General features: G+C 41.2%; 5 protein-coding genes, 5 long non-coding RNA genes, 1 other non-coding gene and 1 pseudogene across 12 annotated transcripts; 3 read left to right on the top strand and 9 right to left on the bottom strand.

The window, feature by feature from the left end:
• Positions 1 to 4,515: 4,515 nt before the first annotated feature.
• Positions 4,516 to 8,743, bottom strand: LOC116614476. Its single transcript, XR_004294547.2, has 6 exons — positions 8,698 to 8,743; positions 8,001 to 8,149; positions 7,552 to 7,630; positions 5,087 to 7,200; positions 4,935 to 5,007; positions 4,516 to 4,557 (listed from the first exon to the last, which is right to left on the bottom strand). It is a non-coding gene; the product is annotated as an uncharacterized LOC116614476 (long non-coding RNA).
• A 9,403-nt stretch (positions 8,744 to 18,146) lies between these two features.
• Positions 18,147 to 18,951, bottom strand: LOC116614479. The gene is made up of 3 exons (XR_004294550.2): positions 18,890 to 18,951; positions 18,529 to 18,586; positions 18,147 to 18,173 (listed from the first exon to the last, which is right to left on the bottom strand). It is a non-coding gene; the product is annotated as an uncharacterized LOC116614479 (long non-coding RNA).
• A 5,508-nt stretch (positions 18,952 to 24,459) lies between these two features.
• LOC5507046 lies at positions 24,460 to 25,300 on the bottom strand. The gene is made up of 2 exons (XR_007306372.1): positions 25,118 to 25,300; positions 24,460 to 24,740 (listed from the first exon to the last, which is right to left on the bottom strand). It is a non-coding gene; the product is annotated as an uncharacterized LOC5507046 (transcript).
• A 3,279-nt stretch (positions 25,301 to 28,579) lies between these two features.
• LOC5502763 lies at positions 28,580 to 30,323 on the bottom strand. The gene is made up of 3 exons (XM_048721160.1): positions 29,973 to 30,323; positions 29,400 to 29,689; positions 28,580 to 29,233 (listed from the first exon to the last, which is right to left on the bottom strand). Exons 1-3 carry the CDS (start codon positions 30,030 to 30,032, stop codon positions 29,035 to 29,037), a joined length of 549 nt encoding a protein of 182 aa, XP_048577117.1. The 5' UTR covers positions 30,033 to 30,323; the 3' UTR covers positions 28,580 to 29,034.
• A 4,169-nt stretch (positions 30,324 to 34,492) lies between these two features.
• LOC125559133 lies at positions 34,493 to 36,166 on the bottom strand (annotated as a pseudogene).
• Positions 36,167 to 36,607: 441 nt separating this feature from the next.
• Positions 36,608 to 41,673, bottom strand: LOC116610276. The gene has a single exon (XM_048721138.1). It carries the CDS (start codon positions 41,663 to 41,665, stop codon positions 40,271 to 40,273), a length of 1,395 nt encoding a protein of 464 aa, XP_048577095.1. The 5' UTR covers positions 41,666 to 41,673; the 3' UTR covers positions 36,608 to 40,270.
• LOC116610275 lies at positions 38,582 to 39,998 on the bottom strand. The gene is made up of 2 exons (XM_032371079.1): positions 39,221 to 39,998; positions 38,582 to 39,156 (listed from the first exon to the last, which is right to left on the bottom strand). The coding sequence occupies exons 1-2, from the start codon at positions 39,996 to 39,998 to the stop codon at positions 38,582 to 38,584; spliced, it is 1,353 nt and encodes a 450-aa protein (XP_032226970.1).
• Positions 41,674 to 54,010: 12,337 nt separating the features above from the next.
• LOC125559139 lies at positions 54,011 to 56,335 on the top strand. Its single transcript, XR_007306377.1, has 2 exons — positions 54,011 to 55,458; positions 55,889 to 56,335. It is a non-coding gene; the product is annotated as an uncharacterized LOC125559139 (long non-coding RNA).
• A 2,861-nt stretch (positions 56,336 to 59,196) lies between these two features.
• On the top strand, positions 59,197 to 88,984 carry LOC116610270. 2 transcript variants are annotated; one of them, XM_048720661.1, is made up of 9 exons: positions 59,197 to 59,219; positions 59,605 to 59,699; positions 72,465 to 72,866; positions 74,950 to 75,243; positions 80,518 to 80,731; positions 83,536 to 83,696; positions 84,020 to 84,216; positions 84,620 to 84,794; positions 85,695 to 88,984. In XM_048720661.1, exons 2-9 carry the CDS (start codon positions 59,609 to 59,611, stop codon positions 88,502 to 88,504), a joined length of 4,344 nt encoding a protein of 1,447 aa, XP_048576618.1. In that variant the 5' UTR covers positions 59,197 to 59,219; positions 59,605 to 59,608; the 3' UTR covers positions 88,505 to 88,984. The 2 variants fall into 2 exon arrangements, with proteins under 2 accessions (XP_048576618.1, XP_048576617.1); XM_048720660.1 differs by having other exon boundaries at positions 84,617 to 84,794.
• A 28,481-nt stretch (positions 88,985 to 117,465) lies between these two features.
• Positions 117,466 to 118,323, bottom strand: LOC116610277. Its single transcript, XM_032371081.1, has one exon. It carries the CDS (start codon positions 118,321 to 118,323, stop codon positions 117,466 to 117,468), a length of 858 nt encoding a protein of 285 aa, XP_032226972.1.
• A 12,625-nt stretch (positions 118,324 to 130,948) lies between these two features.
• Positions 130,949 to 132,017, bottom strand: LOC116610273. The gene is made up of 2 exons (XR_004293283.2): positions 131,873 to 132,017; positions 130,949 to 131,199 (listed from the first exon to the last, which is right to left on the bottom strand). It is a non-coding gene; the product is annotated as an uncharacterized LOC116610273 (long non-coding RNA).
• A 139-nt stretch (positions 132,018 to 132,156) lies between these two features.
• On the top strand, positions 132,157 to 133,875 carry LOC116610274. The gene is made up of 2 exons (XR_004293284.2): positions 132,157 to 132,496; positions 132,584 to 133,875. It is a non-coding gene; the product is annotated as an uncharacterized LOC116610274 (long non-coding RNA).
• Positions 133,876 to 144,179: the final 10,304 nt, after the last annotated feature.

Raw genomic sequence — 144,179 nt, 5'->3', positions numbered from 1 at the left:
GGGATAAACAGCCGTCCAAATTTTGTCCTGGCCAATCGATTGGCTTGTTAACCAGTAAAAAATCGCTTTCACTATTCACTTTACCGGCATACTACAAGCAAGACAACGCAGGATTCTATCATTGCGCGTAAGGTGCAGTAAACGCTTATTGCAAGCAGGTAATTACTCTCTATAAGCACTTTGACAAAGTCTCAGGCAGGAGATCATAGGACCAGAGGACTGAGGAGGGGGGAAGGTGTGGCTTGCTCAACCATAGGTACCATTTGGAAAAAGAATGATATTTGAAAAGCCTTCAATAAGGGGGGGGGGGGCGTTTACCCGGTGTATTATAGTCACCATCTTGGATTTGAGCAAAAATGAAAAACGAGGGGAGTGCATATCAATATTTGGGTGATCTTCAAACCCGCTCGGTCAATCTCTGGGAGGCCTGGGTGTAAGGGCTTTTCAATAGTAATGAGATAAAAATTGGCCAAGCTGTAAGGTTTTTTTTTTTGACAAATTCTTGCCACGAGTCTCAAATTGACAAGAATCAGCATTTTTCACCATATTTTCTGGAGATCAGGGAGCGGGAAAACTTTAGCTCTTCTAAATATAGGCATCAATGACCATATAAGGCAGTGCAAAGGAAGGACACTATCCTTGGGGAATATGTTTGATATGGGAGGGGAAGAGGAGAGAGAGCCTTCAAGCCGCATCCTGACCAATCGATTTCAACGTTTCCTGGCTCGTTCAGTGACGGTGAATACGATGACATCAAGCGTGCTGTCGAGCGCAAGGCGAACGCCGCTGAGCCAGAACCCGCAGTCAGCAACGAGGAAGAGCCTACCACAAAGCTATTCAGCTGTCCAGTGCGTGAAAGGCTATACACGCTTTGCTTGGTTAGACCGGCACACACTATACGGCAAATGCGAGTTTGCCAAAGAAGGGGAATGCATATCTTTGCCCGGGGGGGGGGGGGGGGACTCTCTAAAAATGTAGACGGGGGGTAATCGTCATATCTTTTAGGGTATAAAATTTCTACCAACTGCCATCTCTTAGGGGGTGTTGGAGGATTTTTCAGATTTTGCTATCTCTTAGGGTGTAAAATTCGACCAACTGCTATTCCTAAGTGGGTGTTAAACGTTTTTTTTTTCTATTCTGTTATCTCTTAGGGTATAAAATTCGATTAATTGCTATTCCTAAGGGGGTGTTAAACGTTTTTTTTTTCGATTCTGCTATCCCTTAGGTGCAAGAAATAATTTCTGTTAACCACGCCTAAAGTGCCATCCCTAACGGGTTACAATCAATTTTGCCGACGGTCACCCCCGTCTGTTTTTATCGGAGTCCCCCTTCCCGGCAAGCTTGGCTACAACCAAAAAGTAGTCGGGGGGAGGAGGGGGGGCGTACTATTAATTGGGAATGAAGTGATAGAATCAACAAGCTGCATCTCTATACAGGGGAACGCCGATTAAATCAGCGAGTTCCTATTACCGGGCCATGTACAGGTGTATTTTTCCCGAAAATAACACAGGGTGCGGAGGCAGTAGAGGCTGCGGAGGAGGCAGCCGCCTACTTCCGTACGAGAGCTGCCATCCTAGATGAATGCCAACTAAATCACCCAATAGAAGCGAACGGCATCGACTTGTGCCACTTGTACTCCAGGTCCAGGCTCACCTTTCTTTCAGTGGCCACCCTTCCCACTATCTGCAAAGAGCTGGAGCTTCAAGTGCCCGGAGCAGCCCGACGCAAAGCTTCTTTTGTAGCCACGCTCGTGGATGTTATTCAAAGATGTAGTTGCGCAAAATAAATCCACGATTTCTTGGGTCCCGATTATATTTTTTTTATGGTTACATGAAATAGATTTCTGAGTCGGTAATCCTGTGTTCTGTTGTGAAGAACACTTCAATACTCTCTTTTACTAAAAAGGAAAACAGCTTACGGTGAGAGGCCTCAATATCGCAAATGTCTCAGCGTTCTTGCATAATTTGTATTTTTATTTGATCAAATTTGTAGTTGAACAAAGGCTTTGAAAATAAGCGAATTTTGACAATTTGATCAAACTGTACAAAATTATGTCAGTATCGCTTGTTAATTAAATAAAAACATGCAAAACTCTCATTTTCTTCTTTTGGACGTTTTTCTTTTTAATAAGTAATTATCAGAAAAGTCTTATTGCAGTCATGGTGAGGTATTTTATGCTTGTCGCTTTGTTTGTCACGCTATGCATGGCAGCAAACAAAATAGTATCACGCGAGCCTAAAAATAGCAATTTAATGCAATAAATGCTATGAAATTATCACCATTAAATTTTAGTATTGCCGACAGTATATTTCTTTTGATTTGAGCGCTCTTTCTTGTTTTTCTGGAGATTTGAAGGCGTTGTTTGAATGCGGAAAACCCGATACAGTAGTCGGCATTTGTTTATAATTAGGGTCAAGTGGGGGTCATATTTCGGCTTGTAAAAAAAGTCGGATTTTATTTGCCCCTAAATTTTATTTCACATATCAAAAGTAGAAATGATGTTCTTTTCGATGAATGCAATCATTTTTGCCAAATCCACATCTCATCGGCGATATTACACGATCATTTCAAGGCTTTTCAAAGTCATCTAAAAACATAAAATAAAATAAAATCGCGTAAAATAATAAGGTGCTGACAGAACAGCTTATCTTTCAGCCTGGGAAATCCTTATTATCTATTCTTTAGGTTTATATAAGCTGCAAATGTTTTATCACGCGTTGCAAACCGGTTTTTAGTCTTTTTCTAACAACCACGAAATTGTCTCAAATATGGGTGCGGGAGACGAAAAATTACTTTTCGGCTTCTATCGCCAAAAATATTTATCCAAATTGCTTCAAACTTTCACAGTATACTGAGGTCAACCATACCTATTACCAGTTTAGTTTTGAGCTAGGGCGCCCAAACATCATTTTTCCGAGAAATCTCGACGAACTCAGACCGCTGGTCTTAAGACTTACATTTTTTTTATTGTATCAAATTGTTATTCCTAGTAGGTGTGACTGATCTGCAAATAGACGAGCTAATCGAGACGGATCAGTCACTTACTTATTTACATAAATATTAAATATAATTGTATAAGCAAAGTTAAGTGAGAACTAGTATATTATGAAAATTTGAAAAGTTTTGGGAGAAAAATGAAAATTTAAATAAACACTTCTGGTCTTTGAGAAAAAAGAGCATTAACAGCATCATTTATCTGATGATAAAAAAGGGGAAAAACAAAGCAAACATAAGTATGTGAGTTTATGATGCTAATAAATTGTGATTTTTCAAAGCTGTGCTAATTTGGCAGACATCAATATAGTCATCATATTTAATAAGGATAATATATAGATTTAGGCACTGCCTAAAAGCGGAGCCTGCGTGGATGCACTTTTTCAGCAATACTTGTAGCAAATTTGTGGATATAGGGGATGCAAACTAGCTTTGGAGTAGTTTTTATATTTTATATCCATTTCCAAGTAACTCCTGGTTTCTTGGGTACATTACTAATTTCTGCCATGACCCCCACCCCCTGGGGTTTGGCTCTCCAAAAAAGTAGATGGTGTGTAGATAATTATTCTATCTTTAGGGTATAAACTTCAACCAACTACTATCCCTCAGTGGGTGTTTAATTGTTATTCTGATACTGCTATCCTTTAGGGGTATCAAATTAATGAATTTTTGTATTCAATAACAACTGATATATTTACCTCCCTCCACTCCCCCAGGAAGACTACCCAGGATTATGATGGATGAATGAATTGAATTGAGCACGAGAATGACATAAATACTTTTATTAACAAATGGGTGCCTCTTAGAAAATGCTTGTTTTTATTATCATTGTACAAATTATGTACCATTATTTGACATGAAAAAGTCAGCTGAAATCCAGCAGTATGGGATTGCTATTAAGTGGTGTATACACGTAAGTAGGAAAAATGCATGATGTTAACAAAGGAGTTATTCTGAATTATTAAGAGATCATGGCTTTTAATATAAAAGCATTTATTTAGGCTGGTGTCACATCACATATAATTTGGTTGTGAAAAATTGTGCAAGCCATAATAAAAATAATGTTTTGACACAGGAAATTAAAATGGATCATTCAAAAATTATTCATTTCTAAAGTTAAGCTCGTGTCCTATCCTTTATAATTTGGCTAAGAAAAATTGTGCACACCACAATATAAATATTGCATTGACATGAAAAAATAAAATGGTTCATTAAAAAGTCTTCATTTATAAAATTATTCTTGTGTCTTATCATTGATAATTTGGCTATGAAAAATCATGCACAACCTAATAAAATATTGCATTGTCATGAGAACCTATTGGTTATTTAGATCAAGAATAATAAAATATAACAGGTTACAATATTTTTTAAATATATATTATACACCTATTTCAAACAAGGTATTGCATTGGAGGATCAATGTGTGGTAACACTGATTGGTTCATTCGAAAGACACAAAAAGAAACATGGGTAGGCTTTGATCTATGCTTATTTGTTGGCTCATTTGATATCTTTGAAGCACTGCAGCTGCATTGCCTCTTTTCCTCTTGTTATTGTTCTTCTCTATAAAAAAGGATGAAAGATTAGTATCAAATTATATATTTTCCAAACGTTCACCTAAAAAACACCAATAAACACCATCTAGAATCAATTAATTAATGGGTCATGTAAATATGTTTTTTTTTATTTTATGCTGTAATTGACACACAATAACCTTGCATGTTAACAGACAAGGACTCTCTGATGCAACCTTACTTGAAATAGGTGTATAGTTCTAGGCTGAAATGACCATCACCATTACAAGTAACTTATCAGTCTGTTTCATATCCTCAGTGAGCACTGCTAAAGCGTATTGCAATGACATTTGTTGGAATATTTTATGAAATACTCTAAAATTAAGATAAAGAAATCAACTAAACCAGAGATTCTTCAATACTTACTTTGAGGTCGTGTGGGGCATTGTTTTTTTTTTGTGCCCCTGCCCCCGACACCTATAACAGCGCACATTATTATCTGATGAAATAAATATGTTAAACACTTGTTAAATTGTCATAACATTTTCACACTTGGAGTTCTTTCTACATATACTTACTTGTCTCGTCAGTGGGACATTTTTCAGCCTTATGGCCGTTACCTTTACACTTTTCACATGCTGTAAATCAAAAAGCGACATATAAGCTTAAAGTTAAGTTAAGCTTAAATAAAAAAACAAGAATTAATTCAAGATATGAATTTCTGCCCCGAAGAAGTCTTATTAAAGACGAAAATTTGGCAGAGTCGAATTCCAGTTTTGGTCTATTGTATTCAATTCAAGTATATGATGTAAGCTTCATTTGTATTTTTGTACTTACTTTTTCTTTTCCCTTTCTGCTGATTATTTTCTGTCAAGCATTAAGTATAATAATAGTTTTGAGTTCGCTGCACTAATCAACACACCATTATTATGATATGACTCATTGGCTAATATTTAAGTACAAGCTTAACTTAAATAACTAAGAAACTTGTAAAGTAAAACCTGTCGTGTATCTAGTATTTGGGTATTGTACCGTATTGTACCTACACACTCCGAATTTTTATCGCTTGACAGTCCTCTGTTTGAATCTTTTTTTAGTAATTACCAACATTTTCGCTTCAAATATGCTAAGGTTTGTTCCTAAAAGGAGCGCAAGTGATTGATACCTTCTCGTTTGCCGCCGCTCGATGCGACATTCTGTGGAAAATGTAAAATTAAAGTAAAGGAACAAAAAAGGTATTTCTTGCCTTTTAAGCGAGCTAGAAAAACGGAGGTAAATGGGAGTTCAGGTTAAGTGTTGTGTACTTACGTTTTGGTGTAACACAACTGCAGGGGCAATATTTATTTTTTTGTTTTTGTTTTCGCGCGCGCCGCCCCTCTTGATTTTCCCGCTTAAACCACAGGTATTCCTTGGAGTACTGACATTGATCGCTTTGTTTTCCTGTGTGTTTTGGGAAGGCCAGGTTACGATAGTTTTAGTATCGGTCTAAAGAATCCCAGCTTTATTTTACCAAGGTAAAAGCGATCTTTCTTTATATTGTTGAATATGTATACACAGTAATTCTTGTTTGCTTTTTGTTTAACTCCCTGTTGGGTGAGGGACTCTCGCTAAAAAGTCATCTATGCTCCTTTAGGATTTACAATTCGCTCAACCACAGGCGGCCCAAGTTTATTACACGCAATCTATCTACTGTTTTGATGGGGATATGCAGTAGTCTTGCACTGCCTAAAAGCGGAGCCTGCGTGGACGAGCATATTCATACTTGTGTCATAATTGTGTATGTGAAGGTCTTAAACTAGCTTTTAAGTTGTTTGATTTTTTTAAAGTAAATATTGACAAAATGTAGTGTTGAGGTGGTATAATGATAAAGGCTCTCTGAAATACTGGACTAATGTTTGCCATGGCTATTCTTGTGATGAATGAATAATGAAATGAGCAGAAGGACCCCAATACATACTAGTAAAGGAGAAAAATATCGACTAACTGTTATTTTATTGCATCTATTTAATCAATCTCGTTTTGAATAATTCTATTAGCTTAGAGATAATTTTTACAATATTGTTTCCCCATTTTTATATAAAAAAGGAATACATCATACTGATACATTGCCCGGTACGAAACAAAACAGAGATAAAACCCTTTCTGGGAAAAATACACTGAAAACGTACTCCTCGACCGAATGCAATGCATTCATAGGCTCCGAGGGTTAGAGCCCTTAACTCATAATTACGGTTAAAGCAAGAAAAGGTATCCAATGAGAGTTGCTGCAATGACAAGTCTTTGAGCTTTTTAAAGAAATATTGCCAGCCAGAGCATCAGCCACCAAATTTATTTATACCAGCGAAGCATCTTGGAGAACTGAGGGGGGAAACATGTGCATAATTGAGTCATATGAATAAGACCAGTGACACCTTGAAACATTAAGTCATCTTTTATAGTAATAACGTTCGGAGGATTCAAAGTGAATAGAGTTCACCAAGACTGTCATATAAAGCTTATTTTTTTTCATAATTCACAGTCACTGGCCAATGTCCATGTCTTGCACTTACCTGTATGTTTTCAACTACTTACAACTAGTGTTTAATGATATATGCAAACCATAATCATAGTAACTTTACCTCTTTCCTTGTTTTGATAGCATTAGACTAGATGGCAGGTCATGCTTACAAATGTCATTCTATGTAGCACATTTCTCATAGAAACAAAAATGAATATGTTACACATCTAGTGATATTAAGGTTGCAGTGTTTTATGACAAAACTTACCAAATGTTCAATAAAACAATTATCACATCTCAAAAAGAAAGCAAAATCAGGCTGGTTGAGGTAGTGACTCTGATATAACAAATATATAAAAAAGTATTTTATACTTTTGACATATGATTGTTTAAACGCCTTCTGGGTACTTCAAAGATTTGATTTTCTGATAAAAATTACAACAAGCTGCGTTTTAGTGATAAAAAATGTATTGTATGTTCTCATGGAAGAATGATTTTGCTCCTATTAAACCAAGAAAAAGACATAAATATCCATAGTAACTGTACCTCTTCTCTTAATGTTAAAGCCTGCAGTTGACTAGATGACAGAACAGGATTCCAAACGCCCTTCTGTGTCAGTAATTTTCTAAAAGAAACGAAATAGCAATTTAGTCATAGAACTGTTAGCTAATGGTATTAGGGTTACAGTATTGCAGCCAAGATAGCTTAAAAATTGTTTCAAGTTGGAGGAAGGGTAAATATAATTCTTATTATCTGCCAAGGGACTCCAGTAAATTTTGTTTGTCAATAGTCACAAAATACTGTAAGATGTACCCAAGATGTATTATTGCAACAACAGTAAAAACCTTTAGCAATTTGTTCAGTGGCTATATATTTGCTAGTTGAAGTTTATTGAGGTCACACAAAATCTATCTGTGGATAACTTACAGCATTGTTAGTGATGAAAAGCATAGTGTTTGATATTAAGATGCAAACCATAATCAGAGTTACTTTACCTCTTCCTTATTGTTATACTGTAGCAGTAGGCTAGATGGCACATAATGCTCCAAAATGTCTTTTTGTGTACGTAGCACATAATTTCTCATAGAAAAGAAATAGAATATGTTACACATCCAGTGATATTAGGGTTTCAGTATTATATAACCTAATTTTAAATAGGTGTATTATATAAAATAATAAATGTTAAAACATGTATAAATAAAGAGACAACAGTCTGTCTACCAGGTAACAATTAATTTCCATATTTGGAGGAGGCACGAAAAGCACTGGAAATCATGGAAATCAATATATGTGGAAGACAAACTGCTTGGCCCAACCACTGCCGCTCTTGGATTACAAATATACCAAAAGCAACCAACTCACCCTACCCAAGATGCATTATTGCAATAAAAGTATAAACCCTTAGCAATGTGTTCGGTGGCTATATATTTTCTAGTTGAAGTTTATGGAGGTCACACAAAAACTCTCTGTGGGTAATTTACAGCATTGTTAGTGATGAAAAGCACAGTGTTTGATGCTAAGATGCAAACCATAATCACAGTTACTTACCTCTTCCTTGTTGTTATTTTGTAGCAATAGGCTAAATGACAATACTCCATAATGTATTTTTGTGTACGTAGCACATAATGTCTCATAGAAAAGATATAAATATGTTACACGTCTAGTTATATTAGGGTTTCAGTATTATATAACAAACGCTTACCAAATGTTCAATCAATCACTTAACGTTTCATTTGTGTATATCCAGATAATACTTGACATCCCCTCTCCTGCACACAAGAGTACCGGTGCAGTGTGTAAAGAGGTTAAACAAAGACATTACCATAAAGAACAATGCTAAAGACCATCTGCCAACATTTGTGATCACCTGTTAGTGTGTTCTGTTCGGGCACTCTCTTTATATAAGAGGAGATGTTTGCAGATTTCTTTCATTGCTTGTCAGTTTCTATAACTTCGCTTTACTTGCAGCTGCTGCTTTGAATTGGTTGAGTGCAATGATTCTTCATGTGGTACACTTTTCATGCTCCATAATAACTCGTTATTATTTACAATTGATTGAGGATGTATCATTTCTAGCAAATGTTGAAGAAGAAAAAGAGGAAAAGTTTCATGTACAAAGTACAAACTTGCCTGGATTCCAATTGCTGGTCACAGTGTATTGACCACAACATTGAGTCGACACTGCATCAACAACCAGCCTTGCCCTTACAGGCAATAGACCAATCCACAGTAGGAGCATTAAGAATAAAGAAAGCTTAATTGTTATTAATTATAATTAGATGGACTATTCATAAAAAAAGGATTTGAGTTATACTACTATATTTCATGTTAAATGGGCACAGTAAATACCCTGTTGATGGTAGCGTTCCATCTCTTTGCTGAGTATAGTACTTTTAGTTTTGTGTAATGAAAACAATTCAAGAGGAAAGAGGAATATGGATTGGTCTCTCATCCCACCTTCCGATGGCCAGCAGTGGTTATCACTGCTGATCAAGATGCCAGCTCGCTAGCTGCAGTATAAATGGCCTGTAGACCATGCCACTGCCAAGTAATACAGTGATTCTATTCAAACGCTAGCTTTGCCCAACTTGGACGACAAAGGTGGTCTACAACAGGGCCATTGGCTTAGATGAGCCAACACTGTGCAAGTAACTGTATCAACGATTACTATTAGCTCATTAACCAGCCAGCCAGTACCCCCTTTCCAGGAACACTGAGACCTAGTAATAACTAATCACTGTCAGCCTTGCAAGCCAGATAACTACAAAAAGTGTTAGAAAAGCACTGAGCAGTAATCCAGTCACCATTGCACCAGCCCTTGCCCAGAATATCATGAGGTGACTATTCAGAGCAACGATTTGCTAGCATCAGTGTATAATTGACTCGCCTGGCCTTGTCATCACTGGGCAGCAATGCTGACGGACGTGTTTGCCACAACATTGCTATCTGCCTAATTAGCCAGCTGGTTTAGTGCTCCAGGCATTTAGGCCTGACCAACATGACCACTGTAACAAAGTGCTCCAGGCTTTTAGGCCTGACCAACATGAGCACTGATACTCCAGCATTTCCCGTAGTTCAGTTAATGTAGGCCTTCGCGGGCAATTCTCCCAGGCAAGCAAAGGAAAGATGGCATGGAAGGGACCTCTCAGACAGGTCCATGTAGGGCGTCATCGTGGTTGTATTCATCTGTCCACTGCAAGAGCTCCATGAAGGTGTCCCTGTGGTATGCAGGTGCAAACTCACGGCGTTGCTGGCACTGCTCAGAAAGCCAGCGAAGTCGCTCCATCTCAAATGTACGTGCCCTAGTTGTACGGGAATCCACTGCACGGAATCCTCGTTTACCAGAACTTTCTCGTGGAGGGCGAAATCCGGGTCAGCATTGCCACCTCCAGCTGTCTTTGCTCTTGACAAAGCAACGAATAATGCCCCTTGATTCTTTGCTTCAAAAGCATACTTACCAGGATGGATAACAACATACCTGAGCGGTTCCCCCTCTCCTACGGTCATACCTTGGCATTTGTGGATAGTCATCCCCCATGCCAATCTCAAGGGAACCTGAACACGTGTGCACCTACATGCACACTCGATGGAGCGACTCACAGGAACAATAGGTACAACCTGCGGATCATCTGCAATGAATGCTGGTCCAGTGTAGCTCGTGAATCGGACCATCACATAGTCAGGAAGCGGTGGTGGATCATCTGTTGGTCTACGTCCGTTGAGATACACGATATCCACAACTCGACCTACAGCACAGACTGCTCTCTTGCACAGGCGCAACAACCAGACTTTATGTCCTCTATTGAAATAAACGAGGGTAAGGGCAGGGCAACGAGAGAATTATAGCTTATTTGGTGGCCGAACATGTTTCGTACGAGAAATGGAAAACTGACTGCGCTTTTTTATAAAAAAAAGTAAAAGACGACGTGGAACTTTATAATGTTTATTGTCTTAGATAATGCGATATATATTTATTTGTTCCCCAGCCAATAAAACGGTACAAATTGAAATGTATTTGAGCGACACCTAACGTGGCAGCGGAATATAGGCTTAAAGTACTCTGTGTGTAGTTTTCAAATAAAAAAGATGGGGAAATACAATTCTTGGCCTTCCACGGTGCTCGGTGGCATAGGCTGCGTATCTGTCAATCTACTCAGTCGAACCTTTACATCGCCGCTGCTTCTTTGATGGAAACTGCTCCATTGTGAGGAAAGACAAGCACTTTAAAAGTGCTCTCTCATAGCACCTTGGTAGTAGTACCTTTTCCTTGGATCTTCAACCAAGCAAAACAAAAGTGGCAAACGCCAACGCAAATAACCCATAGTCCGAACCACCAAACTGAGATTGGACTCTCTCCATCTTGTACGTGGAGAACATTCGTGCCACATGGTTACTCAGCATAGTGTTTTGGCGGCTAGCGCCTCCACTGTCATACACCTTCACTGTCAAATTGTCACATCCTACGCTAGAAACACAAAACCAGTGTGCTCCAGTGTTCCCTACCTGGACAAACTCGCATGTCTATGGTATGACCAATTCGTGGAAACTGGCGTCTCAGCAGCTAAAGACAAGCATAAATTTCTGTATCTGACAACCACCAACATCTGTCCAGAATGTTCTTTCTGTTCTCCTTGTATAAAGTAATCATCGTTCCCCGAACCACGATAATTAATCCAGTATTCGGGGCACTTCACATTATCGTCTATCAGTATTGGAGTAGGCTTGACTTCAACGGGAGGACTGGTTGGAGGATTCTTTGCTGTCATGGGGATTCTTTGCTGTTATGGGGCTGACTATCGGGGGCCTCAGTGCAGCTTGGGGGCTGACTACCGGAGGACCCGGTGTGGCTTGGTGGCTGACTACCGGATGTGTGTGATCATAACCACATTCAATGAAGGATAAAGTTATTTTAGGAAGAAAACAAAACTTATCTTAACGAAGGACGGCTTCTACCTTCGCTATTTTATTACTGCATATATTACCATAGTCTCAATCTTTACCAGGTAATTGTGTAAAATCATCTCAAGCTGGATTGATTCGATGTATTTACTCCTGTTTACATTTGCGACCCGAGGAGACCAGGGACACGTAAGGCTCGAAGCCAAATGTAACTCCCAGTTTCCTTCTCTCGCTACTCGCAGAAGTTCTAGCATAATCTCTACTATATCAATGTAAGACATCCAAAAACTTGAAAGCTATCCGTTTGCATCACGCAGGTATGCTAGATACTCTTTGTATACTTCGACGAAAGGCGTGAATAGTTGGGAAGGGAATTAGACATTCGAAGAAATCTGTGCCATAATTTTACAGATATAAATCTAGAGCCTCGTTTTCATGCTAAATGCGGATTTTGAAGACTTTAAACCCCAAAAATATATGTTAAAGCTACTCTTTTTTTAATCCTCTCAATCCTCACAACGGGATTTAACCATTGCCTTTCCCAGGGAATTTTCCCCGATATTCTTAAAATATCCAAAGTTACACCTGTTGACAACGGTGAAAATAGTTTTCAGGCTATAAATTACCGTTTAATATCTACGTCGTCATCCTTAAGTCAAATATTTGAGAAACTAGCCTACAAACATATAATTAATTATTTAGAAAAGTATGAATTATCGACACAGTGCCAATTTGGATTAAGGAAAGATCACTCGATTGAATATGCAATTGAGATAACAGGAGGAATCCCAGTTTCAAACAACTTTTTGATAAATAAAAATCAACTACAGGCCCGTACCCAGGGGGGGGGGGGGGGGGGTGCAGGGGGTGCGAACGCACCCCCTCACAGCGCCCCCTCCCTCCCCCCCCCCCGGAAAAATTAGGTCCACTTTTTCGGATTTCGCACCTCCCCAAGAAAAATCCTGGGTACCTGAACTATTTCATGAGTGCGGAGTCGAAAACCTTTTTTTTATTTGGTTGAAACCTCATTTTTTTAATGAAAAAAAGACATCCTACCTAGTTGTCAATAATTACCATTTTAGAGTTAACACAGGGGGAGGGTGGGCGCGTTTTGGTAACTGCGGCCTTTTTGTTTGGCGCAAGAAGGCGAAATGTGAATAAACAACTAAATAAGGGGTTGTTTATATACCGACGCTATAATTCCCGCGCAAAGGATTTACGCTTAATGGTCACAATTTATGCACAGAGAGAATAGTATTATGTTCTCATTGTGACAACGTGAGACAATTACCTCTTTGCGAGAAAGAGATGTGGAGGGAGATGAGCTCGTTTCGGCCAGGTTGAACAATGTGTTGGTGTCAAGGTTGTCAACAAAGATACAAGTCTGAATATATCGACGTTTATTTAGATATCATACAAAATATCAAAATCTATATTACCCATACCTAAATTGATATGATATACACTTGAATACCCAAACCTAAAGTGTAATAATATAGAGATGATTCACCTGGGAATAAGCTTGCGTACAAACACCTTTACCTAAATACTCACGAGGGTAGTGTAGTTCATTGAAAAACAAAATGGGTTTAAAGGCACGCGGAATAATTTGCAAATAATTTGAATATCTGCTTAAGGTTCCTATATTCGCGGCTTCGGAACGGTTACTTTTATTGTCTGTGGCGAGACGGGCTGCGGTCTCTGAGGCGGAAATTACTTTATGTATAGAAGAGAGCTGAATGGGGTGTTGTACACGGGAAACTAGTTTGGTTTTTATGTGTTTTGCTAATATTGTCAGCTTATCTTAAAATAAAGGTGTGGCTTACTTGGGGGGTGATGCTCGCCCGAGCCTGTTCTTCTGAAATTGATTTGAGATATTTATAGGTATGTGTAGCAGGGTTGCCGATTCCTAAAAAAATCGTGCCACTCCCCACCTCTATCACTGTTTCCAAAGATTGAGCATAGATTTCCGATAAGGCTGTCTACTGTACCAGCGGCCAGGCGCTTGAGACAGTTACCGGGTGGTTTGTGGCCATTGTTCGGAAAATCAGAAGAATGAACAATAGTTCTACCTTTTGTGTACTAAAAAACGGATATAGACCCCCAGGATTGCTGTGAAGATACTCTTGGCGAAATGGAGAAGAACGAAGCTACCGTCAGAGCGAGGGAATAAGAGAGTAGAGCGGTCACCGTCTGGCGTGTATTCTTCATTGGCATGCAAAGACCAAACGTTTATAAGGCTTGAGTAGAAAATCAAAAGGAATGTTGCACTAAATGAAGAAAGAAAAATATTGTTATAGGAACAAGATTGGATATCTTTCACTCAAAAGAAAAGCTGATTTGATTTCCCTGACCCAAAATGGGAAATGCTTTAATTTCACATCATGAGGACCTGACCCCTACCTGTGGTTACAAAACTTTGAAGGGAATGTTGTTGTTCCAGTATAACTGACAAAATCCTCACGGCGAGCTGGCGAATCTTTAAAGAGTCTGTACTCTTTAAGAAGGTAAGCATCTAGGCCCCAATTAGTTGTTTTAGCGCCGGTTTGGAATGCTCTGTGAGTAGTATGCAGTCCACAAGTCCCAAGATCCAACAGTTGTGGCAAATCTAGTTCGTTGCGTTGTTCCATCAGCTTATTATGGAATGAGATGTTCACTTTTGGACCATCCATGCCTACTTGCCAGGTTCGTCTTGCGTCTAGCTCTTTCGTTGCATCAAAATAATGGCCTAGTATGTCCTGAGCTCTGCCGTGACCAATGAAAAGAGAATTAAAGTATCTTGATTCAACTTTGGATGCATTCTCGTTCCAGAACCGCACATCGATGTCTAGTTGCTTGTTTTATAGCTCGCTATTCAGTGACTCATCAAACATTATACAATGGGCTGGTGAAGCTTTTACATCTGCTAATAGCAACTTAGAAAATTGTGGACCAATCCCGAAAGTAGTCATGTAACGATATTTAGATTCACTCATAAAATACAACGACGCCACCTCACTGTCACTGAACATCGTCTTGAATAATGCGTTCATCCCTACATTGGAAGAAGCAGAAAAATGAGAGTCCACAGAGTTTAGAGCCCACAAAATTTCTGCATCTGCTACTTTCTTTGAGAGACTGGAAAGGTGATGAAGTGACGATTGCTTTCCGTTAGCATTGATTGTTGTACTAGGATTGCTCTCAGCCACTGAAGTTGCGACAATGCTAGTTATGGCATCAGCATATGCTTGAAGGGCATGTGGATTCATAACAGTGTTATTCCATTGCAAAATCCTCTGGCTTTGCGTTTGATAGATGTAGTCCATTAAATGGTTATTTATAATGCATAACACTGGGACAGGTCTTGAGAATTTTGCAACCATGTCTGCATACCGACAAGGGTACGCTAACCTCTTGAGAACAATGCAGAGTGCTTCCAAGCCACTGCAGACACTTCTTTGATATAAAGTTAGCCGGTCGGGAATTTGTAACATTTCTGCTAGAAGTGGAATATCGCTTTTGTGGAAACGAAATTCCGACATGCATTCATCTTCTTCCAAGATATCGAAGTCGAAATTTTCGTACGAATTGTAAGGCAAATCTATATGGTTAGAGGTATTTAGGTCATACAGAAGCAAAACGTCTCTGTCGTTAATAATTCCTTGATAGTTGCTGATTAGTTGATCTCTGACTGCTTTTGGCAAGCACATTCTCGAAACGACTTTCGGCTGCACACAGAACAACAACTTTAGAACGTGGGTTTGCTTAATCGCTTGAAACTTCGCGCCACAACCGCGTTCTCTCCCCAGTCTCTCATCGAATCTCACGTCGCCGTCTTTGTGCTTAAAGTCCATACTAGACAATGTGCATGCGCACGCTCAACCCACATGGAAGACTTTCTTGCAGAAACGTACGAATAAATATTTTTCGAATTTTCTTCTTAATGACTATAAAGGTCACAGGTCGACAGAGAACGTTTTATATTTCCTAAAGCTTTAACCGGAAGTTACCACACCGGAAGTTTAACGGTAACTCAAGGATTGCTGCCTTGCGAAAAGCACAAAAAGTTCACGCGGGCAGGCAGGCAGAACGCGTATGCTGACATAGAGTCTAGGATGCCCAAGGCACCTAGACTCAAAAACAAAACAATATAAGAATGAATTTTTAATCAAGGCTATAAAAAGTTGCCTTCCACTGTTATTAGAGATAATCAAGAGTACAGAATTTCGAAGCTACTGATCGACGCATGTTCCTAGTTGAGCCGAGTACTGTCCGTGATTGTCTTGGCTTCGTTTGTATTTATGTAGTATTTAAAAGCTCTGGATTATCGGTCTTCTGGTCTTGTTTGAAAGCCATATATACATTTTATACAAGATAAACTTTAACCACTATATGCTACGAATCTGCTTCTGAGCTCAAGCGCGAGTGCTTTTGCGTGACAGAGTTCAGAGTGGCTGCGGCGAGGACTTTCAAATACAACGTCGTGTGACGAGAATTCCAATGGTAACCGCAAAACTAATTTCACGTATGCTCAACGGGATTCCATTTAGTTTAATAGAACTTTTCAGCATCCACCAAAATTTCGATGTACGAAAAGGCGAGAAATGGGTCAAAGGAATCCGGAGCTTTACGGGCGTCGGCTAAGGTGGCTTCCACATCTAATTGTGCTTTTGCATTGGATTATTCTTCGATTTTTTCGTTCATAACTGCCAACAATTGGTTTACATCCTATTAAAACATAAAAATGTGTAAACATGGTGAGAGTATTAAGTTGTTGGCTTGGGGGGAAAAAGACAAAACCTGGAAAAATTAGCCGGCCCTGACGCCGATGAAATATTGGGATCGGTTCACCGTCCTGGGCCATCGTGAACGATTCCAAAAATCCTTCACGATGTCGAAATCGTTTACGATTTTAAAAATCCTTCACGATTTTGGAAATCCTTCACGATTTCGAAATCGCTCACGATTTTAAAAATCCTTCACGATTTCGAAATCGTTCACGATTTTAAAAATCCTTCACGAGTAAAAAGAGGGACCATAAATATGTGTAAGAACAGAACGCTATAAGTTCTTGAACAGTTGCCTCAGTCTTAAATTTTGTAAAAACGTAATCAGTACAATATATTATTAATAATGTTGTGCGCGGGTTTGTTTATCAATACTTCTACACAAAAGTACTTCACAATTTATTGAAAAAAGGAGAAATGTTGCTTTTCGTAGTATTTTACTAAGACTGTGAACATAAGGTGGGGATCCGAAACAATTACTAGCGAGCTCCATTTTTATTTCCATAACATCGCGAGAAGAAGAACTAATCTAAAAACACCGTAAATCACATTAGCGTCCCAGTATCCAATAAGGAGTCCAGCGTCTGAGACAGCCAGCAGGACTATGGCAAAAATTAACCGGCATCCATAGGAAATTTGAACTAAAACCAAAGCCCTGTCCAGATATAGGCTAATCCTATATAAGGAGTCCAGCGTCTGAGACAGCCAGCAGGACTATGGCAAAAATTAACCGGCATAAATAGAAAATTTGGACTAAAACCAAAGCCCTGTCCAGATATAGGCTAATCCTATATAAGGAGTCCAGCGTCTGATTCAGCCAGCAGGACTATGGTAAAAATTAACCGGCATCAAGAGGAAATTTGAACTAAAACCAAAGCCCTGTCCAGATATAGCTTAATCCTATATCGGCATCAATAGGAAATTTGGACTGAAACCAAAGCCCTGTCCAGATATAGGCTAATCCTATATAAGGAGTCCAGCGTCTGAGACAGCCAACAGGACTATGGCAAAAATTAACCGGCATCAATAGGAAATTTGGACTAAAACCAAAGCCCTTTCCAGATATAGGCTAATCCTATATAAGGAGTCCAGCGTCTGAGACAGCCAGCAGGACTATGGCAAAAATTAACCAGCATCAATAGGAAATTTGGACTAAAACCAAAGCCCTGTCCAGATATAGGCTAATACTATATAAAGAACCCAGCATCTGAGACAGCCAGCAGGACTGTCCTGTTCAGATAGCTTTGAAATAATTTGATGTTCATGTATTTTCATTTTTGTCCTATATTTTCTATTGTGAAAAAAACTCGATAGCTTTGGCACAAGTGCAACTAAAATGATGATGAGGTCTTGAGTATCTAACTAAACTACTCATTTGAAATTACTGATCTACTGCCAATTTTGGTGTCACCTACTAAATATCTTTCTCCTTGTTGAACTTCTTTGCTTTTCTGCTTGCTTTGCCCCTAGCTTCTCTTTTTATGAGTTACTTGTTGTTTTCTTCTAAAAGAGAAAATGTTTCTTTAGCTTATGTTTATCCAATCATATTGTTTTTCCCATACAATTACTATTGTCCAAAAAACTGCTAATCGATCATGTTTGTGTGTTTGCAAATCTGCTGTACTGTATAGTAAACTGAATATCATGTACAGATACAATTGATGTAATTGTTTTCAACTTATAAAGATAGCCTGGGCTCAGACCAATATTGTAATACGGATAACTGTTTTCCACTATGAATAGTGCAGGCACTTGTAAACTGCAAGAATAATCCTTAAGGCTTAAACAAATTCTTGAAAAATGAGTGCAATGAATAAACTGCTTCCATGTTTCATATGTGGTCTGTCTATCGACTTACCTATTGTGGTGTCATTGCCCCCTATGAAAGTCTGCAACAATTCACTTTTGAAGTGAACCTATTCAATACAAACAAACTGTTAGTACTTAGAAAAGTATAAACTGTTATTCCCCCAGATGTATCCTATTCACCATTTGTTAAAAAAATAACTGAGGTTGGTAGACAATTATTTAAAGCCTAATTTTAAGCCCTAATTGATTAAATAGGCAAAACAATAATAATAACCAACATCTAGAAACAAAGTACAAACATATATAGAAAAAAAATTATTTGTAAAATGTAGATCATGAGACAAAAGTAAATACGTCCTTATTCTTAAAAATTTTTTTCATTCAATTTTTTGGTCATATATTCACTTCACCTCATGCTCTTCGCCCGTATCTGGTTTAGAATCCATGTCAGGATCATAGCCAGTCCAGAGAGGCAAAAAATAAGCCCAAAAACAATTATTAATAAAATAAGCTAAGTTAGTAATGATGATTCAGTTGGAGCACCAAAACATGTTGAAAACATAGCTTAGATTTCAATAGGAAGGAAGCCTCGTGGCACTGATTGACAAACCTCACTAATAACTTTAAGCTTTTTTACTGTTAAGAAAATGCTTTGTCCTTTAACTTTTTAACAGCCCCCCCCCCCCCCAAATAATATTCATTAATATACAGTTGCATCATTAAAAATACTATACCTGCCCTCTCATCATCTGTGCCTTTGAAACACACACATAGCAGAGGTTTGACCTCCAAGCCTTCGACATCCCTAATAAAACATAGCCAACAGTATTAGATTTGAATAAAAACATTTTGAACAACATGGGTCAAGAGGCTGAGAAGCAAACTGAGTAAAGATTTGTAGTAATGCTAAACAACATTGTTGGGGTTTAACTCAATTTTATTGATTGCTGACATTTTATCCATGACTATAGTGTTTACCTGAAGAAACCTGCCAGCATGTCGTTGGCTGGCTCATCTGGTTCAACCCCTGAGCAGATAAGCAGTGATCTGCCAGAGTACTTGGCTTGTATACAAAGCCTAAACCTAAACAAAGCATCATTCTATTGTTACACAATTTTGGGAAAACTATAGTACTGTAGATGTTTTATATACAAGAATATGTGCAAGAAAATGATGATGAAACTAACATAAACAGTAATATGGCAAGTTATTACCCTAAATGTGATGACTCAGGCGAAAACCGACCGTACAGCCATTTCGTTCCGTGAGCTTACCCGCGAATTTTGTGTTAGCAAGTCAAGAGGTTTTTTATTGGATCCCGTGTGGTCAGGATACCGGACCAATCAAAACTTGAAGAATGAGTCCATTTGTAAAATGAGCTTCAAATTATTAATGATAACACAACAAAAAAATATCCACACAGTGTGTTGTCATCTTGAAGTCTGAATTTCATTCAGCCGAAAAGGGGCGGAGCTAAGCTCTTTCAAAGTGCGGGTCTTTGTTTAAGAACATATGGGCAGAAATAATAGACTTTAATGTAAAATTCTAAAGGTTCTTTATATGATGGTCGCTCCTACCCTGGTTCCAGAGCCTTGAACGTCTCTATTTAGCGGCCAGCAGAGTGGTGCTGTGTCCGAGGAGCCTGTAGCACCCGCTAAATAGAGAAGTTCGAAGCTCCGGAACCAGGGTAGGTCACTCCACAAGAAAAGGAAAGAAATTATGAGGCTTTAAAATATAAATATGTTAAACATTTTGCTCTTCCATAACGATGAGATTGCAGATATATACAGTAGGATATCTCTATAATAGCAAGGTGGCTTTGTATCTATACATACTTCTGTAGTTTATGGATTGTTGCAACTCGGTATGCCTTAATTTAAAGTACCCCAAAATATAAGGACCTCTTTTGCCCAAATGGAGAAAATCTAGGTTCTCACACACAGATTTATTTTACTGTACCTGATGGTAATTTTCGAGTACCACACACAGGTCCCCAAGTGCCTGTGTGTGATACCACATCTGGCCCTTTGTGATGCTTTGGTTCAGAAAACCAAACTCATACTCCTCCTCCCTTACTGTTCCAACTTAATAAAAAGAACCATTGCCTATTACAATTCCAACAATTTGTATAATGAGGAATTTGTATTGAAGCTATAACATAAATGGTATACTATTTCAAACACACAAGTGGCCTTCATAAAGCAATTAAACTATTGCAATTAAATTTAAAATTAATACAGTATAATGGATCTCTATAGTAAAATGATTGTATAATAATATGGCAGCTCTTTTTCCTTACTTTCCTCTGTTTCTCTCATATTAGCTGATTAATTAAACTATGCAAAAACTACTCTCTTTTCAGAGAGTTGCACAAAATAAAACTTAAAGCAAACCATGTATTGATTTCCCCTGGCTTTATTAGCATGCGTTTGATTAGAATTCTTAACAACAACTCCAAAACTTGAGTGCAAATTTACTTCCTTTAAGAATTCTCCTGAAAAAAATACAACTAATCGTCAATGGGGGCATTCTCCATATCCACTTGCTAAGAAGAACATAGGAAACAGTTATTTTATATTAATTAGGATCTCCACAGTATAACGCTTATTTTATAACAATTAGAGGACCACCAACCCACCTGTATCTGCACTGAATATCTGCACTTAAATAATTTCTTATGATACAGAGATATTATAGGAAAAGTGAGATGACAAAAGAGAAAGATGTGCAATAAAATACTATTTCATGATTTGTAATACATTATGATGCAAATTAATAATGGTGATTCCATGGACCTCTGTCATGGAAACCCTGTCATATGGACTACAAATCAAACAAAAATAATAATTAAAAAGAAAACTTGCATATGGCTAAATCGCTATGTATAATTTGAAATTTTGTTGGGTTTGGTAGATAATAAGACATATTCATTTTTTTATATAATAGGAACTACTAGTACTCAATAGATGATTAAGACTCAAATTGTGTTGTCATCATAAATTGTTGTAAATCATATTCACCTTTAGAGGACTCTGTTTTCTTTATTGGAGTGCTGAGGGCTAGAACATAGAAAAAAACTTTTTCATTTACCACATCTTATTGCTCATAACAAGACAAGCTTAGGAGCAAATCGATGTTGACTCGATGTTGGATCGTTATCTCTCTAAATCATTCTTCATGGTTATATGCTTCAGCCCACCGTACAAGTTCTAGAAAGGTGCTTCTCTTGTATGCAGGTGCATAGTCACGTCTCTGGCGGCACTGTGCAGAGAGCTGACGAAGCCTCTCCATCTCGAATGTACGGGCTCTCGTTGTCCGAGTGTCTTCGTTGACCAGAACATCCCCATGGAATGCGAAATCTGGGTCAGCACCTTCACCTCCAGCTGATTTAGCTCTTGATAAAGCAACAAACAGCGCACCAGGGTTCTTTGATTCAAAGGCATACTTACCAGGGTGAATCACAACGTACCTGAATGGTTCCCCTTCCCCTACCGTCATACCTTGGCATTTGTGGATCGTCATCCCCCATGCCAGTCTCAAGGGAACCTGGACACGTGTGCACCTACATGCACATTCAATAGAGCGACTAACAGGCACAATCGGCACTACTTGCGGGTCACCTGCAATGATGCTGGTCCGGTGTAGTTAGTGAATCTTACCATCCCATAGTCAGGGAGCGGTGGTGGATCATCAGTTGGTCTACGTCCGTTGAGATACACAATATCCACAACACGACCAACAGCACCATTAAAAAGGCCCCATGTAGCCTTAAGGTTAGCTACCAACATTACCTTGCTATCGCGGCACAGGTAGAGACGAGGCAGCAGGCCACCTGCCTTGTTGCTATCTGCTTTTTGAGCATGATGGCCGTGGTTCTCTGCCTTTATCTTAGCAACTGGATGTCCTGGTAAGCTATTGCACTCCAACATCTTCGTCTTGTTTCTACCCCACTCCAGGCGATGAGTAGCAAAGACGAAAAGACCTTCTTCATCCATTCTTTGAAGAAGTCCATTACCATGTGTTCGCTGCAGGTTCTGCCACTGAAACTGCTGGAGCCAGTGTACCTGCTCTGTAGTGGTTGTGTATGTTCGCAGTGACATCAGCACTTCTCTCAGTTGCCGCTCAGACTCTGCCTGTCTGATTATCTGTGTAAGTTCAGCAGCAGAATCAAACATCGTCCACACCAGGCGAGCATGGTTGGAGGGAGCATTACGAGAGTCAGGTATGTATGTTGGGGTGTCTAGAACAGGTGGAAGCTGCACGTCATCGCCCATTAGCACCACCACAGGAATACCTCCCGGTAGCTGCTCAGATGTTGTTACTTTATTTATTTCATACCTCAAAATAAAATAAATAGTACAAATCTTTTATTGTTATATTTCTCATGTCTTGCATGATGAAGATGCCAAGTTCAGAGACAGAACGAGACAGAGACAGTTCAGAGGAAGAGGTAGAATGATAACATGTACATCCTCGTCCTCCCTCTCTCCAATTAAAAAAAAAGTGTTTCAAATATTACCTCATGTGCTGCTCCATCCAGCCTAGCATTGTACGTCCAACCATGGAACGTTCATCGCCAATGAGGACAGCCAGGTTCTTGCACTTCTACTGCAACTTCCTCAGTACATTACCAGCTGGCACCGTGAGTTCGTTGCACGCTCTCCCGCCAGTCGGTAAGGATAGAAAGCTGTGAGCTGTATTACCCTGGACTAGAAAGGCTGCATTTCCTGTTGGTGTCACAACCTGCACTGCATCGTTCTTACCGAAAAGCTGTCGCACAAGCCTTTGCATGCACTTGATCATGTAAGACTTGCCTGTGCCACCAGTGCCTGACACCACTAGCCTCAAGGGGACGTAATCATCTGCTTGCTCCAAGTACTTCTTAAGAGTTAGCAGTATGAGGCTCACAATTGATCTCTGCTCTTCATTCAGCGTTATAGGTGACACATCTGGTAGCATAAGCTCTCCATCCTCTGCATTGTCACTTTCTTCAATTTGATTCACTAGCCATACTTTCGGATCAGCAGTCTCTGGGATTACTATTGTACTGCTGCTCCAGTCAAAGTTCTCACCTCCATCGTCGTACTGGAATTCTTCCACGCCCTCATACGTCTGGTTTGGTCCAGCGTAGATGTCAACCCAGTCTGGTTGCTCTTCTGCATCTGCTGGCTCATCTTCACCGTCAGACTCGTATGTTGGCTCTCTCGCACCTTCAGCTTGCCGTGAAGCTTTAACCACAAGGGCTTTGACGAACATAGGACACTGGTCTGTAATGACATACCTTGAAAATGCGTCTTTCCACGACTCATCGGCAGATTTCAACTCATCTAGTCTGAACCAGTTCGGCCAGTGGAGTAGCATCATGGTTCTACAAATATCCTTCTGGAGTGGCCAGGTAGAATGGGTGGAGCCACCACTAACAACTGGGACTTTTTCTCTTTTAGATGCAAACTGATACCAGGAACAAACCTCATCACATGGTCTGGCTAGATACTTGTCTAATGCTGTACTTGAGGTAGCTGTATCCCCATTTCTCTCAAGCCTCCGGGAACCCTTCATTGACAGGTAAAAGAACTGGCGAGTACATCGCCATAGAGGAAGGCCACTAAGTTCGAACGAGGCCTCTGGTCCACTTACATCTCTCCTGCCAACAGTTTTCATTAGCATTCGTGCACAAACTGATCTACCAGACACTTCATCCGCCGAGTCAACTGCATTGACCATGTCCTTAAAGAGATCCTTAGCTGCTCCTGTTGGCTCATTGCCTTTACATGCATACGCACAAACATAGTCAACAATGGCGATAATGTCATCAGTGCTAGGGTTGTCAGGAGGTGTTTGACAGAATTACGCTCAAATCGCAGTTTGCTCTCCAGGATTGAAGGTTATATCTCGAGTGCTGTATAACTCTTGGGTGATCTCTTGCCATCTCTAGGCGATCAGCCCGATCTGCAACAATATCCAATTCTTCTCTTTTTTGTTTCCCGCGATGGTACTCTGAACCAAATTCCATAAGACAAACACCCTCTCCAGGTTGCATACCAGGTTCAGCATGTCTAGGTGTGCGAAGACAATAATCTCAGCAGGTGTGAAGGCCTACACGATTGACGAGATGCAGATGGTTTTCACGCACAGCCTCCTGTGTAGCATCCACGTCTAACAGCATTCTCACCAAGGGGTCATCATCCTCAGACACTGGCTGGGCTGTTACTTCTGGTGGTAGCCAGAATTCTTTACGTGGTTCTCCATCCTCATCTTTACCTAGATTTAAGAGAAATTTGTAAAAGGAATATGAAATTACAGTTACAATGTTTAAAGAAGTGTAGGCAGAGCATCACTTTGTAGTGCCTGTGCCTTTCACCACTGGTTCCTGGGTTCGATTACAAGTTACGTTGGAGTTGAATTGGTTGGTTGGTTCTCCAGTTTTTCTCCCTCCACAAAAACAAATTCTTGATCTTAAGCTGCAATCCATGGTCAAACATGAGTTGTATTGCGGCTGCCTGAGGCACCTTCCTATGCCTTTAACTCAATCACTTCTGAGTCTGCGCTCTTGTAATCCCACATTGTAGCTGCAGCAAAAGTTATGAACTTCCCCAATTAACTTTTTAATTTGTTTATTTACAATTGAAAAAATTTACCTGCTGGGTGGGATGCACTCATGGCGAAGTTTTCCTCCACCCACTCGTTCAGCCTGCGAACTTTCTCTGGCTTCTGGCACTCCTCTTGCACAGCTTGGTGAAGAAGCTCATGAGGCTGGCGGTCTTCTCTCCAGCTCAACTGATGCCGGTTGATTTGGCCACGTGATTTCGCAAACTCGTACCTGTACCAGTAGTCACTCACTCCAAAAACAGGTCTCACTACGTTCTCATGATATGAGCGAGTGCACATATCAAAGTAGCTCACCACCAGGTGGGTGTTCTCTTGAACTGCCTTGAAACGAGCATTGCTGTCTTCAAGCAAGTTCACTGTCTCCCCAGTTGTCTCGAGGATATACTGCTCTATTAGCCGTCTCAGTGGAGGCCAGTAGAACTCTGCACAGCTGCCTTTCATGAAAAACGTCCATGTTTCTCATTAACCATACACAGCACAATCGCTCTTAGCTCTCTGCGTCGCTGGTCCCAATACTGCGACGTCCCTCGAAGGCTTGCGCCAAAGTACAATAGCTTGTTGGCGATGGTGGTGTCTCCTCTTGCCATACGCTCTTGCAAGTCCGCAACTGTCATGTGGGGGTCACCCAGCTGGTGGTCAACATAGTATCTACTCTGCCCCAGGGCTCTCTTCCTCATGATCATGTTATGGACCACAAACTTCCATACCTTTAGAAAATAAATTTGTGTTATTATTGTTATCATTATCATTATTATTACATTATACTACTACTGCTGCTGCTGCTACTATTTACTACTATACTACTATTATTATTATTATTATTATTATTATTATTATTATTATTATTATTATTATTATTATTATTATTATTATTATTATTACTATTATCACTATTATCACTATCATCACTATCATCACTATCATCACTATCATCACTATCATCACTATCATCACTATCATCACTATCATCACTATCATCACTATCATCACTATCATCACTATCATCACTATCATCACTATCATCACTATCATCACTATCATCACTATCATCACTATCATCACTATCATCACTATCATCACTATCATCACTATCATCACTATCATCACTATCATCACTATCATCACTATCATCACTATCATCACCATCACCATCACCATCACCATCACCATCACCATCACCATCACACCATCACTATTATACTATCATTATCATTATTATACTATCATTATCATTATTATACTATCATTATCATTATTATACTATCATTATCATCTTAATCATATATCAATTATGTACAATACTTGAAAGAAATACCTTGTGCTTGATGAATCTTCCATCCTGGTACCATTCCAGGTGCTCAGAGACGGCGGGAGGCTGTCCTGGGTCTATGAATATGGAAGTCACCCAGTCCTCTGGGAATAAGCAGGGGAAGGCCATGGTGAAGAAGTATGGTGTTGTGAACTCTGATGCTGGAGTCTCGTCGGTTGATGGCCATGGAATGAATAACAGGTCACTGGGCTGCATTTCTTTGAGCATTGTTATCCTGTTGGTGGCCCTCTTCCCCTTCATTCTCTTCTCCAACTTGGCCTTCATTAATGGCCTTCATTATTGATCATCCCCTCTACTGCAGACTGAATCTGCTCTCTAACATTTACTCCTGGTTCAGGAAGAAGTATACCGGAGACAGTGGAGTCATCTGCATCATTTGTCTCTCCAGGGTCAATATCATTGCAGGTTCTTGCACAGCCTGTGAAAAGGCAATACAATGTCCCTTTGCTGCAATCCCTCCATGTTTCAACAGATGTACATGTATTGTGGGAGCTAATCTTGCTATAAGCATTTGCTCAGCGTCTGTCATTCCCTTGAGCTCTTCAGGTAGTACACCAGGGTCCATGTGGTTCTCTGCAGACCACATCTTGGGAACTCCCTTGTCTCTTTTACACCTTGTGCAAATATCGGATTGTCTACTGCTTGTCTTTTCCTTTAGTCGTCTTTCTTTACAGACCTGACAGTACTGTAGGGTGTACGAAAGTTGTTCCAGCTCAAACTTGCGGATGGCACAATATGCCCTGTCTTCCTGTTCAGTAGACCCAACAGGGGGGGGGGGGGGAGGAAGATTCTATAAGCCTGCGTTCTTCTTTGGCAACTTTACGTGCTATCCGCCGATGCCTATTCCTTTGCTCATCAGCATTCTTTTTAGGTCTCGCATACTCATAATTAACACCCACTGCACGCGCTCTATCCACAAGGTCTATTGGCTCATCAGACTGTTGAACAGCTGGTCACGGCTGTTTCGCCCAGGCGATTTTCGGACATTAGGTTCTAGTCCCCGTTTTTAAAACGAGGCTCGAAGTAGAACAAGATGGCTGTCGTTTTGAAGCGTGTACGTGTCAAGTTGGATTCTCGCTCAATTTGCCCACAGTTTTGCCCATTTGGGCATTTTTTTTTCGTCGAGTTGTTGATGAATGATTTTCCTACTATTCAACTACAATTTTGGGCAGTGCGATACAACCTTTCCCACTTGTTTGGTGAAGATGACCTGCGTTTCTGAAAGCCAGAGATACGCTCGTGGATGCAAAGATGGCCATTTCCTACAAACTGAAGCCAATTTTTCACACGGTTCGGAGCAATAAACGCCAAAGGTGAGTAGCCTGTTAAATAACGGATACATTAATCATACAGTTCACCACATTGTTGTTCTATTAACTATTTTTTTCAATTTTCTACGACCCAAAGGAACATGCCCATCACATGGCTATTTCTTCTACACACGATCGAGTATTCGGCCATCCTTTTCCCGCCTAAATTGCTTTGCAACGCACGCGATTCCAATTTTGTCATATAGTCATTTTTTACACCTTATTATATATTCTTATTAGTATTTCGCTGCTGTCACTATTGCATTTCACCCTGAAAGTGGCATAATTTGTAGTTGGCATCCTACCTGAGAAACAGGTATCTTCAGAATTGGTGGACGAATCACATTGTTGTAGAACTTAGCCTTTGATATAACTGCTCCTGCTGCTCTGAACCTCTTGTAGTCTTGTTTGAGTGTTTCCAGGGTGCGGGGTTCTATTACATGTTTTACCATAGCCAATTCTGTTTGAGTGATGTAGCACCAAAGACAGCATTGACGGCCTGAAAAATGGGGTTTCAACTATTGATTAGTAGTCTTAGTGTTAAAATACAAAATATTCGGATTTTTTTAAATGAAATCTTACCACTTGCCCCAGAAATGCCATAAACACAGGCAATCATAGTCTCCAAATATGAAAACTATTATAGTATATCCTCTGAAACACATAAAATCAAATATTTGGTAAGTAAAAAGGGTGGGGGGTTCTACCTGATAATTTGTTTTTTAATTAAGCCAGTAAGCTTAGATTAATAATTTTACATATACAGTGTTCCCAAGTCCTCAAAGTTTAAGCTAAAAAAGCTATTGAATAATGCTGTTATTTAGGTTATGTCTTGTGTTCTTTACCTCCAGATCCTGCTGTTCAGGTCTTCGATGTAATTTGTAAACCTTTCTAATCCAAGCAGGAGATTATGTGGGTTATCTGGACCCTCGAACAGACTGAAGACTACTGTATTCTTGGTTGAGTTTGGATTTTCCAAGTTACCTATCTCAAAGGTCATCTTAAAGGAGTTTCCTCCTTTATCTCCTCCAAATTTTATCCAGATCTCTGTTGCTGGGATCAAGCCATTATGCCATGTAAGTCGAACATTCCTTTTAATATAACAACATTACAATAATTACTGTTAATCATGTGATTCTGTTGATTCTTAGTTGCATTAGTTTCCTGGCACAGTATAATGTGACACAAAAGAGATGTTTTGATAGGTTCCCTTGCAGCAATCAGCACTGTGCATGAGGATGGAAATTGATGTGAACAACATTTACAAATGGTGGTCCATAAAGCTACATTAAGGTTTTTTACACACTCACTTTAAGTTTTCTTCGAGGTGACCAAACAACAATGAGTCTAGATCAGTGACCTGTACTAATGGTGCTAGTTTGATCTCTGGGCCTGGAAACATCATAGGGGTATTTTCTGCTTCAACCTCGCTATACTTCTGTTCTCCTGCCACCTTTCTCATTTTCTTTTCACTCGCGATATGTAGCTTGAAGCTCTCCAGCCAACTTCACACAACATAAATATTATTAGGCAATCCCTAATAGAGTATGTATATTGATAAAGTGCACAGACAGCCCCCAAACCAGGGGTGGACAAGTTAGGCAAAGTGGAAGTACTTAATTATCCTCTGTTTTTTCTTTTCTTTTTTTAAGATATTTTACACCCAGTTACCATTTTAAATTTCTCAATCTATTCCAGGGTATCCCGAGATCACTCTTCATTGCTATGGCCGATTGCTCAGACACTTCAATGTTTAAGCCAGACTTGTGGAGGAGTTCCTGCAGCTCATCCCGTCCCAGCTGCCGCAGCTCAGCCCATTTCTGTCGTTGGACATCTTCTGTCTTTGTGCCGCTAATCGACTCCCTATAGCCCTCAACCGCCTTTGTCCGTCTATAAACCGTCCGAGCGCTTGCTTCGCTGCTTCCCTTTCTTGGCTTGTTGATGACAGAGACCTGCAATGGCTTTATGGGGAAATCCATTGTTTACTTTTAGAACAGTTTTATTTTAGAAAAAAGTTTCATTAGAGAAGGACACCCCCTCCCCCTACACCACTACTACCACCACAACCAGGTTTTGGGAGAGGTCTTTCTTTATATCAATCAATGGCTGTCATTTTTTTCTAAACGAGCCCAGGGTAATCACAGGAAACATTTTGAAACGACAAGCAAGAGTTTTTAAAAAAAACACGGATGAGGTGTCCACTCAGAATTGATTAACACTTTAAACTCAAAATATTATACTTACTGTACCACCCGTACGGAGTGAAAGCTCTCCATTACCGGAGGTTGCAATTTTTCTTTTCATTAGTGTCGTCACTAATGTCTCCTCCACTTAATAAAGAGGGTGGTCCAGATCTTTTTGCAACAGGTTTAACAGCACTGGCTCTTGCCTCTCCCTGTTGTAGGTCTCGCAGTGTGACTCGTGTTCGTGCAGTTCCTCTAGGTGTTGATCTCTATTGCACCGGACACAAAAAACTCTCAGCTTAGCAATGATGCTAACAAGAAGTTGGGGAGGCTTTCCCAACTTCATCTACCAATGTCGGGTGATAACACACCGGACAAGGCCCACCGTCGCCCGTGCTACCTAGCCATTGATTTATACATGATGCACAGTACAAGTGCTCACAGCTACCCATAACCGCTGCTTGCAGAATCTCTTTGCAAATGGGGCATACCACTTCTTTGGGAAAACTTTGAAAGCGGTGTAGAGGGGGCATAACCCCCACCACTTTGGCTGATACAGCCGCTGGGGGATACTGACAGGGGATGGGATGCTTTGTTTCTTAGGTCTTCCACGGCCTAGAGATCTTTTTCACTTTTTCCCTCCTCGGTTCTTAAATAAGATACATGCCTCACAATCATCGCCATCGCTGTGGGCATTCCACTACATGACCTGTGTTGCACATTGATAGGCCTTACTGGTTGATATTTTTTTTTGCTTTGCTGTAACAATTGTTACAAAGACGCTTAGGGTGGACGTCGTCGTCGTCCCTTCCTATGTCGACGCTGAAAGCTCTTTGGATAGGCGTACTTATGTGTGGTGCACTGCAGTCGTAGGTGTACGCGTTAGTTGTACAACTGCCGCATATGCGACAAGATTTGTCTAAATTTTTTCCATTAAATGTCGCCATTACTGGAAAGTAAGGTTAAAACATGGGCTATTCAGTCATTTCCAGGGAACCAGTTATAGATATTATTGTAATGTTTTTTAGCTAATTGTCGAGTCCTAGATATGTTTGCCATAGCAAGTTGCGGCTGTATCCAACTGAAATTTGCAACATCCAGGAGTAGTGGTAAACAAGAAATTACGCATTGCTAAGTGCGTAAAAAAATAAAAATAAAAAAATGACGAATTTCACGACAAAACCCGATAGTTGTCAATATTGTCTAAATACTAGTACTTATTGCGAAATAATGTATACAGAATGGTTGAAAGAACAATCCTTTTTAATTATCTTTGAAGAAAACTTACCTTTTTCATGAAACACGGAAACAGTATAGCAAAATAAGGCGGGAGAAAATTTCATAATTCCCGCCATCTTTGTTGCTACGGAAGCTTTGGGGCATAGCAACGGAAATGGCCGCGCGGGGGATTAGGACCTAATGTCATGCGCGAAACAGCCGTGTGGTACAGGGGCTTGCGCCCTACAGTTGGTACAGGAGCTTGCACTTCAGCTGGTACCAGGGCCTGCTCTTCAGTTGGTACAGGAGCTCGAACTTCAACTGGTACCAGGACTTGCCCTTCAGCTGGTACTGTGGCTTGCTCTACAGCTGGTACTGGGGCTTGCTCTACAGCTGGTACTGTTGCTTGCTCTACAGCTGGTACTGGGGCTTGCTCTACAGCTGGTACTGTGGCTTGCTCTACAGCTGGTACTGGGGCTTGTTCCAGAAATTTGTAAAAGCCAACAAAATGGTGGTTGTAAAATCTGACTTTTTGTTTAACTTGAGCTAAATCATAGGAGGTCCCATAGTACTATGTCCTATGCACAGTATGAGGCAGATCTTTGTTGACATGTTTTACTCTCATCAGTAGACATTAGTATATCATCAAATTTAGTGGGACTACGGATAAAAGACTACTGAATATTATACAAACATAAGATGTTGTCTAAATGTGTATTCATTACAACTTTGAAAACTCCAAAATTTAAAGAATTTATAATACGAGCTCATTTTAATGCACTTAAAAATGCTTCACCACACAGCATTGTGGGAAAATTAAGTCTCTACTATGCTCTAAACTGCAGAGAAAATGCGGAATTACTGTTTAGACACTGTCCTCCTGGGTATTTTTCTTGTTTGCAATGCAAACTAAACAGTAGAGCAATTAGTGTGCAGTGGGCCAAAACAGCTAATGTTGAGGTCATACACACTATAAAATTAATTTTGAGTTTTCAAAGTCACCGCAAAAATTGCTTACTGTGTTCAGTTAAATTTTTGCCGCTCTAAGTGTCTGTATTGCAACTCGTTATATGCCTAATGAAGCTAAAATGTAAATGTTGTGTTACAGATTTTTCTACGTTTTTTCTTCACTTGATTCCCAGCTCTGACAAAAATAACATAAACCACTACATACCTCTACTGGTGGTATACATTTTTTTCTACTGTATACTTAGATTTGTAAGTGCAGTCAGAGCAGCAGGCGATAAGCCAGAAGAGTCGTCAGACTGCATGTGGGTTGACTCATTTACTGTGCTCTCTAATGCAGACCAAGATAAATTGTCTGCCATCAAGGCAAAGAGCTCTAGGTCCTCAGCTAGAGCAGCCCATTCTCCAACTACTTCATCATCTAATTCATCGTCGCTAGTGCCCAGTCTCATTAAACACTTCTGCAAGCATAACAATAAAGTTTCACAGTTTTCTAGCACCTGATTGATTTGTGTTTCTCCAAACCCCAGAAGAATATTTATGCTAATCAGACTTTGGACCATGCCATGTGCTGACTTTCGTACCAGATCCATTTTCAGATCCGTTTCTTGTGGTACTTTTTAACCTACTGTTCGCATATTTTTTTTATGTTCCAGTCTTATACAGAAATAATTCCTTAGACTCAGCAAAACCCCAAAGTTCTCCATTGTTAGAATAACATTAAATTTCTGCCGATGATACACTGCTTCTCTTTATTTCTGAGCGCATAAAATTCTATAATTGTGCATGGCTCATGCTTTTCGTTTTTTGCAAGGGGGACTTCATCTACAAATAAGATGGTGGCATTTAAAACAATATATTCAGAGCTTCATGAGTTGAGAACCCTCGCTGCTGCTGCAAAAGTGATTGCTTTGACAGCAACAGCAACACTGTCAACAAAAGAAACAGTTACAGATGTACTTAGAGTGCAAGATGTCATACAAATAAATGAAAATCCCAATTGGGAGAACATTGTGACTGCCCTAGTTAGCAGTTAGTCTCGATAAACTCTAGATTGTGACAGCACACTGTCTATTGATGCAAGTTAGCGCGATTCGAACTCAAACGGGTTGATTTAAAAACGATTTATTATGTACACGGAATCACACAAATAATCAAATGTTGAATAGTAGATAATATGGATGGTAAGATATAGAATCCGCAATTCGGGTCGCAATACCGAAATCGGAAAGTAGCAAATTTGCACTAGGCAATGTTCGTGGGTAGCAATGTTCTTAGTCCGCAGACTTTTGGCGTAGAGTTGATGAGTTAGTAGATTTGCAGAATTGTAGGATTGTAGAATTGTAGAATATGTAGGTTCGAACTGAAAAAGGATGGTTAAATACAATTGTGGATTCTACTTCAAGGTACTTAGATACTAGAATAGAATAATACGATATATCTTGCGTTTGCAAGTGACATAGGGAAGGCATATGTAAAATAAGGAGATATTCTGCTCCGTTGCAGAGTTGATGTGTGTCACGTGCATACGCGCACAACTTAAAGTACTAAAGCATTATCACTTCGGGAAGGGTTTACAATATCGGGGTGTAAACGGTAACAATAACGCATAGAGCCTAAATTGTTACATGAAGTAGTGTTGCACTGGACGTTTAGATATATAGGCTTAATTCGAGGTTTAAGCAATAATAATCTTGTAGACATAAAACGTGAAATGATAGTCAAATTATGACAGTTCACAGCACTTCAAAAAGACTAGAGAATAATAAAGACGTTAACTTACTTTGGTTTACGCTTGCACCAATCTTGGTAGCAAAAAGGTAGCAGATCCCATTTTACTGCTGGTAGCGGTAGACTAACTAACTAAACGAATTTAAGGGTTGTATATATATATATATATATATATATATATATATATATATATATATATATATATATATATATATATATATATATGTTGCAGTCAATAATAAATGTCAGTCCAAAATGAAAATGGACTAATCAAAAATGAGACCAAACCAGCCCATATTCGTTTTTAACTAGTTTAAGTAGTGGGGTTAGGGCTAGTTTAAGTAGTGGGGTTAGGGTTAGTTTAAGTAGTGGGGCTAGGGTTTGTTTAAGTAGTAGGGTTAGGGTTAGTTTAAGTAGTGGGGTTAGGGTTAGTTTAAGTAGTAGGGTTAGTTTAAGTAGTGGGGTTAGGGTTAGTTTAAGTAGTAGGGTTAGGGTTAGTTTAAGTAGTGGGGCTAGGGTTAGTTTAAGTAGTAGGGTTAGTTTAAGTAGTGAGGTTAGGGTTAGTTTAAATAGTAGGATTAGGGTTAGTTAAGTAGTGGGGTTAGGGTTATTTTAAGTAAAAAAAATAGAACTAGCGACTAACAAAGGCGACGGAAACAAACACAATTTGATGACAGCAGCTTTAATCGTTGTGAATACAGGAATCTAATAATAAGTGGTACTGTCGTTCTACTCATTCATACAGCCATTACAGTCATGTGGGTCATTGAAGGTGCGCCATCTTTGACGCTCTCGTAAGGGAGACCTCTGTGGAATAGGGCTTGGGCTTGGCAATTTTGTTCAATCTATTCAGGGAAATTAATGAATCAATCACACCAAATTTAGTGACAATTCTTGCATTGTCATTTGCTTTCTCTATTATCTTAGCAAGAAGGGAGTTTGGATGTAGCGGACCTTTATCGACTACATTGATCTTTTACAGAAACATAATCATTTTCTTGAAAGTTTAGCTTTCTTGGTCGTGTTTCCTTCATTTTCCGATTATAACCTGCCTGGTTTTCAAACACTTGGTCATTTTCACGTTTTCGCTTTTGTGCTCTTGTCTCAATGATGATTCCACTTTTATCTTCTTCCACATTTTGATCATGGCTTTCTATGGTGCTGACTGTCATGGTCGTTGTTTTTGATGTCGCTGCCCTTTCAGGGACTGTCTCGCTCTTTCTTTTTCGTTTTTGGGCTCTTGTCTCAACAGTGGCCATCTCTTCTTCTGTATTACTCACGGATTCGGCTTTATCATCGTTGTTTCCTTCTCCTTGAACGGTGCTTAGGATACTGGTTATTTCCCTCGTTGGGGTCAATGCCTTCTCTTTATGGGGGAAGATGCCAAAAAGAACTTCGTAGGGCGATTTGCCAATCGCTCGATGAAGAGTGATATTTTTTTTGTAGGCCGCCTCATTCAGAAATTTGCACCAATCATTTGATGCTAATCCCTTCTCTTTAATGAGGCTCAACAAATTCTCCTTTACTAGTCGGTTTGCCCTCTCGACAAGTCCCTGAGCAGAAGGGTTTCTTGGAGCGCCTCGGGCTTGTGGTATGTTGAACTTTGCGCAGAAGTCATCAACGCTCCCTTTGAACTCTCCTCCCCTGTCTGTGTGCAATTTGCATGGAAACCCGAACTGCCAAAACAAGGGCTCAATGGTTTGGGCGACTTCAAGACTTTCCTTCTTTTTCAGTGGAAGTAGCCATGAGTACTTGGAAAAATGATCTTCAACATGAAGAGCCAATAAATGCCTCCGTCCACAATTGCAGGGTATCTTACGAAAAACAATTAAATCCATTTCCAGGTGGCACAAAGATCCATCTGCCTGAATAGGTTTTGTCACCGGCTTCTTGAAATAGTTGGTGAGGCTGGCTTGTTCTTGATGCAATTTGCATATGGAGGTAAACAATGTTATGATTTGTTTAGGTAGGTTACTATAATTCCCACTGAGATACTTGGCAGTTTTATCCCTCCCTCGGTGGCAGATTGCTTTGTGAGCTTGCGAGAGGACATCGTGGATGGTCGATTTATGTACAACGTACTTTCCCTTGGCATCAATGACTCTTCCTTCCTCGTCAACGTTCCACATATTGCGAATGATTTTCAACTTATCATTGTCCGACAGTGCGATGTCTTTCTTCTCTTCAGGCGTCGTACATTTTAGCCATTGCTTGGCCTTCTCGTAAAATTCGTCAAAGATGTATAATGTTGTGTTGCTTTTGCTAGACTTACTTTTTTCCCTTAATTCTTCTAATTTCGAGTAGAAATCGTCTGCATCGACACAGACGCTAGCAGCCATTGCTAACTAAACACTCTTTGGTGACTGCGCTTGCGTGGAGTTGTGTATTGTTGTTCATTTCCCAAGAGGCGCCACAGTTATAAAATTAGTTTCTAAACCGTGTCTTCCATCGCAATGTCTGGATGGCAGAGTGGTTAAGGTAACGGACTGGCAAGCTAGAGATCGAGAGTTCGATCCTAGTGGTGGCACATACTGGAAAAAAAGGTAAGATAGAATTTATAACAGTAGGCAGGCAGGTAGGTAAGGAATAGAGGAAAAGGAAAAAGCAGGAAAGGAATGAGAGTGAAAAGGAAAGGAATGGGAGAAAGGAGGAAAGGGACGAGAGATAGTGGAAAGGAGCGAGTAGAAACAAAATGGAATAAGACTTCTTGACCCCCGAAAAATACCTAGCCCCATCTTTTTTTAGACTAGTCCAATTTCATTTTGGACTGGTTTGGTTTCATTTTGGACTAGTCCAATTTTATTTTGGACTAACATTCATTTTCGACTACAACATATATATTTATCCCTGTTTGGGACGTGTCCTAATCTACGCGACACGTAAGACGTGGGGCATCGCGGAAATATACGGCGTATTGCGTATTTCCTAGCAGGAATATTTACGGCCATGTAGGCGTTTTACCGACGTGACTTCCTGTACTTTCCGAATTCTATAAACTTCTAATAATAATAATCAAGCTTTTCTGTCAATCAAGAATTTTAAATATAGTTTCCCTAAAACTAACATTCCGGCCCCTTAAAGGCGTTAGGCTTTACCTAAAAACTAATGTAACTAATACTAGATAGTGTTTGAAAGTATCAGATAGATCAATGAACGTAATAGACCACAGTTCTATAAAACAGTCCTGATTACTTATCGCTGGTTGTGACGGTTGCATCTGTAATTTCCAGCATGACGATATTGTCCACAGGACGCACTAGCACTCCGGTGCTTGTCTTAAGTTTGACGGAGCGCACGAGTCCATCGCTGCTACTGGTGTGAATTTCCAATACACGTGCCAGCGGCCATGAGCTGCGCGGTTTGCTGTCATCTAGCACCAGCACAATGTCGTCCACTGACACGTTAGCACGTAGCTTGTTCCCCTTTTGGCGTTGCTGGAGTGACGGCAGGTACTCCCGTGTCCATCTCTTCCAGAATACATCCGCGAGGTATTGCACCTGTCGCCATCTCGAGCGGCTGTAGCTGTCTTGCTTGACGAACTTTCCAGGGGGGACAGTAGGTCCTGCCCGTAATAGTAGCAAATGGTTAGGCGTAAGGGGTTCTGCATCACGTGGATCATCAGATAGCTTTGTGATAGGTCGACCGTTGACGATAGATTCGACCTCGCACATCAGAGTTGTCAGACTTTCATCATCCAGATGCTGCGCTTTGACTACAGCGCACAGAACCTTGCGCACAGTGCGTATGCAGCGCTCCCACACACCTCCATGAGGAGAGCCAGCAGGGTGGTTGAATGTCCACTTGATGCCGCGTTGACTGAGGTAATCATGAATCTGTGCTTGATTCCATTCTTTGATTGCTTCTCGTAGTTCTCTTTCGCCAGCTACGAAGTTCCCTCCATTATCCGAACGCATCTCTTCTGGTAGACCTCTTCTCGCAATAAACCGACGGAGTGCGTTGATGAATGAATCTGTATCTAGTGAGTTTGCTATCTCGATATGCACGGCTCTTAACGCTAGACAGGTGAACAAAACTCCGTATCTCTTGACTTCGTCCCTTCCTCTCCGCACTAGGAAAGGACCGAAGCAATCTACTCCGACAGACGTAAACGGCGGTTTTGAAGCAGTGACGCGATCTTCTGGCAGATTTGCCATTTTTTGTTGAACGACGGGAGACTGGCGTTTACGACAATCGAAACACGATTTAAGGGACACTTCGTACCGAGGATCTCGCTCCGATAATCCAGAATTTCTGACGCACTAAAGAGAGTGTGTACTCGACACCTGAGTGACCGGATAACTTATGATAGAACTCAATTATCAATCTCGCGACGTGGTGTTGATTTGGAATTATGATCGAGTGTTTAGCGGCGTCGTCGATCGAGGCGCGATGTAATCGTCCTCCTACGCGTAGTAACCCGTTATCTAGGATCGGATCAAACTTGTAGATGTTGCTTGACTTTGTGATCGACTGTAGAGTACTCGCATCTTTCTCGATTTTCGCATTTGACTTGAGGGTCGAAAGCTCTTTCTCAAAGCCGAGTTTCTGGATGTGTTTGAAGATTTCAAGCTCGGCTTGAATACCATACTGAAGGAGTCTTCTTCTTTTGACTTAGACTCAAAGACTGACGATTGTTTCTTTACTTCTGGGTCATCTGGTTGAATTTCGCAAATACTTGCTGGTCGCTGTGGCCAGGTTTCTTCTGCTTGTCCCAAGAACGCCGGCCCCTGTGTCCAACGCTCATTTTGCAGTAGCTCATCTACTGCCTCTCGAAACTTCATCAGCAGGGTTGTTTGCGGTGTCTACATATCTCCACTGCGTTGGATCAGATTCATCTAGAATGGCGGCGACTCTGTTCGCCACAAAGACTTGAAATCGCTTTTTTCGGTTTTCGATGTAGCGAATAACGCATGTGCTATCTGTCCAGAAGGTGGACTTTGCTAGTGGGAGGTCGATTTCTTGCGTGATCATTTTGTCAAGACTGGTTGCTAGTACAGAGGCGGACAACTCCATTCTTGGAATCGTCATTGCTTTTAGTGGTGCTAGTCTTGATTTTGCCATGACAAGAGAGTAGCTTGACTTGCCGTTGGCGTAGATTTGTCGGAGATACGAGACGGCACCATATCCTGTGCTTGACGCAGCAGAGAAGTGATGTAGCTCATATTTCACGATTTCCTCGGAGTTGAGATACTTGAAGGATCTGGGAATAGAGAAGCCTTCAAGCTTGGGTAGATCTTGCAGCCAGGTTTCCCTCTTAGCCTTTGCTGCATCTGGGATTTCGTCATCCCATCCAAGCCCTTGGCGACAGAGGTCTTGGAGGATTGCCTTCGCTGGTAGAATGCTCGGAGATACGAATCCAAGGATCGTAGATTGAACTGATAATGGATAACAAACCTCTTCTGTTTGTTGGTTTCTCTTTCTGATTGATTTTAAAGCTGAATGTATCGGAGTTAACGTTCCACTGAACTCCCAATTCCCTCTCTGTGAGGTGAGGATCGAAATCAAGATCTTTGACTGATGTGGTTCTTTCAGACTCTGGAAGAGAACTTAGCAACTCTTTAGAATTTGATACGAACTTTGTGAGACGAAATCCTCCTCTCGCTAGTAACTCGCGAAGGTCGGTTGCCAGTCTCACTGCTTCTGCTTCTGTAGGGGTGGAGTGAAGACAGTCATCCACGTAGAAACTCTTCTCTACGGCTTGAATGACTGATGGGTGGTAGTCTGCTTTGTGGTCTTCAGCAGTTTTCTTTAGCGCGTAGTTGGCGCAACTCGGTGACGAGACACATCCAAACTGGTGGACCAGCATCTGGTACTTTTCTGGTTCTGCCTGTAGATTTCCATCTGGCCACCATAGGTATCTTAGGTAATTTCGATCTCTTTCTTGTACTCGCACTTGGTAGAACATCGTTTCGATGTCGGACATGAAGGCTATGGGTTCCCTTCTGAAGCGGGTTAGCACTCCAACTAGTGAGTTGGCTAGATCCGGCCCCTGTAAAATCTCGTCGTTCAGCGATGTGCCTTTGTATTTCGCTTGACAGTCGTAGACGACGCAGACTTTCGGCTTAGAGGGGGTCGGCATGATTGGGAAGTGAATGAGATAGAAGGCGTTTTCTTTCTTTAGATCTTTGGGTGGGACCTTTTGAGCATAGCTTTTTTCTGTTAGATCACTCATAAACTTTGCGTACTTTTCGTGAAGATTTGCGTCCGACAACAATCGTTTCTTGAGGGACTGTAGACGCCCTTCAGCTTGTTCTCGATTATTTTGTAACGCCGGTGGATAGTGTTTTCACGGTAACGCGATTTCGTAACGGCCGTCTTTGAGTGGCCGTGTTCTCCATTATCTCAAGTGCGCGACGGTCGTTTTGTGTGAGAGAGCAAGATTTTCCGAATAAGTAGAATCAACTCTAGATTGCAATAATTCTCGAACTGTTGATTGAGATCATTCTAAGAATGGATAAGATTAGCGGTACGAACATTTTCACCTTCGGCTTCTCTTCCAAGGGGGCCGTTTATTACCCAACAAAACATGGTGCGCGCAGCGTAGGGACCTCCATCCTGGCTCTGTCTAACTTCACTGGGCTGTAAGGCAACGGGGCAATCATTTCCTATCAGCAGGCCGATTTCAGCATCGATGTTTCTCACATATACCCCTTCTAGGTGTGACCACTTGTCGGTGTCTTGCTGTTTGGCCACAGCACTGGTAAAGACTGGGAGGCTGGGACGAGAATACACGGATGGTAGATCAAAACATATCTTGCCGCTTAGATCGAGGACTTCTAAGTCGACTAAGAAGCAGTTCACCGGCTTGTTTTTGCCGTGGAGTGTGGTCAGAGATAACGTAGTCTTTTCGCCCTTGATGTTTAGCTGTTTCAGAATCTTGTTAGTGCAAAACGATGTATTTGAACCAGGATCGAGGAATGCGTAAGTTCGCACGGAGGAGATGTGTCCCTTTGCTCTCACATGGACAGGGACGATAGGAGGGCCTATGGCTGTGCCGGCGGATGGGGATGACTTAAATGTTTGGACGTAGCCGTTCGATGGTTTACTCTGTGCGTGCGCTGCATTTTCTGAGGTTTGCTCGTTTTCTTTTTCTTTTGACTTGGCTCGCTCTTCCCTCTTATGAAGAAAGGTCGAGTGCTTTTTATCGCACACTTCTATGCGACAAAAACTGCCTTTTGAGCACTTGAAAACATAATGACCGGGAACAAGACAGTTCCGACAAAGATTTTTGTTTTTAATTATCTCTTTTCTCTCGGCGATCGATGCTTTTTTGAAATCCGGACATTGAGACAGCCAGTGGTCCTTTTCGCAAGACGGACATTTTACTTGTTTTCTGTTTTGAGTCGGATTTTGTGATATTGATTCTTGCCGTGCTTCTGCGACAAATGAAGATGGTTTCCCATAATACCTCTTCTGGGGTTGATTTACGCTGTTGGGGGGTTTGCTCTCTGTAAGCTTTCCGTATATGGGGTGGTTTGCTACTCTTGATCGTGCCTCGACAAACTGCTGCATGTCTCTCAAGGTAGGGTCTCGTTTTTCTTTCACTGTAATACTAACTGCTATTTCTCGCCATTGCTGCTTAAGACGAAATGGAAGGCGCTCCATTATCCTTTGAAACCCTTCCGGATTTTCTAATCGACTCGCATACCCGATTTCGTTTAGTGTATTTAAGCAGCTAGTTAGCAGGATTGAGAACTTTTGTAACGCTTTGCCATCTTCGTTAGCGATGGTAGGTCCGTTAACAATCTTCCCGACGAATGCTGTAGCTATGTGGTAGGACTGACCGTACTGTTCATGAAGAAGCTCTCTAGCTTTTAGATATCCTACGCTATCTGGCATAGCCAGGCAACTGCGCACCAGGACTTTTACCTGGCCCTTGGTGTATCGCACGAGGTAATAAAGACGGGCGCTCGAGCTCTGCGTTTTGCTTTCTATGAGGCTTTCGAAAGCCCTGATGAATTCATGATTATAGGATTTCCCCCGAAGACCTGTACTTCGGGTTGGGGAAGAGTCAAGGCACTAACTGCCTCACGTTGTTGCTGAATTAGTAAGTTGATTTCTCTGGAGTCGTCTTTCGGGTATTTCTTTTGGTTTGAATTTTCCTTCTTCTTTCTCGGCTTCAACCGCTGCTGCGAAAGCTTGTTCCTTGGCATTCGCCCTTGCTATCTCTACCTCAAGATTTAGTTGCGCTTTTCTTTGGCGAATACGCAGCTCTTCTGCCTCTAACTCGTGGACCTTTGCGAGGGCTGCGCTCTCGGCGGCGAGAATAGATTTTGTGGCACTGGCTTGGATTCTGCGGTCTGAAAGTTGGCTTAATCGAGATGATCTTGTGGACTCGGCTCTGCCACTAACTTGACTGGCGTAATCGTCTGGCATTATATTCTCCATCCTCCCTATCAAGCTTGAGGCCTCCAGACCGGCTGCCCAAACATCTACGTTCTGTTGAATGTTGGTGACTTGCTCATTTACTATGTCGAAATATTCATCGGAAAGTTCGACGGACTCGTCATCTAATAATGTAGAATGGTATGCTTCATGGCTGGCTTTGAAGTTATCAAATGATTGTCTAAGTTCAGCCATTTTTCGCTCAACAAGCTCCTGATTTTTTGTGTTTCGAATTAGTTGAATGATTTCTTTGCAACGCTTGGTAATAGCGCTCTTAGCGTGACCTCGCGGCTCTTCGCAAGTCAGCTTCCATGACGACCGAATACCTAATTTGAATCTCAATAGAGGATAATCGGCTTAAAGGCAATAAATCTGTCAATGTAACTCTCAACGAATCCGTTCCGCAACGTATCGCTCTGACGTAGATTGTTATTGATCTCGAATTCCTTCGCAAAGGAATGGCGATTCTGATATTCTCTTCGAATCTTTAGACTTGTGATACTCAAATTCGAACAAATGTGACTGCCTTAGCTAGCTTGTGACAAAACTCTAGCTTGTGACAGCACACTGTCTATTGATGCAATTATGTCTATAGCGCGATTCGAACTCAAACGGGTTGATTTAAAAACGATTTATAATGTACACAGAATCACACAAATAATCAAATGTTGAATAGTAGATAATATGGATGGTAAGATATAGAATCCGCAATTCGGGTCACAATACCGAAATCGGAAAGTAGCAAATTTGCACTAGGCAATGTTCGTGGGTAGCAATGTTCTTAGTCCGCAGACTTTTGACGTAGAATTGTAGAATTTGTAGGTTCGAACTGAAAAAGGATGGTTAAATACAATTGTGGATTCTACTTCAAGGTACTTAGATACTAGAATAGAATAATACGATATATCTTGCGTTTGCAAGTGACATAGGGAAGGCATATGTAAAATAAGGAGATATTCTGCTCCGTTGCAGAGTTGATGTGTGTCACGTGCATACGCGCACAACTTAAAGTACTAAAGCATTATCACTTCGGGAAGGGTTTACAATATCGGGGTGTAAACGGTAACAATAACGCATAGAGCCTAAATTGTTACATGAAGTAGTGTTGCACTGGACGTTTAGATATATAGGCTTAATTCGAGGTTTAAGCAATAATAATCTTGTAGACATAAAACGTGAAATGATAGTCAAATTATGACAGTTCGCAACACTTAAAAAAGACTGGTTTACGCTTGCACCAATCTTGGTAGCAAAAAGGTAGCAGATCCCATTTTACTGCTGGTAGCGGTAGACTAACTAACTAAAGGAATTTAAGGGTTGTATATATATATTTATCCCTGTACAGGACCCGAAATGATCCCAGGACCCGAAACGATCCCAGGACCCGAAATGATCCCCAAAAGTACCCCAAATGATCCTGGGACCCGAAACGATACCGAGGAGTCCCCGAAATTAACCCCAAGGAATTGCGGTAATGGACAAAGGGAAAGCAGAAGAAATACTTGCAATTCTTGAAGCATAATTAAGGGTTAACAGCGACTCAATTTCTAAACAACGTGTTTTAAAAATATTAAATTCCAATACAGTACTTCTATTTATTACATTGCCCGGCGTTAAACACATAAACAGAGTCCAAAACAAATACACAACTTTCAATTGCTACTGAAAGGAATACAGCATAAACATAGCACAGCTTTGCTCAGATCAACCAAACTCTCGACCTTCCATCACACTCTAAATATTTTGCGGTTCCGACACGACTCTCGTTTCCGGTAAACATCACCCCTAAAAATTAATATTCATTTGACAACCAAACATGTATTTCACCACGAAATTCTTGTTTACACGAGCGAATATTTACCGACACATTATATTTAGGCAGCCGGTTTGGCCGAGAAGATGGAACGACAAAAGCACCCTGAGTAATACACTCGAACAACCAACCCATCTACTACCGATGCAAAATATTAAGAGGATGTGGCATTTGTTGAAAGCAATATTATGTGAGTTTTGAAGTTCCTCATGTAGTCGTGCGTACACCCCGGCATGATCTCATGATAGGATAGGTCTTTCATTCGCCGAATAAAAACATGCAAAAAAATAACCTTAACCCATTTCGCTTCCTATGAAAAGCAGCATGTCCTATCCTTTCTTTTTGACTTTTTATGTAAAAATGATTTATCCACACCGTGTTCTTCAAATTACTATCTCAGGAATTGTTAGTTGACCCCAATTTCTGACTCAACCACTGTATTTCCCCCGCAGTCGTATATTAATATCTTAATACTATAGTTTTAGTTAATGTAAATTTCCTCTTAATAACATAAGTAAAGCTAAATGTTGCAAATGTTTTTAAAACTGAAAGCCAATCCTCACACATTTCTTTTGTTGTCCATTACTGCAATTCCTTGGGGTTCATTTCGGGGACTCTTGGGGATCGTTTCGGGTCCCGGGATCAGTTGAGGAACTTTTGGGGATCGTTTCGGGTCCTGGGATCGTTTCGGGTCCTGGGATCGTTTCGGGTCCTGGGATCATTTCGGGTCCTGTACATCCCTCTTTGGGACCTGTCCTAATCTACGTGATACGAAAGACGTGGGGTATCGCGGAAATATAGGGCGTATTGCGTATTTCCTAGCAGGAATATTTACGGCCATGTAAATATTCCTGCTAGGAAATGATCATGATCATGATGATCATGATCATGATGATCATGATCATGATGATCATGATCAGATGATCATGATCATGATGATCATGATCATGATGATGATGATCATGATGATGATGATCATGATCATGATGATGATGATCATGATGATGATGATCATGATGATGATGATCATGATGATGATGATCATGATGATGACGATCATGATGATGACGATCATGATGGTGACGATCATGATGGTGACGATCATGATGGTGACGATCATGATGGTGACGATCATGATGGTGACGATCATGATGGTGACGATCATGATGGTGACGATCATGATGGTGACGATCATGATGGTGACGATCATGATAATGACGATCATGATGGTGACGATCATGATGGTGACGATCATGATGGTGACGATCATGATGGTGACGATCATGATGGTGACGATCATGATGGTGACGATCATGATGGTGACGATCATGATGGTGACGATCATGATGGTGACGATCATGATGGTGACGATCATGATGGTGACGATCATGATGGTGACGATCATGATGGTGACGATCATGATGGTGACGATCATGATGGTGACGATCATGATGGTGACGATCATGATGGTGACGATCATGATGGTGACGATCATGATGGTGACGATCATGATGGTGACGATCATGATGGTGACGATCATGATGGTGACGATCATGATGGTGACGATCATGATGGTGACGATCATGATGGTGACGATCATGATGGTGACGATCATGATGGTGACGATCATGATGGTGACGATCATGATGGTGACGATCATGATGGTGACGATCATGATGGTGACGATCATGATGGTGACGATCATGATGGTGACGATCATGATGGTGACGATCATGATGGTGACGATCATGATGGTGACGATCATGATGGTGACGATCATGATGGTGACGATCATGATGGTGACGATCATGATGGTGACGATCATGATGGTGACGATCATGATGGTGACGATCATGATGGTGACGATCATGATGGTGACGATCATGATGGTGACGATCATGATGGTGACGATCATGATGGTGACGATCATGATGGTGACGATCATGATGGTGACGATCATGATGGTGACGATCATGATGGTGACGATCATGATGGTGACGATCATGATGGTGACGATCATGATGGTGACGATCATGATGGTGACGATCATGATGGTGACGATCATGATGGTGACGATCATGATGGTGACGATCATGATGGTGACGATCATGATGGTGACGATCATGATGGTGACGATCATGATGGTGACGATCATGATGGTGACGATCATGATGGTGACGATCATGATGGTGACGATCATGATGGTGACGATCATGATGATGACGATCATGATGATGACGATCATGATGATGACGATCATGATGATGACGATCATGATGATGACGATCATGATGATGACGATCATGATGATGACGATCATGATGATGACGATCATGATGATGACGATCATGATGATGACGATCATGATGATGACGATCATGATGATGACGATCATGATGATGACGATCATGATGATGACGATCATGATGATGACGATCATGATGATGACGATCATGATGATGACGATCATGATGATGACGATCATGATGATGACGATCATGATGATGACGATCATGATGATGACGATCATGATGATGATGATCATGATGATGATGATCATATGATGATGATGATGATGATGATGATGATGATGATCATGATGATGATGATCATGATGATGATGATCATGATGATGATGATCATGATGATGATAATCATGATGATGATAATCATGATGATGATAATCATGATGATGATAATCATGATGATGATAATCATGATGATGATAATCATGATGATGATAATCATGATGATAATCATGATCATAATCATAATCAAGCTTTTCTGTCAATCAAGAAATTAAAATATAGTTTACCTAAAACTAACAAGCAAGTTTGGAATGGTTGGTGAATGAAATCAATGAAAAAAAAGATGGTGGAGATAAAACAATCATCTACTGCCAAACAATAAAACAGTGTTCTTTAGTGTATGGCACCCTGAGTTCTATGTTGGTAGAGTTTGGTTCTAAGGAAAACCAAGACTTGAAATGCTTCATTCATGTACTACAAAAGAAAATAAGGATGCAATATTAGAGTCATTCAAAAGACTAGATGGTGATGTGCAAGTCTTGGTGGCAACCATAGCATTCGGCATGGGGATAGACTGTTAAGGTGTCCACCGCACAATACACTTTGGCCCCTCAAAAAACTGTGAGGCCTTTATCCAAGAGACTGGTCGTGTCATTAACTATGCACAGCCGCGTCGCATTAAGCGCTCTCTTTATTGCCTTTTTACTACCATCAAACTGCTCGTACCAAGCTAACATATGCAGAGGATCAAGTCTAACCATCTCATGCTAGTCATGGAGCGACATTTTGGCAAAGGATGCGATGGATTTTTCAAGAATAACAACCTTAACGTTTTGCAATGGATCTACTCAGAGCGAGACGCCGTCTACACCTTATCTCCATCACAATGTCTTGGATCTAAGCACTAACGAACAATTGTACTGTTGGCATAAACATAAATGGAATGCTAAGTTATTGTCGATGACTTCGTCTGTTTGTAGCCAGGTATGATTAGCAAGTCGTGCTAAAATTCGTCGTGCCAAGCGTCCGTGCATATATTATGCGAACAGTTGCGCCTCGTTCCATTGACCGCTCAAGGATGACTTAGTTTTCAAGTTAAATCAGGGCCCTGTCAACAACAACAATGGTGGTCCTTCCGATTTACATTCAAATCGTCATCGAACACTCAACTCTCAATGACTTGTTCAAAATGCATGTTGTCTGAGGTGCCTTTCTTTGGTCAGCGTTTGCTCAACACGTCTGACGCTAGCAATGTGAGTAATGACGGGATACCTGTGGCAGAAGATCAACACCTGAGGGCACTAAAAGATCGAAGTCACCAGCTTAAAATTGTGCACATCAACCCACAAAGCATAACCTCGACTTTTAGCAGTCTGCTCCTTAAAATTGAGCGATACTCACTCGACGTCATCACTATGAGTGAAACGTGGCTCAAACAAAATGAACTCTTGCTACAACACGTGACTATCCCGAGCTATGCCTATGCGTTCAATCGTAGGGACAAAACAAAGGGCGGAGGCGTTGGGGTTTACATTAAGGAATCTATAAAATTCAAAAGACGGTCTGATATCGAGAAGCGATATCCCTCGATGGAGCATCTGTGGGTTGAAATCAAAGGACGAAACAAACACAGCAACCTTTTACTTGGCTCAGTGTATGGATCAGAAGCCGCGATGAATTGCTCTGACTGGTTGGAACTCTTTCAATCTCTCCTATCTGACTTATCTTTTTCTTGGGATGGCATGCTGGCTATAACAGGTGACATCAATTTAGACCTCTTTCGTCCAAACAAGCCCCAAGTGCGCAATCACATTGACATTCTCGGCACTTTGAATCTAACCCAACATGTAACCAAGGCAACGCGCATCACTTCCCATTCAGAAACACTTATAGATCACATCATTACCAACATGCCTCACCGTGTGACCTACTGTGACGTGTTACCGGGTCTGCACGTCAGCGATCACGATGCACCTTATATCTATGTAAATGTGCGCGTTACCCGATTCGTTCCCAGGTACAAGTACATTCGAGACGAGCGTAATCTTGATCTTGACGCCTTCAAACAAGAGCAGCTTCCACGAACGACCCAGAAATGCAATTAGACTTACTGAACAAGCTTATATAAAGGCGCATCGACCGTCATGACCCCCTACGACGCACTAAAGTGACACGCCCGCCTGTGTCCTTGATGAAGGATGTAGACATTCAACAGCTTCAGAGCGAATGCCTTACTCTTCGAAACAAGGCGCGCCTGGACAAAAGCAACACCACCTGGACAACCTACAGAGAAAAGCGCAATGAGTTAAAATCTAACATAAGGAAAACCAAACACGGCTTCTATAACAGGGCACTACCTGTGGTAAGTTGCTCTTCTAACTGAAAAAGCTACGATCTGATTGCTCCTGTGGACCTGATGGTCCCACAGGATACAGGACGAAGGTCTATTCACGGGAAAGGAGTCAATCAATGCCTGAATACCCGCAGATGCACCGGTTACCCGCTGAGCGGTTGACGCAAAGTGCATGTTCAGCTTATCAGGGTGGAATCGTAGTGGCTGAGGGTTTAGGTGTAGGATTCTATGAATCACCTTACACACCTCTTTTGGTTTGTTAGAGGATAGTGCCCTGTTATATACCTGTTAAATTTGTAAAGGCCGTCGCAGATCACCTTACATCTCCGCTCACACACATCGACAATTTCATCTCAATGAAGGAGTTTCCGTCTGCTTGGAAAGTTGCCCGCATAAGTGCCATACCAAAGTGCACTGTGCCTAAGAAGAATAATGACTTACGCCCAATCTCCATCTTACACGTTCTCTCAAAGATATATGAGCGCCTAGTGTTAAGCCAAATGAAGCAGTTCGTATCTAGTGGCCCTACACGAGTTCTAAAAGATACCGTGTGCGCCTACCGCAAAGGTAATAGCACCACCACCACTCTTCTTGTCATGAAGGACGACACATATGTGCACAGAAACGAGGCGAGGTCACTTTGGCAGTACTCGCGGACTTCTCAAGAGCGTTTGATACGGTGCTCGGGCCGGTCTTGTTCAACTTATACGTCAATGATCTAATAGAACGCTTGGGAGACACCGTCAAATGTCACCAATACGCAGACGATACAACATTCTACACCACGGACAAACCAGCACGCATAACGGACTGTAAGGGACGCTTACAGGTGGCGCTCAACAACTTGACGACTTGGTCAAGTGAGAGTAATCTATCACTCAATCCAGTCAAGACCAAGGTGATGCTTCTCTCAACACCACAGTTGGCCCGTGTGCATGGATAACAAGACTATCAAGAAAACCTGACTGTAGATGCTAAACCACTCGATAGAGTGGCCCACGCAAAGCTCCTAGTAACTGAGCTATTATTATTATTATTATTATTATTATTATTATTATTATTATTATTATTATTATTATTATCATTATCCTTATCATTATCATGTACATATTCGATCACAGCTGTTAACAGCTAACAGCTGGTAGGTTATGTATCGAGGTCAGGTCGTATCCTACGACCTCAGACCTCGAGCACCTGTCTTAGTAGCCACGCTGATCGGAGGAGAGCTCCTTTCTGGAGTAACTCGATCCTTGTCTTTAAGCCAATCGAACTTAAATGCTTTGTCAAGTTTTTACTGATGTTCCGAGAGCGCCAACAACGATTGGGACAACACATGTCTTTATGTCCCATAATCGGGCAATTTCTCTTCTTATATCCTGGTATTTCAGGACTTTCTCCTTTTCCTTTTCGGCGACATTAGCATCTCCTGGCACAGCAATATCAATTACTATGCATTCTCCTTCTTTTCTGTTCACTATTACGATGTCAGGTCTTCGGGCTTGGATTTCCCTATCTGCTTGGATGGTAACATCCCACAGTATTTTTAGGTCAGGTTTTTCGATGACTGGTAATAGCTCGTGTTCATACCATTTTTCTTAAACCTCAAATCCATGTTCTTCCGCAATTGCCCAGTGCACAATTCTGGCCACGTTGTCGTGTCGGTGTTTATACTGGCTCTGTGCCATCTTGCTACATTCACACAGTAAGTGATTCACCGTTTCATCTTTCAAGCCACACATTCTGCATAAGGGAGATATCTGTTGTTTTTCTATTTTCACCTTTAATGCATTCGTTCTCAGCGCCTGGTCTTGAGCTGCTGTGATCAGTCCTTCTGTCTCTTTCTTCAAGTTTCCTTTTGTCATCCAGTCCCACGATGACTATCCCTTATTTCTTCCGTCTGTCTAAGAAACAGACCATGTAATGGCTTAGTCTTCCAATCCTCTTGTCTTTTTTCTTTGAGCTTTTCTTTTAGGACCCTAGCAGTCTGTTCTTCCTCTACACGAAGTATTCCTTCATTCCTCACCGCTAGAAGTAACGGTTCCTCGCTTTTGTGAACATAGTCTGCCAATCCCTTTTCTTCTAGATGTATACAATCTTCAACCCCTATCAGCCCGCGGCCTCCACATCGTCTTGGTAGATATAAACGGCCAACATTAGCTCGAGGGTGTAGCATTCCATAGATCGTCATCCGTTTCCTTGTCTTCCTATCTATGTTCTCCAACTCAGTCTTGGTCCACTTAACTACACCAGCTCCATATCTTAAAACTGATACCGCCCAAGTGTTTATGGCCATTATGGTGTTCTTTCCGTTAAGCTTTGCCTTTAGCACTTTCTTAAGTCTGTGGAAGTATTCCCGGCTTAGGTCTTCCTTTATTTTTCCGTGTAGTAGGTCATCGTACTCAAGGATTCCTAAGTACTTGTATCCCTCATTCTCTATAGTCTTCATCTTCTGTCCATCTGGGAGTTCAATTCCATCCGGGTTCACAACTTTTCCTCTCTTAAGTATGAGGATCCCACACTTCTTAAGGCCGAATTCCATGCCAATGTCACTACTGAATACACGCACTGAGTTTATTAATTAATTAACTTCACGTTCATTCTTCCCATACAACTTTAGGTCGTCCATGAACAGCAGATGGTTTAGGGATCCCGCATCCTTGCCTAATTGGTACCTCCCACTTTGCACTTCGCAGTATAATCGACAGTGGTATTAAGCATATTACAAATAGCAAAGGGGAAAGGCTATCGCCTTTTAGCATGCTGTTGCGCAACAACAATTGAATGTTTTGAGCTACACCAGTCATGTTTAACGTTTCCAAAATCCAGGAGTGTGGAACCATGTCGTAAGCCTTCCGATAATCAATCCAAGCCATTGCCAAGTTGGTTTTTCTTCGTTTGCAATTTCTTAGTACCATTTTATCAATTAGGAGCTGATCTTTGGTGCCTCTTGAAGCTCTGCGGCATCCCTTCTGTTCTACAGGGAGCATTTCTACATTTTCTAAGTGATCGTATATTTTGTCTGCGAGTGTTCCGCTGATTAGTTTCCACATCAGCGGTAGGCATGTAATGGGCCGGACGTTTTCTGCGGTATTTCCTAGTGTCAGGTCTTTAACACATAAGACAGTTCTTCCTTGGTTAATCCATTGTGGCGCAAACCCTGATTCATGAATTAGGTTAAGTTGTTCAGCAATTGGATGATGGAGGGCTCAAAAGTTCTTCAGCCAGTAACCTTGCACTCCATCCAGCTCAGGCCCCTTCCAGTTTGCAACCTTCTTTAGTTGCTTTTTCATATCTGCCTCCTTAATCACCACATCTTCCTGGGAGACATGTTGGCTAAGCTCCTCTCTTACATCATCAAGCCATTCGGCTTCTCGATTGTGCTCTGATTGATTCTCCCATATACTCTTCCAAAACTCGCAGCTCTCCTGTGGGTCTGGTATGATGTTATTCTCCATGTTTATCCCGTCGAGTTTTGGTAGAGTTTTTTCTGGTCGCATTGGAACAGACGATTTTGTCTAAACTGATTTATCCGGTTTTCATATCTTTTCAGTTTTGCAGCACTAGCTAACACCCGCTGCTTTAACTCCTCAATTACAACATTCAACCGTTTCTTCTTTACCTGGTGCTTTTTTTATAATCTGGGTCAAACCTCTCCCTCCCTTCTTCTGCATAGTTTTGCTACTTTCCAACTTACTAATTTCCTTTCTCAGCGAATCGAATTTGCTCCTTATTCTCCTTTTCCAAAAAGGTTCTTTTCTTGGCTGGTTTGATCTTTTCTTCAGGCCTAGCCTCTGTATTACAACAATAGCTGCAGCACGCACTAGCCGGTTGGTTCCAGTTATATCTACAGTTTTGATGTGCTTTAATACTTTATTTACCTCCTGTGACACTTCACGCAGTTTACTTCGTTCAACATGCTTTAGGGACCTCAATTCTTTCACGTCTCCCTCCTAAAAAGCGCGTTTGATATCATCCAAGATCTCTCTCTGCCTCGCCGACAATTCTTCCACATTCAAAGCCTGGAATTCGTTGGTACCTTCATCGCCACTACTCTCAAACCTCTGCTCATCATTCACCCCTGATCTTGCTGCCCATCCCCTTCATCTACAACCTCAACCTCATCTACAACAACATTATTGCTTTTCATACCCTCCACATTGTTCACCTGTCGCTTAATTTCCTCCAGCTCGATGTCAGAGAGCCAGTTGTTGTTCCTGATTGCTCTCGCATGATCTGACAGATTTTGCTCAGACACTCTGAACATCCCTCTATTCTGCCAGCTGTTCAGCATCCTCCTCCTGTAGCCCCGAGTCCATGGTTTGCTCTCAAAATAGCATTCCATCACAACTCTATACAACGCATTGTTCCACTTCCTACGGCCAGTTGTTTGTTGACGACCGAGTGGTGCCTGTCCGCCCACACCTCTGCCGGACGAGAGAACACCTCCGTTCTCATTCACGTCGTTGTCTCTATTACTATTAGAACTCATTTTCATCACTTTTGTGAGGTGGTGGGTTATCCCGCGCCAGACACCAACCTGGTATTTACCTTGTCATTATCATTATCATTATCATTATCATTATCATTATCATTATCATTATCATTATCATTATCATTATTATTATTATTATTATTGTGCTAAAGCTTGTGAATGTTGTAGTGAAAATTGTAAAAGTTACACTAATTTTATGGTTACGGAGACAGGTATTGCATCAGAAGAGAAAAGGCGTTATGTTAATGAAGACCAGAAAAAAGAACTCTCAAGATTGCTGTTAATTTTACTTGGTCTTCGGGAATGCGGTCACATATAAATATTCATCTACAAATATATATGATCGTTCTCATAATACGACATGCTTACCATTGCTTGATTACATGCGCTTCATCAACGGCTACGCAACATAGTTTTTCCTTTAACAACGGGCTAGAAAGCAGCTCCCTCCATCGCTGGTTTTTCAACCATGATTCTGGGCTTCCAAATATCAAGGAATATCGAATATCGAATATCGTCGAAAACTAGCGGCATAGCTTGGTAAATCAGCGACTTCCCATAGCCAGTCGGCAAGTTAATAATCCGTGGTGAACTCCTCAATAGCCTCCTTTTGATGGCTATTCAGGACCGCAATTCTGAATTTCTTTGACACAAGACGAAAGACGTCCGCCATCTTGACTTTTTCCCGCGAACAACCATAGTCAACTTTCTAGGATTCGGAAAGTGAACGCTGATTGGCTAATTTGTTTTGCCGCTCTGTGGAGCAGGCGCTCGTGGGGCCTAGGGAAACGGGGTCCCTAAGAGCGACGCGTAGGAGGCTACGAAAGGATATGGTTGGTAAATGAACATTGCATGATCTGTGAATTAGGCCTCATGAACTGTATCTCTAATGAGCTAATCTGTCTGCAGGGCTGAATGATATGTATGTTTTGCTTTTAAAATGAAATTGCACATATATCTTAAAAGTTTTATTGAGCAAAAATGATAACAACCAGAATTTGTTTTAAAGAATTGTTATTATTAGGGAAACATCACCACTCCGACACTACATCAAACGCTAAAATACCAGATCACCCCCATACAGTATTTGGTGTTTTTTATACCACTCGAAAAGCAGTGTTGTTCAGCTAATTACTATGAATTCAGATGACTCTCTCTTTCCGATGGATTATACAATTATTTTAATAAGAAGTTCAATGGAAAAGGAAAAGATAGAAAAGTGTTGTCGAACTAAAAAAAATAACTTAATCTTTTTATTTATTTTATGAAGAAAGAAAAGATAGGTAAGTGGTGTCAAACTAGAAAAAAATAACTTAATCTTTTTATTCAATTTTATTCTTTAAATATTTAAATGTTTTAAAAACAACTTATTTCACAACTTGGTGCTTATTGTGTACAAAACAGACTCAAGCTGATCCAAGCTAATGTCTCCAAATTCATTTATACTTTTGAAAGACAAGATGAACAGTTTATGAATATGTATATGTAAAAAAATTGAGGTGGCACACCATTTGTATCTAAATCATTTATAGACAAAATATATAGCATAATTCTGAACAATAAAATGTGACTAAAATTTATTACATTCACGATGCTGTTTAATAAAAACAATGCCTATTGTATGGAAAGTCTAGCATACAGAATTTTTTACACAGTCGCATGTGAGAGGTCAAGGCAATACAAAATGGTGGCAGTCCGTAGCGTGCTTGCGTTTACTTGTTGGATCCTTCATAACATAGAGAAATATTCCAGATCATCTTATATCTTCTTGGTTAACTAACACTAATTTCGGTCATCGTGTCGATTTGGGTTTCCTGTTTAACAAGCCGCCGCCATCTTGGGAACGAAATCTCCCGTCCCCTCCCCCGATGCGTAATTAGTAGTCTATGCGTTGCCTTTCCAGCTTCAATTTGGACGGCGTCTGTACCAAGATTTGGGCTACCTTTGGAAGTCCGCGATACAAAGCGACCATGATTTTTCGCACTTGCCCTGCGTTTACGATTGAAAGCTCCTTCTTCGATTTATACCGCGAATACGATGGCGATATCAAAAAATTATTTGGTTAGTATGACGACTTATGATCCGATGTTTTACGGGGTTTTCTTATCATGGCTTTCGAAGTTTGTCATTTGATGATAAAAGAATTCGGATAATCAAACTAGGGCAAAGCGAAAGGTATTCAAACAGCCCAAAATCCCATTGCCTGACGTTTGTACTGTAAGGCTTTGTTTATAAATGCAATTGAGCGAAATTACTTTATGAAGGGAAGACAAACCAACCAAATTCCTAAGATGACGGGTAAATAATAAGCATTCAGTAGGTCTCTGCGTTATTTGATGAGACTTTTGTATAAAGGTAAATGTAAAATCTATCCGAATAATCTCATTTCTCTGCCCCGCTTCTCGGCCCTTCTAATATCAGACATAAAATTGCTTTTTTTATTCGATACTGGGTTTGCAGTATTTTATATTTTGAGTCTATTTTTCCACAGCAATGTCCAGTCCAGAACTACTATGATTGCAAATCATTTCCCAAGAAATAAAACAGAATTGATTGCTACATTATTTTAAACCAAGGCAAACACAGCCACGGAGGAGACACGGAGGAGAAATCCACGGAAGAGAAATCCAGTGAATACCTGAGCAGTAATCTTTTCAGTAGCTATTATCATGGCCACCACTTAGACCCAAATAGCTTACTTCGTATGTACAGGCATGCAGCCCCGGGTGGGCAAACGGGTTGTGACCCTCCCACTCAGCTACCAAAAAGCAGTCTTTTTAAAATATACTTACTCTCCATAATATTTATGACTGCCCATCCCCTCCACAGCTAATCAGATTGTTTGTTATGGTTATCAGACTTCACCTTTCCTTTTCTAGACATACAATGCCTTCAATTAAATAATTTCTTTTGTTTAATAAAATAAGACTACAAGCAATCTGTTTTTGTTCTACTTCTCTTATAAAACAAACAGAGAAACCATGAAAGGGTTAGTAATCAGCCAAGACAGTGGCTGCAAAGAAAATGGGGTCTTGCATAAATCTGGCCTATGGAAAATGTGCGAACAAATCTGAAAGAATATTGATTTAACCCTAGCAATTGAATGACCAACCAATCTATGAGCTCGAGCACGTCACTTCTTCACGAGAACTTAGTTCATATTAGTTAATATTTATAGTTGGAGGAGAAGAACAAAGAAGAGGGGGGGAGCGAATTAATGAGGAAAGGTCATGCAGGCCACGAGTGTTGACAGACGAACAGGGAGCTCGCAAGCGGGCGCGTGACATCAGGTGTCCAGCACCTGCTGGACACCTGATGGATGAAAGTCTGATGTCTTAACATCATTTATCTCATATGTAATTTAATCTTTTTTTAGAATTATTAGAACTGTCTCTCTAGTTATCATATTATTTCATTCAAGACAAAGAAAGAGAAAGTCAGCACCTCAAATAAGGCATAACAATTAGCTATACTAGTTTATTTAGCAATCTTGATATTAGTTATGAATTACATTATTTAGTTGGGTCTACTACAAATAAAACAAATTTGTTATTTTCCAAAGTTTATAACCTTTAATTTGATCTTGATTCATTAATCTGAGGGTCTTCACTAATCAGCTAGCTGATTTTTCTTTTTGCCTTTGTGGAAATCGAGAAAGACGTTTTTGTTTTCTCAGTAGTGCATTTTACTGAATCATTGTATGATAAAACCATTTGAATTTGGTTTTTGAGATATCCAGAATAATCTGGAATAAACTTGTCCCGACATTGATGTGCTATTGAAACCCCAGAAATTTGTCCAATGGGCTGAATAGTGCTTTGAATTCAGAGAATTTACATATTTAACTTGGTATTATTCTTAAATCTTATTATCTGCTGTATTAAATATAAATATTGAAATAAACTGTATATCTAAATGTATCACACTTGTGGAAGTTTCACAAATCTTATAACCGCTCTTGGATTTCTAACCGACTGCTATTTCAATATACTTATAGATGCGAAAAATAAGTGTGGAGCTTTGCTTTAGGCAGTGCCTAAATATATCTAGTTAATATCTTGAAGCAGAGAAGCAGTATCATATTTTAGAATGACTAAGCAAAAGTTCTGCTAACAACAAAGGAATTTCTTGTTATCGCAAAGTTGGTTTTAAGACATCAGACTTTCATCCATCAGGTGTCCAGCAGGTGCAACATCAAACCTGCTTTTCCACTCGGTTATTGGCTGAAGTACGGGTCGTTTTTAGAAATACGTAAACATGATATGTACTTGGTGTGGTCGTATGGACCAGGGCTCAAATATCTTTGTTTTTAGGACTATAATACAACCAATCCCTGACTGTATCTAGCCCGCACTTCCCCTTAACAAAATACAGTTTCCACGTTATCCATGCTAGGCATTAGACTGACTGCATTCCTGAAAAAATTGTCATCCCAAAAAATGTTCAATCTAAATTTAAGAAAAATGCTTTGGTCTAGTCGTTGATATAGAGCAATCCTTCTCCTTCATATGGAAAATAAATAGAAAGGACAAAAAGAAAAGAAAAGAAAGAATAAAAGGACAAGCACATGAGGAAAAAGACAAAAATTGAAAAAGAACATTAAAAAAGAGAAAACAACTTGTATACACCAGGCATAGAAATCTCACTTCCTTTCATGTAAGTTACACTTAAGAATACTGGCCTTCGGCCTAGAATAGCTATTGCTTAATGCGGGTTCGGCGACATAACAGTTTTCTATATGTTTTCCCTAAATAATATTATTTTGTTGTTGCTGTTGTTAGACTTGATCAACAGTGGCTATCGAAGTTATCTTTAAATAGTTATGTGATACACATGTGTTTTTATCTCACGTTTTCTCGTGGCCCGAAAACAGATGTGAATAACAAGTGTCTTAGGACAGTCTCTTAGGCTGAGTTCAAACATCGTATTATCCATGGGTCGTATTCGATGCAAATGAATCAAGTCGATTGTTTCATCGTCATTTGCATGCATTTGCATTAAATACGCCCCATGGATATACGACGTTTAAACTCAGCCTGAGAGGAGGGTGCAGAAATTCAAAATAACATTTGGTGTGTAGGCACATTCACGTAGTACACGGGCAAGGAATGAGACCAAAAAGCAAAAATGGATCGACGAAGTCCAAAATCTTTTTTTTCTATAACAGGGGATATTATATTTCATGTGTTTTATTCGTCTCACATGTCCATTTAAACGTTTATGATTTTTATTGTATTCTTGAATGTTGTTGAATCAGACAATAGGGATCGATATAACGGAACAAATAAAGCAAGTACACTTTTCACAAAATGCCAACAGACCACAACATCCAAAATAAAATAGATGGTATGCAGGTGAGGTTCCAGACAAAAGTATTCCAGGGCAACGGAAATAAAACAAAGAGCAAAAATGGAGCGGACACACCGGATTGTTTTTGAGTAATTCACGAGATGTTATTATATTATTTCAAATGTCTTTTAAAAGTCTTTGATAAAAATTTTTTGTGTTCTTCCTTTTCACAAATACTATCACACGCGATCTCCCCGTTTATGACGAAGCAGGCAGAACCTGTCGATACAGCGGTACAAAGGAAGCACGACACACGTGCACACTTCACAAAATGCCAACAGACCACACCCCTGTTTCCAACGGACCATATGATGCCAATTAATCATTAAGTATAGTCAAAATGCAGTCATCCCAGTAATAACAGGTAGAAAACGTCGCATTTTAGCCAATAAGGGACCGAAATAACGGTACAAAGGAGCCCCCACTTTAATTTTATCTCATAGCTGCTCTAGTCATTGCTGAGAGAAGTGGGGGTAAGTTTAACTATTTTAGAAATGATTTACATTTAAAGAAAATTACGGTGGCCATTGTTGTATGTTGCAGTAATTTTTAGGTACTTTTATTTGGCATAAATTCATTCCTTTGCTAACTCCAGAGTTTTGGCATATCCTCACGATTAACCAAAACTCCCCAGAACTCCCACCGCCAAGATTAAAAATTACGTGCCGTACAGATTTTTTTTAAAAACATGCTGCTTAATCAAGATGGAAAATGAAGAAAAATATTGAAAAAAGTATAAATATCTTAATATTTGAAAAATGTTATGAATTTTTCTTAAAAGGGGTTGTATTAGAGAAGCACCAAGCATCTTGGGACACGCCGATTATAATAAAGTAATGCACTTTTCTTGTTTTATAGCTTCATGATGGAAGCTACTTACTTCCTTCGTGTGATTCTGGCAGCTTTTGTACTGTTAAAAACATCTCAAGCAGCAACATTCAGTTTTGGGAAAGGTGAGTAACCAAGTCGACTATTTGGTTTAATAGGATGTGGATCTATGAATAATATTCACGGAACTGGTGCCGGCCGAAAACGGAGCTCCATAGGTGTAGAAATATGGTATATCTAAGCGACTCAGCCCTGTTGCATAACGCAAATTTGCTCGCACGTCACCCGCCCATGTATCAGGGCTAATATCACAGTGAGCGTAATGAATTGACAAACAGTTCACACAGTCTCAATACTTTCCCGATGAGACCATAAACCTATGTTTGTCCTCCGACCCAAGAGCAACCGAGATTATAATAGCAAGTAGGTAACGAAAAACACGGACCAGACGAACTTATAGAGCCTTATTGTAAATACTTATATAGCCTAGTTATAAAATTTATTCTTAGAATATTTATGGCTTCCTTATCTAACACTGAGCTGCCAAAGCTCATTTTGTTTATAATTTTTGAAAAAGACAGGGGAGGGGGGAAGTTTCTGAAAACAATTAGGTGTTGGACACGAAACGCACAACGGCTCACAAGTTGACAGAAAAGACAACAGAGAAGGTCTGTTTTTTTCAAGATTGAGAAAATGCAATTGTTTAGGCAGATGCAAAATCCAGTTTAAAAATGATAATTTGATGGATTTATCTTCTAAGAAGCTAGGAATTTTCTATAACTTCGCAAAGTTGTTTCAGTCTTTCAGGTCCACGATAACACATTGGCTTATGATAAGTAATGGCATAATATATAGATTAAGGCATTGCCTTAAAGCGGAGTTTATATTCGCTTAATAATTTAAGAAATATTAAATATTATTATTATATTTCTGTTTTTGACGACGTCAACGATTTCACAGATCACGCGACCAACTTGTTGAACCCCCTTCTCTCCACCCTTGACATCTACATGACAAATAACACGTTTATTTGCCATACAATGTTTCGGCGTCAGGGTAGTTTTACTTTTAGTGACGCCATCGATGACGCCACAATCACGTGACTATATTCGTGCACTCCCTTGACATACATGACATACCAAGATTGGTTTTCATATGATGTTTCGTTCATGATTTATAGATATTTTTGTTTTAATGAAATCGGAATAGTTTTGCTATTGGTGACGTTATCTTCGGCGTCACAAACCACTTGACCATATTTTTGCAACCATTTTGACACAAATATGTCACCTGCCAAGTTTGGTTGTGAAACAATGTTTCTTTCAAGAGATATCAATGATTTTGCTTTAAATGGCGTCATCGATGACGTCAAACAACACGTGACCATATTGTTGCATCTCCCTTCACACCTACATGACACCTCCCGAGTTTGGTTGCCATACGATGTTTCCCGTGTGAAATATAAATATTTTTTATTTTAATGACGTCAGCATATTTTTTGGCTTCTAGTGACGTCATCGATGACGTCATAAATCACGTGACCACAGTTTTGCACCCCCCTTGACACATACATGACGCCTGCCAAGTTTGGTTGTCATACGATGCTTTTTTGGGGGCGGACGGACGGACATTGCGTCACGAAAACTCGAGTCGATAAGTTACCAATATTTGCTACCATATTTTTCTTATATACCACTTAACATACTTTTAGGTATGGTGCTCCGCTCACTCGGCGCTTCGCGCCGCGTGGGAGCTCCGCTATAATTACGTTGGCTTTGATTCCGTGATTGGTCCACTTCTTACAGGGTTTATGTGAAGGCATTGTAATGCTTTCCTATCTGATGAAAATTCACTACAACTCGACAGCATGTGAAAATGGAGAGTGTCAGCGAAAAAAACAGCAAATTGATTATATATAACGACCCCCAGGGTTTCTCAAATGATCCGGTGTTAACGGGAACCGTATTCTTTCGGGTCTTTAATCTTTAAGTACTAATATATAGATTAAGGCACTGCGTAAAAGCGGAGCCAGCTTTATTACCATATTTTCATACAGAGAATCATTGGGCAGGGGTATGACCCCCCTGAAGACTAGAGTTTTAATTTATTTTGGGAATAATAAAAAATATCTATGATAACAACACTCACCTCTGTATGCTAGATATATCCATTCCACCCACTTTACATACATACAGCCTGTTTCAAATGAATGGTCCTGGCTGTATTTCATTTACTATTTCCCCCACCGTAATCAAATGTTTGACGTCCTCCCAATCCACTTCTTTTACAGCACACCCAAAAAATATTGGTGATATTAGTAGCATTTATAATGCCAAGGATATCATTTACCAATAGCACAAGAGGAGGTTACGAGCTCTAAGTGTGTTTGATAGACTACTGATACTGAACAGATATTTTCTTTTTCATTTCTACAATAAAATAATCAGGTCTAACATTAATGTGAATGGCATTTTACTCAGTTCTTTTATTGAGTACAGCTTTGAATATCAAAAGGGATGTTTGCGTCAAGAGAGCCCAACATTTCATACCCATAATGAAAATTTTCAGTCCCTTTTTAACACTCTTACTAAGTTCAAGTACTAAAAATTAATATAAAATGCAAATCTTTATGAATACAAATATTTTAATACATTTTCCTTCTCCTACTTCGGTCTGTACTTGCAGCACAGTTATGAGAAAATGTTAACCTGTCAAAAATCTAAAACAAATTTTTCAACAATAAATGTAACTAGCATAATATAAGAATAGACAAATCACAGTTTAGACAGTATTCATTCAGGAGGGGGCTAAAAAAAAGTCACACATACTATAAAGTGTTCCCTGCTCACACATCTATTAGTGTTCCCTACTCACACATACTGTAAGTGTTCCCTGCTCACACATACTAATAGTGTTCCCTGCTCACACATACTGTAAGTGCTCCCTACTCACACATACTGTAAGTGTTCCCTACTCACACCTACTGTAAGTGTTCCCTGCTCACACCTACTGTAAGTGTTCCCTACTCACACATACTGTAAGTGTTCCCTACTCACACATACTGTAAGTGTTCCCTGCTCACACATACTAATAGTGTTCCCTGCTCACACATACTGTAAGTGTTCCCTGCTCACACAAACTGTAAGTGTTCCCCGCTCACACATACTGTAAGTGCTCCCTACTCACACATACTGTAAGTGTTCCCTGCTCACACACACTGTAAGTGCTCCCTACTCACACATACTGTAAGTGTTCCCTACTCACACCTACTGTAAGTGTTCCCTGCTCACACCTACTGTAAGTGTTCCCTACTCACACATACTGTAAGTGTTCCCTACTCACACATACTGTAAGTGTTCCCTGCTCACACATACTAATAGTGTTCCCTGCTCACACATACTGTAAGTGTTCCCTGCTCACACAAACTGTAAGTGTTCCCCGCTCACACATACTGTAAGTGCTCCCTACTCACACATACTGTAAGTGTTCCCTGCTCACACACACTGTAAGTGTTCCCTACTCACACATACTGTAAGTGTTCCCTGCCCACACATACTGTAAGTGTTCCCTACTCACACATACTGTAAGTGTTCCCTACTCACACGTACTGTAAGTGTTCCCTACTCACACATACTGTAAGTTCTCCCTGCTCATACATACTGTAAGTGTTCCCTACTCACACATACTGTAAGTGCTCCATACTCACACATACTGTAAGTGTTGCCTGCTCACACATACTGTAAGTGCTCCCTTCACATATTGTAAGTGTTCCCTACTCACACATACTGTAAGTGTTCCCTGCTCACACACACTGTGAGTGTTCCCCGCTCACACATACTGTAAGTGCTCCCTACTCACACATACTGTAAGTGTTCCCTGCTCACACACACTGTAAGTGTTCCCTACTCACACATACTGTAAGTGTTCCCTGCCCACACATGCTGTAAGTGTTCCCTACTCGCACATACTGTAAGTGTTCCCTACTCACACATACTGTAAGTGTTCCCTACTCACACGTACTGTAAGTGTCCTCTGCTCACACATACTGTAAGTGTTCCCTGCTCACACATACTGTAAGTGGTCCCTACTCACACATACTGTAAGTGCTCCCTGCTCACACATACTGTAAGTGCTCCCTACTCACATATACTGTAAGTGTTCCCTACTCACATATACTGTAAGTGTTCCCTACTCACACATACTGTAAGTGTTCCCTGGTCACACTTACTGTAAGTGTTCCCTGCTCACATATACTGAAAGTGCTCCCTGCTCACACGTACTGTAAGTGTTCCCTACTCACACATACTGTAAGTGTTCCCTGCTCACACATACTGTAAGTGTTCCCTGCTTACACATACTGTAAGTGTTACATACTCACATACTGTAAGTGTTACCTAATCACACATACTATAAGTGCTCCCTACTCACACATACTGTAAGTGTCCTCTGCTCACACATACTGTAAGTGTTCCCTGCTCACATATACTGAAAGTGCTCCCTCCTCACACGTACTGTAAGTGTTCCCTACTCACACATACTGTAAGTGTTCCCTGCTCACACATACTGTAAGTGTTCCCTGCTTACACATACTGTAAGTGTTCCCTACTCACACATACTGTAAGTGTTCCCTACTCACACATACTGTAAGTGCTCCCTACTCACACATACTGTAAGTGCTCCCTGCTCACACATACTGTAAGTGTTCCGTACTCACATATACTGTAAGTGTTCCCTACTCACACATACTGTAAGTGCTCCCTACTCACACATACTGTAAGTGTTCCCTACTCACACATACTGTAAGTGTTCCCTACTCACACATAATGTAAGTGTTCCCTACTCACACATACTGTAAGTGCTCCCTGCTCACACATACTGTAAGTGCTCCCTTCTCACATATACTGTAAGTGTTTCCTACTCACACATACTGTAAGTGCCCCCTACTCACAAATACTGTAAGTGCTCCCTGCTCACACATACTGTAAGTGCTCCCTTCTTGCACATACTGTAAGTGTTTCCTACTCACACATACTATGTGTTCCCTGCTCACACATACTGTAAGTGCTCCCTGCTCACACATACTGTAAGTGCCCCCTTCTCACACATACTGTAAGTGTTCCATGCTCACACCTACTGTAAGTGTTCCCTGCTCACACATACTATAAGTGCTCCCTGCTCACACATACTGTAAGTGTTCCCTGCTCACACATACTGTAAGTGCTCCCTGCTCATAAATACTGTAAGTGGTCCCTGCTCACACATACTATAAGTGCTCCCTACTCACACATACTGTAAGTGTTCCCTGCTCACAAATACTGTAAGTGCTCCCTACTCACACATACTGTAAGTGTTCCCTGCTCACACACACTGTAAGTGTTCCCTACTCACACATACTGTAAGTGTTCCCTGCTCACACATACTGTAAGTGTTCCCTACTCACACGTACTGTAAGTGTTCCCTACTCACACGTACTGTAAGTGTTACCTACTCACACATACTGTAAGTGTTCCCTACTCACACATACTGTAAGTGTTCCCTACTCACACATACTGTAAGTGTTCCCTACTCACACATACTGTAAGTTCTCCCTACTCACACATACTGTAAGTGTGCTCTGCTCACACATACTGTAAGTGTTCCCTACTCACACATACTGTAAGTGTTCCCTGCTCACACATACTGTAAGTGCTCCCTGCTCACATATTGTAAGTGTTCCCTACTCACACATACTGTAAGTGTTCCCTGCTCACACATACTGTAAGTGTTCCCTACTCACACGTACTGTGAGTGTTCCCTACTCACACGTACTGTAAGTGTTACCTACTCACACATACTGTAAGTGTTCCCTACTCACACATACTGTAAGTGTTCGCTACTCACACATACTGTAAGTGTTCCCTACTCACACATACTGTAAGTGTTCCCTACTCACACATACTGTAAGTTCTCCCTACTCACACATACTGTAAGTGTGCTCTGCTCACACATACTTTAAGTGTTCCCTGCTCACACATACTGTAAGTGTTCCCTGCTCACACATACTGTAAGTGGTCCCTACTCACACATACTGTAAGTGCTCCCTGCTCACACATACTGTAAGTGCTCCCTACTCACATATACTGTAAGTGTTCCCTACTCACACATACTGTAAGTTCTCCCTGCTCACACGTACTGTAAGTGTTCCCTACTCACACATACTGTAAGTGCTCCATACTCACACATACTCTAAGTGTTCCCTGCTCACACATACTGTAAGTGCTCCCTGCTCACATATTGTAAGTGTTCCCTACTCACACATACTGTAAGTGTTCCCTGCTCACACATACTGTAAGTGTTCCCTACTCACACGTACTGTGAGTGTTCCCTACTCACACGTACTGTAAGTGTCACCTACTCACACATACTGTAAGTGTTCCCTACTCACACATACTGTAAGTGTTCGCTACTCACACATACTGTAAGTGTTCCCTACTCACACATACTGTGAGTGTTCCCTACTCACACGTACTGTAAGTGTCACCTACTCACACATACTGTAAGTGTTCCCTACTCACACATACTGTAAGTGTTCGCTACTCACACATACTGTAAGTGTTCCCTACTCACACATACTGTAAGTTCTCCCTACTCACACATACTGTAAGTGTGCTCTGCTCACACATACTGTAAGTGTTCCCTGCTCACACATACTGTAAGTGTTCCCTGCTCACACATACTGTAAGTGGTCCCTACTCACACATACTGTAAGTGCTCCCTGCTCACACATACTGTAAGTGCTCCCTACTCACATATACTGTAAGTGTTCCCTACTCACATATACTGTAAGTGTTCCCTACTCACACATACTGTAAGTGTTCCCTACTCACATATACTGTAAGTGTTCCCTACTCACACATACTGTAAGTGTTCCCTGCTCACACTTACTGTAAGTGTTCCCTGCTCACATATACTGAAAGTGCTCCCTGCTCACACGTACTGTAAGTGTTCCCTACTCACACATACTGTAAGTGTTCCCTGCTCACACATACTGTAAGTGTTCCCTGCTTACACATACTGTAAGTGTTCCCTACTCACACATACTGTAAGTGTTCCCTACTCACACATACTGTAAGTGCTCCCTACTCACACATACTGTAAGTGCTCCCTGCTCACACATACTGTAAGTGCTCCCTGCTCACACATACTGTAAGTGCCCCCTTCTCACACATACTGTAAGTGTTCCATGCTCACACCTACTGTAAGTGTTCCCTGCTCACACATACTATAAGTGCTCCCTGCTCACACATACTGTAAGTGTTCCCTACTCACACATACTGTAAGTGTTCCCTACTCACACATAATGTAAGTGTTCCCTACTCACACATACTGTAAGTGCTCCCTGCTCACACATACTGTAAGTGCTCCCTTCTCACATATACTGTAAGTGTTCCCTACTCACACATACTGTTAGTGCCCCCTACTCACAAATACTGTAAGTGCTCCCTGCTCACACATACTGTAAGTGCTCCCTTCTCACACATACTGTAAGTGTTTCCTACTCACACATACTATGTGTTCCCTGCTCACACATACTGTAAGTGCTCCCTGCTCACACATACTGTAAGTGCCCCCTTCTCACACATACTGTAAGTGTTCCATGCTCACACCTACTGTTAGTGTTCCCTGCTCACACATACTATAAGTGCTCCCTGCTCACACATACTGTAAGTGTTCCCTGCTCACACATACTGTAAGTGCTCCCTGCTCATAAATACTGTAAGTGGTCCCTGCTCACACATACTGTAAGTGTTCCCTGCTCACACATACTGTAAGTGCTCCCTACTCACACATACTATAAGTGTTCCCTGCTCACACATACTGTAAGTGTTCCCTACTCACATATACTGTAAGTGCTCCCTGCTCAAACGTACTGTAAGTGTTCCCTGCTCACACATACTGTAATTGTTCCCTGCTCACACATACTGTAAGTGTTCCCTGCTCACACATACTGCAAGTGTTCCCTACTCACACCTACTCTAAGTGTTCCCTACTCACACATACTGTAAGTGTTCCTTGCTCACACATACTGTAAGTGTTCCCTACTCACACCTACTGTAAGTGTTCCCTACTCACACATACTGTAAGTGTTCCCTCCTCACACATACTATAAGTGTTCCCTCCTCACACATACTATAAGTGCTCCCTGCTCACACATACTGTAAGTGTTCCCTGCTCACACATACTGTAAGTGCTCCCTGCTCACACATACTGTAAGTGTTCCCTACTCACACGTACTGTAAGTGTTCCCTACTCACACGTACTGTAAGTGTTACCTACTCACACATACTGTAAGTGTTCCCTACTCACACATACTGTAAGTGTTCCCTACTCACACATACTGTAAGTGTTCCCTACTCACACATACTGTAAGTGTTCCCTGCTCACACATACTGTAAGTGTTCCCTGCTCACACATACTGTAAGTGTTCCCTGCTCACACATACTGTAAGTGCTCCCTACTCACACATACTGTAAGTGCTCCCTGCTCACACATACTGTAAGTGCTCCCTACTCACATATACTGTAAGTGTTCCCTACTCACACATACTGTAAGTTCTCCCTGCTCACACGTACTGTAAGTGTTCCCTACTCACATATACTGTAAGTGCTCCATACTCACACATACTGTAAGTGTTCCCTGCTCACACATACTGTAATTGTTCCCTGCTCACACATACTGTAAGTGTTCCCTGCTCACACATACTGCAAGTGTTCCCTACTCACACCTACTCTAAGTGTTCCCTACTCACACATACTGTAAGTGTTCTTTGCTCACACATACTGTAAGTGTTCCCTACTCACACCTACTGTAAGTGTTCCCTACTCACACATACTGTAAGTGTTCCCTCCTCACACATACTATAAGTGTTCCCTCCTCACACATACTATAAGTGTTCCCTGCTCACAAATACTGTAAGTGCTCCCTGTTCACACATACTGTAAGTGTCCCCTACTCACACATACTGTAAGTGCTCCCTCCTCACACATACTATAAGTGTTCCCTCCTCACACATACTGTAAGTGTTCCCTCCTCACACATACTATAAGTGTTCCCTCCTCACACATACTATAAGTGTTCCCTGCTCACAAATACTGTAAGTGCTCCCTGCTCACACATACTGTAAGTGTTCCCTACTCACACATACTGTAAGTGTCCCCTGCTAACACATACTGTAAGTGATTCCTACTCACACATACTGTAAGTGCTCCCTGCTCAAACGTACTGTAAGTGTTCCCTACTCACATACTGTACGTGCTCCTTGCTCTTTGTAAATAAAGATATGCAAAAGGCCTTTGCTAGCAGAGTAGAGAGCATAAATTGACTAAAAAATGATTTTTAGCCCTAGGAGGTAGCCAAATTGGTAGATAGCAAATATGGCGTAGCACAGAAAAGTTACTAAATATTCTAAATAGACTTGAATGTATCTATTTTATATTATTCTAAATGCACAAAGAGTGTTCAATAGTGAATCAATATATTGCTGCCCAGCCCGAGACCAAAAAAAATATGAAAAGGCTCTAAGGCTTAATAAGGAAAGTGAAAATAAAGTTTTGTTTATGATTGTTGATTCTGATTTTTTTGTACAATATAAAAAACAGGAACATTTTTATAAATACTGCTTATCATCCATGTTTTCGTACAGTCTCACATTGATTCCCCTGAATAAGAGAAAAAAAATCCTTGTCATTTCAAAGACATGTCATTCCTTTCCTCATGACCTGTCTTTGAAATGACTATATTCTCAAAACATGAGAAAAACATAGAGGAAAACAAAATCAATAAGAAAGGGTTTCTTACCAAAAGAAAACAGACAACAAATCAGTATTTTTAGAAAGACAGACATTTTGACGTTTTGGTTTCTTGAAAATAAAATTTTGCATAAAAACATAACGAAGACAGATGATAAAGAAAAGAAGACTTTGCAAGGATGATTGCCAGGTTTTTGTTTCTCCTCGCACATTTGCCAATAAATAACAAAAAAATTATCAATTGAATTAGCTAAATGATACATAGTTTTACCAACAAAACTGTGTATACATGAGTAAATCAAGGTCGTTCTTACCTAAGTTAGATAAGCCTTAATTTGTAGATGTATTTCATTTAAGAAGAAAAGTTTCTTTTAAGATTCTTACAGAATTGGAAAGCCATTATATTGCGCGCCAAAATAGCATCCAATCAGCGTTCAAGAATGTGGTCTCTTGATGAATAGTGACACCGGGAAAATCAGAGGAGTTGTAACGGGAAGGAAATCGTTATGTTTGAGGATTACTTTCAGAAAGATTTACAAAAAAAACATTTTTTAATAAAGGAAAAAAGGAAGGGGATTGCGTTTTAATTTATATATTCTAGTCATACATTGTGAAAGAAAATTTTTGTCCGGAACTCACCTTGACTGTCCATGCTGTTTGCTTGGCTTGTGTACACTTGTTGTTTTGGCGATCGATTCCGTTTTTTTTAGCTGTTATAAATAAAGCTTTTCTTCTTTGATTTTGCTCCATTGCATCTTTAATAAGAATAGAAGTGCAGAGCCTCGACAACTTCCTGATAAATGCTGCTGGTATTGAAGCCTTTTTATTCATCTAAAAATCAACCGCCGCACCAGATGAAAATAAAAACAGTTGGCTTTTACGAACACTTCAGCCGATATTCTGAGCTTGTATAAAGCAGTTTCTTTAGGCAGATATATCCTTCAAATTCTAAATGTCAATCACGCGCGCACAAAAAGCCAATCAGGAAAGAGATGATGAACTAACAGCCAAGCGGTCCCACAAATATCCCACAAAAAGTCGGCAATCACGGCAAAAAAAGATTGGTTTGAGATATTTTTCTGCAAATCTTGACAAGCAAATTTCAGGTCAGCGTAGAAAGGGCTAGTTCTGTTTTCGTTGACCGGCCACTTTTAGTGTAGAGCTGGGACTCCAATTGAAAAATACGTAAAATTTCAGTTAAAACCACATAAAAGAGCAGTGTATGTCCTACTATTAAACTTGTGTTTGAAATTATCCTAGGTTACTTTTACATATAAAAATGAGATTGTCGTTTGTATTTTTACTGTAAATCCTGATGTTTGCCGTCACAACGTCTTTATTTTAGATAAATCCAGGAAGGATTCACGGGCCGCATATCCGACATGTTGTTCACTTTGTGGGACATTTGGGTTGTACTTCGCTTGCTTCTATTTGCTGCTTTCTGATTGGATATTCGTGCGCGCATCGGATCTATTAATTTCTATACCTATGGGGCTCTGGCTCCGCTATAATTGCCACTCTCAAGCTAATCCGGAAGTGGGGTACAGACATGCGTTAGCTTTGATCTGCTTTGGGGTACCATACAGAAGGTTTACAGTCACTTCTTCCACAAACCGTGTCGTCCACAAACAACTCGTCCACAAATCGAGTCAACTCGTCCACAAGTAGAGTCAACTCGTCCACACAAATAGAGTCAATTCGTCCACACATAGTTTTAACAAAAATGTAGCCTCGTAGCATAAGTGTTTCATATAAAAACGTCTAACTGTGAAAAAGAGTCTTTTTAGAACTTCATATGCGCAGTTATTCGGAACGCCAATTCGACATAAAACATTGCATTAAAACGAACCCTTACGAAACCCTACGTAACTAGAACCGAATTAATCGTGTAGTTATTTTTATGCGATTTTAGCAAAGCGGCTAAGATTAGCGGTTTCTTTCACGCCGCTACGAGACCGTTGTGTTGTTTAACAAGAAAACACTGCCGACACAAATTCAACACGGAAATTTTTGCTCTTATTTCTTTAATACATCACGAACTCTTACGTAACTAGCACTGAATTAATCCCTGGAATACGTTGATTAAGGATTGTGTAGTTATTTTTGTGCAATTTCAGTGATGCGGCTAAGATCAGTAATTTCTTTCACGCCACTTCGAGAGTGTTGTTTAACCTGTTAACATTTCATCTTTTTCCAAATATTAGTAGAACTTTCAACTATTAGTCAGTATATAAAGTTATTAAATTTTGCGTTATTACATTTCGCGTTAAATAATTTATTACATTTTGCGTTGAAAAGTTATTACATTTCGCGTTAAACATTTATTACATTTTGCGTTGAAAGTTATTACATTTCGCGTTAGGAATACATATTGCGTTAGTTATTAAATTTTGCGGCGTAACAACCCCCCCCCCCCCCTTTAGACCTTGGATTTTTTTTAAAAAAATCTTTATTTTACAGTTTGTGATAGCAATTTGCTCCAAAAGCAAAAGTTTCATTTCATTCAATGTGCCGTCGATTTCCAAATGATGACCAAGTTTGCTGTCAGATTTTATACCAATTCGACAAGGTTTAGGGGAAATTTAGGGCTCTACTTACCCATTCTTTACCAATTTTCTCCATTTCTTCACCTAACATATCTTGAATGTTTGAAGGTTTGACGGCATTATTTGTAGAGCGAACATTTATTTATGTTTATGAGGGACTTCGAGTTGCAAAAAGCGCCAGAAATTTAATAGACTCTGGATTCCCGCGAATGCAACAAAAAGTAGACAAAAAATCAAACTATTCTCGGGTAGTGCTAAAGTGTATTGATGTGTATTTTTTTACTGGTGAGACTTTTTGCAAATTGTGCTGGCTGTATGGGCAGGCGGGCGAAAACACAGGCTACCCGCGCAAATACCCCCCCTCCCCCCCCCCCCCTCCAAAAAAAAAAAAAAGTTGAGTCGTATAGTAATATACCGTTTCTTTATACCTATTGGGCTCGGCTGCGCTGCGCCGATACTTAAAATTATTAGGGATATTTATTTAATGAAAATAGTCTTATTCTAGCTATAATTTGAATTATCTGGCGGAAAATTTAAGAAAACATATATTTTTCAGGTGGTTTTGCCGCAGCTATTCAGTACGTTGTTCCAGGATGGGAGCAAGGGAAATGCTTTGGAAAGTGGGAGGAGGTGACCCCCTTTCTCAGATTGACATCTGACTGTGATAAGCTATACCGACTGCTGCCGAGTGGAAAACTCATGGTCGAAGACTCTAGCCCCCCTGTGTGTGTGGGTGGTAGGAGGAGAGATGATTATAGATTGAATTACCATCCCTGTGAAGATATCGAGAACGGGGTCTTCAATTACTGTGGACCCGCTGGATTCATTCTTAAGGAAGTAAACACAGGTCGAACCGTTACCTACAGGCAAAGGCACTTCAAGGAGCGTAAAGTTCTCACGCTAAGGGCAAATAATCAATGTGGACTTCAAGAAGCTCAATTAGTACACCAATTTCTTGGTGAGTAGTGTAAAATTGTTACTTTAGCATCATTTTTTTTATTATTGCTGCGAGTCTAGAAAACCTGGCTCGACGGCTCCCCACTAGAGATTCGTGATTTACTCACTAGAGATTCGTGATCTACTCACTAGAGATTCGTGATCTACTCACTAGAGATTCGTGATCTACTCACTAGAGATTCGTGATCTACTCACTAGATATTTGTGATGCACTCACTAGAGATTCGTGATCTACTCACTAGAGATTCGTGATGTACTCACTAGAGATTCGTGATGTACTCACTAGAAATTTTGTGATGCACTCACTACAGATTCGTGATCTACTCACTAGAGATTCGTAATCTACTCACTAGAGATTCGTGATTTACTCACTAGAGATTCGTGATCTACTCACTAGAGATTCGTGATCTACTCACTAGAGATTCGTGATTTACTCACTAGAGATTCGTGATCTACTCACTAGAGATTCGTGATGTACTCACTAGAGATTCGTGATCTACTCACTAAAGATTCGTGATCTACTCACTAGATATTTGTGATGCACTCACTAGAGATTCGTGATGTACTCACTAGAGATTCGTGATGTACTCACTAGAGATTCGTGATCTACTCACTAGAGATTTGTGATCTACTCACTAGAGATTCGTGATCTACTCACTAGACATTCGTGATGTACTCACTAGAGATTCGTGATGTACTCACTAGAGATTCGTGATGTACTCACTAGAGATTCGTGATGTACTCACTAGAAATTCGTGATTTACTCACTAGAGATTCGTGATCTACTCACTAGAGATTCGTGATCTACTCACTAGAGATTCGTTATGTACTAACTAGAGATTCGTGATTTACTCACTAGAGATTGTGATTTACTCACTACAGATTCGTGATCTACTCACTAGATATTTGTGATCTACTCACTCGATATTCGTGATCTACTCACTAGAAATTCGTGATCTACTCACTAGAGATTCGTGATCTTCTCACAAGAGATTCGTGATTTACTCACTAGATATTTGTGATGCACTCACTAGAGATTCGTGATTTACTCACTAGAGATTCGTGATCTACTCACTAGATATTTGTGATCTACTCACTAGATATTTGTGATCTACTCACTAGAGATTCGTGATCTTCTCACTAGAAATTCGTGATCTACTCACTAGAAATTCGTGATCTACTCACTAGATATTTTTGATCTACTCACTAGATATTTTTGATCTACTCACTAGATATTCGTGATCTACTCACTAGAGATTCGTGATGTACTCACTAGATATTCGTGATCTACTCACTAGAGATTTGTGATCTACTCACTAGAGATTCGTGATGTACTCACTAGAGATTCGTGATGCACTCACTAGAGATTCGTGATGTACTCACTAGATATTCGTGATGTACTCACTAGAGATTCGTGATGTACTCACTAGAGATTCGTGATGTACTCACTAGAGATTCGTGATGTACTCACTAGAGATTCGTGATCTACTCACTAGAGATTCGTGATGCACTCACTAGAGATTCGTGATCTACTCACTAGATATTCGTGATCTACTCACTAGAGATTCGTGATCTACTCACTAGAGATTCGTGATGTACTCACTAGATATTCGTGATCTACTCGCTAGAGATTCGTGATCTACTCACTAGATATTTGTGATTCACTCAATAGATATTCGTGATCTACTCACTAGAGATTCGTGATTTACTCACTAGAGATTCGTGATCTACTCACTAGAGATTCGTGATTTACTCACTAGATATTTGTGATCTACTCACTAGATATTTGTGATCTACTCACTAGATATTTGTGATCTACTCACTAGAGATTCGTGATCTTCTCACTAGAAATTCGTGATCTACTCACTAGAAATTCGTGATCTACTCACTAGATATTTGTGATCTACTGACTAGATATTTGTGATCTACTCACTAGATATTTGTGATCTACTCACTAGATATTTGTGATCTACTCACTAGAGATTCATACATCAAATTTTGATCATATGTGGATGTAAATCGGATGTGTTGACGTTTTGTTTTCTTAATTAGGTTCTGATTTTTTTTCTAATAACCATCTTCAGTTCCAGGAGAAACTTATATCAACACCATAGGGATGACTATGAACGCAAACCAGTTCGCCCAAAAGTGCAGTGAGTTATTCGGAAGAAGAGTTTGTACACGGGCAGAAGTGTGCCCAAACGGGCCACGTGAGCAGAGTCTTATCACTACCGGACAAGGAGGTGGTGAACCAATGTTTATTTACGATGGTCGCTCGATAAAGCCAACTACGTGTGAAGTTGTAGAAACAAAAAATACTTTCTACGGCATGTGTTGTCCAGAGAAGTTCCCGACCCCCAAGTCATACTCTAAAGAAGGTAGAAGCGAATAAAATCCAGTAAAAACTAAGAAGACGAGTGTGAAGTAGGATGAAGGGCAAAGGCGAGGAGAAGAAGGGTGAAAAAGAGAAGGGGGAAGTGGGATGGCGGGGGAGAGAGGCGAGGGTTAAGAGTGGGAGGAGAAAAGGATGAGACGGAACACGATACATGAATAGGAGGAGACGGTTGAGGAAAAAGGAGAAGGGGTAGGGGGATGGAGACAAATAGGAGAAGGTAAGGAGGGTTATTTTTTGTTTCGAATTACACGGTGTATTGGAGGCGTGAAGGTTTTATCGATAGAGACCGAAGCACTTTCCTCAAATTCTCCGACAGTAACAAGAAAAATCCAGGCTTTTTTATAAACTCTGTTAAATCGCATATCTTTTGTTTTATTTATAGTACATTGTGTTGCCCCAATTACAATTACGGACGGTACCAAATTCCGGACAGTTTGCATCGAAAGCCTACCCTTTCATACCCAGGCTCCTGAGGCCCAAAACAAGAGCAAATGTGTGATAACGAAAGAATATTTATTGGGACAACCCAGACTTTGAAATGTACTTTATGTTATATATGAAATTAAAGCTTAAATGTTGTTCTTTACTTTAAATTAGATATTTCAGTACTCAGTACATTGGTTTGATGGAAATTGAATTTACAAAATAAGAATTTATCAAAAAATATCATACTAAAAATCAATATTTTATCTTTAGACACAACATATAATTTCATAAAAACTAGAAAATGTCAATGCAAAAACACCTAAAAACATAGTCTATCGCCAGTACTCCACTTTTGTATGGAAATCTTTCCAACAGTTTTGATCTTTCTGCAAGCAGAGGAAGACATTACACACATTGCAATAGATGCTAGGGCGTGGCACGTAGGGAACCTTGGGTCTTCTGGCCAATGGCACATCCTTATACCTGTCAGAGTGGGTTTTTCTTATTTTCTTACTACAAACAGCACAGTTACCCTTATCCTGACGCATTTCAGGCAAATGCAAACCAACATCAGTCAGTCTTAGCTCCTCATTTCTGGGGGGTCTCTGGGCAGCATTATGGGCAACCCGCATGTTGCCAATCAAGTTCTCAGCAAGCTCTTCTCTGAACTCCAGAGAGGTTCTGATTGGTCTAGGTGTACCCTCTCTATCCTCACACTCTAACACAAAAGCATTGTGGATTGCCACCTCTACTTCATGAAACAGTACACGACGGTACCATTTCACCGTCTTTCTGATACATGTATAGTACCTAAGCATCTGGTCAGACTGGTCCACACCCCCCATATAGGCATTATAATCTTTGAGAAGGGGTGGGCAAGGAATATCGCCACTTTGTCCTCCTTCACCTGCACCTCTTCTTTTGACATTTCTTGCATGGACTGGAGCACGAACTGGAAACTCAGGGGGGTGAATTGTAGATAAAAAATATACAGCCTTGTTGTCAAGCCACCCCACTGCCAGAAGAGGTCCACACATAAGCCACTTACTACTACCCCTAGCAAGTCCTCTTGTATTCTCAAATAGAACCTCCTTTGCAAAGTTTTTTCTGTTTCCCTTTATTGTTCCACATGCATATATTTGGTTGTCAAACAAGAACTGATAGAGTTCAACACTGGTATAATAGTTGTCAGTATAGAGGTGATGTCCCATACCTTCAAGGCCTGAACACAGCTCTTTTACAACCCTTGCTGCCAGTCCAACCTCAGCTCTTTCCCCAGGATTCTTTCCAATGTACAGTTGCTGTCGGTAGACATACTTTGATTCAGAATCGGCTAGCACCCAAACCTTGATACCAAACCGGACAGGTTTGTTCGCAATAAACTGGCGAAATGATAAACGTCCTCTCCATGGAATCATGCACTCATCAATTGAAATGTTTTTGTGCAGATTGTAGGCATTTTCAAATTTAGGGAAAAGAAGATTCAAAAGTGGCTTGATTTTATGCAATTTATCATAACCAGGTTGCCCAGAAGGCACAATGTTGGAGTCATCTGAGACATGAATGTACTGTAGAATCTGAAAGAATCTGTTACGAGACATGACTTGACTGAATGAGGGAACAGTCAAGAGCCATATTTTCTTCTGCCAATACATTTTTGCCTCAGGAAGTTTAACAATTCCCATAGCAATGTTCAAGCCAAAAAAGGCCTTCATTTCATCCTGTGTTATTGGTTTCCATTGTCCACCACTAGTACCCTTGGCTCCCTTCCTCTCTGCATTCAGGTTGGTCATAGTGACGAGGCAATCCCAAACCTCTTGGTCAAAAAATAATTCAAAATACTCAAGAGCAGATTTCTCCCTCCTCTGTCCTCTATTTGCCAGCCCAACAGCATTTGTAAACGGTTTTAAAATTCTTCTGTTGACCTCTTTCGACCAAATATATTGTTGACGGCCGCCATCTTGGATTTCTCTCCTTTGTTGAACTGAAATTGCTCTGCCTCGCCTGGCACCTCTTCCTCTGCGAACCCCTCGAATAGTTCTTCGAGCATTTTGTGAACATTCACGAAGATTTCTCGCTTTCTCTTGTCGCTGATTTGTCACACTTTGACGTCGATCAAACTCTGAATCACTCGAAGAGCTGCTGGAGTCCTCATAAGAGCTTACACTTTCGACAGAATCGTCTTCTAGATCGGCTGGAATTGCCGGGAATAACGTTGGTAATTCATCTTCGCCATCCTCCGAGTCAGAAGAGTCCAAATCTGTTGTGTTTTCGTCAAAAACACTCGATAAAACTTCATCTACCGTTAGATTTCGCTGCCGATTTCTTCTCACTCTAACTGACGCCATTTTTAAATACCCCAGCTGTAAACATCAGGTCGAAAAATTGAAAAATATCACTCCAAAACACGAGAAATCGATGATCTTTGAATGTCTCAAAAGAAAATGGCTTCCTCTTACATATTTTAGTGCCCAGGCCCCTAAAAGTTCTAATTCACGGCAAATGGGTACCACAGGACTCCCTAATTATATGACAACGTGGTCAGGTAGCACTGTAGTGCTACCTGGTCCGGAAAGGGTTAAAATACACGAAAGCGAATAAAAAAAATATTAAGTAACTAACTCTCATACTCACGTGTGATGTAGTAATTACGTAGTTGGCGTTAGTACCAGCAGGAAAATTCAAGTTTATTTAAAGGTGAGTCAAACTTTTGTTCGCGTAGTGTGAAAGTTAACGGTGCAGCGAATTTAACGCTTTACATAAACCAGTCCTTCTGGTAAATTAGAGTATAGAAAAATAAAATTTTAGTGGGAATGAAGCACTGTGAAATACTTTTTTTTTCTTTAATCTCGCTACTAATTTAAGGGGAATGAAAGCGTTTTGAAAATTTACTGTGCTTGTTCACGAAGTATGCCTAAACACGCACACAAATAGATTGCATATTGGAAATATGTTTAAAAGATCATGGAAATTAGTTTTTGGGATTTAGGTACATGTAAACGTTGTGTCAATTTGTGCAATTATATGATAAAGACAACGCTCGCAAAATATTACAACATAATTGCAGCTTGTAAAAAAATGTTCGAATATTTAGTTCTCAAACTTTCTAAACACATTGTAATGGCTATGTAGACAGCCAAAACTATAAATTACCACCTTTTAAGCACTTCCGGGATATACCTTTGCTTCTTTTTGGATGCTTTCATCATCAGGTTACAATTATTATTTTGAATGTGTTTTTTTGGGGAAACCTATTTAGAAGTAAGTAAAGTACAACAAACAGTTGTTTGGCGGAGCCAGCAGAGCATACATTCAACTTGAGCCATATCATGATAAAGATATCTGAATGATGTTAAGATATAGGTGCAAAAAAAACCTGGTAGCCCTTCAATGAGTTTGTATATATATTTACTGACTATATATTTTTATATATAACTACCAGATACTTATAGTTATATAGAGTTATATATATATATATATATATGTATATTTTTGTTTTTCTTTAATCTTTAATCTGGTATAATAGATTAAGGAAAATCAAAGAATTGAAAATGAATTATATTTTCTTAGAGCAAAATGGGTGCTTTTTTTATTCTCTCTAATATTTAAAACGATATTAGCAACCATCGAGCACATCTCTCTACTGATGCTCTCTTGAGTGGGATTGGATAGGATGATCATGATCCATTAACGTGAGACCCCTAGGGGATAGCAGTATCGTAAGAATCTTTTAACACCCGCTAAGGGATAGCGGTTAAGGAAGATTTGATGACAGTAAAGTACCTCATAGTCATGTCAAATGTTCTTCGAATTCACAAAATTACTAAAACCGGTCCTCGATATGTTTCACAAAAGAAAGCTGGGGTAAATAATTCTTTTAAGCATTGTTTATTAGGCAACTACAAATTTTCCCAAACCCATCGCTTGTCCTTTCGTGCATTGTTTGTACGTCTGTATTTAATAAAATTATTAAGTTTATCGATTTTCTCTCTTGGTTTTAGGCACGAAAAAAAATAATGCAAAAAACGTTGTTAACAATATCCACTGTGCTGGCCGCGAGTTGCAAGAGCAAAAACGCGCGAATAGTTAGAAGCAGGGTTTCCGTGAGTGCAAGCACAAAAATACAGAAATTCAAATTATTGTAGGTTTTTACTGTACTTTGAGGGTTTTCTAACGAATTTAGCAATCCTGGATAGTGCAAAAGTGTATTCATTTTTTATTTTCTAACTTGGGAGACATATAGCGAAATTATCCTAAAATTGGCTAGCAGCCGACCACAGGCTACCCGCGCGATGACCAAAAAAAAACTACGGCAAAAGCTCAAAACAGGATGAAGTGAGAAAAAGATTTGTTGCATTTTTATTAAATTGAACCTGTAAAATATTATTGTTATATGCCAAATTTTATTATTATTTTTCGACGAAAGTCTACGGATTCAAACGTATGAATTTGTGATTCAGACCGCGCGCAATTATCAAGTAAGCAAATGCTAAAATGCTCTTCGTAGATCCACATAATAAAAGTTGGCTTTGCTAAGATAAATTCTTAGTTTAATTTTATGAGCATTGGAAACATATGGGAGAAGATACAAAAATCGTTCCAGACGTTTGGGTCCGGAATTAGGGCCAGTTGACCGGGATTAGGGCAAATCAGTGACACATACTTTTATTATTAGGTGAAGGTCCAATCTTGTTACTGGCAAAATATCAAAAGTGTCTTTTTATTGCTAAAAAGTTATGGTGCTAAATGCAAGAACCGTCCGTAATTGGGGCAAGACACTGTACCGTTTAGAACCTCAAGGCTACTGTGACCAAAATATGTCTTTCCATAGGTGTTGGGATCATTATTCACCAGAGCGGAAAGTGTATAAACGTGATTGACGGCCACGTCAAGTTGAAGGATCAATGTTCTGGTTCGAGTGCAGCATTGCAATGGGCCTCAGACGGTTCTATAAGACTTCTGGATGATTCAAATTGTCTCAAGCAGGAAGACATTGGCTCCGAATCAAAACTTGTCAGCCGTGACTGCAGTGGTGATAAGGCACTGTATGTATCACTTAAACGACCAACGAAAATGCTACCCAAACTACAATAATTTAGCCCTCATTTTCTACGCCAGTTTTAAAACCAGAGAGAGAGACTGTAGGACAGTGGTGGACTGTGGGATAGTGAGGGACTGTAGAAAACCGAGGGACTGTAGGATAGTGAGGGACTGTAGGATAGTGAGGGACTGTAGTATACTGAGGGACTGTGGGATAGTGAGGGACTGTAGGATAGTGAGGGACTGTAGGAAACTGAGGGACTGTAGGATAGTGAGGGACTGTAGGATACTGAGGGACTGTAGGATAGTGAGGGACTGTAGGATACTGAGGGACTGTAGGATAGTGAGGGGCTCAAGCATAGTGAGGGACTTTAGGATAGTAAGGGACTGTAGGAAAGTGAGGGACTGTAGGAAAGTGAGGGAATGTAGGATAGTGAGGGACTGTAGGATTTTGAGGGACTGTAGGATAGTGAGGGACTGTAGGATAGTGAGGGACTGTAGGATAGTGAGGGACTGTAGGATAGTGAGGGACTTTAGAATAGTGAGGGACTGTAGGATAGTGATGGACTGTAGGAAACTGAGGGACTGTAGGATAGTGAGGTACTGTAGGATAGTGAGGGACTTTAGGATAGTGAGGGACTGTAGGAAACTGAGGGACTGTAGGATAGTGAGGGGCTCAAGCATAGTGAGGGACTTTAGGATAGTAAGGGACTGTAGGAAAGTGAGGGACTGTAGGAAAGTGAGGGAATGTAGGATAGTGAGGGACTGTAGGATTTTGAGGGACTGTAGGAAAGTGAGGGAATGTAGGATAGTGAGGGACTGTAGGATTTTGAGGGACTGTAGGATAGTGATGGACTGTAGGATAGTGAGGGACTTAAGGATAGTGAGGGACTGTAGGATAGTGAGGGACTGTAGGATAGTGAGGGACTGTAGGAAAGTGAGGGACTGTAGGATAGTAAGGGACTGTAGGAAATTGAGGGACTGTAGCAAATTGAGGGACTGTAGGATAGTGAGGGACTGTTGGATAGTGAGGGACTGTAGGATAGTGAGGGACTTTAGGATAGTGAGGGACTGTAATATAGTGAGGGACTGTAGGATAGTGAGGGACTGTAGGACACTGAGGGACTGTAGGATAGTAAGGGACTGTAGGATAGTGAGGGACTGTAGAATAGTGAGGGACTGTAGGATTTTGAGGGACTGTAGGATAGTGAGGGACTGTAGGACACTGAGGGACTGTAGGATAGTGAGGGACTGTAGGATAGTGAGGGACTGTAGGATAGTGAGGGACTTTAGAATAGTGAGGGACTGTAGGATAGTGATGGACTGTAGGAAACTGAGGGACTGTAGGATAGTGAGGTACTTTAGGATAGTGAAGGACTTTAGGATAGTGAGGGACTGTAGGAAACTGAGGGACTTTAGGATAGTGAGGGACTGTAGGATAGTGAGGGACTGTAGGATAGTGAGGGACTTTAGGATAGTAAGGGACTGTAGGAAAGTGAGGGACTGTAGGAAAGTGAGGGAATGTAGGATAGTGAGGGACTGTAGGATTTTGAGGGACTGTAGGATAGTGAGGGACTGTAGGACACTGAGGGACTGTAGGATAGTGAGGGACTGTAGGATAGTGAGGGACTTTAGGATAGTGAGGGACTGTAGGATAGTGATGGACTGTAGGAAACTGAGGGACTGTAGGATAGTGAGGTACTGTAGGATAGTGAGGGACTTTAGGATAGTGAGGGACTGTAGGAAACTGAGGGACTTTAGGATAGTGAGGGACTGTAGGATAGTGAGGGACTTTAGGATAGTGAGGGACTGTAGGATAGTGAGGGACTGTAGGATAGTGAGGGACTGTAGGATAGTGAGGGACTTTAGGATAGTGAGGGACTGTAGGATAGTGAGGGACTGTAGGATAGTGAGGGACTGTAGGAAAGTGAGGGAATGTAGGATAGTGAGGGACTGTAGGACACTGAGGGACTGTAGGATAGTGAGGGACTGTAGGATAGTGAGGGACTGTAGGATAGTGAGGGACTTTAGGATAGTGAGGGACTGTAGGATAGTGATGGACTGTAGGAAACTGAGGGACTGTAGGATAGTGAGGTACTGTAGGATAGTGAGGGACTTTAGGATAGTGAGGGACTGTAGGAAACTGAGGGACTTTAGGATAGTGAGGGACTGTAGGATACTGAGGGACTTTAGGATAGTGAGGGACTGTAGGATAGCGAGGGACTGTAGGATAGTGAGGGACTGTAGGATAGTGAGGGACTTTAGGATAGTGAGGGACTGTAGGATAGTGAGGGACTGGAGGATAGTGAGGGACTGTAGGACACTGAGGGACTGTAGGATAGTGAGGGACTGTAGGATAGTGAGGGACTGTAGGATAGTGAGGGACTGTAGGATAGTGAGGGACTGTAGGATAGTGAGGGACTTTAGGATAGTGAGGGACTGTAGGAAACTGAGGGACTGTAGGATAGTGAGGGACTGTAGGATACTGAGGGACTGTAGGATAGTGAGGGGCTCAAGCATAGTGAGGGACTTTAGGATAGTAATGGACTGTATGAAAGTGAGGGACTGTAGGAAAGTGAGGGAATGTAGGATAGTGAGGGACTGTAGGATTTTGAGGGACTGTAGGATAGTGAGGGACTGTAGGATAGTTGCGCGATATTTTATGTTTAGCCCCTGCTCTGATTCTATACTCGTTACGTAAATGACCTTTCAAATATCGCGCAACGTACCCGCCCCCTTCAGCCCGTGCAAGTAGAAAGTGTATCTTTTGCGTAATTTTTAATACTCACTACGTTTGTTCTTTTTTTAGTTTCCAGTTTACAAAGGACAATTACCTTCAGGACTTGAAAACCAGTCGATGCTTGGTCCCTGACGCCGAGTCAGATGAAGGAAAAATAAATCCAGTTGAGGACACAGAGCTCATGTTAAGGGACGAGTGTACGTCTGTTGGATCCTTCTTCAAATTTCAAGGTAAATAAGAGAGTTCAGAATCAACACAACACAACATCATTTTGTAAGGTCTATCTAATCAAGATATTATTTTAAATTAACGTCTTTTCAACACACACGAATTGGAATGAGTGTGTATCGGGTCCATACAAGAACCAGGTAAAACTTCATTTTCCTGCGAATTTTTACGGTAAACATTTATTCAAAAGATAAAAGTACTTGGCGGAATCATACTGTCACTGGGTTATATGTTTTACTATTATCATTATTTCAAGGTTTCCGACGTGCATTTATCACTATCCTATCGCCCGTGGTCTAATCGATGTGTACCCTACTATCCACAGTGCTTGAGGGGCTGATAAAGAATGTTGGCAACCGTAAATGCGTTGCCGCGGTAACAGTAGAAGGCAGTCAAGATATGCAGCTAACACTTCAGGAGGACTGTGACCTAGGCCGCCACAAAGTCATCATGCCTAAACAAAATTCAACAGTTCAATTCATGGTCAGCGGTAAATGCCTGTCAGCGGACGTCGAGAATAGTGTAAGAAACATTCCAATCAACAATGATACATCTGTTATAGTTTGACGCGCTCCCGTGGTCAACGTCATGGTTAGCTCATTACCATTCGAGGGTATAAAGACTCGGTTTGATGGGCGCTAGCGCAATTAGTTTCCAGGCTGTTTGGCTAAACTGCTTATTTCAATCAGATAACGTTTTCGTATCCTTATTGGGTTAATTCACAAAGGTAGCAAGGACACTCTTGGAACCATGACTATATAAATCCGGCGAAACGTATGTTATCGTGGGGTTGGAAAGGTTATGCCAGTACGAAAAACTACTAATTAATATGAAGAAAACGCTGACGTTTTGAAGATCTGGTACCTAATACTTTTTTTGGATTTTTAATGCTTTGTCTTATACTGTAATTGTGGACTTTCAGCAGGTTACAGTGAATGACTGCCCGGCAACGGTAGATGCAGGCCACCAAGCGTGTTTCAATTACAAAGGCAGCAAGTTAAGGCCATGTAATGATGACAGGAAGTGTATCGTGGTCAGCGGTAACACCCTCGCGGTCAGTACTTCATGTGGCAGGCCTGACTCATCTTTCCACATTGTGGGTAAGTGTCAACACGTAAAAGTAACTAACTAATAGCATTTGATACACCTCTCTGTTTATTTGACAATATTAAGGTGGCGCGCCGAGGTTGTTTTGGCTAAACAGCTTATACTAAGTTAACCACAGAAGACTCACGATTTTTTGTAAATTTTTCATATTTTATTAATACATCTATGCTTTATCAGATTCCGCTAGATTCACTTTAGGAAATCAAATTATTTTTAGTCATGCAAGTTAAAAAGAAGCAATATTTTTATATTAAAATAAAAATATCGAAATCTGCATGATGATTTCTTAATAAAAATACTCTCGAATTGACCATCTGGAATTTATTCTTGTGCAACACTGGTCCTCTTGCCCCTCTCACACAAGTTGCCTTAGGGTGTGGACTTAGCAGGGGGTGTAAATTCGGGAATGGATCTTTGTAGGCAAGAGTGCATTTTTTTTCAAAGATTGCGAGGAAAATTTTGGCGTAAAATAAAGATTCATCAATCGCGAAGTTTGACAGGTCAGTTTTAAGCCAAAAATTGGTGTGCTTGAAGCTGGAGTATTGTTAGGTGTTACTCTGAATTTAGAAAAAAATTCATCTCGCACATTTCGATATTTTTATTTTAATATAAAAAAAATGCTTCCATTTACCTTGCATGAAAAAAATAATTTGATTTCAAACAAGAGTGAATCTTGCGGGATCTGACAAAGCATAGATGTAATAATAAAATCTGAAAAATTAACGAAAATCGAGCCGAAAATGAGTCTTCTATAGGGAATCTTAGTGAAAGTTGTTTAGCCAAAACATTCTCGGCGCGCCACCCTAAGGGACATTATTTAGGGACTTCCAAAAGGTAGTTATAATTTCTAAATTTGGAAGCCAAAAATATCATTAGATACCTGTTTTCCCCAGATGTGCAAACCAAATGCGATACCGAACAATGCAAATGCGGTGATGGCTTTCTGAGAAAGGGGGCAGCGTGCCTCCCGATAAATCCCTGTCATGGAGCAAACCGAGGTGGCTGTGAAGGTAGAGCCATTTGCGTGTACACGGGCCCTGGAAAAAGCATTTGCAGGTGTCCGGCTAGTTACAAGCTAGACGAGAGCCAGGCGCGATGCACATTATGCCCAGATGGTAACTGTTTTGTGGGTTGTGATTTCTACAATGACGAAGAACTCAAGACTGCTTTAAGTCAACAGGACTCTATAGTACTTCGGTTTGCATATTTGAAGACCTCGGATTTAGCAGACTACGTTCAAAAGACCTCCGCACATCAAGACGTTGTAGTTTACACCCAGCATCTTGTCGTTCAAGGGTATCTGGAGTTAAAGAACAAAACTAGACTTGCAATTTTTGCGAGGGAAGTTACTAAAGAAGAAGGTGCTCAAATTAAGCTATTCGCTATTGATCCCGAAGATACACCTTCAGAGTCCGATTATCGAAGGTCCGTTGCCCAAGTAGCACACGGCGAATTCAAGTGCGAGGACAATTACTATAATCCAACTGGGGACCAAGTAACAGCAGGTGCTACTATCACTATCTACCAAGGAAATAGCGGTTCTCCTTTCACTTGCTCGGCAAACTACAACGTCTACCCCCTTGTTACACTAGAAAATCTTGAAAAAAAGAAGATGTTGAAACATGCTTTGGATGTTGAGTTCCTTCTTCTAAGCTTAGCTTGCGCCAAGGTGATGGCCCAAGACAGAAATATCTACCTTACAAAGGACGGCAAACATTCTCTAATTGCAAGCGAGCCAATGCAGATAATAGAGTATGTAAAGGAGCAAGTTAAGTTTTTTCGTGATGCACCAGAACTGACAACGCAGGAGACCTCTGATTTGAATGGTGTTGGTCTAGCAGCGACTGAATTGCGAGAGAGGTTACTTGCACGCGCACAGGGAGTTACATTTGTGCCATACCTGTCCCTAAAGGCATACGAGAAACTTCTAGTTTTACTCAAAGATGACGCAAAGCTGGCAATAAACCAATACGAGAGATACCGGAAAACCTCAGAAGGCCTGAAACACAGAATTGATGCCACGAAGTCTATGACACACATCATGACAGCAATTGTCCGCTCAAATGATTTCAACATTGAGGCAATGAAACGCGAGCTTGACAAAACAATAGAAGACCAAAAGCTCCTGAGAGAAAAGCTGAAGGAAGCGGAAACTTCTCTAGAGGCAGCCAGGAAAGTATTTGAGAATGAGGTGGAGGCCTACAAGACAAAAATGATAGTAAACGCTGTATTTTCTATACTCGGAGCAATCACAGGGGCGCTAACAGGGGGGTTTAACACAGTCGCTGCTGTTGGATCAGTTGCAGATGAAATGACAAAGTTTGCTCGGATCATAATCAAGATAGGAGCAATAATGGAAACGATTGGATCAGTTGTTGCTCTTGCTGAAACTTTTAAAGACTTCCATTACGACCAAAAACCGTACATCACTACAAATGCCGAAGGTTACTACAAGGAGAGAAAAATTGTAGATGCGAATGATGAGAGCTTTGCCGTCGCGGTGAAAGATTGGGACGTCATGGTTGCAGAAGCAGAGGGTGCACTTGCGATTGGAACTGCGGCAAATGAAATTGGGGGCACTGGGTCTTACCTTGCTGCTTTGAGGACTGTTGCCATCTGGGGCAAGGCTGTCCATGAAAAATCAATTGCAATGAAATCCCTCGTAAACAAGCTAAGTAGTTTGACTTCACTTCAGAAAGAACAGCACACGGCGGAAGGGAAAATAGGACAAGCAATCGTCGAATCGGAAAACTTGGGTAGAGTCAATGGACAACTTCTTATTCAAATGGGTCTTCAGAAGGAACGTCTTCGGTTTGCCATGGTGGATACATTGATGACATTTTGTGATTCCTACTTTTATAACTGGATGGCCGAGTGCCCTGTTCAACCTACGTTGTCTGATGATCTGTTCTCATTGCACAGCAAAGTAAATGAAGGTTTGAGCGCAGTCGTCAACGCCGTAGAAAGCTTTGCGCCGTTCACTGCACAGCAATTTGAAGCGACCAAAGTGATCAGTAACACACCCGTGTGCAACAAAGGGGATGGGAAAGAACACTATCCAAAACCAGATGTTATCCCGACACTGACCCAATGCCAGCCGATTGATAAACTAAAAGAAACTGGTACTTTCCTGTATAATCTAGAGCGAGACGACAAGGACGTGTTGAAAGGATACGAGCGAGTACACGTCGAAGAGTTGGAGGTCTACCTTGAAGGCGCTACCATCGACGAAGGAAATCCCATCACCATCTTCATCTCCTTCAGCGGATACATGAACGAAGTCTTCGAGGGCAAGGATTACCATTTCGTTACACCACCAAGAATCATCGTATTCTCCTACTTACCCGGGGATAACCCTAAAATTGTTCAATTCGGCAGAGTCGCTGACAAATTTGAGGAGTATTATGACGGAATTTCAGCTATGACGTTATGGTCCATCACAGTGCCAAGAGAGGAAAACCACAGCAGTTTGAATACTGCAGGCGTCACCAGCGTTGTTATGAAGTTTAAGGGAAGCCGTGTACATAAAAGAGAAGAGGAGATAATGACTGTCGCCGATGAAAAGAAGAAGTCAAAGATTAAGAAGACAAAGGCTGAGGGAAAGAGAAAGAAGAAAAGGAAAAGAAGAAAGGAAGAAGGGAGAATTGGATTCAGTCGTCGTTTGAGATACGGCGGAGAGAGAATGGTGGCGATCAGTGGCTGAAATGCAGGATAAACTGGGAAATGTGAAGAAAACAAAATACGTTGATTATTAATAATCTAAGTAAAAAGCTTAATGAGATTGCATGACAGGTATATCAGGGATGGCTTTTCGCTAAAATATTTTCTTGGTCTTTGGAATACGTTGCAAAATAGGCTTAAGTTATATATGAGATTACATAACCGATTACATAACGAACTGCCTCAAATCAAATGAAAATAACTCAAATCAAATGAAAATAAAATTTCCCTAATCTTAAAATATTGTTTTAACAAATATTCCAGAAATGTGTTATCCACAAGCAGCAGATTGTAACTTTTTCAAAGTTGCCCGTGTCACAATAGTAACAAACAAAGACTTGAACTAAACTGAACTAAAGAACTAAAATGTTAAATAGCTTTTCTGTGAGCAACACCCCTGATATTCTGATTAATTCAATGTATTTATGTCGCGTAAATGAAATAAAAGAAAATGAAAACAAGATATTAAGGAAGATGAGAGGTGTGCAAAATGAAGTGGGTAGTATACAAGAAGAGATGGGTTGGATACATCAATGAGTGGAGGGAATAAAAGAAGGGAAGGGTCGTGAACAACCTCAACCAACCTTTCTTTACCACCAACCCTTCTTGTACACCACCCATCCCTTCTTGATTAGCATCCACCCCTTCTTATTTTATCCCTTCTTGAACACCACTGTACCGGAACCGGAAATCCAGATTGTATATCGCGCGATTGCATAGTCAGCGGTTTCGCGACGGTGAGTAATGGCGGCGCCCATCCACGAGCGTATTTTGTGCTGTTTGAGGGACCAAAGTGTGAGTGTTTACCTAGTATTTCCTTGTTTTAATGTTCTTTTCGTGTGTTTGAGACCGCAATTGTAATGCACCTTTTGTTTGTACTTACCGAGTTAAAGTTTGAATCCAAGGATTATCTCTTAGTCATATACTCTTGTGTAATGGGTGATCCGGCACAGTAAAACACTTTGGCAAGCTATGGAAGCGTTTTTAGAAGTCAATAACTTACGAAGCAAGGCAAAACAAGAGGTTACAACGGCAGCAAGACGTGGGTGTCTCTAGCTGTCTCGTGTTGGCGTGGTAATTTATTCTAACTCAAGACCTAATTAAAATATGATCACGTGATTACGTAACATCCCATTTTATCTAGTTAAGTAACTTACGTAACATCTCATACTAAGGTCATAAACAAAGTAAATAAAGTGAACAACAACCAAACTTGACTAAGTGTTTAATATCTCTATAGTCACAAAGACTCATTAACTCAAAAACAGTTCACTTAGCTTATTAAGCCATAACAAAGTCTCTAAACTTGCTTGTGAGTTTGATGTCTCTTGTCCTGGTTTGGGTAACTTTCTGAGGTTCAGCTGGTTTTCTTTCTTGTGGTTGCTTTGTAGCTGCTGGTGTAGCTTGCAGAGTTGCATCACTACTACTAGACCCAGGTATGAGTGTGTGCTGAATCTGAGTGCTCTGATTTCTCTTAGGGTTTGAGATCTTAAGCGCTTTCCTATTTCTTCTGATGACTCCATTGTTAACAGCTATCAAGTATGATCTGACAGACAAAACTTCTGTGCATTTTCCTGGTCACCATTATTGATTAGCTTGATTCGGTTGTACTCTGACATCTTGTCCAACCTCTAACGGTGGCAGTATCTTAGCCTTCTGATCATTCACTGATTTTGCCTGTCTTCTCTTACTCTCTATCTTTTGTGGGACATCTGTTGCAACCTCAGGTTATAGAGACTAGTGACCGTTGGTAACAATGTTCTTGTCCTTCTAGAAATCAGTCGTTGTACAGGACTGGTGTCCAGCCTTTCAGTAGGCGTGTTCCTGTAGTTTAGCAATGCCATAAGAGGATCTTGGTTGTCCTTTTTCGCTTTCAGAAACAGGTGCTCCACAATTTTAACGGCGGACTCAGCTTTCCCGTTTGACTGATAATGATGTGGTGAAGACGACAGATGATCAAATTCCCAGTCAGTTGCAAACTGTTTAAACTCATCATTCTCTAATATATAGATTTAGGCACTGCCTAAATGCGGAGCCAGCATTTAACACCTTGTTGTGTTGACTGATAGGGGTAGTTTTAGAGGGGATCTTGGTGTCTGTAGAATGTTTAATGAGATTAAAAATATGTCAAATTTTACTGCCATGTAATTATGAATTGTATTGGCCCCTCCAAATGGATCAAGCAAGCACTCATTCAATAATATTAAATATGCAGTATGAAAGTTAACAAAATACTAAAACTTGGTGTGAAAAAGGCTGTCAAAGTTCAAGGTTGACGAGAATGTTTTTTCAAGAGTCTAATGGTCAATTTTTATTTACCTTCATAGAAGTTCCACTATGTATATTTTCATCAAAACACCATTCTAACAAGCTTTGACCTTGTGAAGAATATATGAAGGATGTAACAGCATTCCAAAGATTAAGATACCATACTGTAGTTCAGGGGCGGATCTAGCTTTTTGCCAAGGGGGGATTTGGCCCAAAAATTTTCGTCATTATTTTACCTTCGTAACGATTTTGGGGTGAAAAGATACACTGAAAATAATAAAAAAGGAAAGCCCAAGGGGAGGTTTAAACCCCCATAGACCCACTACTGTAGTTTTCATGTACCACAACTGATTATTCAGAAAAATGTGTTGAAACTTAACTCCACAAATATACCTCCTGTCATGCATTACATTTTGGTGCACCCACCCATTGGCCTGTTGGTTTTAGAAACACTGGATCCACCCATACTGGCTAATCAAAAATGGATGCAATGGAGGCAAATCCTAAATTATTACTGAAAGTGCTTAATTCCAATTTCTTATTTCAAACCAAACCATGTTCATTGACCTATGTTAGGGTTAGGGAGAAATAAATATAACAAAAAGTCAATGGGGAGAAGAAAAAGGGAGAAACGAATGACTCTATTTGAAAAAAATGTGACTCTACTTTAAAACATATATAGCAATAAGGCAATAATAGCTTAAATGAGCATATTCCTAACATTTTCCCCTGTTTTCTTTACAGATTTTTTATTGAAAAAGCACAAGTTTGATGTTGTCTTTATATAATTTAAGTACCTTGCTCCCAGGGGGGAGGTGGGGGGGGAGGGGACTTTGAGGAACGGGAGTTTGAGAGACGGGGTGCTCGACAGCATAATCAGTTTTAACCCTGTTGTTGAAACCATGGTCAACAACAATTCTTACCTCTAAGAGATAGCACATTGGGTGTGGTCAGAGGAATTTTTAACCCTGAGCATTAAAAAAACAATGCTGGTTTTAATTTGCTGACATATTGTTATGTTACCGACAATAAAGTCGAAAGTATTAACTGATCAGTTGACTTGTGGTTTATTGTAAAATACATTTCAAGCGATTGGGCCACCATTAAGCATGAGACACCCTAAAAGATAGCAGAATCGGAAAAATACTCCTCCCCGGGCGTGGAAACCCCCAAAAGATAGCAGAATTGGAAAAAAATCCTAAAACACACCCTAAGAGATAGAAGTTGGTAACAATATTATACCATAAAAGATAGGTCGAGCACCCCTGTCTATCTTTCTGGAGAGTCCCCCCCCCCGGACCTTGTTCTAATAAAACAAAACCTTCCCTTGATAGAAGTTTCATTAATGTACACTTGTATCAAAGCTACATTCCGACCAGCTTTGCCCTTGCAAAGAAACAAATGATGGATGCAACAGCATTCCAAAGATAGAATGATTCAGTTAGATACACTTCAGGTGCCATATGGAAGATTAATATATCACTTATTACTGGTGATACTCCATCACCAAGGGGATTTAAATTCACAAACATACCTCCAGTCATTCATTAGACATTGGTGCACCCACCCTGTAGGATGGAGGCCTGCTTTTTTTTATAGAAACCATGGATCCACATATGCTAATGCTACTCCAAAATTAAATGCAAGGAGAGAAGAGAACAAATTCATTGAAAATGTCTAATTTCAAACCTATTACCTATTTTAATTTATTTTGGGTGCAGAGAGAAACAGCAAATAATATCAATAGTCAAGAGAGAGAGAGAGAGAGAGAGAGAGAGAGAGAGAGAGAGAGAGAGAGAGAGAGAGAGAGAGAGAGAGAGAGAGAGAGAAGGAAGAAATTGGACTATAGCTTTGATAAAAAAATCATCAGTAATGCAACAACTTGGTTGAGCACTCTCCTAACATTTCCCCTTTCCTCATTATCTTTAGGTTCATAGAAAAAAATGTTTTCAGATCTATCATTGAGGGCAAGTATTTGCTTTAAAAAGCCTATTTCACATTTACTGCTGTATCAAAGTAAGAAATCCCCTACTTTATTATCTTTAAGACATTTGCCTATTCTCATGCCTTCCAGCCTTCAGCATCAATCATAGTCCTTGATTGATTTTCATCATGCCAATTATAACCTTATTAACTTTTCACAACTATTTGAATAATAAATAAATAAACACAATAGATAGTATTCAAGATGCAGACAATATAAGCTAAGCAAAACGAATATAGGGAGTTGCACGATTGACTGGATGGATGGATTGTGACATCACAGGATACCCGCGCGATGACCACAAAACCAAGTCGCATAGCTATACCATATTTCTATGCCTATGGAGCTCCGCGCGCGGCCTGCGGCTATAAAGTCTGAGTAATAGAGTTCACTGCAAGCCTGCTCCAGGGTCGCTGTGGTTTCTTGGGTGACTGCATTGGTTCTTTGGTGTTCTGTGCTTGGTGTTCTGCACAACTTCCTTAATATCTGTGCCCATACCGGGCCAAAAGACAACATCTCTTGCCTTTCTGATACATGCTGTGATGCCTTGATGACTTGTGTGCATCCTCGCGAGAATCTCTGGTCTCATGATCTTCGGAATGATCACTCTTTGATTCTTTAGTAGTATCCCATTGTAGAGTGTAATCTCTTCTCGAAAGTTCCAATATTCTCTTATATTGAGTGGTACTTTATCTTTGGACTCTGGCCGTCCTTGTAAAACTGTAGATTTAAGTGACTCCAGACTGGAATCCTGGCCTGTGCTTTTCTGAATCTTGTAGAGTCTCTCAGGAGTGGCTTTGATGTGCTCTAGAGGGTTGATGTCTTCTATTTCCACAGCAAAAACTTCAAACTTGTTTTTGAACTCAGTTATAACAGGTAGAGAGGCTCTTGAGATGTGATCAGCAAGATACATCTCTGCTCCTTTCTTGTAGGTAACCTTCAGGTTGTATCGCTGAAGTCGTAGGAGCATCCTTTGTAGTCTAGATGGTGCTGTGTGTATCGACTTCTTGAAGATGACTTCAAAGGGCTTGTGGTATGATTCGACAACAATTTCCTCGTTTTGAGGTAATAAAGTTGTTGATATCCAATATGGCCGTCTTGTGTTGGCTGCATCCATGACCTACAAATCTTACAAAAGAAAACACTACAGCCCCTCGCTCTCCCTCACTATCATCACACTGTATGGTGACAGGTTTCTTAACATCCTAGAACATCAACACCAGTCTACGGACTGAGTGTGAGTTAATGAGTTTTCACACCCGGGCCATGCATTTAATGAGGTCTGGGCCACGAAGCGCAGCGAGCAACGGGTTTACAACAGTTTCAGGGGAATTTTTTTACTGAAATGATTATAAATCGTTTGGATAACGATATGATATTTTACATCGTGTTTAACTTATATCCTGGTGCAAGAATCGTGAAAAAAGCGGCGCTTTCTCGAGAAATTCACGCGACTAGCTAACAGAACAGTGCATTCGAGAATGGCGCCGAAAACGGAACCATGGACACGTTTCAGTTTCAGTTTCATTTTATTTGCTCGGTAAAGCTAGGTTGCTAAATACCAAGATTATAAATATACATATATATGTATCAATTCAGTATGAATATGATATTAAATAAATGACATGATGTGAACTGGTCTAGGGAAGGTCTAGGGAATTAATGCCTTAAAGGAAGCAACACTTTTTGCATTCACTGTGTAGCTTGGCAAACTGTTCCACTGTGGAACAGTGCGTGGAAAAAACGAGAACTTATAAATATCGGTTCTGGGGGACAGAACATCTAGTTTTTGGTCATGGTTTCTCCTAGTTATGGTTGTAGAAAATGAAACATAATCTTCTGCCTTAATGGCAACTAAATTATTCACAATTTTGTACATTAATGCTAATCTAGCGATTTTCCTATCATTAGAGAGTTCCCTCCATTGCAACTTGGCCAACATCTCAGTAACACTGCTGAGTTTAGAGTAGTCTCTGAGAGTAAAACGTGCTGCACGCCTTTGGATCATTTCAAGGTTGTTTGGGTGTGAGGGTCCCACACGCTAGCAGAATAATTTATCATAGGTTTTACGATAGCAATATACGCGCGCGCCTTGACATCGCTGGAACAATTGTAAGTTGAAGTCCCCGGTGAGGATAACATGACGGTTTCCAGCTAGTTTCGTGACTTTGCTCAGAGAATTATCCAGGGCATCAAGGGAAATCATGCCTAAGGACTCTTGACGATAATAAGAGCCGAGTAGGATTGTTTCTTTGTCCAGGAGCACCTCACACCATAAGATTTCGCAGTCCGAGTCAAGATCAGGGGGTGGTATTGAGACCAAGTTGTTTTTAACCGCAATCAGGACTCCACCTTTGTGAGAAGGACGATCTTTACGATAGACAAGAAAATCCTGAGGCAGAATCTCGCAGCTGTTTACTTGCAATATTTTCCTCTCCTAAGATACAGGAAAGCTCTGCAGATTTTGATCTTGCTCCCTCAATGTTGGAAACGAGAATCTTCGGTGAAAAGCCTTTTTTGGTCTGACTGCCAATAGGACACATGACAGAAGATCTAGACAGGGTCACCAGTGATGGAGGACAAGTTGGTCTTGACTCGCCTTGGAGTGGTGACGAAGTCCCAAGTGGCGTAGGGAAAGAAATCCCTGGGTAATCAAGAGACGAATCGGAGAGTGGATCAAACGAGTTACTGCTTGATAGGAACGATGATGACTTAAACAGCGAAGATGAGAAGTTTGGAAGCCCACAAGTGCAACATATCCATGACGTGTAGGAGTTGTTTAGTCCATGGTAAACTTCAGTAGGCATGTCTATGCAACGAACATGGTACCACTTATCAAATGAATCACACTGGACTCCTGTTTGATTTGACTTAACTGGTTTGGAGCAGAAACCACACGGAAACTTGTACACAGGTCCAGGGTTGAGCTCGACTGACCCACTGATAAGCAGCAACGAAAGTGCAAGGCAAAATGGCGGCCTGCTGTAAATGGCCGATCGGCGAGTTGATGCAGAGAGACCTGGATAAAAGGACTCAAGGCTTGCCAGAGATGGTAGTGTTTGCCCAGACGACACCTTCGGTTGTTTATTCAACTCTCCAGGAGGATATGGAGATCAGAGGCTCAACGACACAGCCAAGAAAAACAGAACTGTGGGAGCCATGAAATTCATAGCCGCCATCTCGAAAATCCGTCAAGTGGTAATGGCGAATGAGCTTCTTCTCTGAGTTACAGTCACTGATTTCCAGATAAAAGGTAAAGTTTATGTTAGAAGTGTTATGCCTCATTGATAAGTATATGCGATTGCTTCCACTTTTGTAGATTGTGAGTTGTAAGGCCTTTTTGAAGACAGAACCCGTATTTGGTGTCGAGTTATGATTCGAATTCTTGTTGACGTTGCATTAAACCTTGCCTTTATATATCTAGGTGATTACCTTGCCTAGTCTCGTGAAAACTTATCTGTTTTACATGTTTGTGTTGTAATCAAGGAATTTGAGAATGTTAAAGTCAAAGGAAGGCGCGTCTATCTACTGATGTTTTAGTAGCAGCAACAACGAATTGCCACCATTACGTCTTTGTTATGAAACACTTTTTTTCACTCCCTAAGTTTTCTCTATTTCTGATTCTTATTGATAAAATAACCTGATTTGGAGAACGTTTTTGAGTTAGCGCTTACATTATTGGTGAGCTATCTTAGATAGGCGTATTTTTGTTAAAACAGGGCTTAGAGCCTCAAGTCTAATTCTGATGTGCAGTTTATAGTGTATGCATAGTGTATAAAACCTATAGGAGTTTATTACAAAAGTAATTGTGAATTACTCACGACAGTCTTCCGAAATCCGCTCTATGAGACAATAAATGTACTTACTTGCGGTCTTTCTATACCTAATAAGTAACGATTTTCAGGCGCAATATATAATTTATTGTACATTATGAAAATGGGGACCTGTTTTGTTTCCCCAACTAGCACTCGTGTAAAAGAATTACTTTGCTTGGTTACACAAATAATATACTTACATATGATTGAAGCAATAAAAATGAAAAGAAATATATCCTTTCGTGTAAATCTATTTCAGGTGAATACCTTATTCGCCAAACTCAAAATCTAGGTAAAATCACGATAACACCCTAGGCAAGTGCAGCGTTCTCCTGTGATACCCTGTGTTACGCCCAAATAACTCATGTATTGATTAAAGATGTCTATCTCCTCTACAGGGGTGTTTCGTTGGACCCTGGTGTTCGGCAAGAGTACGTTCCTCTCCACCTGGTGCCTCCCACACACAGCATGTCGTTTAGATGTGGCTGTGTTTAGTAGGACGACCTCTGGATTTTTTTTTTTGCCGTATCTAGTCCGCTGAGCGCGGAACACGCTTTCCTTCTCCTCAAGGTAGCGCCAGAACTACCGGCAGGCGAAATTGAAAGCCACGTCACTCAAAACCAGTGCAATATCCAGGCCCGTACCCAGGATTTTTCTAAGGGGGGGGGGGGGGGTGCGAAATCCGAAATCCTGGGGGGGAAGGGAGGAAATTTTCTGATAAAAATCTGACCACCCCCGAAAGAACAAAAAGGGTTTTTTATGCCTTTGCAGTGTCCACGGGACTTTTATTGTCGGTTTTAGCTACAAATAAAGTCTGACTTTTGGATTAATGACATACCAGATTGGATCTAGCTGATGCTTTATAGTTTTGTCTACGAATAGCACGTCTATTGAGAACTGAAAGTAGACTTTCGGCCCCCTGGGTGTGGGCTTGATATCAGCTTTGTTTATTGACAAAGATTATGGGAATAAAATTTGCATACTAAATTATGAAAAGAGTCGGTTTACTTAAAAAAGAAATTCTACCCCAAGAACCGGTTTAACAGTCTTATCGTAAGTCAAAGTAATATTTAAGTTTTTCGCGATCTCATCTTCTTTCGGAAGAGGGTATTACAAACGGAAAGAAACCGCGTTACCATTTAGTTTCTTACGTGACTAAGCATGCATGGAATGTTACAAGCTGGTAGGTTTCCCCTATTCAGCCGCTAAACACGAGTGAGCACACTTAGAATAATTTCCGGCGAAAGCAACCAAACAACGTGGGTTTGAATTTCGTGTCTCGTTTGGCGAAGGGCAAACACAGTGCACAAACATATTTTTATACGCGTGCACAAACTTACGCATCCATAGGACATGTTTAGCACTTTCGAACATTATTTTATTCTGCCGAGCCCTCCTGACATATACTGACGTTAGGCACATATTTTTGAAGCATTACTTTACAAATGCCTCATACAAACTTCAATAATATTCTATCGTTTTCTGGATATTCGAGCTTAAAGTCGTAAGTTAACAGGTGCTCGGAGCTACTGAATACAGCTTGTGTCAAATATTCATATCTTGGTACAGCGTTCTTTTGTCTCCAAAATTTCCTGACTTCGAAAGTCGCCAGAAACGCACCAGAAACATAGCTTCGTAAAAGGTAGTATGCATCACTTTAATGTTGTTTCTACAAATTCTAATTACTAGCACATTATTGTAAGACTCTTTCTTGAAGCGGCAACAATTTTGTTTGCTTTTCAAAGTGCGCTGCCAAACGTCTAGGTACTAATATTTCTGAAGAGTTATTTGCCTCAAATGTCCCGCCGTTGTTATTAAGTGAAAGCGTCGGCCCGTTGCCTAGCAAAACAGCACCTCATTAAATGCATTGCCCGGGTGTGAAAACTCATTAATTCACACTCAGTCCGTAGACTGCACGGTGTTTAGTGACAAGAGTCTTTACCTGTTGGGATACATCATCATGCTGTGTCGACCAGAAGAACTTTGCATCTTTAAGTGTAAGATCTCTGTGTTACAAAATTAACAAAACCTAACAGTGTTATTAGCTCTTTCTTGCTTGTGGGTTTAGGCATCTCCTCGAGTGCATGTATCTTTTCTGGGTCGGGTTTCAATCCATCCTTGGAAATGGCGTGTCCCATGAACTTGACTTCCTTTTGCTTTAGGCATAGCTTGTTACTGTTTAACTTCAAGTTAACTTTCCTGGCTCTTTCTAGGCGACCTTTCACATTGTCATTATGATTCACTCCAGCTTCTGCTTGGGTTTCACCCTTAACTCCTGGGAGGTCATCAAGGTGGTCATGTAGCTCGCTGTCAAACTCTTCCTAGTTTGAGTAGTTTCTTCTCAAGTCACCAATCGAACGTCGATTCCTTTCGTAGGTTCTGTATAGTCTTTCCAAATACGCAATAAGTCTTTCTCGAACGATAGGCATTTTTACGTTTTTACGTGTTAAAGTCTATGTACTGCTTTAGCCATGGGGCTGGTCGAACTCTAATACCCGATGGACTTAGTACGTACTTCGCTTTATCTTTTAAGGTGAGGATTAGTTTAGGAACGAGACCGGTTGGTATACCATATTTTGCAGCTATCTTATCACAATACTCCGACAGCATGTCTTTCGACACGTTTGTTCTTTCTGCGGCTAATGGGTAGTCGTTATGGAGGTCGTGTAGGTTTTGGGGGTACTCTAAATCAACTTCCAGTGTCAATCTCTTTTTTCTACTCTCGCTGTACTTGGCTAGGTCTAGTTTACTAATGTTTCTTTCTGTCATCCATCTGAATCCACCAGTTGGCAGGTATTGGCTCATAGCCCACCCATACAGGCTTTATGGTTAAACATATGAATACTGTTTCTACTGAAAATTGTTTCGTTTAACACTATTGTAAAACATTATGTATATTTGTTATTATTATAACTAACTAACTAACTAAGTAACTAACTCCAGGTACAAGTCTTGGTAGTCACCCATAGTCTTAAACTTGAACGTCTTCCAAACAGTCTGGGTGTGCTTGTATTCATCGTCTGAGATGTGCTGGTCGTACATAGTGTTGTAGAAGTCTCCCTTCGCTGGTAACATGTCGTTGAACCTTTCGAAGATGTCCATGTGGTCGTAGGGGTTTTCTTCCTTTTGAGCCATCAGGTCATTTGTTTCTACTCACATTTGTTATTTGTGTATATGTGCTTCGATCTCTTGCATTATGAACTGGCTGTTGTAACCTCTCAGGTTGTGGAATATGACAGGTATTTTCATCTCCTCTGGGTTTACTCTAAGTTTTAGGTTACAATCTTGATGTCCCTAGCCTCTATATTTATCAGTTATATGGCAATGGTCTTTCTCAGTGTATTCTTTATTGCAAATGTGGCATTCTTGGGCCTTTTGGAATTGGTCTTCATCGTTTTTCGACATTTTGAGTGCTTTGTTGAAATGCTTTCTCACAATGTTCTTACAATATTTAACCTTTTTCTTCCAAACAGTCTGGGTGTGCTTGTATTCATCGTCTGAGATGTGCTGGTCGTACATAGTGTTGTAGAAGTCTCCCTTCGCTGGTAACATGTCGTTGAACCTTTCGAAGATGTCCATGTGGTCGTAGGGGTTTTCTTCCTTTTGAGCCATCAGGTCATTTGTTTCTACTCACATTTGTTATTTGTGTATATGTGCTTCGATCTCTTGTATTATAAACTGGCTGTTGTAACCTCTCAGGTTGTGGAATATGACAGGTATTTTCATCTCCTCTGGGTTTACTCTAAGTTTTAGGTTACAATCTTGATGTCCCTAGCCTCTATATTTATCAGTTATATGTCAATGGTCTTTCTCAGTGTATTCTTTATTGCAAATGTGGCATTCTTGGGCCTTTTGGAATTGGTCTTCATCGTTTTTCGACATTTTGAGTGCTTTGTTGAAATGCTTTCTCACAATGTTCTTACAATATTTAACCTTTTCTAGCAACTTTCTATAAACTTGTACACAGCCTTTTCACCTCTATATATCTGTGTTGGTTTTGTGTATTTGTCGTCGCAGGTGCAGACTACTTCATAGCCACATCCACAGTCGGTGTGTTTTTGGTAGGCTCCAGTGTATGATTTATCGTTATCACGTTGGCATCCCTGGATCTTTCCGTTATAGCCTCAAAATCAGCGTAAATGACGAATGGTACTGGTTGCTGTTTGTGGTGGTTTGCGAAATTTCAGTATATTGTGTTCCTTATCAGGCATCTTGGTCGCCTGTGTCCCATTAATCTGGAGGCAGTTCTCAATGTGGTCGGTTAGTACTATTTCAGGACTGAAACACTGATGACAGCTCATGCAGAAGTGCTTCTGTTATGTTCATGTTTCCTTTGGTTGAACATGAATTTGTTGAAGTCTTTGATGAGTACGTAATGCTTGTTATTACCCTCGTTGATTAGTAGAAGCTCCATATGGTCTTCAAACCTCTCCTTTGATACGTATACTGGGTATATTTGTTCGCTATCGTAACTGAATACATTAATATTGATCTTGTTTTGCTTCTCTATTCTGTTAAAGTGTTTGACAGTCACCGGGAACTCAACACCTGAGTAGTCTAACTCTTTAATGCGTTCTTTATCAGTCCTGTTGATTCGCGGGGGGTTACTCTCTTGTAGGTATAGGTGCCTGATGTGACATCATCTGAACATTGGTCGTGTTTGTTTTTTATATTTACCAGGCCCTTACTCCATAGTTCGTTCCTTCATCGGCTTGTATTTTACGATATTGAGATAGTGGCCATCGACTGATTCTATACTCCAGCCAGACCCCTCGGATACCCATTGGGCTACCCTATTCAGAACTTGCTTCTGGGCGTTCTGCAATGCCTCATTGATCTCAGTACTATTGATTTTTGTTTACGCAGTACGCATTGTAAACGCGTTGTTTACGCAGTACGCAGTCTTAAACACTACATCATCACCAGACGTTTTATTGAACGTGACCTTTAATGCTGTAGCGACTTCGAGTCCTTCCATAGATTCTAGTATATTTGTGATATGGTGGGCGGTGGCCTTCCCCGTGCCTTGCAGTTGCGCTAGTTGGTCTCTGTCATTCTTCATTACGACTTCGAAAAACATAGTGAAACCCTTTAGTGCACGCCTCGTCTGCTCCATCTAGCATTGTTTCTGGTTTGCGAGTTCTAGGTGTAGGCACTGGCCTACCTCGGAACTTTGATGGTGGTGGTATTATGTTGTCTTCATACTCATGTGCCATCTTTTTTACGCTTTTGCGGGGCGTTGGCACTGGTATCATTGACCTGTAGGTCCAAGGCTTAAGGGCTGGTTTAGTGTTGTCTGCCACGTACTGCTTCAGAAGCTTATCAATCGTCAGAAGAGTATCGATCAATTGGTTTTTACTTCCCAACTCACTCTTGTTTGTTACTATACCATCAGTAGATATTATACTCATTTATATATACATACTATATATTTTTATTTTTAAGTCTATGTTTGGGTGCGTTTAAATCGAGTGGTCCGTATCAGACCCTTCAAACTATATGCTTACAGCTTTTATGTGCGTTTATATGTGTTCATAAGTTGAAGACGTCGATAACCTCCATTATATCCATTTGATAACAGTTGAGGCCGATTATCTTTTCTATGATGTCGGATACATTTTGAGCCCTTTGATGCTTTTTGGTCTTAAGGTAAGGTGACATGTTTTCCCTGTTAGTGAGTAGTTCATACCATTTTTTTTCAAATCGGACAGTACCACTCCCTACCCAACATGTATCGGCTCTTGGATGCTCTTATCGCGTCTCTCCTCTCCTCATCAGTCTCATATATAGGTGGGCGTCCTCGTTCTCTTTTGACTTCCATATATACTACTACTATACTTTTTTTTTCTATAAGCGTTTTATGTATGGCCGCCTTCGTGCCCTTTCCTTCGTGCCCATCTCCTTTTTTCCGCATGTACTCTACGTACTCTTTCAAGTTCCTTTCACCTCTGGTAGGCATCAGGCGGAAGGGGTCTTCGTACACGATGTCTTGCCGACCGAATACCGGCCAATTGCCACGCAGGTCCAGATCGATAGTCCACGTGTATTGCGGGAAGTACTGCCCTTGCTTTTTATCTTAGGTTGGTACGCTTCTTGATCCAGTATCAAATTGACAAGTCTCCCTTTGTTACCTTCTTGAAGGAGTCCTAGTCTCACTCCCGTAGGAGCATGGTGGATGACCACATGAGATATCTTTTTTTCCGCGAAGAACATTTTGTGGGTCCTTGACGACGGGGTTGTGTAGTATGACCTTTAGATCCTCTTCTGCCTTCATCATCAGCGCTGAGGATCTGTAAAAGGGTGAGCCTAAGTCTAATGGGATGAGTGGTTTGTTATTCTTCGTCTCTTCTGTTCTAGGACAGTATGGTGAAGGCTTATTCGTTTACTATACTACATTATTTTGAAACGTTTACGTAGGCTCTCTTCTCCTCCTTCTCCTCTCCTCGTCAGTGAGTGTCCAAGGCCTCCCGCGACCTCTTTTATTCAGTTTATTCAGGACTTCCATTTATACTATACTAGAACATTTTTTTCTATTTGACTTTATCTTCGTCCGAGCTGTCGTCGTCCGAGCTCTCGTGCCCTCTATTTATGTGTTTTATTAATTATTTCTTTGATATACACAGCTTGTTGCAACTGTAACACCTGAGTCCAGTAGACTCCATGTAATCGTCTATTTCGTAATATCGATTTAGGCACTGCCTAAAAGCGGAGCCAGCATGACTTTTTTCAGAATAAACTTGTGTAGAACCCCCTTTCCCTGCACTTTCATTATGCATCATGTTCCACCACCTACAAAAACGGAGCCATATGTAAAACAAATAAAGATTGTATGTTCTATAAACACTGCAATTATTATTAAGGTACTTGCACCGGCAAAAAATGATGGCGTGCAATTTAAAAAAATCCTACTCAAGTGGTTTTGGATAACCATCTATTTTTTATATATGCTATTTAGTTTTCTTTACATCAAAAAGTTCTCACTCTAGAAGCAAGTAAAATATAAAGCTGTTTTTGTGGATGTGAATCATTAATAGCTTTGCACATCTGTCAACACTTAGATAGGGTCATGCTTGTAATACAGGAAAATACAGGGAAATACAGGAGAATACAAGGAAATACAGGATAATACAGGGACATACAAAGAAATACAGGAGAAAACATGGTAAACCAGGGAAATATAGGGAAATACAGGAAAATAAAGGAGAAGATATGAAAATTAATTAGAATACTATAATATAATACCATTATGATACACTATTATATGGTAACATGAAGTAGTCACCAAAAATACTCTGGAGGTGATGCTAGCTTGTAGTTTTGCTGGAGTTTTAGTGGAATTTTGTGCAAAATGCATGCTTATTCGGCAAAATAATTGAATTATGAGGATTCGAGCTATATTCTTTGTTGTATATCTACAGGATAAATATAGTATTTGAGCCAAAATTTGCAGTTACTGCTAGGGGCATTGAGGTAAACAAGTAAAGAGTTTGAGCGATTATAATTTTGGCAGATTTATAAAATTAAATTCTATACAGGAAAGGTCAAACACATTTTGCTCCAAGAAGAAAAATGGCTTTCCGATAAAACTTGCCATGTGTGTAGTAGAGCTAATAAGAAAGAGACAAGCGGGAGTTTTTCAAAATTCAATAATACAAATGCATGATGTTTTCTAATATTTTGAATTTTTTTTAATTGCTCTATTTTCCCCGCAAAAAATTGTTTAAAAAACTCCCGCTAGATTCTTTGTTTTATCATAGTAATCGAATATTGGTAAAAAAAATTCTTTTTATTATCAAAAGCGTAGGTAAAAGCGCAAATATAGTAAAAAAAGGACACACCTTCAGCTGTCACATCAACCACCCTTTTCCAAACTGATCTTTAGTATCTATTCTGTTCGATGGGAGTAATGCCGGCTACACGTGTTTGGCTCACAATTTCAAAGGTTACAACTCCTATTTCATCCTCGAATACCTTTTCACGAATGGCTTTAAACCCGAAGTGATTTTCACCGGAGGAAAGGTGATGTACCTGAACACCAAGTCGTTGCGGATCGACATGAAGTGCACTTTGAACTTTCTGCAGATGCCTTTGAGCAAGCTCCCCAAAGCTTTTGGGTTTGATCACGTGACCCAAAAGGGAACGTTCCCTCATTTTTTCAACACCCCCGAGCACCAAGACTACGTGGGTCCCATGCCCGACTTGAGGTATTACGACCTTCAAAGGATGAAAGAAGACGATGCCCGCGCCCTACGTGCCTGGCACCAAGCCGAAGTGGCTCGTGGCACCGTGTTTAATTTGCAAGAGGATCTCGCTTCGTACTGTCATCAGGACATTGAGGTGCTCAAGAGAGCGGTACTCGCTTTGGACGAGCTCATCATGACCGCTGCAGGTCTTCACCCGTTCCAGGTGGCCATCACCATTGACTCGTTGTCCAGCCGTATCCTGCGCACCAAGTTTCTGGAGGAAAAGACTATTAGACTGATACCCACGCGCGGGTACCGTGGCCACGACGTGCAATCTCTGAAAGCGTTGCAGTGGTTGAAGTACATCGAGCATCGCGAGGGAGAAGGAGTGTTTATTCAGCATGCCGGGAACCGTGGCAAAGTGCGTTTGGCAGGCCGGATCAAGGTGGACGGGTACGCCAAGTCTACCAACACGGTGTATCAGTACCACGGTTGCACCACGTGTTTCCAGCTTCATACCGTCAACCCTTTGACAAACACCACGATGCAAGAGCTTCGCGAGCACACGCGCGCGGTGGAGTTGCGTCTTAAAGCCCAGGGCTACAACTACGAGGAGGTGTGGGAGTGTCAGTTTGACGCGCAACTCAACACGCACCCCGAACTGCGAGCTCTCGTGGGGGATGTCGGGCACGGGAAACCTCTTGAAGCTGGTGATGCTTTTTTCGGAGGAAGGACCAACGCGATTCGACTGCATTGCGAAGCCAACGTGGAGCAGGGAGAAGAAATTCACTATTATGACTTTACGTCGTTGTACCCGTGTGTCAATGCCATGTGCGAGTACCCCGTGGGGCACCCCGACGCGATCCTTACCGAGAATTTCGAGGAAGATCTTCACGCGTACAAGGGACTGATGAAGCTACTTTTTTTACCGCCTCGCGACCTATTCTTCCCCGTCCTCCCTGTCCGCGTCAACGACAAGTTGATGTTCCCTCTGTGTCATCGGTGTGCCCAAGAGGAGGAGCAAGGCTCGTGCACGCATTCGGACGAGGAGCGGGCGTTCACGGGAACGTGGGCCCACCCCGAGATTTACAAAGCTCTAGGGAAAGGCTACCGCGTGATCCGTGTGTACGAGGTGTGGCATTGGGAGCGCTGGGCACGGCTGTTTGAAGAGTACATCAAGACCTTTTTAAAGTACAAACAAGAAGCGTCGGGTTGGCCCAGCTGGTGCACCACCGACGCCGACAAGATGCAGTACGTCGACGATTACGAACGTCACCAAGGCGTCCGTATGGATCCTAGCAAGATCGAGAAGAACCCAGGCCTCCGCTCCGTGGCAAAGATGGGTCTGAATTGTATGTGGCGAAAGTTTGGTGAGCAGCCCAACCCCCAACGTACCGAGTACGTGGACGACCCCAAGGCCTACTTTGCTCTGCTAAACAACAACAGTATCGATGTGAATGATGTGCTCATCGTGAACGACGACCTCATCCAAGTTCACTACAGGCTGGGGGAAAAGTTTCAAGAGTTGAAACCCCACACCAACGTGGTGATTGCCGCCTTCACCACGGCGTACGCGCGCCTCAAGTTGTACGACGTGCTGGACGGGTTAGGGGAACGCTGTCTGTATCATGACACGGACAGCGTCATTTTCTTACACCTCCCTGGAGAGTGGAAACCACCGCTCGGGAACTATCTAGGAGACCTGACGAGCGAGTTGGAGCCAGGAGACTTTATCGATCGTTATTCGTCCACGGGACCCAAGAGTTACGGGTACACCACGCAACAGGGTCATTCCACGTGTAAAGTGAAGGGACTTCACATCAACCTTCGTACGGCTGATGTCGTGAATCTGGCCAGCATGTTGAAACTCTTGCGCGTTGAAGGCGCGGTGGCGGAAGAGCGTCACGTTACTCTCCCTTACACCATTCAGCGCAATGTGCACGACAGAACTCTACACACGGTACCGGCGCACAAGACATTTCGTGTCGTGTACCACAAACGCATGCGACGGGGCATGCGCACTTACCCTAATGGTAATTTTAAGTTGTAAAATTAAAGACGGTTAATAAAAAAGCCTTCTTTTCTATGGTAGTAGGATGTTGTTTTTTGTATATAAATAAGGTGAGGGGTGGTAGGGAAGGAATCACTTGTAGCATGGGTTGCTTTGGTGCGGATCCTCTTCAACCGCGTTTCGATTGTCGTACGGTGTGGGAACGTTTACGGTGTCTCTTTGCGTGTTGCGGGGGACGAATCGAAATTCATTCATCGCAACTCGATGGCGCCCCAGCCCCACCCCCTCCCACACGCACCATCGTCCGTGTGCGAAAAAAAGAAGAGTATGAAGAAGAAGACGGCGATGACTCAGAAGACGATCGATCGTCTTCTTTGCCCAATTTATTACGATCCGAATCATCCAGCAGCCTTGGGGGGAGTGGACAAATTAGTCAGAGCGGTACGTTTCAAAGGAGTACGTCGTGCCCAAGTGACTTCGTGGCTTCGGACCCAGCCCACCTACACGCTCAATAAACCGTACCGTCGTCGCTACCCACGTCAACGGGTGGTGGTGAATGGTATGGACGAACAATGGCAAGCGGGTCTGTGTGACATGCAGTCGTTACGCTCGTACAATGACGGGTACAACTACTTACCGTGATTGACGTGTTGAGCAAGTACGCTTGGGTGGTCCCTCTCAAGGACAAGACGGGCAAACGGCTCGTCGAGGCGTTTGAGTCGATTTTCGAGGGTGGACGTCAGCCAGAAAAACTTCAAACGGACGATGGCACCGAGTTCAAGAATCGAATCTTCCAGACGTTTCTCAAATCCAAAGGGATCCAACACTTTTCCACGCGAAGTGAGTTGAAAGCTTCTGTGGTCGAACCATTCATTCGCACTCTCAAGACCTGGGTGTGGCGATGGTTTACCCACAAGGAGACACGCCGTTACGTGGACATGTTACCGCAATTGGTGCACAATTACAATCACTCGTACCATCGTAGCATCCGACGTGCTCCTGCGGACGAGGTCACGTACGACGATGCTCAGGAGGTGTGGGCTATCTTGTACGGGAAGAAAAGACTGGGGGTCCCAAAGAAGGAGAAGGAGAGAGCCCCACCCAAATTTAACGTGGGGGATAGGGTGCAGATCAGTAAAGTCAAACACGTCTTTGCCAAAAGGTACATTCCCAATTGGACCGGAGAAGTGATTACGGTGGGTCAGCGGTACAACAACACGAATCAGAAGAAGTACGCGTACCGACCTCGCGAGTACGATGGGACGTGGTTAGAGGGTCGGTTTTACGAGCCTGAACTGCAACACGTCAGTCTCGACGAGCAACGGGATCTGTTCCGCATCGAACGGGTGATCAGGACGCAAGGGAAGGGACGGAACGAAGAGTATTTCGTGCAATGGCGTGGATGGCCTGACAAGTACAACAGTTGGGTATCTGCCCAACAAGTGCATAAAATCTTATGATCCACGTGGCCTGCACCCAGCTGTTTCGTGCACCATGACCAACATCATTTCCACGTGACGTTACCCAGCAATGCCATTCAAGGCGCCTTACCCGGCAATACCATTAACGATTTTTCCATACGTACGCCAAAGACACTGGATTTGTGCGAGGGGCAGTGGGAAGTGGCCTTGGTGTCGTTGATTTACCCTCTCACATGGAAAAAGTTCCTACCACGAGATCATGATATCTGGATCTACCATCAAGTACCCGAAGCCAGTTGGCTCCAGGCTAACAAAGATAACCCTCAAGCACGCGTCCCCGACGAAAAAAACAATCACAAATGGACTTATATCGAACTGGACTACTTCAAAGTCCCGAAATGGCACGAAGTTGCCTTCAATCTCAAGAAGGCTATCGATCAATTCAACAAGGATCGAGCAACCGTGATACAGTAACTTGGTCAAAGGCACAAGGATGTGGACATGACGATAGCTACTACATCAAAAAAGACCACCATCAAGATCGGGGAGGACGTTTAACTCCTCCTACGTCCACGAGTAGCCAAGGCTTTAGGATTCAAGCAATGGGTTTCGGGTAATGGTCCTTTGGCATCCTGATGATGGTATTCTCCCACCCGACTATCAGTTTGGCCAAGCCGAAATACATAAAGTTTTGTTGAATTGGGTACCCTTAAGCTACGACGACCTGAGCCAATTCGCAGGCTCCGGGGATTTCGTATTACCACTAGTTCGCCCCTTTGCCTCCAAGGAGACTGATATGGCCATCGAAGAACTACACGCCTTTCAAGACATGTACGTGTACTCGAACATGTCTGAGGGCAATCTCGTCATGTGAAGCGAGTATAATAATCTCCTACGAGTGCTATCGCCTGAAGGAAGCTGTGGAGCGAAATTTTACCAATCCTTATTATTTCCTGATACGCACTCAGATGGTTAACATGATTCACTTCTATATAACCGACGATGAAGGAGAACCCATCTCATTTCAGTCTGGTGCCGTCGTGGGGACATTACACTTTCGACGCGTTCGATTCGCCTGACGATGACTGCCCCACGAGAGTATATTCTCACCTTATCTAGCTCAGACAGAGAAAAAGCAGCTTCAAGTGAGATTGATGATTTCGTCGTACGTCCACCACAAAGGATCGATTTACGCTACGGAAACTGGGAAGTGGGACTTTCCTCGATCATCTACCAACCCAGCTATGATATCTTTACGCCAGACGAACACGATATCTGGATCATGTGCAAACATCTAGACCACCAAATCTCGCCCTCTATGACAAGTCCTTCAGCACCCGTGGCCTACTTTCGATGGCATCGGCTTACCATACCACCTTCGACGATGAACGACTGGCCTCAATTGTCCAAAAACGTCCAACTAACCGTCAACGACTTTAACGCGTCCAGATATGATACAAGACAAGCATTACAGCAAAATAATCTGGATCTAGACTTAATAATAGACGAATACAACGAAAAGGTGCTATTCAAAGTGGGAAGAGGCAATCGAATGTTTATGCGCAAAAGATTGGGAGCCGGGCATGGATATAGCAACGAAAGACTCTCCGATCCGAGGCCTTTCTATCCCACACTGTTGGAAAACATCGTGATTCGAGGCGTCCTACCCCCGGATTACCCCATCACTGAAAGAGAAACCTACAAAGCTCAACCACCGAATCCACCGGAGATCCCTGCAAGACCGCTGCCCCACTGGATTGTATTTGATTGTTCTCTTACTCAACGGCCAGACAATACGGACACTCGCATGTTCCCCTCCAGTAGTCACCCTAAACCCTTCATTTTTCGCCCACCCTTTCAAAACATGTACGTGTACTCGAACATCACCGAAGACAACTTCATCTTGGGCAGTAACACCCGCAATGTGTTGCGCGTGATGGTGGCCCGAGGTAAACCTGGAGGAAGAGCTGTAGAACGGAATTTTGAACGTCGGTTCTATTTTCCTGTACGCCTACGGCTCATCGAGCAAATTCACATCTATATAAAGGAGGATACAGGTAGAACAGTGCCATTTTCATCGGGAAGCATCAAGGTGACACTTCATTTTCGGCGTGCATCATCATGAAGAGGCGAGGCATTACCTTTGGAGAACTGTTAAAAAAACGCTAGATTTGCTGCGGGCATGCTCTTTAGCGTAGACCCAGCAACTAAAAAACGTTTTTATGATGACACCGTTACCTTTGCCACTAAAATGAGGAGTGAGCTTGGCGATTTTATGAGTCAAGCCCAAAGTATAGCCCAAAAGGGAAGTGGTTCCATGTATCTTCGCACCCCTCCACCCTTTATTGGACGTTGGGAGCAGCGTGGTCTAGGAGATGGCGCATTCGAAGGCAGCCCCCTTGATCAACAAGGATCGGGAAATGGACGAGATCAAGCGTTCAGCGGATACCCAGTTGTATTACAAACAGGGCGTGGCATCGGAGGTGCAGCATTACAGACGGACGACTTGTTCCCTACTGGTGTAGGGGGAGTCCAGCGTATTAACCAGACCATGACCCATTGACATTCCTAATGGTATCCCCATCATTCATTCATCCTTTAAAAGCATCAAGCCGAGAAACAAGCACCTCAGCTGGTGAAGTTCCTGCCAAAAACCGTTCCTATAGGAACAACCATTCAAATGGGGAGTGGTGGTGGTAGAAAGAGTACCCGTCCTCCACCTCCTCGCCGCCGTCGTCGTCGTAAAGTTACCCCCATCGTACCCTCGTCCTCATCGTCCTCGCAGCCCTGATATTTTCGACTAGAAAAAAAGATAAAAATCCTCATCGAACACGGAGCATTCTCAGTTAGCAGTTATCCTTGCCACGAAGAAGAGCTCTCTCTCACTTTATCACCACCAGTGTCTTTTCCGGGTCAAACCAAGTCGCCAATGCAGGGATGAATTTGTTTACACTTCCTGCTACAGATGTTGTGCCTTAGAAAAGGGTATTTATGTTCTGTATACACCATCCGATGAAGGAGACGATCACATTGAGTGGTACATTTACCCAAGCTTCACTTATATTGATCTGTAGAAAACACACATCCGGCTGGAAGTAAAACTCACTAAAGATAATGACACGAACCTTACTTCAGGCGAAAAAGTTGCCTTTGTAAACAACGCCTTGCATTCGATGATCAAGCAAGTCAAGGTTGAATTGAAAAACAGACCCGTTACACTACAATCGAATTCGTATGCGTACCGTGCCTACATCGAATCCCTCTTTAACTATTCCAAGGAAGGTCAAGAGTCGTACTTGACTGGGGCACTCTGGTACAAAGACACGGCTGGTCAAATAGAAGGTACCGATATAACAGGTAGTGCTGCTCTAAACAAAGGCTTGAAAACACGCGCCACCTTCACGGCTCAAAGTGCGACCGTTGGACTGATCGGACCTCTATTCTGCGACATCTTTCATTCCGAGCGGTACCTACTGGACCAAATACCCATCAAGATCAGAATTGAACTGCAAAAACCACAATTTGCCCTCATGTCCCATGCTGGAAATGGGAAATTCAAAATTTCCAAGGGAGCAGTTCTTCGCCTGTACCACGTGACCCCCACCGACTCTGTCAGGTTAAATCACGCCAATGAAATGCTCAGACACAACTTGGCCAAGTACCCCTTAACCACGGCTGTAGTCAAAACCGAACAGATCGAAAGCGGAAAACGCTCCATACTGTTCAGGGACCTATTCAATGGACTCGTTCCTAAACGGATGATTTTTTAATCGTCAAGGATGCTGCCTACAATGGATCATACACAAAGAACCCCTTCAATTTCCAGATGCCCCATCTGAGTTCTATCGAGGTCAAAGTGGATGGAAACGAAACACCCATCTCAAGTCTCAAAAATATAGGTGGTGAAGCCATAGATTTGTACCACCTGCTGTTCGACAACGTGCGTGGTCCGTATCGCGGAAGAGGACTGAACATCTCACGTGAAGAATTCAAGAATGGGTTCGCCTTATTTCCCTTTGACTTCACAGCTGCTGCGAATGCCTCATCCGGGTACTTCCAGCCTCAGTATAAAGGAGTGGTAACGCTCGAATTAACCTTCAGTGAAGCCACCGACAAGGTGTACACAGTCGTGCTGTACGGGGAATTCAACAACAACATGGAAGTAGACTCTGCTCGCAACGTGATGTACGACATTCAAGGTTAAAAAACCCTCCTCCTGCTGAAAAAATGGATGACGGATGGGGAAGAATGATGAATCTTGGACTAGACGCCATGAGGACCGAAGAATTGGATGTCATGGCACGCAGCGACCCTTACATAGAACCCGTGTTCGAAGGGGGTTTTCCCTTCAGATCGTCTACCTACCTTTATCCCTGAAGACGGAAACGGGTGCGCCGCATACATTGTGAATGTGGATCCTAGCAACAAACCGGGAAGCCATTGGTTAGCGGTCTACTTTACTCCACACCGATGCGAATGGTGGGATAGTTTTGGTTTCCCTCCACAAGCGTATTGACAGAACATGGTCGATTTTTGCGCCCTACGCCCCCGACTTGTGACAAATTCACAACGTCTCCAAGCTTTAAACTCTGCCGTGTGTGGACAGTACTGTCTGTGTTTCTTGTGGCACCGTACTCGTAACAAACCTTTGGAAGACATTACTTCCATGTTTAGCACTCGCCCCGATTGAAACGATCAATTGGTGTGCACGTTTGTACACGACACGTTCCACGTGAGAGCCTTGTCACAACGACGACTACGGGATGGACAACTCGTGTACCGTATTGCCCTTAACGACTCATCGACTAACATAATAAGCAATAACAAAATAAAAAACATTTGTTGGGTTACCTGTGTGTTTGTGTCATCATTTCTACTACTTATAAGGAAAAAGAAGTGGTTAAGATCAGATCATTTACCCTAGAGGTATCGACCAGGATGGACGATCGTCGATTTCGTTGTCCCTGTGCCGTCATGGTCGTGGGACCTAGTCAGTCGGGAAAAAACATCTGGGTCCATGCCTTGTTGCAACAAGCACCTCGGGTCTTTGACAAACAATTTCGTAAAATCGTCTATTGTTACGGGGAATGGCAACCCTTATTTGACTCGATGCAACGCCAATTGGGCGCCGAATTCCATCATGGTTTACCCGACTCTATCACAGACCTATTTGGAAAACACGATACCCCAGGCTTGCTCATCATGGACGACATGATGGATCAAATCGACCGGGTGGTGAAAGTTTTGACCCAAGAATCCCATCACCATGATATCACCACCTTATTTTTGTCACAGAATTTATTCCCTGGAGGAAAATCACGTACTGCTTCGATCAACGGTCATTACTTTGTGTTGTTCAAAGACCCGAGGAACCAATTGGGAGTACGCATGCTTGCACAGCAAGCGTTTCCAGGGCAGTTCAATTACGTGATGGATGCGTACCGACAAGCCACACAAGAACCTCATGGCTACTTGTTGATGGATTTTCACCAAAAAACCCCTGACGCCTACCGCCTTCGTTCTCACATCTTACCCAACCAATGTCCCATTTACATGTACACCCCAGCATCTCCTAAAGTATAAATAGAGAGAGAGATAAAGTGAAAACTTCCCATTAACGACAATGTCTCTTCCACGGCAACAACACCAATTTGACATCCAGCGTGAACTCGCAAGATTCGGTGAGATTCATTTACGCACCCGACAGGGGAAAGCTACAACTACTGCGGACCTGGTAAAAAAATTAATTAGAGATTAAGCTCGACCCGAGCATAAGTAATCCTATCAACATCTTGGATGCCTTATGCCAAAAACATGACATTGCCTACTCAAAGAGTAAGAACCTGTACGACAAACACGTGGCTGATGGAAATTTACTAGACGCTATATCAAGAATCCCAAAAAACAATCGACCCGCAAGAACCTCCTTGGTACGCTCTTTGATTTCTATCAAGAAACAACTCGGAATGGGTGCAAAAAAGATGAAGAAGAAGACAAAGACGAAGAAAAAAGTATAAATAGAGGTAAAAGGAAAGCCAACCGTTTCAGTTGACGATGGCTAGGACACGCGGAAGAGGTCCACGTGGTGGTGCCACACGAGGAACACCCAATGCCCGTGGTGGTGTCACACGTGGACTCCCCACAGCAAGCGCACGTGCACGCTACAGAGCAGAAGCACAATTGAATCGACGCCATGGTCTCTCGCCCCCCACACCACCGGAAGGGATTAGCCCCCTTTCCTCCCCCTCCTCTGCATCCTCATCCTCTGCAGCTTCGCCATTCCACACTATTCTCCGAGACGAGTTTGGGATACCCCTCGAGTTCCCATCACCCCCATCCCTATCAACCCTGTCACCCTTAGCACTCAGTCCACCCGTGAGTACACCTCGACAAAAGTGTCGTACCCCACCATCGTTTACACCACGATTCTCGATCTCGCGACGACGCAGTGACACACCCAAAAACGGCGACGAATCTCGGTTCCCTGGCTACGAGCAGGCAGTGCCCTTGGGCGTCTCACCACTAAAAAGAAAACACCACCACGACGCACCAATTTGCTTGAGGCCTTCAGAGCTGCAGCTGGTACCCCTGCTGGAAGTAGTAGTATCTTACTATCATCACCAGGGATGAGATCTTCGTTGGGGAGCATTGCTCCTCCTTCACGCACGTCCACACCTAGAAGTCGTTCAACCCCTAGAAGTCGTGCAGGAAGTCTCATCCGTACCCAGTCCACACCCTCAACCACCTTGAATCGTGCCTCTTCCCGTGAAAGTGTTCTACCCGCAAGAGTCGCGGACGGAACGGAAGCAACACCAGCAAGACCAAATGCGTCACTACCCGTCGTGTGGCCGGTCATGGAACAAATCAACAGGGTGGACAAGTCCCCTTTGGGAAATTCAATTCAGCATGGAGATCACTATTAATGTGAACCCTATAAATAGCAAAGACTCTACATTCTATCTCATTTCACCATGTCTAGCCGACTGAGAAGGAACGAGCGCTTTCTTGGAGTGCTCTCGCATACCAAAGGGAAAGCGCGACAACGTCTTCTGGCCAATGCTACACCCGAACAAATAAACACGTTGGGGGAAATTTGCCAAGAACCTATTGAAAGGTAACCTCCCCATTTCCCAGACTCAAAGGAGAAAACTAAAGCCCCACCTACAACGACTACGCACCCTGGCTAACAAGAGAGTACCCAATGGTTCCCGAAAACGCTCCGTCACAAGTCAACGTGGTGGATTTGTCATCCCCCTCTTACTAGGGTTCTTGGGTGCCACAGCAGCCACACCCGTGTTGAATAAACTCATCAGCAAAATCTAAAGACTATAAATAGAGTCGACGTAAAAGTTTACCCTCTCAGTTGACTCAAGATATTCACCATGACCACACAAAAAGGGGGAGCCTACCGCATGGCCATGATCCCCGAATACATGCTCAACATGATCATGACCAAGGAAAACGTCACCATGGCCCCTCAATTCCGTATCATGGCACGGTTGGATGGGGAGATGCGAGCTATCTTGAATGACTTCTCGTTACCGTTAGATGCGAAAATACGTCACTACAATCGGGTGTCAAACCAATACCTCAAATGGCTACAACAACTCAAAGACGGTGGTAACACCAACAGAAGAACAAGAATACCAGCTAAACCAGCCCTTAACCTTCCTTCACCACCTAGCAAAACACCAAGCTCAGTACCACCACAAGCAAAAGTAGACGAGACCCCTCTCCTACCATAACCACCCACCAACACACCAAGGCCATCACGCATACCAAGACTTAAACGACGATGACTACAGACACCCACAAGAACAACGACACTTCCGCCTATTCACTCTCCACCCCAAGACCAATAACCAGGAAGGCAACTCCCATGGGACCCTTTTAAAAAAAGCGAAAAAGACAATGTGCTGTTATGTGCAACATTCTCTCTTTAATAACAATAAAATGTTTTTACAAAAACCATAACGTGGTGTTCGGATGTTCTTTCTACACAGTAGTCTCAAAATGGTGTGAAGGTCTACTATACAATCTTTGTCTCTCCTTTAGCCACTTGGCAAACACATAGACTTCGACTCTAGGGCAATGCACGGGGGTGGGCTCGGGTTGGTAAAAGTGATACCCACAAGTCTTAGCACTAATGTCCCATAAAAAGTTCATATGAGGCGTAATGGAGTCATAATATGCCCATAATGCTTCGTATTTGGGGCCACCATACAGTTCAAAATTAACGTTGGGAATACCAAGCTCTTTCAGCACCTTGCGCTCACAGTCTCCTCCCTTGTACGCTACTATCCCACCTTGACCATATAGGTCATACCACTCCTGGACGATACGGTTCAGTTCCGTGTGTGGGACGCTCGATCCTGGTGCAAGGTCAAAGTTCATTTTCATGATGCGCCGACTGGTGTAACGAACGCATCTCTTGTCACTGTCCGAGAGCTCATTAAATGCGATGGGGAAAGAAGATGTTTACCCACCACCCATTTTATTCTCCACTTTGACGATTAACACAAATAAAAATACATGGATAAAAGTATAAAGCGGCCGCTATGAAATGTTACAAAATTGAATAAACGAGAAAATATTAAATAATTTACCTCAAAGGTGACAATATACAGACGAGTAGACGACAGAGAGGACGAACCAAAGAAATCTTAACTGCAGTGACTAATATACAGAATGCTTACGTTTACTTATCAAAAATTAGCATGACTAAGACAAAGGACTCTAATAACAATAGAACGATGTGTTAACGAGAAACTACTAAACCGGCGACCAACAAAGGGTGTACAAACATATTAACAAAACATCTTGTAACACAAAAATTCAGAGTTTCGCTGTAACAAACCGGCCCCCGAAGGACCATTGAGTCCTGACACACTCAACACAAATACTGCGAAACTAACTAATTTAATTTATGAATAGTGTTCATAATAGTGTTCATATCAGATGGTACTTCTCTGAGCACTTGATAAGTCCATTCACTCAGTAGTGAGTCTGTAAACTCACAAGTCGTTTGCAAACTTTAAGACATATCTTGACATCTAGGTTGGTGCGGATGCTGCTTCTAGTAGGCAGACCTTGCGTACATCTCTCTTTAGATGGGAGAGTGCAGTCTTGATCATCACGTGGCGAACAGCACCGAACTTGTCGGGAACTACTTCATCAATCACTTCCATAGGCCACCGTCCACGAGGTAATGATTCATCCACAACTAGTACTAGATCTCCTTTGCTGAGATTTCTCCTTGGTTTCAGCCACTTCTGACGTTCTTGGAGAGCTTGCATATACTCCACCCATCGTCTCCAAAAGATATTGGATAGGTACTGTGCGTGACGGACCAGCGCTTGGTAAATCTATCAGCAAGAACTGAGAAGTCTCCTGGAGCTATGCATGGATTTCTGTAGACTAACAGAAGCTTGTTAGGCGTCAAGGGTTCTAGGTCGTTTGGGTCAGCTGTGATACGCGTCAGGGGGCGATCATTCAGAATGTTCTCTGTCTCTGCCATCATGGTACTGAGTATTTCGTCATCCACCGTCTGGTTAGCAAGTAAGACGCGCAGGATTCTGCGAATCGAACCTATCATTCTCTCCCATAATCTTCCGGTGTGGCTTGCTTTGGGGGGATTGAAATGCCATTCGATCTTATTCTCTCGCAAGGTATCTCTGATACGGTCTTGGTTCCAGGTTTTCAAGGCTTCTCTGACATCTTCTTCTGCTCCCTTGAAGTTAGTTCCATTGTCGCTAAAGACTTCCCTTGGCGGTCCTCTCCTGCTCACAAATCTTGAGAAGGCTTGAAGAAAAGAGTCTGTCGTTAACTCGATATGAACTGCACGCATAGTTAAACAAGAGAAAACGCATCCATATCGCCTTACGTAACTTCTCTTTACTTTGACTTGTATAGGCCCGAAGTAATCAATTCCAACAAAGGTAAATGGTGGATTATCAGGTGTGACGCGCGCTAATTGAAGTGGAGCCATAATCTGATCTTGAGGCTTGGCCTTCCACCGCTTACATTTGATGCACTTCTTTAGTACAGCTCTTACAGCTGCCCCTCCTTTCAATATCCAATACTTCTCACGAACGCTTGATAGCACTTGGGTTGGACCCATATGACCTTCTTTGTTATGAACTTGATGAATGATGAGGTCTGTGATGTGGTGCTTACGTGGGATGAGTATTGGATCGATGCTCTATCAAGACGTCCTCCGACTCGGATCAATCCACTTGATCAATCCGCTTGATAGCACTTGAAACTGACAAGTGCTATCAATCCGCTTGATAGCACTTGGGTTGGACCCATATGACCTTCTTTGTTATGAACTTGATGAGTGATGAGGTCTGTGATGTGGTGCTTACCTGTGATGAGTATTGGATCGATGCTCTATCAAGACGTCCTCCGACTCGGATCAATCCATCGAGTACAAATGGGCAGAACTTTAAAAGGGGACTTGAGTATGGCGCGCTGTTCAATCGCCGACCTGAAGATCTTGAGTAGTCCTTCTTCTCTTCTGTTCTCTTTCTTTCTTCAACTTCCAGGATTTTCATTTCCCTCGGAAAGCTCTGTCGTTCTACATACTTCACTATCTCGTTCTCGGCTTCTGAAATCTCTTGAGCCGTGAGATCTCCTATCTTAAGATCAACGTCGGATGGTCGGCGCACCTGATGTATTAGGTACTTCTTAAATCGCATCATCCAAGCAACTCCTTTCAGGAAGGCATACAAGGAGGAATAACTCTCAATCATGTTGTCTAAACCCTCTTTCACATTACTGCTCACATGGTTGCTGCTCACATTGTTAACTTCGATCTCCTCGGCACAAGTATCATTAACTGGTTGTGAAGGCCAACATTCTTCCTTCTTTAGGAATTGTGGACCATTTAGCCATACTTGAATCTTATCCTTGTCACTCGTCTTCAGGCCTCGAGAGGCATAGTCGGCCGGATTCATAGCAGAACTCACATGAAACCACTGATCTGGGCTGGATATAACGTGGATAGTTGAAGCCGATTAGCAAAAAAGGTCTTGAAACGCTTATATTTGTTCTTGATACTTTGCAAAACAATCATCGAATCTGTCCAGAAATAAGTCTTGTGCACCGGTAGGTCGAGTTCTTCTTCGATCTGTTTGTGTAGCTTCACAGCGACTGTTGCGGCAGTGAGCTCTAATCTAGGGATTGTGACTGACTTCAATGGTGCTACTCTTGCTTTCCCGAGCAATAAATTGCAGGTCACAACACCATCAGTATCTTGAACGCGTAAATATGACGCGGCGCCATATCCCTCAGTTGAAGCATCCGAAAAATGGTGCAGCTGTATGGGCTGTATTTTAGACAATGGCTGTAGTTTCACACATCTAGGCACTGTTACATCTGTGATATAACCAATATCACCAACTCAATCTCGCCACATCTCGAGCTCTGCGTCTGGAATAACTTCATCCCATGAATAGTCGCTCTTGCATAAGCCTTGAAGGATCTTCTTAGCTGGCAGTACAAGTGGTGCTGCCAGACCAAGTGGATCGTACACTGACGATGTCATGAATAGTATACCACGTCTCGTGGAAACGGATCTCTTTTGAAGAGCTCGGAAACTGAAGACATCTTCTTCAATTTTCCATGTCATTCCTAGGGTTCTTTCTATCGGCAGATCATCCAGATCAATATCCTTGTCTTTCAATGAAGGGGCTTGCTCTTTTTCTGGAATCGAGACAAGTACCTCACGTCTGTTTCAGATCCATTTTGTAAGGTGAAAACCACCTCTATTCATCATCTCATGCAGCTGATGTACCAGACTAAAAGCTTCGCCAGTAGTCTGCACGGACTTGACACAATCATCGACGTAAAAGTTCCTCAGAACAGTTTCAACTGTCGCTTCACCAAAATCAGCCTTGTTATCCTCTTTCTTAGAGCAAAACTTGCACAGCTCGGTGTTGACTCCGCTCCAAAGATGTGAACTAGCATCTGATGCTCAACTGGTGCTGTTGACAAATCACCTCCCGGCCCCCATAAGAATGGGAGAGCTTCGCAATCTTGTGGTGAGACCTTGACTTGATAAAACATCTGTTCTACGTCCGCCATAAAGGCCACAGGATGTTGACGAAAACGCATAAGCACTCCAACGAGATTGTTAGTTAAGTCAGGACCTTGAAGCAACTTATCATTCAATGAGATGTTCTTATGCTTGGCTGCGCAGTCAAAAACTACTCTCACTTTGTCGGGTTTCTGCGGGTGAAATACTGGATGGTGAGCGAGGTACCAAGTCGGACTGTCATCGCTGCTTTGATGGTCTGTAGGAAGTTGTCTGGCGTGACCTTGAGAAATATATTCGTCTATTGTTGCTGTGTACTGGCGATGGAGGACCTCATCCTTGAGTAGTCGTCGCTTTAATGAGCATAGTCGTCTAATGGCTTTGGTTCTGCTGTCTGGAAGGCGCGGATTGTGAACCTTCCATGGTAGAGAAAGCTGGTAATGCCCATCTAATAGCGTTGCCGACTTCTCGATTATGCTTAAGGCTCGCCGATCCTCTATCGAAATAGGTTTTTCTTGACGTAGGTGCATCGACAAAGTTTGCGATGTAAAGTCCATCAATCTTTGCCGTCAGCATTTCTTGGTCTCCGCTTACAAAATTTACTTGTCCTGACTGTCCCGTCTGATTTCCGACTGGTCCAATCAATGTCCAACCAAGCAACGTTTTTACTGCGTATGGTTGTTTTCGTCTTCCACTGCGTTCCTCAAAAACCCAATGCGCTTCGGGAACATCACTACCGATAAGGATGGTAACCTTCTTCGAAATTTCGGGAAAGTCGATTCCTTGTAAATGAGAACACTTTCTGATGTCTTCTGATGATGGTATTGATAAGTTCGAGATCGGTAACTTGTCCAAGGTCCACACTTTATCCAACTGGACTTCACCATCACCATCGAAGTACTTAACTTTCAATTTAACTTCTTGACCTTGTCTTTGCTGCTTTTCAGCGTTAATAGTCGTTAACGAAAAGGTTGTTTGTCTCCCTTCTATACCAAGTTCTTCTAGCAGGCTTGTCTCGCATAGTGTAGTGTCTGATCCTTTGTCAAGGAAGGCGTATGTCTCTACATCGTGACTACCATCTACTGCCGACACTCTTACTGGTAAGATTCTTAGCAACACCTTCAACTGGTTCGGCTTTGACACACCTGCTTGGGAGACGTGATTGGTTGTGTTTTCCTGAGTAGATTCTTCTACACCTGGCTCGTTCGTTACTTGATCAGAACCAGAAGAGTCGACTTAATGAAGAAGCGAGTGGTGTCTTTTATTGCATCCACTTACTAGACAAGCGCGATAAGCCTTGCATCTCTTGGTTATATGGTATGGTTGTAAACAATTATCACAGAGTCTCTTAGTTCTTACAAAGTCCAGTCTTTCAGCATATGCCTTATCACGAAATTTAAAACACCTTACAATCTCGTGAGTGCCTTCACAAAACAAGCAAGGTTGGAAATGAACATTGGAGACATTGCGCTTGCTATGCTCTTGATTGCCTGATTCTTGCTTGGCGTTCTATTGTTGGATTGGTTGCCGTGTTTTTTGCTGCGGTCTGGGACTCTCTGCCTGTGTGGATAGTACAATACCAAATTGAGTTCCAAGTTGTGGTTTCATGAATACTTTGGATTCGACAGGTTTCAAACCGACAAGCTTTCAAAATTCAGTATTTGCACATTTAGCTTTACGTTCAACAAAATCTACTAGATCGGAAAAATTAGGCTGTCCTCCATTTTCCAGCATCCTTCCAGTCATCTTGGCCCACTTAGCTTGCATAACGGTGGGTAACCGTAGGACAACACGTTTCAAAGTCTCAAAAGAGTTGACATCCGCCTCGTATTTCATTTCTTAAGAATTCAACAGGCAATTGCGCATATCTCTGGATAGTTCTAAAAGTTTTTCAGTGTCAGCAACTTTTAACTGGGAACCCTCTACGATTTTGTTAATAAAGGCGCGCACAACAATATGTCTCTGTCCAAAGTGTGATTCCAAAATCTTCAAAGCTTCAGAATAACCCTCCCCTTCTGGAAGCATAGTACAGTTCTCAATAGCATTCCTTGCTTTCCCTGTACAGTATTGTATCAAATACGAAAGCCTTAAGTTGTCATCTTGTACGACATTTGCAACATTGATTTCAAAATGTTTAATGAAAATAGGATATTAGGTGGGATTACCATCAAAAGATACAAATTCTCGCTTAGGCATATCCAACTTCTTTAGCGTCTCAGAAATACTCTTCATACCCCTTTCGAAATCTTCAAATGCGAGATCTTTACGATTTGAACCTTGGTGAGGAATCTCTGGAGGTGGAAACCGATCTTGAAAGGAAAAAAAATGTTTCACCTTTTCTTGGGAAAGCCTTTTAGATGAGGGAGACGAAAAACACGAACCATCACCTTCTGACTCTTTGGCTTCTAAATCCAGCTCCTTGGCTTCTATCTTGGCTTGAAGGCGAGTAGACGACAGAGAGGACGAACCAAATAAATCTTAACTGCAGTGACTAATATACAGAATGCTTACGTGTACTTATCGAAAATTAGCATGACTTAGACAAAGGACTCTAATAACAATAGAACGATGTGTTCACGAGAAACTACTAAACCGGAGACGAACAAAGGGTGTACAAACATATTAACAAAACATCTTGTAACACAAAAATTCAGAGTTTCGCTGTAACAAATACCCTTGATATTGTGAAGAATGCCTTCCATGGCAGGTCCATCAGGAGATGCACCAGCAGCAACACCAGCAGCGGCATGGTTCACTCCGTCTCCACTTCCTTCTTTTCCGGCGTCATTTCTCACACACTCTCACAAGTCACCATGAACAACAACATGGCTGACCATATGACTTGTATAATCTGTTGCGAAGGAGATGACGAACTCATGGAACTACTCCCCTGCTGTAAGCAACCCTGTCATTTCCCCTGTTTGTGGAAATGGATACACGCTCACCTAACACCACGGGCTACCTGTCCACACTGTCGAAAGGGGTACCGTCCATGGAACCAAGAAGTAATCCTGTGGATAGCCAGTGATTTTACCCCCAAGAACGAAAATCATACCGCTGACCAAATTGTCCTCGAAGAAAAACGAAAGGCTTAATCGGCCATAAACCGCTTCAAACAATTAATGAACATTTACCCCGCTCACCTCAAGCACCCCTTCCACATTGGAGTACATGCGAACACAAAGCTACCCGTAAGACCAACTGCGAGAACAGACACGACATGGAACTCCCCCTCCTACTCCCCCAGCGCCCCGTCTTGACGACCCCAAATGAAAACCAAAATATAACCCAGTATGGAATCTGGCTGTGGCTACACATCAACAACAACAACAGATTTACTTACAACAACGATTACCATTGGACAACCGAAAACTTCATTCCTCCCCCTCCCCCTGAAGGTCACGTTGAACGAGAAGTCTACGAATTGGGGCACCACGAGTAGATGCGTAATCTTCGAGAATCGCTCTCTCGCCGAAGCACTCTACCCCCACTAGACTGCATCCATGCCTATCGACGAGCATGCATAGCCTGGTCCTACAACGTGTGGGGAGAATGGAACTGGGAAAGCGATGACCAGTACGATATCAACCAACGCCCACCACCACCTCCCATGGGACACAAACTAGACCTATCTACGAACGATCCCCTCTCGATTGGAATCCTTTTGATCAGATAGATAGATAGATAGATAGATAGATAGATAGATAGATAGATAGATAGATAGATAGATAGATAGATAGATAGATAGATAGATGGATGGATGGATGGATGGATGGATGGATGGATGGATGGATGGATGGATGGATGGATGGATGGATGGATGGATGGATGGATGGATGGATGGATGGATGGATGGATGGATGGATGGATGGATGGATGGATGGATGGATGGATGGATGGATGGATGGATGGATGGATGGATGGATGGATGGATGGATGGATGGATGGATGGATGGATGGATGGATGGATGGATGGATGGATGGATGGATGGATGGATGGATGGATGGATGGATGGATGGATGGATGGATGGATGGATGGATGGATGGATGGATGGATGGATGGATGGATGGATGGATGGATGGATGGATGGATGGATGGATGGATGGATGGATGGATGGATGGATGGATGGATGGATGGATGGATGGATGGATGGATGGATGGATGGATGGATGGATGGATGGATGGATGGATGGATGGATGGATGGATGGATGGATGGATGGATGGATGGATGGATGGATGGATGGATGGATGGATGGATGGATGGATGGATGGATGGATGGATGGATGGATGGATGGATGGATGGATGGATGGATGGATGGATGGATGGATGGATGGATGGATGGATGGATGGATGGATGGATGGATGGATGGATGGATGGATGGATGGATGGATGGATGGATGGATGGATGGATGGATGGATGGATGGATGGATGGATGGATGGATGGATGGATGGATGGATGGATGGATGGATGGATGGATGGATGGATGGATGGATGGATGGATGGATGGATGGATGGATGGATGGATGGATGGATGGATGGATGGATGGATGGATGGATGGATGGATGGATGGATGGATGGATGGATGGATGGATGGATGGATGGATGGATGGATGGATGGATGGATGGATGGATGGATGGATGGATGGATGGATGGATGGATGGATGGATGGATGGATGGATGGATGGATGGATGGATGGATGGATGGATGGATGGATGGATGGATGGATGGATGGATGGATGGATGGATGGATGGATGGATGGATGGATGGATAGATAGATAGATAGATGCCTTTTTTAATGAGGGATTTACTTAATATCACAATAGATAATGTACGCATGGCCCTCAATAGAAACAAAATAAATAAAAGCTATTTACAAATCTGTTTACAGCAAAATCTTTGACGAAACTATTTACAATAACAATCCTTTGCTGATTTATAAACTTATTTACAGAGTTGTGATGTATTATCTTAGTTTTGCGGAGAAGGCGGTGATTGACTTAGCTTCTTTGATTTCTAGTGGCAATTCCTTTCACCTTTTAGCTGCTACAAACTTAAAGCTGTTTTTTGCTAATGTAGTCCATACTCGTCGTCGTCGTTATCGAAACACCAACACCAACAACAAAAACGACTACGTGAGTGACGAAAGCGATGATTGGGTTCCTTTTGATCATGCTGGTCGCCGAAACATCAACAACAACAACTACGAGAGTGGCAATAGCGATACGAACATGATCTCAGACCTTGATAATGATGATGATGATGGTGAAAGCGATGAAGAAGAAGAAGTCAATCGGGACGCCCCCTCTCGATGATTGCTACAGAGTCCTAATAAGAGCTCTAGAAAAAGCACTCCCACTGGTAACTAGCAACCCCCCCCCTCTCGGTCAACATCTCCGAACGCATCCTGAACGTCATTCGAAGAATGAACCTACGACGATTAAACGACATGCAAACAGGCTCACTGGCACCACGTGAATTTGCTTCTCTACAATCCTTTGCCTACTTCCGGTACATATTGCGGCACAGGGAAGAACTATACACTTTTGTACAAGCCGCTGAAGCCGAGAATAACAGGAGTAGCTCATCGCAACAACCACCCCCCCAAAATCAGACTACTAGACTGACTACTGCTTCTACCACCACCACCTCAGGTAACACAACACCACCCCAAGAACAGTCTGCTACCACAAGTAACCCAACACCTTCACCAAGTCATAAGGCTAATCATCCACGTAGAAGGCAGACGCGAACTCGAAGTACCTGCCATTGACTTTTCGAACATTCTATGGGAACGCTAAGAACACTAAGATAGATACTTGATAAATAACGTTCTTTTTATGGACCCTTGTATCCATGTTGTTTAATAAAATAGATTTTTTACTCTAAATATGGTGTGGACTGTTTACGTCACTTCCGCCCTATCAAATCCCACCAATCATCACCCCCCCCTAAAGTCCAAAGGTCAAGTCCAAAGTCCACCTGTAAAGTCACTTCCGCCCCTCCAAATCCAACCAATCACAGCACGCCATTTTCAACAACCAATCAGAACGCGCCACGACCGCGCGGCCGGGGGACTGGAATCCACCCCCTATAGAGACTTACTTTATAATAATAATAATAATCTTTATTATCAAAGGATAAAAATACATATCCTATGTTACAATCAATTTCTAAAAATTAGGCAAACTACTAAGTTACATTAAATGTTTGAATGCAATTCGGTTGATGAAAGTGTTTTTGAATCGTTCAGTTTTTACATTTGGTGTTAAATAGAGCGTACCACGAAGATTGTATTTGGTTTCTTTTATAGCGGGTAAGTATGAATGTAATGGGTGGTTTAGAATGGCTACAGCTTTTTCATACAGTTTACAGTCTTGCTTGGTCAGTATATCGCTTATACAAACAGGTGTAGATACGAACCGGCGTTTATAACACCTGTCTAAGAATGACTGAATGGTATTTAGATCTGAGCCGCAGGCCCCGTAAACGGATAAGCCGTAAGTGATACATGGCAACACCAGGGAGAAGAATAGATGGTCTATTTCTAGTTGGCTATATTGTTCCTTCCTAGGGGTCCTAAGAATATGGAGGCATTTGTTGGCTTTAATTAATTTGTTTTTGACGTGCAGGCTGAACTTCAGATCACTTTGAATTGTAAGGCCTAATAAAAGCGCGTCGCTGCACTGAGGAATGTTGTAAACTGCATGATAATTAGAATTATTGTTTTTCTTTCGGACTATCAGCTCCTTACATTTTTCTGCATTGCAAAGCATTTCATTAATATTGGACCATTTAAAAAAATTATTGACTAGATTGAAAGATAGGTCTTCCTTAGAAAACACAGGAGTCACAATTGTGCTATCATCCGCATATTTAAAGAGTACTTGATCCCCCTTATAGAATAAATTGAGATCATTAAGAAAAATATTGAACAGATGGGGACCACTAACGCATCCTTGAGTAGTTCCTTTGTTGACGGACTTCCAACTACAACTATAATTATAAGAAGAAATTCTTTGTTGCCTATTATGAAGAAAGCTGTGGTACCAATTGACTAAGTACGGATTAATTGATAATTGTTTCAGCTTATGCGACAAAAGATCATGCTTACCACAGTCAAAAGCTTTGCTAAAGTCCATCGTAAAGATCCTAACAGCTTTGCAATCAGAATTATCCATGTATATTTGCACACTTGATGTTGGATGGATATCAGAGCATTTGTGCAGTTCCCTTCTTTTCTGTAAGCGAACTGGGAGGGGCTAAGGTTAGCCTCGACGGGTTTCCTGGCGAAGTTTTCGTATACGACCTTCTCAAACGCCCTTGCGATGACAGGTGTGATGTTAATCCCTCTATAATCCTTGTCTTCCTTAGGGATGTCCATCTTCGGTAGAGGGTTTATGTTCGCTCTCTTCCATGACAGGGGCCATTCCTGTGTAGATAGAGATAGATTCCAGATTTTGTGTATTACTTGTACGAAAATTTCTGAAAAGTCTCTCCAAATCCAGTGAGGTATCTCGTCAGGTCCCGTTGCAGTTTTCTTCAGATTTTCAAGGGTTCTCCATACCAACCTCTCAGATATTACTAGCACCTTCACATCCTCTGCAATCTCTAAGTCAACCGGCTTCGTATAGTTGTCGTCACGGCAGAGTCGCCCGAAATACTCGTTAAGGCCGTCTAAAGATGTCTTATCCAGTGCGACCGTAGAATTGGAAACGCGACGTTGAGATTTAGAATCGACACTCGCCCACCAATCGCGACTGCCTAATATGGCAGAGGGATTCTTCCGGTTCTGGCTAATTATCTCCGAAATCCTGTGATTGATGACTTTCAAGCGCTCTTCATTATTTGGAGTAGGAGCTATTCTCGACTTCGCCCGAAACAGAGATTTGACTAGCGGCGTCATCCATGCGGGTCTCGTGTTGACATTTGTACTGATCTTAGTGGCATGTGCTTGTCCATTAGTGTGTGAATTCTTTGTTCCAATCCTCCCACTGCTACGTTTACATTTGTTGCCTTAGTAACATCTCCCCAGTCCGTCTCAGCCAACTCCATGTACAGCGCCAGTTTCCGGTGTTCCCTGCAATCGCGCACTTGCACTTTCCTGCGTATGGGCTTTAATTTACGGCCCGCTGGCAGCGCAAACCCATTGTGGTCTGTTTTGATCAGCATGTGAACTGGATATGCTTTTCCAAAGAGATCCGGGCGGTTGGTCAAGCAATTGTCAAGAATAGCATCGCCCCTCGTGGGGAAATCAACCAGAACGTCCCAACCAGACAAAGCCTTTAGTTCTTGTAGGTCCAGTCTATTGAGATCACCGCCACATACCACAACAGTGTCAGGGTGTTTGTCCAACACAGAATCCACAAAGCTAATTTTAAAAATAGCTCATTAGATCCTCGTCACGGTAGTCATGCTTTGGAGGATTGTAAAGGCCACAAATTAGCATGCGATGCCCTGAAGGCAAAGATAGAGTTAAACAAATCATTTTATAAAGTTTAGAACGAAAAACGTCCAAAACCTTCAAGTTGTTCCGTAGATAGATTGCAACTCCGCCCATTTTTCTTTTGTCCAAATCAGCCCAGCCTCTGTCTCTCCTGTAGATCAAATAAAGGGGGAAACTAACAACCGCGTCAGGTACTTCGGTGGAGAGGTGTGTTTCAGAGACCACGCAAACATCTATATCCTGAGTTCTAAAGTGTGTCTCAAGCGCAACTGTGGCCCGTACACGGTTCTTTGTTTTCGCCAGTCCACAAATATTGGTGAAAAGATGTTTTGGAACTGGAAGGCCCGTTGCCTGAGCTGTGCAATTGTTGTATCCTTTTCTCGAGGAATGTAGATCAGACTGCTTTTATTGATGTTCCGGTCACATAGTTTTCCACTAGTCAAGCGCCGGGTTTCGACCACAGGGATGTAATGCTTTTGGTTCGCTCCTCTGCTGCCTCCATAGCGCAGGATATCTAGTGACTTCGATTCGGATAAGACGGGTTTTGCCGGCTTAGGCACAGAATGCCTGAGAGAGAGGAGATTCAATCGGTCGTAAGAAATATTCCCACTCTCTGACTTCGAGCTGTTTCCCTTATCACTCCCTTGAATTGCTAGCTCCGGGCCTGGTTGGGGATGGACATCCATACAGATGGTAATGTCCAGTAACACTGAGTGCTCGGCAGCCGCCATGAAGGTCGAACCTCGGTCACTCCAGGATACAATCGCTCGTCGCACACGATATTTCCGCGTAAAGGAAATTTGAAACCGAGAACATTGGAGTCACGGGATTTCATTTTCCCTTGAATCAACTTTAAATTGCTTCAAATTTAGGATTAAAATGAGAAAAACCAAGAGCATACACAGGGCTCTTGAAAACGTGGCAGCCATGTCGGCGCCTGCGTGTGACTCTAAAGTGTTCGTTTTGTAGTCTTTGTTTTGACCCGAAAGCATCGCATTTTGTAGACAGGGGCACTCTGCCAGCGTGCAGATGCAATGTGTTTGCGGTGACACCATAAAGTGGATAAACTCACTATGTCATCTGGAAGTGTGGTGAAATACAATGTCAAAATAAGGTAAGATTTTTGTGTATCTTTCCTCATAATTTTGAATTTTCATGTATAAATAAAGACTACAATAGAATCATTATAATGTCTATACGTTTCAGAATGATGCTTCATGGCCTAGAATCAACTGATCACAGACAGTATGCTAGTGTTTGCAATGCAGTCCTGATATAATATGAAGACATTTTGGCATAGACACAAAGCATTGATATACAGCTTCAAATTAAAATGCCCCTCTTTGAACCATCGCCCACGCCTCACCCCAACAATGTTCTAGTGTCCTGTGTAGGATTTAGGGTGGAACATTCAGCTCATATCCACTTGAACAAGCAATACTACAACATTTGTTGACTTATGTTTTATACAGTAGCTTTGCATATACATGTCTTTAGGGTGTGTGTACATCATCTTTATTATTAGACAAATCTTCTGCTTTTTGCATGATATCTATGTCATGGCACACCCACTTGACAATTCATGGCAATGTGCTCCAGAAATCTATATCTGAAATAGACAGTAAGCCAGGAGGACCTACTATCAAATAATAGCCCCTCTCCATATGCCCAGGTTCCTAAAATGTGTATCTTTATCTTTACAAAATACTTTTCATCATATGCATTACAACACATCTTGGTTTATGTATATGTTGAATACACTAAATTGGTGTGTTATTTCTGTAGTTCATGACACATTTTACCTATACAACTATTTTGTGTAACTATTCAATAACAAAGGCAACTTAAATTTTCCTAACCATGCAGTTTATTTTTCCATCATTGTGAAAACATTTACAAAAGATGAAACAATAAACAATCTATACAACAAGGGTTTTCTGATTCCTACATTTTGAGAAAAGGGAACAGGTCCCCATACCCCTATCTCTCCTGCTTGGAATTGGAAGTTTAAACCAATATTAAGAAATGCAGATAATAAAATAAAGATGCATCCTTGAAAATACAAACTAACATTCCCATGGCCCTCATAATCTGAATAAGCCTTCACTTCACATCTTCCTCCTTGAGACTGCCTCCAGTATTAGGACATATTTTGTAATGTGCACTGTCATCAGTGCTGGTTCATATATGATACAATGTGAGGATGACTATAGGCATGCTGCCTTATCAACTCGAAAAACAAGTAGTTTTTATTAATGTTTTCATGCTTTTATTTACACTGAATTACACTGTTTATTTTGGGAAAATCTTCAGGTACAGTGCTTATATACTCCATGATTGTAAACTGCATAGATCAGTCTGTGCATGTAAAGCACACTTGATCATGCCTAATCCAGGCATTTACAATAAACACATATTAAAATTTGTACTGGTAGTAGTAGAAGTGGTTTGAGGAGATGCAGAATTGGAACTTGGGCACCAAACTTTCTGCACTTGGATAGGTCTGTGATTTAAATGTAAATAGGTCAATGGTAAAGTGACAAAAAAGGAAGAAAAGCAATTATTATATTCGCTTTATTTACAACACATGATCTAAGTGCAACAATCAATGTTTTTTACAGGCATTAGCTTATTCTATTTTTAGAAGATTTTATGCATTTTGCCAAACTTGAATGCCATTTTTTTCACTGAGAAGCGGAATGGTTATTATGAATACCATACGAGAAAATCGATGCAACTTGGGTAAAGATTGAGTAAAGCACTTCATTAGCGGATAAGTCTTTGACAAATGAACAACTCTCGTGCCAAAAAGCAAAAAAAACTCCTCTTAGACTTTAGAAGCGAAATATGAGCGACACAAATGAAGTTGTGCGCTCGTTTGTTTACATTTACGTCGTCGGTTATCTAAAACCCGTAAGAGATTGAAATAAAAAAGAGAGAAGGACCTACCGGTTTCTCTTTTTCAACAATATTGAGGATTTAATGATGAAATAAAGCCACAAACATGCCTAAGTCCGAACGGGGAAACTTTAGCACTCACGTAAAAGGGGGAGAAAATTATTTCTATTTACGATTGAGATGTGATTTTCTGCTGTAAAACATTGTACTCTTAAAGCTACAGATACCGTTGCATTTTAACACGTTTCTGATAACAAAAAGACCGAATATTTACTTACTTGCACTGTAGCTCGACTCATTTGCTGGTTTGTCGGGAGCTCCGTGAAACATGTCCGCACCCTTGGAAGTCTCGACTCAACTGATTTGATTGACAGATTTTTCGGAGCTAACCAGTTATTTTGCCCCCTTTTATAGTGCGCGTGCGTGTTTAAGGTAATTCCCTTGAATTGCACTGCGCACCCCTCCCTTCTGCGCATAGTGGCGCGCGCTGTTTGTTCGAATTTTCCGGTATTCTTGGGTTTCAGTCACGTGACTTTTGGCGTGTGAATTTACTTCCGGTGTTGAAGTGGTGGTCAAAAACAGCAACGCGCGAACATGGCAGCTGTAGGCGAAAACCAGGTTTCTCCCGTATTTTCCAATTATTTTCGCTCTTTAAGTCTTAATATTCGATGGCATTACTTGCAAAAGATGTGTTATTGTAACGGAGTTGACCCCTGCATTCTAAAAAAGTAGATTTTTCAACAGATTTTCAACTTTTATCCTTCACTCGTCTTTGGCTTGCAGTCCTCTTTTTATTCTTCAAACGAGATGAAAGCTTACAAAAACATGCAGTCCTACAACGTTTCGTTTGTGGATGATTGAAAGACCTCGGTATTAAACGGATGAAAAATGATTGTCTTCTGGTAAGTGTATTTATCATGTTTTGTTTTGCGAAAACGCGATAATTTTGCGAAAGGATGAAAATTTGATTTCTCTTTTTTGCCCTGCAGAACAGCAGGGGGAAAATGGCAGATTCACACTTAAATAAATTGCAAGGACCAGCATTATTACTCAAGAAAAAAGCTTTATTAAGGCTATTTAGTATCCTGAAGCCCATCGCTTCTGTACATTGGGTACAAGGTTATTTTAAATTCCTAGATTTAATTGTATTACATAAGTATCTTACTCAATGAGCTTATTTTGTCGATACATTTGCTATGTCGATTTAAAATTTCTTATAACATGTACACTTGAGTATTTTTATCAATCATAGTCATCTCTGCCTTTCAATTGAGGCACTGTAATTACTGTAAGTAAAGTCCATTTTCTCAGAATACATGCAAATTTCACCTTCTGTCATCAAAATAAACCAAGATGTGATTATTACAATATTCATAATCAATCACACATATTTGTTATAGTCATGAATATTGGGGTATTCTTTTGTCTTTATTTACAGGGTGAAATTATATTGCTTCCAAAATTATTGAAGGGGGAGGGGGTTACATGTCCCACCGCCCCCTGCTATGGTGCTGTACAATTCCTCTTTCTGGTAAATTTGACAGTATTGCAGAATTCTAGTGAAAGGGTTACCTTCTATATTTTTACATTGTTGTCTTTTTGATGTGGAAATGGTTGTAAGCATGATATACAGTACCTAGGATTAGCTGAGGGGGGATGTGCAGTCATAGGTATAGGTATATTGAGAAAGGATAGTTAACAATAAGAAATCACCAATTTTTTTTGGCCAAAGGGGGTGAGCATGCATTCTGTGCACCCTTCTGTGTACTCGCCTGATACACATGCATGAGAAAGCTCATGAGTGAAGCATATGAGAATTTCTCAGTTTGCAGCACTGGTCAACACCTCACTGCCAAGTGGCACATCTTGGAGCCTCTTCTGATGGAATTATTATGATGATGGTGACATAAAACTCAGTAGGGATCATGTCTATTTCTACCAAAATCCAAGCTCAGCTACTTATTGTAGAGATGAGTTTTGCAATGTTGTTGGAACAAAACAATATTTTCATAATGTTATAATGCAATATTCTGTAAGAAAAGTATTGTTCCTTAGACTAATATTTTTTATTAGAGACTGCATATTACAGTATATTTTTAACACCAAATATCAATGCACTTAAATTAACATCAAATGTGATTAGTGTTATTCCAGAACACCTATTCAATTTGTCCATTATCAACAAAGCATTAAAGCATTCAAGAGCTGTATTCTAGCCATGATGTACATAGAGATTAGAAATTAGATAAAGTAAATAAGCATAAAAAAAACATATGAATTACAAGTGTGTATAAAACTTTTCTGTGGGACAAACCCTGTAAGATTTGTACAGGGCACAACAAATAATGGCTGCGACTCCAGATCCAAATGCAAGTTGGAAATCCATGGGCAGTGTTGGTCTTAGCATATCCCTTTGAGGCCACCCAATGAGAAATTGCATTTTTTATGCATCACACCCAAGCCTCATATGCTAAATTCAGTTCACTGGGACACTGAGAGTTTAAACGAAGTCACATTAGGACTAGTAATATTAGCTGCTAGAACTTCCCCAAACAGGTGCATAGCCAGGATTTTGTGTGTTGGGGGGGGGGGGGGGGGGGGTGGGAGTCTATCAATTAAGTGTAAACAATTTCTCTTGGGTAAGGCTTCCTAGCTCGCAGTGTTTCTCGATCTCAAGGGTATTTTCTCTCACGGAAAACTCTTATCACAATTCTCACGGGAAAATCTTATCACAATTCACTATTCTGAGTTCCTAATCCATTGGACAAAATGTAATTACCAGTCATGTCTGTCTTGAAGGACTGAAAGCTACTGACAGTAGCCTTGGGCTAAGTGTGACAAAACGGGAATATAAAAATTCACAGCGTAACTAGTAGTAATCATAGATTAATCAGTGCGTCCCGTTTTCGTATGACCATGTAAATCATTTGTAGGTCTATTTTTAGTCATTATACAAGTACATCTGTGACATCGCAATTCGATATAATGGAAAGAGCTCGATTTTTCTAGTCAATGTCTTGAGAATTAGAGAAAGTGGTTTTGTTCCGGGAGAGAAGGGGAAAATATTTGTTTCAACAATTATTGCTATTGTTTTGTATACTCATTGTTCCATTTTTTAAAAGAAGAAAACTTGTTACAAGAGTTGGGAAGTGAGGTCATGTGGCGTGTCAAAAATTTGGCATTAAACTTTGCTTCTCTATGAGAATGTCAAAACAGTGGATTTAGAGCGTAATAAATTTAACAGCATATGTCCATACATGATTAATCAACAATTTATTTATTTTGAAATGACAGAACAGTTTAAATTATCGAGTCTTTGATTTACATTTATAATAACTGGGATCTTAAAATATAAACTACAACAACAACAATGGTGAAATGTAAACCGTAAATAGTGTTCTAGTATGACAATGGTATTACTGTGTAAATTTAATGTCATTTCTTCTCATAATGAGTTGCTGCATGTGTTACGCCAATAAACAAATATATGCCTTAAGACTTCTAAATAGTTTTGCCTAAATGTTCCCCATTTTTACTTGAACGATTCTGGCTAATTAAAATTCAAATTTATGTAATTGGGCGTGTTTCCATGGCAACAACAATTCCAACTGTTGTAAGTTACCACGATCTACCACTATACCAAGATTTATTGCTAAACCATGTATACTTCGCGAGATATTCAAGAAAATCACTTTGTTCCGCGTATAAGCCCATTACATATTGGTGCACCCACCCACTGGCGGTGTGGAGATTTCTTGAACTTCGTCCGTTGAAGAGCACGACTTCGTGCAGTCGTCTTGATCCTCTGAAGAGTTTGAAAGGTCGGAGAGCCTCGTTAGAACCTCTTTGTCCAGCTTGGTGCCACTGTCGCCATGTAGTTTTTCGAGGCATTCGCGCGCCTTTGTGGCGACTTCGCGTTAACGCTGCTTGCGATAGTGCACTTTGGCGACGTTCGAGCTGTGCTTCTGATCTTCAGAGATAGCGCTTTGATCGGCACTTTTTAGCACTTTGCAGCTAGACGTCTCGGCGATTTGTCGGTATCGTGTGGGTTGAACATACTTGCCAGTCACTTCAAACACAAGTTTGCTCACCGAGCTTGTTGCTGACCCCCGTTTCTCGGACGTACTCACACTTGGGTTTGAGTTGCGGGCGAATGTAAGTTAGGTATCCCTCGAGCACACTCATGTTTGTGTCGGTCAGAAGGAGCGAGTCGAAGCCGTACTTGCCCGCTGTTTTGAACATTTTTTGGCAAACGGCAGATCAAACGGAGACGCCCTGTCGGGCGTGTCCTTGGACGTTCTCAGCACGGCCTCGTAGCGGGGCAAGTAGCGAGACACCACACCAAGTAGCTCGTTCATGGTTGCCCAGTTCCCTTTTGCCTCTAGCACATCGATGTCTAAATCGCTAGTCCACTGTAGTCGCATCATTTTTGAGACTGTCTTACGCACCTTTTTCAAGTATGTGTCCGTCGTAGACAGCCCTTTAGGCACAGCTTCCGATGCTCCGTTTACTTTCCTGTAGGTCACTAGTTCTGAAATGGCGTCCAGGTATCCGATTCGACCGGCATGACCCAACTGCCACTCGCTCTGCATTGTATCGGCAAATTTGAAAAGTAGATTAGGCGAACACAAGCAAAAGTCCACAATATCTAATGTGAGATGATCTTCGTCCTCGCTGCAAAATTCCAGAAACTTCAAGCATTTGCTAACCAGTTGCTGCGCTTGTCGGTCACTTTTGCAGCCCCCACACTGCCTTTGAGCCACGCGGTGAATTGTTCTGCAAACGTGCCAGACATGTCAAACGATGTGACGCCATTACTTGAACGTCGTTGCCCCTTCTCCTTTTCCATTTGTCTTCGAGAAGCTTCGATGTCTGAGTTGCTGGGTTTCTTATCAAAGTAATAAAACCATGGGTGCTTTTTCTTGACGTGTTTTCTACACCCTATTTGAGTTCCAAACCCATCGTTATGGCAGTCTGGTACAGGGCAGTGAAACAGCCCGTCATTTTTGGCTTCTTCTAAGTGCATTCTTTTTGGTTTCTTCGCAGCATTTGGAAGAAGCGACCAGTTTATCACATTACCCTGCTTTACCATCTCTTGTCAGCAACGGTTAAAGCGAGAATGAGAAACGTATGCGGCGTACCGCATGTTTAATGCTATCAAATAAGTGAAAAGAGCCAATCAATCACTGCCACGCGACAGCCTCGAAATAGTGGCAGCAGTCTATTGGTTGGGCACGATAAACCAAAATTGCATGCCCAAGCAAGCCTCAGCATGCCCTTGCTTTTGCATAGCTTGTGCAAGTCTAGGCATGGCTCTGAGAGATCATATCTTTTTAGATTAAGAAACAAAACCATAGATGCGGAACTTTTGTTCATGTTTTCGGAAAAGATAACACCCCACTTCGGTCCATTGTGGCCCTTTTGTTGTTCCTTTTTTACAAAGAAACGACACCATTTAGGCCAAATCGGTCCTACTGTTCCTATACTTTTAACCACTTAGGAACAGGCGTTCCCTTTTAAGTCTATTAACCGTAGCAAACAGGAACTTTTGTTCTTTTTGAGTGGTGGTCCTCAATTGGGAACGCGTCAAAAAAGGAACTGCTGTTCCTAATTGAATCAATTAGGGCCAACAGTTCCTTTGTGGACTTTGAAAAGGGAACATTTTGTTCTTCATTGTACAAACAAGTCCTTTTCTTCCGTAGCGTGCCATTAGCGTCCCGATTCTTCACCTCTAAACGGAACAACCGTTCCGTTAAGTGATAATTTATTCCTTTTGCGGATATAGGAACACAACAAACAACACGCGGAACTGTTTTCGAATTTTAAAACGTCTCGTGTGTAGCTCAATCAAAATAAACCTCAAACGCGAATAGAGCAAGCCCTCGTAAACTACCTCAAGCAGTATCACGGTTACTTTGGCGTTCTATCGTTGCGCATAGCGAAATTAAATGCAGAATAATCAAATTAGGGAAACGTATATGATGATAATAATAATAAACCAGCACTGCTTTAAACTCGATTCCGCTTGCAGTCTAGTGATAAGTGGCTGGACACTTGCGTGCGTAGAAAGCCATCGCCAGTGGATCTCCTTGTGTTGTTCCTTCTGCAGATACTATTTTCTGCCCAAGAGTGACGAAAAGTCGCGCCGGATTTCTATAGGTGTTAATAGTGTATCAGCCAATAATAGGACACAGTACTTGGATGTTATGAAGTGCGACTACCCTGTTTAGCTCATTGAAAGCGTTCGATAACAACAACAACAACAACAACAACAACAATAGTAATAATAAAAATACAAACAAGTCAAAACTATAAAAATCCATTTACAATGTTTACTATATACAAAAAGGAGAAGATAAACTTTTGGAGAGACGTTCTTGCTTTTCAAATAAAGATGGGATATATTTATATTTACAATATATATTAAAAACTAAGTGTTACGGATCCCCCTTTGTGCATTCTCCACGTTAAAATCAATGTTCGATATCTCATCGCGATCGAGCCTCTTAGACATATCAGTCAGATCTTAGCAAAGTAAATGATGTCTCGCGGTCTTGTGCCACTATTTGCTTGACTAAAGGTGCTGTAGTCTTACAGGATGCTTCGTAGAGCGGTGCTGTTTCATGGAGAGGGTTGATAAGCCCAAGCCCCCCCTAGTCGCACTGCAAGTGCAACTCTAGGTCTCTCTCGTTGTTGGTACAGTGATGATCGGTTATAGCCGATAATAGGAAAAGTAGTAGGGTAGGTATGGAATTAGCCGTATTTTTGCGGGGGAATACTAACTTTGCCGGGGAATACTAATTTTGCGGGTGAATACATTATTTTGCGTTCAGTTCCGACGGCCGTCGTACGACGGCTATTCAGTTCCGACGGCCGTCACATCTATTCTGTTCCGACGGCCGTCGCATCTATTCCATTCCGACGGCCGTCGAAGGACGGCTATTCTGTTCCGAAGGTCAATTCAGCCGGTGAACGTTAAACAAAACCTACCTATATTACTACCAAACGTGGTCTCAAATCACAGTTAGACTCAAAGAAAATAGCCGTCTTTGATTGAATGATAAGGAAAGCGATGCGACGAAGTGGAGAAAGTAGAGAAAAAGAAGATGCTGAATATAATGACGAAAAAACGGTTGTTTTCTATTTTATGAAGATGTGTTATTTATTGTCGTAATAAATTATAAGATTAGCCCGTCTTTTTGTTTACGGTCTTGTCATCTCAGTATTTGATCTTGTTATGCTGATACATGGTGCTCGATCGTGGGTCACGCAAAGAGCGTAAAAAAAATCGTACGGTCGCAACTGAATAGCTGTTGGAATAGAAAACCTTCCGAATTGAATAAATAATTACCATTTCGAATATTAATACCCATAAAAAATGTTTCTTTAGTGCATAAACTGACAAACGATGATTTTACTACTTTTGTAATTCTACAAAGGAAGTAAGACAACAGTTTGGTTAAACTTTTTTATTACAACAACGACGCTCATCATACAAATTAATAAGGTTAATACAAAAATAAACCTATACATAAACTAGAGTACCTGATATAGGGTATCCATATTTAGGGCTCTAGGCTATAATAAAGTTAATGTACTTTGATTATGGTATTTATCGCCTGGCTTTCTAAAGGACTCTTCTAAAGGCTCTTTTTGTTTTCTTTTGTTTACATGTCTATTGAATATATGCTGTCAAATCCTGCAGTATGTTAATTCACTCTAGATTACATAAAGTTATTCTTTGAAACGGCTTTTTCCTTGGTCAAAAAGTTCAACTACGATTGTAAAATGGTTTATTCCAAGTTTGGACATCTGCTTGCTGAGGAATCGGCTGCTCCCTGAACATCTTTGACAGCAGTAATTTTCTCTTATTTATCGCAGATTCTGTCGCTTCTCTCCATTCAAACCCGTCGTTGTCCATGATATTTTTTTGCGTATCTATGATTTTCTTGAAAGTTGGTTCATTCCCTAAAGTGCATATTCACTTTAGATGTTCAAAAAGGACTTTTTTTTAGCTCTTTTCGATAGTGGGGAACAAGGCCATTTGTTGCTTTGGCTTCAGCCACCTCTTCAGAGTTGCCTCGCTGCTCATACTTTGCAAAAAGTTCTTTCCAATGAGCATGGAAGCGATCCATTGATTCAGCTTGGAGACGATCCCAGACATTTGGGATAGTATCATCCATATCAATATTTGGGTGACCTTCAAACCCGCTCGGTCAATCTCTGGTAGGCCTGGGTCTAAGGGCTTTTCAATTTTAGTGAGATAAAAATTTGACCAAGCAGTCAGGTTTTTTTGGACAAATTCTTGCCACGAGTCTCAAATTGACAGGAATCAGCATTTTTCACCATATTTTCTGGAGATCAGGGAGCGGGAAAACTTTAGCTCTTCTAAATATGGGCATCAATGACCATATAAGGCAATGCAAACGAAGGACACTATCCGTGGGGAATATGTTTGATATGTATACTTTCGTCTGACGAAGAGTCTTCATTCGTAGTATGATCGGATTGGGAAGATTCGCTATCCGAATAATCTTCAAATGTTTCTGTCGATACGTTTGAATCTTCATCCGAATAATGTCTAATAGATCCCATACTGCTAGCGTGACCTTAACGCTATTGCGTCCAGAGTAGATTGGGTCGTCCTTCCGGTGCTGTTATAATTTTGTTGTAGTACGTTCAAGCTCAAAGTTGTCTTATTGTAAAACGAATTCTTTTTGTTTTTTTGTGTTTATGTTAAGCCACTATTCAACAATTCTTCCAAGCTATACCTCACTTTTTAGTCCAGTCAATCTATGAAATTTGTATAGCCCAGGTGGAAGTTATTGCGATAGAATTTCTCTCAGCGGATTTTGAACAAGTGATACAACCTAGTTAACATACTAAAAGTCCCCAAAAATCCCTTTGGTGGAACATCTTGAACTATGTGATTTTTCCATTTCGGAGCAAAACTACAGGGTACCCGCGTCGTTAAAAGGGGAAAAATTAAAATACACGTCTCAATCAGTACATTGAAAAGGCCATTGGTCAACGTGGATTAAAGACAATGTTTGGATATCGAAACAAAGCAAATTGCCCCTGTTTAATATCTCTTTTTCCAATATTTCTGCATTCCAAAAACCACAGGGTACCCGCGCCGAAAACCCTGAAAAAAATCAAAAATACAACTCTGAATCATAAAATTTCAAAGGTCATTGGCCAAAAATGATTAAAGACACAATTTTAGTATCGAAATTAAGCAACTTCTCCATGTTTTATTTCTATTTCAAATATTTTCTCCACAAATGTATTTCTGCATTTTTTTTGTAATTTCTTGAGGTTTTACACCAGCCTAGAGAAACTTCCCTGCTAGAGGCCTCTTTTCTCTTTTCTCTGTATTTCGCTGGGCTCAGCGAAGACTTTTCAGGACATCCTGAAGAGCTTCACAGTCATTTATCGAAGAGATTCTTCGGTATAGCTTTGTGTCGTCTGAGTATATAGCGGTGTGCCTTTGTCTGTGGCGTCTGCTAGATCGTTGATGTAGGTCCTAAATAGAAGAGGGCCTATAAGGCTTCCTTGAGGGACCCCTGAAGTCACTGGGAGGTGACGAGAGGCCATGCCTTCTATAACAACCCTAGCTACCGAGTTGCTGTCACATGTAAGTTTGTTTTCTATATACAAATTTCAGTTGGGCGCCCAGGATGCAAAAATACATTTGTGGAGAGAATATTTAAAATAGAAATGAAACATGGTCAAGTTGCTTTATTTCGATACTAGAATTTGTGTCTTTAGTAATTTTTGTCCAATGACCTTTTCTGATTCAGGTTTGAATTTTCAAATTTGTTTAGTGTTTTCGACGCGGGTACCCTGTGGTTTTTGGATCACAGAAATATTGGAAAAAGATATAAAACAGGGGCAATTTGCTTTGTTTCGATATCCAAACTAGGTATTTAATCAACTTTGACCAATGGTCTTTCAAATGTACTGGTTTAGACGTGTATTTTATTATTTTTCCGTTTTACCGACGCGGGTACCCTGTGGTTTTGCTCGGAAATGGAAAAATCACAAATTTCAGTATGTTTTTGGGGACTTTTTGTATGTTAACTAGGTTGTATCACTTGTTCAAAATCCGTTGAGAGAAATTCTATTGCAATTAGTTCCACCTGAAACCACAGATTGACTGGACAAATTCCAGCTAGGCTAGTTATGTAGTTAGTTAGTTTAGTTAGTTTATTGTTTTGTCACTTAATACATTTTTTAAATAAATAAATAAAGATAATAATATAATAATTTACATAGTGTGACAAGGAGGACCGTAAGAAACCGCAAGGCTTATACGAGACGGACCTCCTAAATCTTAACAGACAGTCAGATTAATTATATAAATATTTGTTAGGAGAGCTTTCATATTTTTTCATACTTATATAAAAAACACACACACACACAAACACAAATCGAGAAAGAAAAAAAAATTAAGAGTTAATAAGAGAAGTCTTTAACTTATTACAAAAAGAGTTAAGCGTTTTGGCAGACTGAATATAAGAAGACAATGAATTGAAATATTTAGGACCCTGATGTCTTAACGCAAACTTATGTATTTTTGTTCTAAACTTTGAAATATGGAACAAGTTAGAGCTTCTCGTGTAATAATCGTGAATTTGAGAGTTCAATTGAAATATCCTGTTAAATGTTTGGGGAAGTAACCTATTTTTAAATTTATGCATTAACTTACCTATTTGAAATAAAAATAAATAATTGAATTTCAATATGTTTAGATTCCTATATATCGGATCAGTGTGTGCATCATAGGATGCTCCAACAATTATACGTATTGCTCGTTTTTGGAGCATGAGAATATGATTTAAATTAGATGGATAAGTGGATCCCCAAACACTAACACAGTATTGCAAGTATGGATATAACAAAGAATAATACAACGTCAATAGTGATTGCTTTGAAAGGCAAAAACTTGCTTTATACATAATTTTTTTATATTTATAGATAACTTGTTTGCACAAATCCAATCTGTTAATTTGGTTTATTATTGATTGTGAAGTTTTTATGGGAGAAAAATATACTTGTATCATCAGCAAATAAAAGTATGTCTAAAGCAGTTGAAACGCTACATATATCATTGATATAAATCAGAAAGAGAAGCGGCCCGAGCACGCTGCCTGTGGGATACCGCACTTCACTAATTTACGACAAGAAGAAACGCCATTAAAATTTACAAACTGCTCTCTATCTGAAAGATAACTTTCAAACCATTTGAGAGGAGTTCCACGTATTCCATAGTTATGCAATTTCGCTAGTAAAATGCCATGATTGACCGTGTCAAACGCCTTTGACAGATCAATAAAAACGCCTAGAGTATATTTTTATAATCAATAGCACTAGATAGAGTATCGTATAAATGAAGAAGTGCAAGAGCTGTCTAATGGTTCTTTCTAAAACCATATTGGTTATTTGATAGAATACAATATTTAATCAGGAAATTATATAACCGTTTATACACAACTTTCTCGAAAAATTTCGAAAAAACTGGTAAGACGGACACAGGTCTATAGTTTGCATAAAAAGCCTGATCACCAGCCTTAAACAGTGGTAAAACGCGTGCCACTTTTAACTTCTTTGGGACTATTATCTACTCGGTCTATACCAGACTGAGTAGATAAATTGATAATATCAGCTATTGGTTTGGAAATGATATCAATATTTAGCTTTATAATATCCATGTGGATATTGTCAAACCCAGCAGCTGTGCCAGGACGAAGGCTTGAGCAGATCTCAATGATTTCTTGGTGATCAGTATCAGAAAAAATCATTGAATTAAGAATATCATTGTTCAGAAAACTAGAGAAACATTTATCAGAAGATGGTACTTTCTCCGCTAATGAGGGACCAAGATTTGTGAAATAATCACAAAAACCATTTGCAATCTCCATCGGATCGCTGACTTCACGGCCGGCAACCTTAAATGTAGAAGACAAACGTGAATTACTTTGACGACGATTAATAACTTCATTAAGAATTCTCCACGTTTTTTTAAAGTCGGATTTGTATTCGGATAGTTTTTTGTCATAATAATCACGCTTTGCTATTTTAAGTATGTGATTAAGCTTATTTCTAAACTTCTTATATTGATGTTCGTGACTTAATGTTGGAGAGCATAAGAATTGTCTATATAAATTATTTTTTTTCTTGATTGACCTCAGGAGACCTTTAGTTAACCAAGGCTTCCTTGTAATGCTTTTCTTTGTTTTTACTTTTTTTAATGGAAAACAATTGTTATAAATCGTCGTAAACGTAAGAAATTGCTATAAGCACTACAAGGATCATCATCAGGGATATGATCCCAACTGTGCATTTCTAGTTCAGATCTAAATTTCGACTTGCTGGTGGCGGATTTATCTCTATAAAATGTCCATTGTTTGTGATCAACAACATTAATATTTTCTGAAAGTAAAGTAAAAACTGGTAAGTGATCAGATACATCCGAAAACAATACCCCGCTTTTACTGAAACTATCGTGGTCGTTAATAAAGATATTGTCAAGAAGTGTAGCGGTATGAGAAGTTATTCTTGTTGGGCGCGTTATCAAAGGAA

Source organism: Nematostella vectensis, chromosome 13 (genome assembly GCF_932526225.1).
Source record: "Nematostella vectensis chromosome 13, jaNemVect1.1, whole genome shotgun sequence".
In the NCBI taxonomy this organism is placed as follows: domain Eukaryota; kingdom Metazoa; phylum Cnidaria; class Anthozoa; order Actiniaria; family Edwardsiidae; genus Nematostella; species Nematostella vectensis.
This window is presented reverse-complemented; position numbering and strand designations above follow the sequence as displayed.

What these genes read in the sequence shown, in the direction of transcription:
- LOC5502763 (XM_048721160.1), bottom strand. Translation starts at nt 30,032, where the DNA reads ATGAAAAGAAAAATTGCAACCTCCGGTAATGGAGAGCTTTCACTCCGT. An exon ending in CACTCCGTACGGGTGGTACA is followed by an intron (nt 29,690 to 29,972) that starts GTAAGTATAATA and finishes TTCCCCATAAAG; the next exon opens with CCATTGCAGGTCTCTGTCAT. An exon ending in AGATTGAGAAATTTAAAATG is followed by an intron (nt 29,234 to 29,399) that starts GTAACTGGGTGT and finishes TGTTGTGTGAAG; the next exon opens with TTGGCTGGAGAGCTTCAAGC.
- LOC116610275 (XM_032371079.1), bottom strand. Translation starts at nt 39,998, where the DNA reads ATGAGTGATCTAACAGAAAAAAGCTATGCTCAAAAGGTCCCACCCAAA. An exon ending in GAAACCAACAAACAGAAGAG is followed by an intron (nt 39,157 to 39,220) that starts GTTTGTTATCCA and finishes GCATTCTACCAG; the next exon opens with CGAAGGCAATCCTCCAAGAC.
- LOC116610276 (XM_048721138.1), bottom strand. Translation starts at nt 41,665, where the DNA reads ATGCCAGATAGCGTAGGATATCTAAAAGCTAGAGAGCTTCTTCATGAA.
- LOC116610270 (XM_048720660.1), top strand. Translation starts at nt 59,609, where the DNA reads ATGATGGAAGCTACTTACTTCCTTCGTGTGATTCTGGCAGCTTTTGTA. An exon ending in CAAGTCATACTCTAAAGAAG is followed by an intron (nt 75,244 to 80,517) that starts GTAGAAGCGAAT and finishes GTCTTTCCATAG; the next exon opens with GTGTTGGGATCATTATTCAC. An exon ending in TGCAGTGGTGATAAGGCACT is followed by an intron (nt 80,732 to 83,535) that starts GTATGTATCACT and finishes TTCTTTTTTTAG; the next exon opens with TTTCCAGTTTACAAAGGACA.
- LOC116610277 (XM_032371081.1), bottom strand. Translation starts at nt 118,323, where the DNA reads ATGGGTCCAACCCAAGTGCTATCAAGCGTTCGTGAGAAGTATTGGATA.